This window comes from Pelodiscus sinensis, chromosome 2, assembly GCF_049634645.1.
Source record: "Pelodiscus sinensis isolate JC-2024 chromosome 2, ASM4963464v1, whole genome shotgun sequence".
NCBI lineage: Eukaryota > Metazoa > Chordata > Testudines > Trionychidae > Pelodiscus > Pelodiscus sinensis.
The window spans coordinates 190,854,589-190,998,767 of NC_134712.1; the positions used below are offsets into that span (position 1 = coordinate 190,854,589).

The window sequence follows — 144,179 nt, forward strand, 5'->3', positions numbered from 1 at the left end:
GCATTTTCTCTGTGTAGGGCAGAAGAGCTGAGTCTGGGGATTTGTAATATCTCTCTCTCTCTCTCTCTCTCTCTCTCTCTCTCTCAAAGAAGAAGTATTTTAAAAATGTTGCCCTAGCCCCTTTGCAGAAGCTTGCCTGGGCTGATGTGAGACATGGTAATGGCAATTTAATAGCTGATGATTATGCTAGTTACTACTAAATCTATATTGTATAATGTTTTTGCTCTGAGAAAACCTCTAAAACATTCCAGATGCCCTTTCACAGAACAAAGCATGTTTACAATCAAGTATGAAACTGCAGTGTCAGACCAAAATTGAACTTTGCCTTCCTTTCTAAAGGCTTAAGGCACAATCTTTAACTCATCACTCTGACAGCAGGCCCATAAGGTTTCCAATGCCTAAGCAAGGGATTGGAGGAATTGGATCCCAACGTAGGACTTCACTGCCTGCCCCCCAGCCTGTATGTGCTGATGTTGAGTAGTTCCCTCAATAGCACCATTTCTTCTGCAGAGGATGCTCTGTTGGTGGAGATTCCATACAAGGGAAGTAAGCAATGACTAATAGTGATAGTGGGCAAGTTCAAGGGACACATTTGGTCCTCTCTTCAGTCCCACAGAGCTCAGTCTGAAAAGATAATACAACTTCAGGCTGTATTATCTATTCTGCTGAGCTCCTCCCCACTTGAATGACCAGCCATGGCAACCAGAGATGGAGAACTACCGGCTTCCATGCAGAAGACCCTGGCTTTCCATGGATGCTCTGGGCTTTGTACAGGAGACCACTGTTGGTCTTGCTGACCAATATTGTAGTGCCACTGTCTTTACAGGGACACAGATTCCAGGCTTGAAGGGACCTTTGTGATAGTCCAATTTGACCTTCTGAATTACACAGCCCATAGAACTTCCCCCAAATATTTCCCAGATGAGATTAGTTAGGAAAACATCTAGTCTTGATTTAAATGTTGTCACTGAAAGAGAATCTACAATAATTCTTAGTAAATTGTTACCATGGTCATTCACTCTGACTGTTAAAAATGTACACCTTATTTCTAGTTTCAATTTGTTTAGCTTCAACTTCCACCCACTGGATCATATTGTGAACTCTGAAGGACTTATCAAATATTTGTTCCACACTGGGCACTCACAGAGGTCACCCCTTAACCGTCCCTTTGTTAAGATTCATTGAAGGGAAGTAAGCTGTGACTAGGCAGCTCTGGAAGAAGAGTGGGCTAGCTCATAAGTTAAGCTCCTTGAGTGTATCACTCTAATGAATGTTTTCAACTCTTTATGATTCTCAGGATCCTTCTTTGAATCCTCTTCAATTTATCAAAAACTGTATCCTTGTACTTTGTCTTATACTTAGATGGAAGCTCTTTAATAGGAAGTAGGTTTAAAAACAAACAAAAAGAAGTATTTCTTCACACAATACACAGTCAACCTGTGGAACTCCTTGCCAGAGGATGTTGTGAAGGCCATGACATTAACAGACTTCAAAAAGAACTGGATAAATTCATGGAGGATAAATCCATCAATGGCTATTAGCCAGGATGAGCAGGGATGGTGTTCCTGGCTTCTATTTGTCAGAAGCTGAAACAGAGGATGGGTCACTTGATGACTTCTTGTTCTGTTCATTTCCTCTGGGGCACGTGGCATCGGCCACTGTAATAAGACAGGATATTGGGCTAGATGGACCTTTGGTCTGACCCAGTATGGCCATTCTTTTGTTCAAGGCTAGGATTGCTTTTCAGTCTGTATTTGTGCAGCACTGGGCCATAATTGGATCTCCTATACTCTTTGACAATACCTATAATGATAATTAATGGAAGATAAAGAATTAATAGCCACGAAGAAGAAAGTTCTCTGTTTCTCCAAATAACAAATACAGGCAACATCTATACAATCTTCTGTTCACTGACATGCTGGCAATCTTATCCCTGTCTTGGGCAGAAGGAAAATTCAACCAGAACAATTAAGACATGGACACTGTTGGGAACTAAACCCCGCCCATCTTATGTCACATAAACTGCCAACTAGCCACTGAGCAACCATAGTTGCTCTCTCAGGATGGGAGTTTGGCTTTCCACCTGTAACTTGCTGGTTTGTATTCAATCATCAGTCCCAGGAGCTACGTGTCCAGTTCTCCTCCTAAAATCCCTCTAACCTGTTTGCAAGCATTCTCTTAGCACGAGGAGAGCTTTTTTCTTCAAGTATTACACAACTTGATGGTATTTTTTCCTGGTTCTTTATTATGTGCATAGAGGCATTTTCCATGTCATTATGTAGTATATCTCCTAAATCTTGAAACAAAATCCCTTACAAAATAGATGTGTGTGTAGAGAATATAGAGTAGTGCATTGAATTAATTCATCCATAAAACAAAGCTGCTGGGGGGAAAAAAAATCCATGATTGCGCCTTTAGAAAATCAGGCCTCAATTACTCACATAGGTAAACTTCTAAATAACATAAGCAAGAGTATCAGAGTCAGACTGTAGTGTTTCAACCCACTCGGATCTCAGTAAAGCACTCCAGGGTGCATTTCACAAGTTCTTTCTTGGCTCGCTTAAGCATTCAGCCCTGACCTTTTGACTTAACACCTGAAACATGGCATCATTTCAACACAGTCTGTACACCCGAGTCCCATACCACTTAATCTAATGAACCATACTAGCTATACTGCAACTGTTGCTGCTGAGCGCCTTCCTGTTTCTCCAGCAGGAAACATGAACACACAAATTCTTGACTCACATTGAACTACTCAAGTGTGTGTTTGTTTTGTTTTTATTTTTTACCATAACATAAAATGAACACTGGGAAATATGGGAATTATTCAGTCAATCCAGATGCATGGCCTGGTCAGAAAACATCTATTTTTCATCTCAAAACAGCTCATAAAATCAACTCCAGTATGATGAATTCCTCCCTGATCACAGGCGGGATTTGTCAGGCCTCATCTACCCTCTGGAAGCCACCTTACATCAACCCTTACATCAACTATCAGCACTCTTCTGCCAGCCTAACTTTCCTACCATGTCAACTTAATTACTTCACCTTCATGAGAGATATAGTGCTTAATGTGATGCTGATGGGTTGTCATAAAGGCAGTGTAGATGCAGCATTGTGTAAGCTGATTGAATTGGCCTCAGGTACCTTGCAATTCTCTAGCCAGGTACACAAGAAACAGCTCTTTCCCTGTTAAAGCCCATTTCCTGTCTGATCGGTGTGGAGAGCTCAGCATCCTAGCTGCTCATGGTGACTACGCTCTAGCCCCGAGTACACAGGAGGTAGTTGATCTTATTGATCTGTGCAGAGAAAAGTCTGTGCAGGCACAGCTCTGAGCAAGCCATAGGAATGTCAGTATCCATGAAAAGACTGGGCGGAGCAGGAAAAGGGCTACACCAGGCAGACGCAGCAGTGCTGCTTGAAAAAATCAAAGAGCTACAGCAAGCCTACCAGAGAACAAGGGAGGTGAACCGTTGTGCTCATTCTGCACCACAGACATGCTGCTTTTACAATGAGCTGTGTGTGATTCTCAGCAGAAACACCATCGTTACCTCCAAACATAGCATGGATCCCACACAGGAGTCTGTTGTTACTTGAGGTGGCATGGGACCCAAAAAGGACATTTTGGAAGAGGAACACTGGGAAAGGGAGATCAGGGAGGGATCCATTCTCTCTGAGAACCAGGAGCTATTTTTAACCCTGGACAGGCTAGTCAGTCACGGGAAAGCATTGTGACTGAGAGTGATGTCAGAATAGGCGTAATTGTAATTCCAATCAAACTGCAGGGAAGGGGTGGGAAACCTGAGCTCTGGAGGCCAGGTGTGGCCCCCAACTTGCCTGGACCTGACCCCCAAGATTCAGGGCTCCCCCCTCCCCCCAGCATTGGGGAGCCTGCCCTTGTGCTCGTGTGTGTACAGGGAAAGTTATAGAACTCACCAACGCATGAAAATTGCAGGAAAGACAATTTAGTGGGAGGAAGCAAGGAATATCTACCTTCTGCATCAGCTGTAAGCCTCCTGGTAGCTCAGCACAGAATGTCAGAATAGGTTTCAGAATTTAAATTCTGAGGGTAGTTTGTTCAGGACAGTAATGCCAATTGTCAGAGAAACAGTGAAAAATGTATCTTACTGCCTGGGAAGCAGATTTGTAAATACTTTCTTTAATTTACAGATAATTACATGTTCTCTAATATGTATACATGAAAAACAGTCCCACTTTTAAAAACAAGTATTTGTTAAGCCAGAAACAATGAAATCATGTGGGGTTAAAGAAGGGATTTATTCAAAGCTATTTCTTTCCCTTAGTATGAACAATTCAGACTGCAGAGATTTAAGTGGAAAGATCCCGGCCACCAGAGCAGCCACCCCCCACGTGGTTCTGGCCTGCTAGAGCAGAGCAGCCACTCCCCACATTGTCCTAGCACTTGCCCCAACTGCCCGAGCAGCCAGAGCTTAAAGCTGCAGGCACAAGGGAAAGGGCTTGTGGCATGAGGAGAGTCCCGTGCTACACAGCAGCCATCCCACGAGCCCTGGATGATCCCAGTGCTCACTCTCTGCCCCCCATGGCTGCCAGCTCTCCCACAGCACCCTCTGATGCCCCTGGCCATGGGCAAAAGAAGGCGCTGGCCTGAATTAGTGAGGATATCCCAGACCTCCTCCTGGAGGGAGGAGTCCAACCATCAGGATCTCTGCACCAGAAGGAGGAACACCAATGTCTATGGCTGTATAGCTGCTAGTCTGACCAAGAAGGGACATATGTGGACCCTCGACCAAGTCTGCATGAAAATAAAATAACTCCAGCAGGTCTACACTAAAGCCAAGAAGGAAAGTGGACGCTCTGGGGTGGCTCCTCACAACAGCCTCTACTATGAGCAGCTGGATACCATCCTGGGAGGGGAACTATTCACCTCCCCCGCCCCATTGTCATTGACTCCAGCCAGGACACGCCCAGCATCAGCCTCCATGAGGGCAGGGTTGTGGTGGGGAAGAGGAGTAGGAGGAGCAGGTGAGCTAGCACACCATGCCCGCCAGCTAGGAGCTGCTTCTCATCCTGGAGCTGGTCCTCCTCTCCGCTCCAGATGTCTCCCAGGGCTCAGACAATCAGGTGAGTTCCGTAACTTTCCCTATACACATGTGGGGACAGACAGGGGGCTGCAAGGGCCTGCATGTTCCTCGCTCGGCCTTCTTGGCATGGGGGTCAAACAATAGCTGTGCACGTGGGTGCACATGGAGCACTAGGCCAGAGCACTTTGCTCCATGATGCTCTCACACATGACTCACTTGATTCCTCCCACAAGGTTCCTGGACAGTCTTCCTGTGACGGGCTGCTAGCGGCCCACACGCCAGATGGCAGAGGGAGGTGGAAGGAGAGCAGGGCCACGGGAGGAGAGCCCACATGGCGAGATGCCACCGCTGAAGGGCGGCGGGGCTGGAACCTGCTCCCGTACCTGCGTGGCAGGGAAAGCGCTGGCCCCGCTTCCAGTGTACTGCCGGGAGGGGCAGGAGCAGCGAGCGACAGCCCTGATGTGGCAGGGGAAGCCCCCACGTCACAGAGAGGGCAGAGCCTCCGGGCTACGTCACAACTGGCAGGCCATTTCAAAAAGACCCACCAGCAGCAGGGAGAGGGGCAGCCTCCACAGCCAATGGATGGCAAGTCCCGGCCGAGGGGCAGCCTGGAACAGCCCCCAGGGCCGGCAGACAGCAAGCCCCCATTGCGGAGTAGCCCCGGACAGCCCCTGCAGGCGGCAGACAGCAAGCCCTGGGCATGGCACAGTCTGAGAGAGCATCTGCAGCCCGTGAAAGGTGAGACACGGCAGAGGAGCAGCACGGGGGAGTGGATCCCTGGAAGAAGTGGTCGTGGGCCAACCCTGGCACAGGACACCGGAAGCACGGTAGGCATGGGTGAGCAGCTGGTTGGACCCTAGGGGCCTGTGGGGGGAAGGAAGCAGTCCGGGGTGGGGTCCTTGTGGCGTCCATGGACAGACATGTTTTGGGAGTAAACCCCGTCTGTTGTGCAGGAACGGTGTCCCCTGCCCTTAGGGCTCCTGGCTGGGACCCAGTGGAGAGGGCGGGCCTGGGTCCCCCTTCCCCGTTCCCCCCACGACCTGGCATCCACAGGCATGCCAGCGCACGTCAGCGTCAGCAGCAGTGACGGGCCGGGCCAGCGAGCATCACCCCAGGGAGGGACCAAACGCGGAGCTTAGGACCTTACCAACTAAAATATAAACCGGACAGCGGGTCAGCTGAATCCCCTCCTGCTGGACCGCAAGGTTAGCAGATCTCATGCAGGTGTCCGGTCACCTGCAGGCAGGGGCGAGCCACCTGCAGAGCTCAAGGAAGGTGGAAGCTCTGGAGCCATTGCAGGTCATCCCATCATTGCAGCATGATGTGGTCCCACCACACAGAACTGATCTACCTCCCCAGAAGTGGCATTCCACAGTGTGCAGGGGACTGAGGATCATTTGCTGCAGCAAGAGCACCGGGACCTGAGTGAAGGGGTCTTCTGGTTGGGGCTGGTCATCGTCATCCTGAAGCAGCATGTGGGCAGTTTGGATGAACCGTGTCATGAGGCGCAGCATGAGGCCCGTGAGCCTGGCACTGCTTTGCAGCAGCTCTGGCTTCATGTTGCAAGTGCTGTGGTATCCACAAGGGCAACTAGAGCACAAGGCAGGAGTTCGGTGTCCCACAAGGGGGTAGGCTGGGGATGAGTGGTGTGTGAGATATGAGTGTAGAGAGGAGCCCCTTCAAGCATGTGTCACAACTAGCTTCAGCAAGCAGCCACAGGAAGTGTCCGCCCTCCTACTGCCCTCTCTGAGTGCTTCTGGGGGCTTTAAATCCGATGCAGACTCCAATCAGTGTGCAAGAGCTATTTCAAAATAACTCTGCACTATTTTGATGCTGCCTTGTAGCGTGGACACACTATTTCAAAATAATTTGTGTAGACATGCCCCTAGGGAGCTATAGAGGAGCTATACAGCTACAATCATGTGTTTCAATGGGCTTGCAGGGACAATGGGGCTTGAGCAGCCCTGCCATGCAGGCTATCCCAGGCTGTGAATACCAGGGCTGCGTCTAGACTGGCATGATTTTGAGGAAATACTTTTAACGGAAAAGTTTCTCCGTTAAAAGTATTTCTGCAAAAGAGCGTCTAGATTGGCACGGATGCTTTTGCGCAAAAAGTGCTTTTGCGTAAAAGCATCCGTGCCCAGTATAGACGCGCTTTTGCGCAAGAAAGCTCCGATGGCTATTTTAGCCATCGGGCATTCTTGTGCAAAAAATTACGGTGCCTGTCTACACTGGCCCCCTTGCGCAAGTGTTCTTGCGCAAGAGGGCTTATCCCTGAGCGGGAGTGTCAAAGTATTTGTGCAAGAAGCACTGAATTCTTACATTAGAACGTCAGTGCTCTTGCACAAATTCAAGCGGCCAGTGTAGACAGCTGGCAAGTTTTTGCGCAAAAGCAGCCACTTTTGTGCAAAATCTTGCCAGTCTAGACGCACCCCAGGGCTTCTGGACTCCCTGGGCCAGCTCAGGTGTTGGGCAGCCTGCTACCCTGGGAGTCAGAAAGCATTGGGACATCCAGCTCTAAATAGTCTAGATGTCAGAGCTGCTCCAGAGAGGACCCTGGTAGCCCCAGAGCTACTGCCTGAAACTGACATTCTTGTCAGTTTCACCACTGCTAATCACAGCTATTTCAATCACTAGCTGCCAGTTCTAGAGAGCATATTTTATTATGGGGGGAAACTGTCATTATTTCCAAAACAATTTTTTTCGGGATTTATTGTTTGCAAGAAATTTAAAAACTGGGTGTCAATCCATTTCAGAACAAACCCAAATTATAAAAATGTCTCCTGAACCAGAATTCCTAAGTTTTGGCCAGCTCTGAACCTATAATAGTGATCTACACACCCAAGTAATGTTTCAAAAGTTAAATTGTGTCACAAGGATTGTTAAGCGGGGAGGAGTAAGTGTTAGTTAAGGCCTATAGACTTTGACAGCTTTTGTATCTGACATCTATATTTCTGTTGCCAGCTTTAGCTAAACTTATGATTCATAGATTGAAGAGTCTCTTTTAAGTTGTTTGGAAAAGGTGCTGCTGCTTGTCCTCTGTTCCTTCTGGCAGTCCAGTCAAGGTCCTTTATATAGCAACTTATTTTTTCTGACAAAAAGTACAAAGGCTACTAACTGTAGCAAAATGAGTTCTTTCATCATTAACGTAGAAGCAATTACTTCCTTTTACAGCAGAACTCCAAAGTATTTTTGCAGATGTTTTTGTCACTTAAGTCAAGTTGATCCCTTATTGCCAAATGGTTAAAGCCCACTTGTGAGTTAATGATGCATTTTGGATTGTTAATACTCTGGTGACTGAGGGAACTGTAATGAATCTCAGTGAGCTTTATTTCAGGGCATGAACCTGCTAATCAATGGTTCGGAAAAGTCACCTTCAAGGCTGTCAAATAGCTACAGTATGTTTTATTTCATTTGGTGAAGTGTACCATCTTTTTTACTTTAGCTCCTCACAATGTAATTTCATTTCAGGCCATATCACCAAACTGTAGAGTAATCCTCCGAAAGCTAAATAACAGCATGCATTTGCTTTCATGAGAATGATTAGTTTATTCCACAAGATACCAATTCAGAATATGAATCTATACATATTAATCAATACATACAGAAGAGGGGACTAATAATCAACAATACAGTGCCCATAGTGGATTAGGCAATTTCAGTCATTGAAGGTGTCACATTTTCTTTAGTTACATTTCAACAGCAGTAAGACTTAGTGTGAGCCAAGAAATATACAGTTCTCAATTTCAGCCTAACCACACTCATTTCTGCTTCCAGGGGTTTACAGTCATGCTACAAGTTCAGAAGCAATGCTCTAGTGACACTGCTTTTTCTCTCTCCTTTAAACTACATAATGCAATTTCAGAATGTATTGGCACAAATGTGTTATTATTGGTTCTTGCAAGCCATAATGTATCCAAGATGTGACTGCAGCAACCTGGAAAGCAATTAGCATCTGTAAAGCAAGCAGTGACTATGAGATCATTGCAGAGAATGAGGATTTAATATGTACATTTTACAGAAAATGATCATATTTGTATAAGGCTTGTCTTTTATTTATTTTTATCTCACGATGCAGGAGGAGTGGTGAGATATCTGGTTAACATTTGTGCAATACTGTTGTGACATCCTACATAGATCTCAATGTCACCTAATTTAATGGTAAAAGCAGATTCAGCTTGTGTTTTATCAGAGCTTCTGCCTGATTTGTATAGCTGGGTTAAATATTTTTAGAGCCTCTAAAGATCTGAGTTAACCCCAAACCAGTAACAGGCTGCTCTACATTTGTAGAGCCATTTTTTTAAAAACAGATGGCAAAGTTTAGATGATAAAACAGTAAATATTTGTCTGGTTTGTAGCAGCAGTATCATAGCATACATACCGCAGGGGATATGGATTTATTCCAAAGACAGTGTTATATGAGTAAAGCTCACCAAGCCTTAATGGATTCTAAGTTAAATACTTTATGACCAACAACTCAAGCTGGTAATGTGTTTTCTAAGATTCTGGAAGGGCAGTTTATGCTGTGGGACACCAACTATCTACCCCAGGAATCTGAACATGATGTCTAGCCAATTTTCTTAGGATATCAATAACTGTAGGAAATTATACAATTTCAGTTTGCATTGCGGGGGGCTGTGTGGGCCTATTTGCATGCATGTTGTTCAACTCCAGTGGCTTGCACTGCCTGAATTTTATTATTTTGAGTTTGGCGTTCAAACAAAATTCTCAGCAAAATGTATAACTGAAACCACTGGTATTTCTTGTTGTGATAGGTTCTCTGCTTTCACATCTCTACCCATATCCATACATTTTCCCGTAGTTCACTGAAAACTCAGCAGTTTCTACAAAGTTGACCGCACTGCAGGTTTGTACTCACATTACTACACATTCTGATTTAATTACAATTTATTGTCCACTTACTTTGGTCCAGCTGAAGTCAGTGGAAGCTTTACCCAGTTCTTCCTGGGTGTCAATTAGGCTACTCCAAAGATTAATTTTGCCCTGTAATGGTAGTTTTAATAGTAGTGCCATAATTTTTTATAAAAGAAATTGCCTATTGGGAAGTTGGCTGTTTCTTTATAGTGGACAATGTAAGAGAGAAATCTTTTTTAGAGCAAAAAATTAAGCATGCTGGATTGTTACTAGCAAATCTCTCCAGAAGCAGGGAAGACAGGCACACTGTTTTTTGTTTTGCAAATTGCAGATTTGACTAAATTTTTAAAGCTAATGAATAATTGGTAGTTAATCTGTTGAATAAATTAATTAATTATTTTGATTAAATTCAAGAATTTCTTAATCTTTCAACAATTAAAAAGAGAGTCAAAGTGAATTTCAAAATGCATAAAATGAAAACAATACAACCACACAATTATTAGAAAGTCAGTTTTAAGTATGTCAGTCAAGGGCTCAGTGGTTAATGGACACATTGGCTATCTGTGTGTAACCCCCTTTTTCCTCCCTGGATTACTCAGAAGCAGGTCATGCTTACCAGTGTCCCTGGGCACCTGCTGGTTTTAACATAAAAGGAGATCCTGAGAACCCCAGTGGTGATGTTGGATATTTGGGGATCCTCTATCCACCCCTTTTGCTGTTGTCTCTTGCCTCTAAAGGAATATACAATGGCAGTGCCTCCATCTGGCTGGCCCTGTACGCACTTAGTGGTGTGCCTTGGGAGTCTCCAGGAATAAACTTATTCAAGTAATAATGTGGATCTAAATCCAAAGCAACAATTATAAATAATGTACACCTAATTGATTACATTAGAATTATCACACCTTTACTTAAGAATTTAAAGAAACAGGGTTTAACAGACTAAAACTGAATACAATCAATTAACAAGGTACACAGAAAGAAAGGAAACTTATCTAACTGGCATTGACACTGCCACCATTCATCCCATCCCTCTGTGTGCACTCCTCTGAATCTCAGAGTCCCAGACACTGGCTTGTGTGGGTGCGCTTGAGGATCTTCAGCTAGAATGGAGACAGCACTGTGCAGGTTCTGTGTGTGTCTGTCCAGGTAGCAAAAACTGCAAAATCCCTCTGCCACTGGAGCAGGCCCCACCAAATGCCAACAGCTCAGGTTCACTGGGCAGATCACTCTGCCTCTCTTTGGATCCAGAATCAGTTTTTCTTCTGTGCACTTTCCCAAACAGCCACTGTTACTCACGGATACTTCTATGCAGGTTTATGCAGGCCCTTCTCAGCCACAGGAACAACCAAAGTCTCTCCCCCTCAGGGACAATCATCAACAGCCTCTGAAGCAACCTGCTAGATCCAAGCCCCAGCAGGCTTTCTAGCAGCAGCTCCTGGACTGGAAAAAAACGTTCCGTACAAGCCATCTGGCTCCTCTCGGCAAATTGGAGCTCCCTCAACTTTCTCCCTGCATTGCCTGGAAGGGAGCAATTGTTTCCCTCCCTTTTTTTCCAAAGACTCGTGGGAGTTGTAGTTTCTAGGGTTTCTAGATTGCAGCACCAAGGATCTCCCAATAAAAGTCAGAGGCTCCTATAGTAAAGGGAGCCTACATGAGTTTGGGATTATATCACAGTGGTTTCTAGGTAGAACATAAAGGACAACCACAAAGATAAGAAAAAGCAACAGTACGTGGTTATTTTTTGCTATGGTGAGTCTCCTGCCTTACAAGTGCCCCCTTGATTTCTATCATTCGTTAAATATATATTGTGCAAAACTGAGTCTGCTGCTGAAAGTTGTTTTATGACTTCTAGTGCATGTCAAGCTTGCTATTGTACTAGCTTTCTATTTAAGAAGGCTGCCTTTTTTATAAGCTCAAAAATCTGTGTATGAGCCATTGTTAAAATAAAATAGCATTGCTCTAGCATTGCTTTAAAATGATGAAAGTGCTAGGGAGACATGCAAAGGTGCTATCACAGCTTTTCAGAAAGGCTCATACACATTCAGATTGGGTTTCCATTTTATTTTTTTTCCTTACTATCTCCTATGTGGAGTAAAACTTTATATTCTGTTCTAAAGCTTATCTTTCCCATGTCAGTTTTTACTGTCTGTTATGTTACGATATGCAGTCAGGTTTCAGATGGAAATGGAAGTTGTTTTTCAGAAAAAAACCCACCACCACAGTCAACATACCTGCCCTGTGAGGTTCTAAATAATGCATGCATCAGGACAAAATCCTGGAAGAGTGATTTTGTTAAAAGTCAATCAAGAAACAAAGCATGGAAATGTAACAAACAAAGCCTGGGATGCACTTTCCCATTATGGCAGGGATTGCTTTTAATTACACATTTCATCACAAAGGGCTTGATCTGGTTGCCACTGAAGTCAAGGGCAAAGTTTTCACTTACTTCCACAAGCAACTTTTCAGAGCAGAAAAAAGTTGCAGGATAATTTACGAACAAATAATGTTCAAATGTATGGACATTATAAGAAGTGAATTTCGGGATGGCCTTATGAGAACTTGTAGTTAGATGCGGTCTTGAATTGCAAAATTGACCTTAGAATCCAGGGCTTCTCAATAGTTTGTGAATGTTCAGATCCAAGCTGTTCCTTCAGATCTTTCATGGCTAATAGTACCCCATGGAGTAATTCTTCTTTTAAATCTGGGACTAGCCAGTAAAAATGGGTTACAGTGTAGAATACCTGCAATTGCTCTCCAGGTTTAGAAAGGAAAAGGAGTAAACCCGCGGGAGACTAGAGATCCTGGGATCTTGGCTCCGAGGAAAGGGCATACTTAGAGGAGGGTGGAAAGAGGAGCCCAATCAAGGTAAAGTAGGAACCTGTCCAAGGAAACAGCAACAAGGTTTGAGACAGTGGAGACCTTGGCTAATGGGTGTTGGGTTCCTGGGCTGGAACTCAGGGTAGTAGATGGGCCTGGATTCCCCTTCCAGGCACAGGGAAAGTAGCCTAGGCTAGGCAATGGAGCAAAAGAATGGATGGGGAAGTCAGTGTATGGGACTTTGATATCCCTAGAAGGGGAGAACAATAGTCTCTTGGCCAGAGGTCCCTGAAGAGGAAGTAACCTGACTTAATAAAGAGTGCAGCCATGGGGGGAGAAGCCAAAGAGGGGAGTAGGTGTTGGACTGATTGTGAGCTGATCCCCAGATGTGACACAAAGAGGGGATAAAGCTCTGACCAGCAAACTCTGTGACATGATCCATTAACAAAATGCCGGTCTTTGTGCTATCTAGGCACAAACACCTAATTATATTATGCTGCCATTTTGTAAACATGTGATAAGCAGTAGCCCCTGGAGTAAGTGGCTATTGACTTCTATCTGGTAGCTGGGATCTTAACCTTTCATACCCTTCACATAGGCTCAGTGCTCTGCCAGGAAGCAAAAAGCAAGGCTCTTATCAGCACTCTTGTGTGTTGCATCTTTTTGCATGTGGATGGCAGGGTTGTAGCAGAGCAGCTCACCCATTTTAAGGGCCAGGAGGACCAGGAAGCAGCCATCCTTGTTCCAGAGAAGAAATTGGGAGGTAGGTGGAGGGAACTGTCAGACCCACGTGAGCACAATCAGGAGAAAGAGTCTGATGCCTGCGAGCTAGATGATATAGAATAGGTCCAAGTCCTATTAGGAAATGCTTAGGACCCAAGAGACAGTGAAAGGTACATCCTCTTGGAACCAAATGCCAAGCTATAGACAGTATGATGGAATGAATGGGGTGAGAGGCCCTGCAGAGGTTTACAGGTCCTCCACCTCTAAAATGGGAATAATCAGTACTTGCTAACCTCAGAATGTTGTGGGATTTTGTTAATATTAACATAGTGCTTTGAGAAAGTGCTATGTATGCTGTAATATTCAGTGAAGACAAGAAGGGTTTTCTTAACCCGTGCCAGGTGAGCAGACAGAAGGCTTCTCTTAGCCAGGGAGAGCAACGAGTAACTCCCATATTCTATCCCCCAAACTCCAGCTCTTTCTTACTCTTTCCAACTTTTCTGTAGACCACTCAGTGATTAGAAATTTGCCTTAGGAAGACTCTGGTTCTACTTCTCACTAGTCAGTTTTGGTTCATCAGGATAGCCAGTGACCTTGCCTCTGCCAAACTGATAGCTCCACACTGAACTGTTGGGTAATTTTCTCCACCTACTTCCTGACACTGTCCTATGAAGAGTTTATTCATCCTTGTATGCCGGTGATCCTGCTCACTCACCTGGGCAATAATCAGCCATGAATCCTTAGCCCTTGCCTTAGAGTTGTCCAGTCTTCCCAATGCAAACCAAAATGACAACGTAAAGCAAACATCCCACTCTCCAAAGAAGGCTTCAGGCTCTGTGGTGTAGACATAGCCTGAGATTGGTTATTAACCACAAAAGAAGTCAGTGCTAAGCATAGCTCATTAATTAAACCAGACAGCTTCTCTGGAGCTTTATCTGCCTAAATTGCACTGTTCTACCTTCAGATTAGTTTTCTAGCTATCCAGAAACAATTCCAAATTATGCAAGGTATTTTAAAGACCCAAGATTGTTCTAAAACCTTCTAAGTGGCCACTCATCTCTTACACAAGTAATTTCTTTTTTATAGACAAAAGGGCTTGTATTGGGAACCAGAGTTAGTTTTTAAGAGACTGTCAGGCAATGCCGGAACATTTTTTCCTAGTTTCACCAAAAATGTGATTCCCTACCCCCAACACCTAATTCTAATCATTATAATTTAAGCAACTCCAGAACTGTAAAGGTAGGTTATCGTGATTTCTTGTGATAGTTTAAACTTGGGTCATTATTCTCTGCATATTGGTCACTGCATTTTATATATAAGGAAAAAATGGATGATGTGCAGAATCCTTTCTATCTGGCTCTGAAAGAGATCGTTAATGTTTCATTTGCTCTTATGATTACTAGCTAGGAGTGAGCCATTATTGATTTAATACTCCAACTCTATTTCCTAGCTGTGTTCCAAAGAAGCTAACCCAGACTTGCCATGCTGGATTTATTTAGTGGGGGCTGGAGAAAAGAGGTTTTGTTTTTCCAGAACTGCATAGTTGAGCAAAACTAAACCAGTTACAATTTGGATCCTGGTCCCAATTTTTTCTGAACCCCACCAAAGCAGAGGAGACTGTAACTTTAATAAACTGTTCAGGTTTTAGACTAATTTTACTGGGTAACGAGTAACCCTGAATCTTTAGAATTTCAATCAGTTCATGCACTGAAGAAATAAAAAGAGCTGTACCAGTCCAAGATAGATAATTCCAGGTCAAGTAGTCCATACACTCAGTTCCTTTCTCTCAAATGTAAAAATTCAATAAACAGGAATATCAACGTGTTCTCAAAGATTGCTGTAGGCTCAAAGAAATAAAATCAGATTTAAGATGTAGGTGAAATATTTCACATATTGGCACATATTTTCATACACAAACTGAGATACTTTTGTCACAGATTTTGATCCAGGACAAAGTTTCAATCTTTCCACCAGAAAATACAGCTAAAGTTTCTCCATCTAGAAAAATCCCTATACAATCTCATGAATTTCCTCCCTGACCCCCATTTTAAATCTTGGAATAAATGGAATAGTGTCAACTGATTTCAATGGGCTTTAAATCTGGCCCTTATAACTTAGTCTGTATCTAATGCTAATTGTTCAGTGTCTACATCTCTGGGGAATAGTGAGACTATAACATTTGTCTAAACCTCAGGATGGTGAGGATGTCAGGAAGACAAACTGAAATTAAGGAAGGCAATCATATGTATCCAAAGTTTGAACATGTGCCAGAAGCAGTGCTTTCTTTCATCTTTTCAACCATCAGGGCACGTCTACGTAGCAGGGCTAAACTTGAAATAAACTACACAACTTAAGCTACGCAATTAGCATAGCTCAAATCAAAATAGCTTATTTCAACTTTTGGTGCTGTCTAGACAGCAGTTATTTTGAGATAGAGCACTCTTCCTTCGACTTCCCTTACTCCTCAAACAATGAGGGTTATAAGAGCTGGAGTAAGAAGTCCTCCAACTTCACATTATTTCAACATTATGTTGAAATAACTGCTTGTGTGTAGACACAGACTATGTTATTTTGGAATAAGTAAGTTATTCCAAAATAGCACTGCTGTGTAGACATAACTTTAAGCTGTGTCTACACTACACCTCTCTGTTGACAGAGAGATTTACATTAGGCACGTCGAAATTGCTAATGAAGCAGGGATTTAAATATTGCTAATGAAGCTGCCAGTGTAGATGTAGCCCTAGTGTAGACCAGGGCTAAGAGACAGAAGTCCCCCGGGTAAGTCTGAAATGGAAACTCTTATGCTACAGAGATGTAGAGTAGAGATCTCATGCTATAGAGATGTAGCAATTTCTCCTACTATTATTCTGTCTGATCCCCCCCTCATTTTGACTATTAAGCCCAAATTGTGTTCTCTATATGGTTCCTGGCTTGTTAGAGAGGATCGCTGGAATGAGTTTTTAAAAAGACTGAAGGTGACAGAACGTGAATGAAATGGGCCATATTAGAAAAATTGTATCACCCTTTTAGGAGCTTTTATATCCAAACATATTTGTAACATTACCTTTAGTAGAGAATCAGACAGGTCATTTGAATGAAATTTATAGAATTTTATCTATGAGCTAATTGTTTGTATGCACTCAGTTGTATGACACACATGTAATGTGTCAATCAATGTCCTCTGATATCCTATTTCAATATGGGCTTGTGGGGCAACCCAGGATCCTGACAAGGCGCTGTGAGCAGAGCTAAGAGATTGGGCTCTTGGTTCCCCATACTGTCCTTCAATGATTGGTGAAAGTGCGCCTGGTGAGGACTCACATGACTGACTCAGAAAGGGTTGAGTGGACATCAGCCTCTGCTAGGATTACTGTGGAGGCTTTAAATTGACATAATATAGGTCAAATTAAGTTTCTTGTATAGGCTTAGTCTAAGCTTTGTAGTAACAGCACCACACTGACTGCTCAATCCATTCCACACCACAGCTTCCCTAGACCGGCTTCCTGTGCCAACCCTTGCTATCCTGTGGAGAGCGGGATTCCAGCGGCCCAGCTTCTTGCCCCCACTCCCAACTGAGAGCAGGGTCCAGCCATCTAGCTCTTCAGGGGAACAGGTTGAGGGGCAGTTTAACTCTAGATGCTCAGTTTTCTTGACAATTTCTTGGCTCCTGCCATGGAATTGACAAGACAGCCCACAACCGATGGAAGTAACACCATGTCTACAGACACTGCATTGCCCTACCTCCACTGACATAAACCCTACAACTCTCATGGAGAGGAAGTTTGGTTGGTGTTGTATGGCACTTCCAACAGCAGGAGCAAGGCTATAATGTACAAACTGACATGATTAGATTGATGTAAACTGCCATATGTCAACCTAACTGTGTAGCATAGACCAGGCCTCAAATGGTGATCTGTTCACCCTTCTGCCCAATCAGGGAACACAGACATATATATGTCTACACCGCAGAGTTTTTTCAGAAAAACGGCCTTTTTTTCCGACCACACTGCAATTGCGTTCTTTTGAAAACAATTGAAAGATATTGGTAAACCTCTTTCTACAAGGAAGAAGCCTTTTTCTGAAAGAGCTCTTTTGGAAAAAGGCATGTGTGGACAGGAAAGACGGAGTTCTTTCAAAAGAAGAGGACAGAGGAAAAAGCATAGGTGCCCTGGTAGTCACTCTGTCCATAGTAATTACAGCTTAAATATGAGAGAGCAACAAAACTTAATGGACGCTATCTTTCGAAAAAGCAAAACACTTTTTCGATGTGCCTTGTCAGTGTGGACGCTCTCTTTTGGAAGAAGTTTTTTTGGAAGATCTCTTCCGGAAAAGCTTCTTCCGAAAGAAGCCTACAGTCTAAACATAGCGTTAGTGAGGGGTTATTGGGTGGAGCTGAGCTCATGGGTTGTTAGGTGACTGTGCTCAGACCCAGATGAGTCCCTGAGAGTATTCACTGTATGCTCCTGGTCACCAGCTCAGTGCTGTGGTAAGGTTATTACTTCAGATCCCAAAATCCAAAGTACTGACAATACAGTAGCTTTAGCAGAGGATGCTGGAATACTGAAAACTCAAAAATCTAGGATTCAAAGTTTTGTAGAATTCCATGATATTCACAACTTGCCAAAACCCCTATATGCCTAAAAAAGTACTGTTTTTCCTCCAGATGCTGGGCATCCTCATATTAAAAATGAAATAATTAAAAGCTGAAGGCACCCCATATCTCCTACAAACAGAACCTACTGACAGGTAAATTCAAATGGTTCAGACGCTCAGTTCAGATGCCATTTATCCAGAGTTCTGGTAGATATCCTTAGCTTGCCTAGACCAAAAAACGAACAGTCTGAAAGCAAGATTTTCGCTACTTCAGAGATTCAACTGGCTCATACTCACAAATTTTGTGACACAGGCATGGGGTTGTTTTTTGCAGTACTTCTACTGCTGACCTCCCACATTAAACTATGACAAGATAGATGCAGATTTCTTTCCAAGTTAAACAAACTTTTCAAAACTCAGAAAGTTTTTGTTTCATGCAAGGTTTGGGTGATGGCCTCAGAGGGCTTATTTGAGTGAAACCCGTTCATCCATCTCAATAAATTAATAACTCTTCATGCAGTAGATTGATGTTAGGTATTAAAAAAATAAGACCATATTCAGCAATTAGCTAGCTTCCCCCTCCCGCCACCCACAAAAATGGCACCATTTTCTCAGCAAAGACATAAAATGAAAGACTTCAGAGGAGAACTTTGTATAAGTTCTAAAAATGGAATTGTTTCTCATAGCAATTTGTCAGCTGGGGGGCAATGTGCCAGTGGAAGCATTCCAATGGAATCTGCAAGTCATTCATACATATGACAGAATATCCCTGAACTATGGACATGGAGCTTGCCTGCAGAACAAAGACTTAAGCAATAACACATATATCCTAAGTCCAGTGGATTTCCAAAAAAAACGTACCACATGTTCCCTGCTTGAAACAGTGTGAAAGTATGAAGCATATGCCAACAAATCATCCAAGCCTGCCCAGCAATGACTCTTATTATGAATTCTGACATGAACCTTTCATCTGCCTTGGCTAATTTATTGGACTAGTTACAGGGAATTTTCCTTTCCATGGTCTTTATGTCTACTGGCAGATAAACTTCAGTAATAGCTTTGTGATTCATCCAGATCAGCTCATGATGGCATTTGCCTGCTCTAACTTCTCATGCATGAGCCCTTTAGTCTACAGCCTGTCTCTCCCTACCCTCTGGAGCCTGGAGTATATTTCATCGTTGCTTTGTGGAGCGGCCCAATATAGTGTGGCTTGGGCTGCAAGAAAATAAAGAATAAATGAAGCATTTCAATATTATTTGAAATAACATTGTCTTGTAACAATGAGCCTACCTTTAGCCTGTCTAAAAATGATACACAATAATGTCTTGCAGACTTCACACAGCTTTTGTTTTGGCTATACCGCTTCACTGTGTAAAGCTGAGCACAGTTCTCATTATCTTTGTAGGGCCAATAAGGCATCCAAACAAAGTCTGACTTGCATTCTCAGCAACCTCTCAGAGGGTTGCAGGGAAAATTACTCAGAGGACACTTTGGGCCAAGATTTTATAATCCCTCAGCTGCCTTTACAGCTGCAATTAATATAGCAAATGTTTTCTGACTGTGCGAAGACCACTGATGAAGACATCAGTGTTGTTGCACAGGCAAGAGGCTTTATTTTTAAATCAATTTTGAATGCACTTAGGCACAAAGTTCAGAGAACTATAAAATGAAATTTCTTCTCCTTCACATGTACTAAACACTACAGGCAATCGGGAAGTTTTTCCCCTGCTGGTCAGTGCTTGAAAGGGAGACCTCCAAGGGAAATCGGATGCTTCAGGAATTGGTGGCAGTACTTCGTGGTGTTCTTTCTTCTGAATCCATCTGTGCTGAGGCATCAGCACTTAAAAGGTTCCCTGGGCTGCTTCCTCAAGTCCCTAGCACACTGGGAGCAGATGTCCCCTGAGGATCCCATAGCTCACCACTGACTCTGACATGTCACCTCAGGAAAAGAAGCAGAGATAAAATTTCTCAATGGCTTAAATTACTGCTTCTTGGAGCAGCTGGTGCAGGAACCCACAAGGGGAGAGGCAATTCTTGATTTAGTCCTGAGTGAAGCGCAGGTTCCAGGATCAGGTCCAGAAAATAACTGTTACAGGACCGCTTGGGAATAGTTACCATAATATTGCTGAAGAACACCTCAGCAGTCCAGCAATCTGGCATTTAATTTCAAAAAGGGGAATTACACAAAAATGAGGAGGTTAGTTAAACAGAAATTAAAAGGCACAGGCTGTTTCTACACTGGCATCCTTCCGGGAAAGGGATGCTAATGTAGCACTTTGGAATAGGCAAATCCGCGGGGAATTTAAATATCCCCCGCGGTATTTGCATTAACATGGCTGCCGCTTTTTTCCGGCTTGGAGATAAGCCGGAGAAAAGTGCCAGTCTAGACGTGATTCTCCGGAAAATAAAGCATTTTCTGGAGGATCTCTTATTCCTACTTTCAAGGAAAATGCTTTATTTTCCGGAGAATCACGTCTAGACTGGCACTTTTCTCCGGCTTATCTCCAAGCCGGAAAAAAGCGGCAGCCATGTTAATGCAAATACCACGGGGGATATTTAAATCCCCCGCGGATTTGCCTATTCCCAAGTGCTACATTAGCATCCCTTTTCCGGAAGGGATGCCAGTGTAGACACAGCCACAGTGACTAGAGCCAAATCTCTGAAAGCTGCACGGAAACTTTTTAAAGACACCATAATAGAAGCCCAACTTAAATGTATACCCCCAAATTAAAAAAACATAGCAAGAGACCTAAAAAAGAGTCACCGTGGCTTAACTACCATGTAAAAGAAGCAGCGAGGGACAAAAAGGTATCTTTTAAGAAGTGGAAGTCCAATCCTAGTGAGATAAATAGAAAGGAACATAAACACTGTCAAATCAAGTGTAAAAATGTAAAAGAAAAGCAAAAAAAGATTTTGAGGAACAGCTAGCCAAAAACTCAAAAAGAAATAACAAAAAGTTTTTTAAGTACATTAGAAGCAGGAAGCCTGCTAAAAAACCTGTGGGTCCCCTAAATGATCGAACTATAAAAGGAGCAATCAAGGACGATAAAGCCATTGCGGAGAAACTAAATGATTTCTTTGCTTCAGTCTTCACGGCTGAGGATGTTGGGGAGATTCCCAAATCTGCACCGTCCTTTGTGGGTGATGAAGCTGAGGAACTGTCCCAGATTGAAGTGTCATTAGAGGAGGTTTTGGAACAAATAGAAAAACTTAATGTTAACAAATCTCCGGGACCGGATGGCATTAATCCAAAGGTTCTAAAAGAACTCAAATGGGAAATTGCTGAACCATTATCTGAGGTTTGTAACCTATCCCTTAAATTGGCTTCCATACCTAATGACTGGAAGGTAGCGTGACACCAATATTTTGAAAGGGTCCTAGAGGCGATCCGGGCAATTACAGGTGGGTAAGTCTAACTTCAGTACCGGGCAAATTAGTTGAAACAATAGTAAAGAATAAAATTGTGAAGCATGTAGAAGAACATAATTTGTAGGACAAAAGTCAACATGGTTTCTGTAAAGGGAAATCCTGTCTTACTAATGTATTAGGGTATGTCTACACTACCACCCTAGTTCGAACTAGGGTGGTAATGTAGTCAACCGGAGTTGCACATGAAGCCTGGGATTTGAATTTCCCGGGCTTCATTTGCATCTTGCTGGGCGCCGCCATTTTAAAATGTCTGCTAGTTCGGACTCCGTGCCGCGCGGGTACACGTGGCATGAATAGGTAGTTCGGACTAGGCTTCCTATTTCACGAGGAGTAATGGTAGTTCGGAATAGGAAGCCTAGTCTGAACTACCTAGTTCGTGCCGCGTGTAGCCGCGTGGCACGGAGTCCGAACTAGCGGACATTTGAAAATGGCGGCGCCCGGCAAGATGCAAATGAAGCCCGGGAAATTCAAATCCCGGGCTTCATTTGCAACTCCGGTTGACTACATTACCACCCTAGCTCGAACTAGGGTGGTAGTGTAGACATAACCCCTTCAAAGAACTCTAAGGGTAACAAACATGCAGACAAGGGGGATCCAGTAGATATAGTATACTTAGATTTTCAGAAAGCCTTTGACAAGGTCCCTCACCAAAGGCTCTTGTTTAAGTTACATGGCCATGGGATAAGAAGGAAGGTCCTTTCTTGGATTGAGAACTGGTTAAAAGACAGGAAACAAAGGGTAGGAATAAATGGTAAATTTTCAGAAGGGAGAGGGGTAACTAGTGGTGTTCCCAAAGGGTCAGTCCTGGGACCAATCCTTTTCAACTTATTCATAAATGATCTGGAGAAAGGGGTAAGCAGTGAGGTGATAAAGTTTGCAGATGATACCAAACTGTTTAGGATAGTCAAGACAGAAGCAGACTGTGCGGGACTCCAAGAAGATCTCACCAAACTGAGTGATTGGGCAACAAAATGGCAAATGAAATTTAATGCGGATAAGTGTAAATTAATGCACATCGGGAAAAATAACCCAACTATACGTACAGTATGATGGGGGCTAATTTGGCTATGACAAATCAGAAAGAGATCTTGGAGTTATCATGGACAGTTCTCTGAAAACTTCCACACAGTGTGTAAAGGCGGACAAAAAGGCAAATAGGATGCTAGGAATTATTAAGAAAGGGATAGAAAATAAGACCCAGAATATCTTACTGCCCCTGTATACAACTATGGTACGCCCACATCTTGAATGCTGTGTACAGATGTGGTCTCCTCACTTCAAAAAAGATATGTTGGCCTTGGAAAGGGTTCAGAAAAGGGCAATTAAAATGATGAGGGGTTTGGAACGGGTCCCATATGAGGAGAGGTTAAAGCAACTGGGACTTTTCAGTTTAGAAAAGAGGAGACTGAGGGGGGATATGATAGAGGTATATAAAATCATGAGTGGTGTGGAGAGGGTGAATAAAGAAAAGTTCTTCATTAGTTCCCTAAATAGAAGAACTAGAGGACACCAAATGAAATTAATGGGTAGCAGATTTAAAACTAATAAAAGAAAGTTCTTCACACAGCGTGTAGTCAACCTGTGGAACTCCTTGCCAGAGGAGGCTGTGAAGGCTAGGACTATAACAGAGCTTAAAGAGAAGCTAGATAATTTCATGGAGGTTAGGTCCATAAAAGGCTATTAGCCAGGGGATAGAAATGGTGTCCTTGGCCTCTGTTTGTCAGAGGCTGGAGAGAGATGGCAGGAGACAAATCACTTGATCATTGTCTTCAGTCCACCCTCTCTGGGGCACCTGGTGCTGGCCACTGTCGGCAGATAGGATACTGGGCTAGATGGACCTTTGGTCTGACCCAGTACAGCCATTCTTATGTTCTTATGAACCATGTGACAACTTCACAATTTTGCCTGGGAACAGAGGAGAGCTAATTCAACAGTTGCAGAGGAACTCATGATTTCTTTGCTAAGGTCTAGGATTTAGAAGCAGGGCTTGCCCTTGTGCTTCTGCTTCATTTACTAGGGCAGTAACATGGGGATTGCTTTAAGTGCCGATACTTCAGTACAAAAGAGATTGGCTCCATTCAGGACACATCACATGTTCCGTTGTCTGCAGCCAAGCCCTAAGAGACAACTGGATCTGCTCCAATCCCACAGAGACAAACACCTACAAGATCTTTTCCAAGCATTCTTAAAACTTAAATGCCCACCTGGGGAAGTGAAGAAACAGACTGACAGAGCCAGACAAGTACCCAGAAGTCACCTACTAGAGGACAGGCCCCTCAAGGAAAATGACAGAACTCCAGTGGTCATCACCCACAGCCCCCAGTCAAAACCCTTCCAGTGCATTATTGACAATCTACAACCTATCCAGGAAAATGATCCTTTGCTCTTATATACCTTTGGAGACAGGCCAATCCTCGCCTACATACAACATCCCCACCAAACTGAAGCAAATACACACCAGCAGCTACACACCACACCAAAGAAACTATCCCTGCACCAAATCCCATTGCCAAATTTGTCCACATGTCTATACAAACCACACCCTCACAAGACATACCCACATAAGCCACAACATCAGGAACTCATCCACCTGCACATGTACTAATGTGATATATGCCATCAAGTGCTAGCTATGCCCCTCTGCCATGTATATTGACCAAACCGGACAGTCTCTGCACCAAAGGATAAATGCACACAATTCAGAGAACAAGAAAAGTAACCTGCAGACGAACACTTTAACCTCCTTGCACTCTCAGTAATGGATTTAAAAGTAGCTCTCCTTCTAAAATAAACCCTACACTGCCAGACTACCAGGAGAAACTGCAGAGCTGCAATTCATTTACAAATTTAAAACAATCCAATTAGGGCTGAATAAGTATTTCTTATAGCGAGAGAACTATTCAAGGCAATTTTCCATTTCTTGGTAGTCACACCTTCCCATCAGTTGCTGGGAGTGTGTCACATCCATCCTGACTGAATTAATTTCATTTACGCTGGTCTTAAACTTGATTAGTAAACTCCCTTTTGATATACTAGTAAATATATATATCACTGCCCCTGTAATGTCCTCTCCAAGGCATCTGACAAAGCGGTTTTTAACCAAGAAAGCCTTATGCCCAAATAAATTATAGTCTTTATGGCACCACAGGATTCCTCACTGTTTTTATATATTTTGCAACATTTCTGCAAGCCTGTGACCAGAAAGAGGTGTATAAAAGCAATGTCCCGGCTTTCATTGGTACAAATTGCCCAGGTCTCATATGTCATGCCTGTATTTCATCAGCAAGAAGACTCCCAAGTGAGAGTCAACACCAGAGGCGTGTCTGTTCTTTTCTCTCCCATTTTGTTTTGCCTTCTGGGAAACAGACTTTAATAACATTAACAATACCTATCTTCAGCCACTGTTACTCTTTATTCCAAAAGTCATTACCATCTTTAAGATCATCCAAAAGAGAAAGGGATGTTAAAATAAAAGCCTTACTTTACATTTCAAATGCTTTAGCTGATTCTCCCCGCCCCATTAAAAGGTTAAACATTTGTAATGATATATTTGCCATGGTACTAAGCAGGCTGATGTCTCTGGCATACTAACCCTTCCAGACCTTGTTTAACACTGTTTAATGTTGGACAATGAAAAAAACCATATGAACACCTTTGACTCTTTTGTCCTGTATATTCCATCATAATTAATACATCACTCCCCAAGAATATTTATAGTGTGCAGTTACCAAAGCAGGGATAGGGCACCAGAAAACAGAAGATGCTGATGAGTGAGCAGTTCTATTGGTAAATTCATTGAGATTACCTTGTAAACAGAAATAACTTTCTGGCTAAGAATTTTTTAATGGTGTTCCAAAGGGTTAGGCTCAAGATACAGCATTTAGAATTTTAATAATATTTTATGTACAATGAACTCACATCATGGAGAATATAAATATAAAATAGCTCACAGTGTGCAGAAGCTACGACTCAACTTTTTTTAAAATGGGAATCAGCTCACATCCAACACAGATGGAAAAAAATGCTGAGCCTTGCTCATTTTCTACTTCAATGATCTTTATTGAACAGCAATATTGTTCTACATGAATAAATTTGTTTTATTTTCAGATCCATACAATACTTCTGCCTAAATACAGGGTGTACCTGGCTTTGTGTACACTTCTGCTACCACTTTTTATGTGAGCTAAAAGGCTCAAGGGATTATGAATTGCAAAAGGAACATTGAGCATAATGCTAATATTTGATGTTCTTCTGTGATGCATAAGAAATACTCCTGGGTCCATTTCCTAAATGTCTGCAACTAATCATTTTCTTTAACTGAGAGACAATGTTATTCAAAATGACTACCTATTCTGTGGAACATAGCACAGCACTGAATAGACAAATCAAGGTAATTACCACTGATGATTATACAAAAATTCCCTAAAATTCCACAGAACCTGAATTATCTAAATTTACTGCCCTCAGAACATTCATATAATTGGGGCTCCACTTCAATACCTTATCAATCAGAGATACTGAGAACTTCTTAGGAACTTTTAAGTGCAGCACTTACAGGAGAATACATGATTGCTTTGCAGCTAAGACAGAGGCACACTTAGGTGCAAGTTACTTCTACTGAGGCTCTCTATTAATTTCCACCCAAAAAAAAAACACATTTAAGAAAAATACAGATTTAACTTCTCTAGTCTGGCACTCCCTGGTCCGGCAACATCCATGATTCAGCATGATTTTAAGTTAGCTGGTTGTCCACTTATAATGGGTGTGGCCAAGTTTCTCACAGGCCTATAAAGTTTTTTTATAGCCACCAGTCCTGGCTTTCAGGGTATGTCTACACTAGCTCGTTAATTTGAGCTAGGTAGGCAAATCAGGCAACTGGAGTTGCAGATGAAGCCTGGGATTTAAACATCCTCAAGGAGTAACAGTTAATCCGAACTAAGGACTTAGTTCGGATTAATTTTAAACTGCGGCAGTTCGTTTGAACTAAGGGGGATTTAAAAATGGCGGCTGGACGGGAACATGCAAATAAAGCCCAGGATATTTAAATCCAGGACTTCATTTGCAACTCCGATTGCCTGATTTGTCTACCTAGCTTGAAATAACGAGCTAGTGTAGACTTACCCTCAGTGGTCTGTGCTGTTATGTAGCTCTAATTTACCTCTAAATGTCTCCTAAGAGCCCAGTAAGCAGTGGAAGTGTTGGTAATGCTGCTAGACAATATTGACCTCCCATGGTCTGTCAAATTCTCTGGTCTGGCATTGGTCAGGTCCCAAGGGTGCTGGATTAGAGAGGTTCAACCTGTACGCGTGAACAGTAGCATCCATTGGCTAAACCCTAAAATAAAAGAAGCAGTTTTGACACAGATTTGTAACTGAGTTCCCTTCTTTTTTTATTTTGGCAAGCCTCTTTAGTAATGAAGAAAAAGTAGGCCGAGCTGCAAGTATGAAAAAAATATTCAATTACATGTAGTACCTTTAGCATGCCGTGTTAGGTCAGCTGAAATGTCTGCAAAAGCAGGACATTTGTAACCTAACGAGGACAAATCTGAATGCAAACTTGCCTGGCTTACCTGTGAAGCTCTTTTGGCAAATCATTGAAAAGCGTAATTGAATCCAGCTCTCCTGGGAAGGAACCCTAATAAACTGGAGGACAACTTCTCTGTTAGCACTTTAATTCTGCCTTCACAGTTCTCAAGCCTCTATAAGATTACATTAGAGCATTTCACTTAGAGGAATGATTCCTCTGCATGGTTATAGGTAAGCATCAGTTTTCTCCAGCTAGCAGTCTCCAAATAAATGGTGTTTTTATATGCAGCCAGACCTCTCTACATTACATTTTCAGAAGTGTAGCCACCTTGGGCGGCATATGGAAAATGCACATTGCATTTTTTAATCCCACCGTCCAGTTGAGAATGCAAATCTGTGTAGTTGCAACTCCAACTCTGATTGTAGTTCAAACAGAAATCAGATAACTAGAAGTGCAACAACTCCAATTTAACTGTAAGCTAATGTGAAAAGGGAGGTATTTGACCTGTGAAAAGGGAGGTATTGTGGACATTGCTATGGGATGTCTGTAAAAGAACATATGGGACTGGATTCATTTCTCATGTTAGCACATATCTGGAATAACTCCACTGAAGTCACTAGATTTATAAAACTAGTGCAAGTGAAGCTTACACACACACACACACACACACACACACACACACACACACACACACACACACACTACGTCTACACTGGCATGATTTTCCGGAAATGCTTTTAACAGAAAAGTTTTCCATTAAAAGCATTTTCGGAAAAGCGCGTCTAGATTGGCAGGACGGTTTTCCAGAGAAGCACTTTTTCCAGAAAAGTGTCCGTGGCCAATCTAGACGCGCTTTTCCGCAAAAAAGCCCTGATCGTCATTTTTGCGATCCGGGCTTTTTTTGTGGAAAACACTATTGTGCTGTTTACACTGGCCCTTTTCCGGAACAGTTTTCCGGAAAAAGACTTTTGCCCGAACGGGAGCAGCATAGTTTTTCCGGAAAAACACTGATGATTTTACATTAGATCGTCAGTGCTTTTCCGGAAATTCAAGCGGCTAGTGTAGACAGCTGGCAAGTTTTTCTGGAAAAGCGGCTGATTTTCCAGAATAACTTGCCAGTGTAGGCACAGCCATAGAGTATCATGAACTTTCTTGGTCCAAGCCCGTTTCTTCAGAGATATTATCCTATGGTGAAACTTGCAGGAATTTGTCTCACCAAGATTGGTAACCCTAGTTGACAGCCACCAGTATAGTCACACCACTGTGATCCCAGGTAAAATACTATCAGCCATAATTTGAAACACTGCAATTTAGCCCTGCTTTGAAATTTTACCAGAACAAATCCCAGGTTACAGAGGTTTTGCTGGAGTATGTTAGGGGTTTCTACCAGTGTAGCTTCACTTGTGTCTAGTCACCAATGATTGTAACAAGGGAAAATCCCTAGTGCAGGCAAGACTTGAGAGAAGAATCAGTCATTTTATTTTCAGAACTGTTTGCATTGCAAGTTGGATAGACCTTGGGAACTTGAAAAACAAAATATAGTTTCAAGACCATCTGCAGGCGAAGGTGATATGAATGATGAAGAAAATTATGTTATGAAGAGTCTCACCTCTTACTTCTGCAAAGACATGTAGGATAATCTTGATGAAAGAACTCAATTGTCTCTTTCACAAAACTGTTAAAAGGTACCACTTTACTCAGGTGAAAAGGTCTCAGCTTCTGTCATGACACTATTTATTTGTCATCATTGTCTTTGTTAAATAATTCTAACTTCTGTTTTGCTTCAAGACATAGTATCAGAATGTCACGAGCAGTACCGTGCGGGTGTGTGAAGCCACTTGGATACTAACTCAGTCATTTACCATTTGAAAAAGCTATGGACCGGATGCTCAGATCAGGCAAAGATGGTCTTGGCACTAGACCTGTGAGCGGAGGAGAACCCCAGATATTTTAAACAAAATACAGGACTATGTAGCACTTTAAAGACTAACAAGATGGTTTATTAGATGATGAGCTTTTGTGGGCCAGACCCACTTCCTCAGATCAAATAGTGGAAGAAAATAGTCACAACCATATATACACCAAAGGATACAATTAAAAAAATGAGCACATATGAAAAGGACAAATCAAATTTCAGAACAGAAGGGGCATGCGGGGGGGCGGAGGGAAGGTAAATGTCTGTGAGCTAATGGTATTATTACCATGACCATATCTAATACCATTAGCTCACAGACATTTACCTCCCCCCCCCCCCCGCATACCCCTTCTGTTCTGAAATTTGATTTGTCCTTTTCATATGTGCTCATTTTTTTAATTGTATCCTTTGGTATATATGGTTGTGACTATTTTCTTCCACTAATTGATCTGAGGAAGTGGGTCTGGCCCACGAAAGCTCATCATCTAATAAACCATCTTGTTAGTCTTTAAAGTGCTACATAGTCCTGTATTTTGTTTCAGCTACACAAGACTAACACGGCTACATTTCTATCAGATATTTTAAAGTCATCTTTGAGCTCCACCAGGCAGCCACAGGACACTTGCGCCTGAGAATAAATGTTTGAGTCTGATTGCATGCAAGTCATGAGTAACTCCATTAATGGAATTTTACTAAAGTTAAAACACACACACACACACACACACACACACACACACACACACACACATACAGTGAGAAAGTAGAATCAGGCCCTGGCTGTCACCCTTCCACTTTCATTCACAGTTTTGTCTTTTCCAACCTATATTAAAATCATTAATCTTCTCTTTACTAAATTAACCTTCTTTTGTCTTTGTTAGTATGCAAGTTTCTTTAAGAGGCTTAGTATTGTTTCATATAGACTCCTATAAATCTATTCCAAGTTCATCATCTTTTTTTAAGTCTTCAAGTCATTTTTGCCTTTCATTTCTCCCAGTGATGATAATGGCATACACAAGTCACTAAAAAAAGATATTTCTAAAGAATTACAGATCGTCTGGGATGTGTGTCCCTGGATTTGAGTTCACATTTTTATGTTGTCATGCAGTGATATGTAAAAATAAAACCTAAGGTGGTTCAGACACCATTCTTTCTGAAGTGCAAGGCATTCTGTACTTTCCTAGCTAATGTCGTGGCTAGATCAGAGGATGATTGCTGTTGGAAAATTCAGAATGATTTTATATGCATTTACTTCACAAAAGAGAAAATCAGGTTTGTATTTCTATGCTGCTTATAAACCAAAAGAGATCATGCTACTGATCCGATTCTTATCCAATTCATTCTCACTCACAACATCACTTTCATCTGGATTGTTATAACTACACTTTGGTACCAAGCTCTGTGCACTGACCACAATTATGTGGGAAAATCACTCTTTGCAGAGCCAAGAATCAGAAAAAACAATGCAAAAAGATGAACTCTTCATATTAGCACATTTTTCAAATCTGAATGTTAAAAGGAGAGATATGTCTACTTATGGTGGAGGGGTATACATATTAGCAAATGCTGCTATGAATCAGACCTTTGGAAACATGAAGTCATTGTTTAATGTTTGTTTTGATACTTAACTTCTTTGAACCTTGTTCCAATTAATAATTCTGGTTGGGACATCTAAACAACATAATGCACCACCATGTACCATTGTGGAGAGAATGACAAGAAGACAGGAAAATGAGGCCAGCAACAGGAATGTTAGAAAAAATAATATCAGAAACTAGAATAGGCTGACTAGGAAGGAACTAGAATGAACCACTGAAATGTCAAAATGCAAATCTAATGGGAAGATTTTTTCCAGCACTTATACTCCCATTAGATAAACAAATATCCTCTCCAAATAAAGCCAAACATGAAAGATATTTTGGGTGTACTTAACCTCCCTGAATAGTGTACTTTGTGCTCCAGAAACTAATAAATATATTCAAGCACCCATTAATTATTATCTCAAAACAACTACAGTGAGAGAGCCCAATCTCTAGTGGGCATAATCCAGACTAGCTATAAATCCATTGAACCAAGCTGAGGTCAATGGAAGTATGCCAGAGAACACCAGCTGAACATCTCATTCTTCAATCAACTTGACACTTAAAAAACAAAGACCAGAACAAATTCTTTGTTGAATAATTTATTCAGTGAACATTGCTGGTATTTAGCAAATACTCAAATCAGTGATTAGTAGTCAGTCTTCTGTGCAACCAGATAAATACCAAAAAGTTATTTGTTGAGCACAGTCAATATAAAATGGCAATGCACAAATGTATTTGTTGCTCACAGCTCTACACTGTTTATTTGTATTAGGTGGAGCCATTAAGAAGCTGAACTTAATGAATGCAGGAGAGAGCTTAGTCAATGGACTATGAAGCTCTAGTAAGATTCAGAATGTACTGTTTGTGACTGATTCAGATACAGACCCCCAAATTCAGATGCTTATATAACATCTATCCAAATTACTCAGACTTCTTCAGTCTCCAAAACTGGACTGGAAATTTGTGAGATTTCTGGTACCTCCTTCTTACAACACTCAGCCAGTTACTGCTGATAGCTCAATGGTTTGAGCATTAGCATGTTAAACCCAGGGTTGTTAGTTCAATCCTTGTGGAGGCCATTTAGGGCAAAAATTTGTCAGGGATGGTACTTGGTCCTCCTGTGAAGGCAAGGGATTAAACTTCCAGTTCTAGGAGATAGGCAATCTCAATTTTTTTTCATGTAAGATTTTTGTACCACTTCTGAGGTAATGAAATCTGAAATCCACCTATTTTGAGGTTTCATCACAAAACTGAAAGTTGAGTCAAATTCACCACAATGTTCACTGAGGTAAGTGAATTTTGTAGTAAAGCCAGGCAGATTTACAGTACTCAGTTGAATTCTGTAAAATTCTATGGCTTTGTATGCTCTAAATCTGAAATAAAGCAAGATATGGAAGTTTTGTGTAGAGTTTGCTTTGTGTGACAGAGATTGCTTCAATCCAACAAATACAAAATTCTTCTTATTCTAATATTTATTTGTTTTTATTTAGGCACACTCCAGTAGAAACTTCAAATGTTTTGGGCATGTTGCAAAATTAGAAATTACAAGCAATAATCACCTACAAAAAGCATTATAAAACAAACATTAAAAAGACCCAACCCCAGCTTCAAGGCAACTTCCGCTAATGAATCGCACATAAAATCAACAACAAAAGCTAGGAAAACAGGTGTATTACATAAATATCACCAAGTTAAGGCTGTGTTGACTCAATTGGGGAAGGAAGGAAGGAAGGAAGGAAGGAACGGGTGAATTCCAAAGCAAAGTATCTCTCACCAAGGATATCTTCAAATCAAAATATGAATGAGCTGGCTGCATGTTTAGACTGCCATTGTTTAGAAAGGACAATTTAATATTAAACAACATGTGTCAAAAGCAGCCTATTTCTGATTCACTAATTCTGAATCTGATTCTAAAAATGACCCAAGATCAATGGACAATACAAATAATCAAAAGGAAGTAAAGGTGTACAATCATGCTTTTATCTTTCTTTAATGATTTCTCTGCAATCAAACATGCATGACATATTGTCATTTTTTCTTGAGCCTACTCTTTATGTAGAACTCTTTACTGTGAAACATTTGCCAATGGTAATCTATTCCATACAATATTAGCAAAGCCAATTTTTCCCTTGTGGCATATTTCAGCATATAATATTAATAGACCTGTAAGTAATGTACTAACTTTAGTCATCTCCTGTGATCTGACTAATTAACACCCAGAAACAATCATTCTTTGAGATATGTTTGTAGAAGATTATCTTTCTGAGATGCTCTCTCATAAGGGACAGCAGTTTGAACATAGGAATTTGGAGATGTGCTCAGGGAGAGGGAAGGAATTCCACATGGCTGTGAATAACAGCTCAATACAGAAGTTTTCCAGTGACTTTCCTTACAGTTGTATTCCTTTCTTGTTCACTGGTTTGTTATATACTGGACCTCAAGAACATTACATGGTGTCAGAAGGGCTAAATGAGAAGGAAACTGCAGGCATTTTCAGGTTAACATCTGAGTTTACAATGGAAACCAGAGGCTTTTGCATGCATTTGGTGAAATTGGCTGGCTTAGGAAAGGGGAAAACCCTTTATGTGTTGCATGTGTTGCAACCTCCATCCAAGCTCCAGTTCTCAGGCAATGTGACAGAGAACTTGAAAGAACGGTGCATCCACACAGCGTCAAATTTCGAAATAACATACTATTTTGAGCCATCCCTTATCCCTCGTGCAACGAGGTTTACCAGGATGACAAAATACTGTGCCCGTTATTTTGAAAAATATTTTGAAATAACGGCGGGTGGCTTGTGCAGACGTGGGGTAGCTATTTTGGGATACCTCTGATATCCCGAAATAGTCGTGCAGTGTAGACGAACCCTCAGAGATTTGAATTGTATTTAGCAACTATATAGGGGGCGAGACAGGGCTGGATTAACCATTAGCCTTAGGCCCTCCTATTGATTAGACCCTCCTGCTCAGGCAGGAGGCAAGGCCGGGCCAGGTGAACAAGTGGGAGTGAGCTTGCTTATATACCCCTGCTGTAGCCTGGAGCACTCCTGCCAGCAAGAAAGACAAAGCAAAGCCACCCCTTGTAGTTTAGAAGGAGCTCCCTCTCACTCCCTGATAGACATGGAAAGGGAACAGCAAACAGGCAGTATTGGTAGGAATTGGAGGAAGGCTTCAGCCCCTTCTGCCCTCCCTAAAGGTCACCAGGAGGGCAGTTCAGGCAGTCCTGGACAGGTGTGGCATGCACCCCCTGGCATCACCTTTCATTTGCCTGCTGCTTGCACAACAGCCTGCAGGAAAGCTCCAGGAGCCTAGCTGGGAGCATGTCCACCTCCTCCTGCCACAGAGTGCCTCAGCTGGCTCTTCCTGGATCGGCCCACCGGGGTGCACCACCTTACTTACACCTCTGGTTTCCTTGCAAAAACTGAAAGCTAAATAAACCTTCAGTTGATTTTTTGTCTGCCCCAATTCAAACTAACTTCTGGAAAATGCTGGGTGAGCCTGGAATGACTGATTTGAGAAGGGAGTGAGAACAAAGGCCAATTCCTGGGACAGTTACTCTTTTGTAGCCTTGTTGACTTCAGGCCAGGGCTTGGGAGAACAGATATCTGCACAAGAATAGATTTAGATCCCTTCTCCTTTTTCACACCTGGATAAGCAGAATTTCACTCACTTTCCCCTCCAGTGAACTAAAGGGAGGCTGGAGAAGCAAGGTCTGTCTGCTGTCTGTTTGATCCTTCATTCTACACCAGCCTAGTAAACAAACCCCATCCAAACCGGATGGTTCTTTTGAGATGTTAATTTTCAATTAAGTCTTTTTGTTCAGGGGGGGAAGAGAACACAACAATGGTTGGTTCTGTTTTGTTTTACTCAAAAGCTGAAAGTGCAAATGATTGAACCAGATGACCTCTAGAGGCCCCTTCCAGTCCTATAATTCTATTATTCTAATTGTGGAAGAGTTAATGAATACAGAGGAAATGCATTTAGAATGCTGGCTACAGACAGGAGACTAGTAGATCCCCCTGACTCTCTAGCTCCCACATTAACCAAAAGCCACCTGGTGAAAGCTTAGCTATTTGGGTGTACAGGTTGGATGTCACTGGTCCAGCACCCTAGGGACCTGACTGATCCTGAATGAGGGGGTTTGCTGGACCAGGGACAGTCCCTCCCCTTGTGGCCATGCTGCCACCAGCCTGCCCCCACTACTGCCTCAGCCACCTGGGGCTCTCCCTGACCCTGCTGCTGCCAGGGCCCAAGGACCCACAGCCAGAGCTGCCCAGCCATCTGGCCCTGCAGCTGGAGCCAGAACTCTGTGTCCTGGGCCAGAGAGATGAGGCTGGAATTCCATGGCCCAGGCCAGAACTCCCTGGCTGCCAGTGGGTTTAGAGTTCCCTGGCCACTAGAGCCAGAATGCAGCTGGAGCTCCGTGACCAGGGATGGGGCCAGAGCTTCCTGGCTGCTGCTGGGGTCAGAGATCCCTGGCTGGGGATGGAGATTCATGGATGTGGCCAGACTAGAGTTCCCCAGCCACTGGGGCCAAGAAGCTCCACTGGGACCAGAACTCCTTGCCATACCATCCCCCCATACACACATACACACACACTGGGCTCCCGGATGAGTCGCTGGTCCCCTTACGGTGCTCCTGTCCCACTGCCAGTCCTCCCTCTTCATGGGATCAGTCATCCAGGAACATCCGTTGTCCATACCGGACCACAGAGTCCCGATTAAGGGAGGTACAACCTGTACTGAGTTATCATTGAATCCAATGTGACAGAATATTTCCCAAATGTTGAAACTGCATTACATCTGTATTTGTCACTAACAATCTCTAACTAGAGTGGAGAATGTTCCTTTTTCTCTTCTAACAAGGGTAAAAAATGTCCTCTGATGCACCACAACTCAAAAGTATCTCAGTGCTTTGCCCCTCTTGAGCACTTAGAATGAAATTGTCAGAAGGGGTAAACAGTGAGGTGCCAAATTTGCAGATGACACTAAATTACTCAGGATAGTTAAGAACAAAGCAGACTATGACAAGCTTAAAAAGGATCTTACAAAATAGGTGATTGGGCAACAAAATGGCAAATGAATTTTAATGTTGATAAATACAAACTAAAGCACATTGGAAAAATAATCCCAGTTATACATAGAAAATGATGGGGACTAATTTAGCTATAGCCACTCAAGAGAGAGATCTTGGAATCATTGTGGATAGTTCTCTGAAAACATCAACTCAGTGTGCAGCAGCAGTCTAAGAGCAAACAGAATGTTAGGAATCATTTAAAAAGGGATAAGCTACGTCTACACTAGCACCCTTTTCCGGAAATGCTTAAAACGGAACAGTTTTCCGTTATAAGTATTTCCGGAAAAAGCACATCTACATTGGCAGGATGCTTTTCCGGAAAAGCACTTTTTCTGGAAAAGCGTCCATGGCCAATCTAGACGTGCTTTTCCGCAAAAAAGCCCCAATCGTCATTTTCGCGATTGGGCTTTTTTGCGGAAAACACTACTGTGCTGTCTACACTGGCCCTTTTCCAGAACAGTTTTCCGGAAAAAGGATTTTTGCCCGAAAGGGAGCAGCATAGTATTTCCGGAAAAGCGGCTGATTTCTTACAGTAGATCGTCTGTGCTTTTCCGGAAATTCAAGGGGCCAGTGTAGACAGCTGGCAAGTTATTCCGCAAAAGTGGCTGATTTTCTGGAATAAGTGGCCAGTGTAGACACAGCCATAGAGAATAAGACTGAAAATACCTTATTCATCATCATCATCAATGACCATGGGCTCCACGCCCGTTGATGTCCAATGCCTCCCTCACTATTTCCTTTAATCTTTTCCTGTCCAGTGCAGAGTGGCTTAGTTTCTGTAGACTAGCTCTCCAGCAATCTATTATATCATCTATCCTTTCTCTGTGGGGTCTGCCTCTCCTATTTGGACCATCCATTATATTCTCCAGATCTTTCTATAACAACTCCTCTTGAATGACAATATCCTTCTCTTCGAATCTTTCGTTATCACCCATGTCTCACATCCATACAACATGCTGCTAAATACATACATTTTCAAGATGCTCAGCTTTGTTCCTAAGCTAATCACTTTACTTTTCCAAATCTTATCCATTGCCTTCAAACTTACTCTTGCTTTCACTATTCTAGTCACTATTTCCTTCTTACAGTCTAGATCATACGTCATGTTGTTCCCCAAATACGTGAACTTCTCTATGTTCTCTAGTTCAGTTCCATCTACACTGATCTTCCTTCCTATTTCCTTATCTCCAAATACCATTGTCTTCATTTTATCAATATTCATAATCAGTCCACATCACTTCTCTTACTCATTTAGCACCTGCACCATTCTCGCTAGCTTCTCTTCATCTTCCTCCAATTTTCTCAGAGAAACTGATAGAAGAATTGAAAGAGATATCACCGCCAAACATTGAGAGCAAGAATGATATTTTGAAGGAGGAAGTAGAAAGAACAGTGAAACCACTAAAGAACAGTAAGAGCCCTGGAAATGATAAGATCATGGGAGAGATGATCAAATATGGCAGAGAAAGTATGATTCAGGAAATACACCATGTAATATAGAATGGAAAGAAGGGAAGGCACCTAAGGAATGGACAAGATCTGTGCTAGTGACAATACACAAGAAAAGAAGCACGTTGGAGTGCAAAAACTACAGAATGATTGACTTAAGGAGTCATCTAGGCAAGGTGCTGATGATGATACTGATGGAGAGATTGAGATCGCAGATAGAAGAACATCTAGTGGATGAGCAAGCGGGATTCAGGAAAGATACTAGTACCATACAGCAGGTATTGGCACTAAGATTGATAGTGGAGAAAGCTTGGTGAAAGAACAAGGACATCTGTAATTACTTTGTCGATTTTCAGAAGGCATTTGACAGGGAAGAGCAGAAAGTGACTTGATCAATGTTGGAGTCGTACGGTGTGGATAGCAGACTGATATGGTTGTTGAAGGATATCAACGATAATGCGGAGGCAGCAGTGAGAACATGCAGAGAGTTGGGAAGTTGGTTTAGAACGAGTAGAGGTACGAGACAAGGAGATCCGATATCGCTGAGTATCTTTATCACGCACCTAGAGAGAGTGATAGACAAGATTAAGGACGAGGTAGAAGGGATATCGGTGCACAAGATGAGAATTAACAACTAGAGGTTTGTGGATGATATAGTTATCATGGAGGAAGATGAAGAGACGCTTGTGAGAAAGATGCAGGTGCTAAATGAGGAAGGAAAGCAGTATGGACTGATTATGAATATTGATAAAATGAAGACAATATCTTATTGCCTCTATATAAAACCATGGTATGCCGACATCTTGACTACTGCGTACTGATGTGGTCACCTCATCTCAAAAAAGATATATTGGTATTGAAAAAGGTTCAGAAAAGGGCAACAAAAATTATTAGGGGTTTGGATTGGATGCCATATAAAGAGAGATTTTTAAAAAACTTCAGACTTTTCAGCTTAGAAAAGAGGATATTAAAGGAGGATATGATAGAGGTCTATATAATCGTGACAGGTATTTACAAAATGATTACGGAAAAGTTATTTATTTGTTCCCATAATGTAAAAACTAGTGTTCACCAAATGAAATAAGTAGGTAGCAGGTTTAAAACAAACAAAAGGAAGTTTTTCTTCATATAGCACAGAGTCAACCTGTGGAACTCCTCGCCAGAGGATGTTGTGAATACCAGAACTTAACAGGGTTCAAAAAAGATCTAGATAAATTCATGGAGGTTAGGTCCATCAATACTTATTAGCCAGGATTAGTAAGAATGGTGTCCATAGAGTCTGTTTGTCATAGGCTGGGAATGGTTAACAGGAGAGGGATCGCTTGTTATTTTCCTGTTCTGTTCATTCCTTCTGGGGCACCCGGCATTGGCCATTGTCAGAAGACAGAATCTGGGCTAAATGGACCTTTGGTCTGACTCAGTATGGCTGTTCTTATGTTCTTATGTGTTTGAACTATGATGACATCATTCATGACTCTGCCACAACTAAAGTGGGGAAAAATTGCTTGAGGGTAGTGAGAGTAGAATAAATGTATTAAACTTCTGTAATTATGTATAAAGATAAATGTTTGATGACTTCATAATTTTTTTGCAATATGTAATTCATACTTAGATCTTTCCCTCCCACAAGCCTTAGGCCCCTCATAATCTTAATCCGGCCCTGGTCAGAGAAGAAAACGTTAAAGTGAAATCCTTAATCTTCCTGCATGTTGTTGGAGGAAGAAACATTGAATATTTAAAAAACATTAAGTTTGCATGAGGTTAAGTAAAATACTGACTATCTTTGAGTGAATCTACAATCTCAATAAACAAGCATGTCCCTCCCATTGTCCATCCACATAAAGAGATGCCAGTTGCACTCTATGATAAGATCAACACCACGATTGCAAGGATGGAAGCGGCGTAAGTTATACGAAACATTGAAGACTAAGAGTGGGTGAGATTCCTAGTTATTGTGGAAAGAAGTAATGTCCAGCTACACCTATGCTTAGCTCTAAAGGCCTCAATCATGGCATACAAAGTGAACATCTCACACTATCAAGCAGAAAAGAAATTATGGCTCTAATTTGCAAATGCTCAATACTGAATATGAAAAATTAACTGAAGAATGCTCAAATGTATGCACACTTAATACATCATTTGGAAGATACAGAGTCTTGCATTTGGTTCCATGTACAGGCAGTCCCCGACTTACGCGGATCCGACTTACGTCGGATCCGCACTTACGAACGGAGCTTTCTCGCCCCGGAAGTCGGGCGAGAAAGCCCCGTTCGTAAGCTGCTCCGGTGCCCCCTGGTCTGCTGGAGACCGTCTCCAGCAGACCAGGGGCACCGGGCGGGTTCCCGCGCTTCTGAGGCTTTGCCAGAGCAAAGCCTCAGAAGCGCGGGAACCGCTGCCCGGTGCCTGTGGTCTGCTGGGGACGGTCCCCAGCAGACCACAGGCACCCGGACTGAAGCCGCAGCTGCGGGGGGGTCCCGCGCCTCTGAGGCTTTGCCAGAGCAAAGCCTCAGAGGCGCGGGGAACCGCCGCTGCTGCTGCTTTGACTGAAGCGGCAGCAGCGGCGGTTCCCCGCGCCTCTGAGGCTTTGCTCTGGCAAAGCCTCAGAGGCGCGGGACCCCCCCGCGGCTGCGGCTTCAGTCAGGGTGCCTGTGGTCTGCTGGGGACCATCCCCAGCAGACCACAGGCACCCAGACTGGAGCGGCAGCAGCGGCGGTTCCCCGCGCCTCTGAGGCTTTGCTCTGGCAAAGCCTCAGAGGCGCGGGACCCCCCGAGGCTGCGGCTTCAGTCCGGGTGCCTGTGGTCTGCTGGGGACCGTCCCCAGCAGACCACAGGCACCGGGCAGCGGTTCCCCAGCAGACCAGGCTTTTGCTCCCCCCCCCAGGCTTGTGCTCCCCCCCCCCAGCAGACCAGGCTTTTGTTTTGGACTCTGGGGCAGAGCAGCTGGGGCGCTGCCGATTGGTCCTGCAGCGCCCGTGGGCACTACTGGACCAACCCAGCAGCACCCCAGCTGCTCTGCCCCAGGTCCTGATTCAGCCGCTGCTGGTCAGTTTCAGCAGCGGCTGAGTCAGGACGTCTGGGGCAGAGCAGATGGGGTGCTGCTGGGTTGGTCCAGTAGCACCCCAGCTGCTCTGCCCCAGGCGTCCCCAAGTCAGCTTCTGCTGAAACTGACCAGCGCTGACTACAGGAAGCCCCAGGCAGAGTTGCTCTGCCCTGGGCTTCCTGGAATCAGCTGCTGATCAGTTTCAGCAGCAGCTGACTTGGGGACGCCTGGGGTTCTTAAGTTGATTCTGTATGTAAGTCAGAACTGGCGGTCAGTTTCAGCAGTGTCTGAATCTGGACGCCAGTTCCGACTTACATACAGATTCAACTTAAGAACAAACCTACAGTCCCTATCTTGTACGTAACCCGGGGACTGCCTGTATCACATAACCATATATATGATCTATGAACATATTAATGGTGTTGATACCTCAATGGATGACATTATCATCTTGGGCTCAATGGACGAAGAGCATCATCATAGATTTCAGGAAGTCCTGGATGCAACTGGAGCTGTAAACCTCAAACTAAATAGAGATAAATGCATTTTAGGGGTTACAGAACTGACTTTTGCTTTGGACATTATTTCCAACAAAGGGTAAAACCTGATAAAAGGAAGATTTCAGCCATTGAGAGGTTGCTATATCCCCAGTCAAAGAAAGCTGTATAATGATTTCTGGGAATCGTTAGTTGACTTGGAAAATTGATACATCTATTTACCAAAGTAGCAGCTTTGAGAAAAATCCTACAAAAATAAACATGAATAGAATTAGGGTGCAGAACAGGAGGAATCAAGGAAAGTTTTTAAAAACAATGGATACAAAACACAGTGCTGAAGTTGTATGCACAGGAAGGCCCACTAAAAACTCAGTAGATGCTTCACTAGCACAAGATTTCCAGCAAGCAGTGGTATATGCATTCAAATCACTGAGGAAGAAACCAGATATGAACAGATCAAAAAGGAACTCTTAGGAATATTGTTTACCCTTCAGAGATTCATTTATGGACAGACAGTGAAAAGTTGAAACACACCACAAGGCCTTGATAGCATTACATTAGAACTTCACGTTACGAACAACATAGTTACAAACTGACTATTCAACTATCCCTCATTTGGATATGGAAGCATGCAATCACAGAACAGCAGCACACCCTCCAAAAAAAAAGATACAGTTCAGTATTGTGTTGCACATAAACTACTAAAAAAATAAAGGTTTTAAAAAAGATTTGACAGGATAAGGAAACTGTTTCTATGGTGGTTTCATTTAAATTAAAGTAGCTTAAAACAGTATTTTTCTTCTTCATTATAAAGTTTTAGAGCTATATTACATGAATGTTCGGCTTTAAATTTTTGAAATAATAACCAAAATGTATTCTGCAGAATTATGAATGTTTCTGAGTTGCGAACAACTTTCATTCCTGATGTGTCTGTAATGTTCTATTGCATTTAGCAAACTGCTAAATGACTGTACTTTAAAGATTCAAAGAATAATGATAAAGCTGAAGAAGTATTATTTGGTTATGACCTACATGCCTGGAAAATTCATATTCACTGCAGATGCACTTTTTCAGAGCAGTGGCTCCCACAAAACCAGAGAAGATTTTAGAGAGAGAGATGCAATCCTATGTAGCTCTGATTGGAAAATCAATTGTCAGTGCTAACAGGAAACTTGTTATGCTTATAAAAACTCGCAGAATCTTTTTCAGGAGACAAGGCAATATACCACATTTATTTAAAATGCTAAACAAGTATTAAAATCGATATATGTACACAGACATACACACCACAAAACAGTTCTGCATCGGGTGTTATAGTTAGCAGTCCTTATTGTTGCTTGAGTCAGTCTAGTGGCCAGTTAGACTGAATACGTGTGGGAGCTGGGCCTATTGCAGATATGTACCTATGCTAATACAGGTTGTACCTACAAAATCCGGGACTCTCTAGTCCGGCAACATCAGTGGTTCTGCTGGACCATGGATGCTCCTGGAGCAGAGAGCCTGGGAGCCTAAAGACAGGAGGTCCAGTCAGGCAGGACATCAGAGTCGACAGCCCAGCTGGGGACAACGTGGGATCGGGGGCCGGAGCACTTCAGTGGGAATGTGAGGCTGCATGGCTCCCCTCGGCTGTGCGGGCCGGGGTTGGGGCTGCTCAGGGATGAGGTCAGAGCCCTGCAGCTTTCCCAGGCTGCACAGGAACAGGGCCGGAGCCCTGTGGCTTCCCCTGGCTGAGAGGGGCCAGGGCTAAGTCTGTGCAGGGTAGGAGCATTAAGGTTGCAATTCCAATAAGCGTCCAAAAAGAAATGCTACAGAAGATCCATTAGGATCATTTAGGAATTGAAAAGTGCAAACAACGAGCACTAGAAGTACTGCATTGGACATGGATCAATCACCTCGTCGCTAATGTGGTAGGAAACTGCTTTTCATGCTTGAAATACAAGCCATGTCAACAAGCAGAGCCATTGAGACTCACCCCGCTCCATGAAGGCCTTATGAAAAGGTCACCACTGATTTATTTACTTGTCAATAAGAGAGTTATTTAATAGTCACAGGTTATTATTCTCTGCATCCAGAAATTTCCACACTATACCGTAAGTAATTGTAAGACAGGGTACATCTACACTACCGCCTAGTTGGAACTAGGGAGGCTAATGAGGGTGACCAAAATTGCAAATGAAGCATGGGATTTAAATATCCCACACTTCATTAGCATGTTCCCGGGCAGTCGCCATTTTGGAAACTGACTAGCCCGGAATAACTGCCTGCATCTACACGCAGCAGAGAAGCACGATTCTGAGATAAACCCCTTCGAATTAACAGTTAAACCTCATTCCATGCTTCATTTGCAATTTTGGTCGCCCTCATTAGCCTCCCTAGTTCGAACTAGGGGATAGTGTAGACGTACCCCCAGAGATATCTGGCATGAAGGGAGTCTTCCCCAGACATGGAATTCTAGATGAAGTCTTTCAGGGCTGGGCCAACCATATAGGTTAATTAGGTGGTTGTCTAACGTGCCAGGCTTTAAGGGGTACCAGATTAGACAGAAGTGATTTTTTTCTCCATTTAAAATATAAGTGAACATATTACATATTGTACTTGTAAATATTGCATCATTGCCATGTCAGAAGTTGAGTTATTTATTTCACTTTGTGGAGCATGGCTGTACATGTAAATACAGTTAAAATGTGCCATAGCCTAGCCTAAAAGAGTGCTGCCTGGGAGTGAGATCTGGCAGCTTAGTCATTCTCAGTAGCCTGGTCCTGGTCAGTCATATAGCTGAGTATGTGTTGTTTGCTGCTTAGTGAAGGCCAATCAGCAACCCACAACAACTGTTCTACAGTGTGCTGAATTGTGATCCTGAAGACATTATGTCAGTGAAGAATTTGTATTGTGTTGTATTTGAAAAAAATTCGCAAGAGGTTTTTTTTTAACAAGTTTGTAAAAGGAGAATCACAAGTACTTTATTTATTGTAACTTAGTGTAGACTATTACTGATTTTGGAACACCTGACTGCTAATATTAACAAATACCACTTAACATATACATTCCTTTTTGTTCTCTTGCAATAATATTTGATAAAAATAGAAATGCTGGCCTTTCATTTAAATTTGTAAATAGTTTTAAAAGCATTTTGAAATGATAAAATAAATTAAAATTTACCAGATTTATGCTACTATGATGTCATCACATGCACAGTTACTCACCAAGAAAGGATCTAATAGGTAGAGAGCCACATGTTCTATTGTCCCACGGCATTGCAAATTCATAATTTTTCTCTTTCTGTGTATTATTTACTCCACATTTAATCATGCTTACTAATCATTTTGAGTCATTTATCTTTTAGTTTAATGTAAATAGTGTTCTATTTTACTATCATTGTTCTCTATTTTGATAATTTAGTTTGAAAACAGTTTTGTTTGATCCAGTCTTGAAGGAGCATCTGCGTAAAACAAGTGATCATGAAACTCATGTTCATTACCTTGGAAAAACTGTAGAATGAGCTTATTCAGCTCTTAGCAAATGCTATTAAGTAGAAAATTTTAGAAGCTGCCCACTCTGCAAAATACTTTTCAATCACTCCGGACTGTGCACCAGATGTGAGCCATGTCAAGCAGATTACAATGATCATTTGCTTTGTAGATGTGTGAAAATCTGAAGTAGAGGCTTATGCTAAAGTGATCATTCAGTACCAAGGAGTAAAGATTTTAATCACTTCCCAGAAATCGGTTCCTTTGGAAGGAAGGTGGTCACAACTGGAAATGCAACTGTTTATAGCTCTGACCAGAAGCACCGTACACAATTCAAATGGTTAAAAGTTTAAAATGTCAGCTACTGCATGATTTACCCTATACAGTACAATTGTGTTAGGGTTAAGTAGAAAAAAATCGATTTATTTTTACATTCTTCATTTTGAATGCCAAGTAAATAAGGTAAATTTTAATTCTAGACTTCTCATTTTTCTCTATATTGAATGTGGGAAAGGGTCACCAAAGTCACAGTTCACCTAGGACAACCTTGAACTGCCCTGCCTCTAGAATAGCATCAGTTGTTAAAAGAAACAATATGCCACTCTTTTCCTGGGATCCAAAAGGCATATATATTAATGAAATGTACCAAGGTGCAAACAGGATATTCCATTTTTCATTTCTCCCCAAAAAGTGAGAAAGCCTTTTTTTTTTCAAAACTATTCACAGGATTTCTTCAAAATTACTTTCTCCCTAAAATCCTCACATTGCCTGTATTTGTACAGGGTATCATAGGCATCAAATGTCCTGTGTTGTTATACAAAAAAAAAAAAAAACCTCCAAAGAACTTAGTTTGGTGAATTATGTAACGATTTGCATGGCAGGAATTGCTGAAGGATCCTCCAAGGGCGCCATTTCAGGCGAGCAAGGAGGGCAGCAGCTGCTTGCTTTTCTTCCAATTCCCCTGACTGGCAGGGAGTGAGGAAAAAGTACATGGCTTGTGTGCATGACTCTCACTCCTGGCTGGTGAAGGGAGGAGTAGAGAAGTAACTGATGAAATCTGTGTAGTTTCCCCTCACTCCCTGATTGTGAATGCGAAGAAAAGCAAGTCATATCCTGGAGCACATGGTTGCTTCCCTCCCCTCCCTCGCTCTCCCAAAATGACAACCTTGGAATCCTCCCTCAGAATGTTGGAGGACAAAACCCAAAGAATCATACAAGACACCCCATCTTTTATAGGATGTATCTGATAGAGGCAGCAAGGGGGGAGAGGGGGAGTGACTAGTCGACGGTCCTGTCAACTATCGAATAAGCATTTGCTTATCGGATAGTCGACTAGTTGATTAGTCCTTTACATCCATATTAAGCACTAGCGGCTTTTTGCTGAAAGCATTCAAAGTGATTGGGAGTATATTACTAAATGTCGTTAGCATAATTGTCCTATAAATTAATGTTACACAATTCTCTTTTTCATGTAAAAATCAGATACTAGCCTCTGTGTACTGGATATTTGGCTACAAATTGGATTTTTATCTTTTATTATTTATTATTATTATTAATAATAATTAATTAATTAATTAATTTGAAAATCTGTCAGAATGCATGAGGAGATGGGTATGCCATAAGAAGTTGAATAGAATGGAATAAACCTTTTTTAAATATGAAAATGTTTAGAAAACAAAATAATCTAACAGCCCCGCTATAACAAATAGGAATTCTAATTCTGATGGCTGAGTGTCTTTTTCCCCATTTTTAAAGTCTAGCTTATTCTTTTGATTTTCTGCTGGCATATTTAGACATCTATTGTAACATTCCTCAGTAAAAAAAGACAGCTGTTTGATCCAGCTTCAGGGCAATCCTAGGTGGAGTAGAGTATTCCTGATCTAGAATAAAGGGTTTGTGTTCTTAAGGAAAAGCTGCAGGAGCTGGATGTTAGCTGAAATCAAGAGTGATGAAGTGAATTAAACTGGGTATTCAGATCTTTTAGATGAAAGACAGTAACGTGAGAAACAGAAAATTGAAGGAAAATGGAGAAATATGGCATCAAGTACACCAAGGACATGGACTCATATAACCATAATACCTTCATCAACATTCATCTGATTAATCAGAGGAGGCTCTAAGAGAGCAAAGCAATGCAAAGGGATTGTAGAGGGATAAGAAATGTGGAAGAGAATCCCACAAAAATGAAATTCAACTTGGAAAGATACAATTCAGTATATTTTGGGAAAAATAATTCAAAACACAGATATTCAGTGGTAGGTTACAACCTGGAAAGAGACCAACATGCCAAAGAGACCAACATACCAAAAGAGACTTGGAAGAAATGGCAACTAGCATATTATCATATTTTACAGTATATCACATCACATGAGAAAAGAAAAGAAAATCCAAGTAACAGACAGAGATGCTTAGTAATGTACTAGAAAATACTCCCTCTTTATATGATTTGATGCAACTGTATCTGGAAAACGTTATTAATTTCTGGTCAATTTCTGGCCAAAAATATGTGCACAAACTGAAGGGGAAAGTAGGGATTTGCAACAAAAAAATGATTACAGCCGTTATTTCGAAATAACTATCCTAGAATCTACACAGCCATTCCGTTATTTTGGAATTAAATTGAAATAGCGGAGGGCTTATTTCAAAATTGGTAAACCTCATTCCATGAGGAATAACGCCAATTTCAAAATTGCTATTTTAAAATAAGTGCTGTGTAGACACTTATTTCGAAATAGGAGGCCTCCAGCCTTCCCAGGGTGCCCTGTGACCACTCTGGCCTCAACCAAGAACATTCCTCTCCCTCCCCCCCTCCCCAGAACCCTTAAAGTGGAAGACACTGGCCACAATGCCTGTGCCTGTTCCAAGCCTGCCAGCACAGAGCCAGCTTTCACTGCCCTTGATCCAATGGCCCCAAAACATGAGCCAGCAAGCCACTGGCAGCCAGCCCTCCATCTCTCCCCAGGAGCAGTCTGCCAGCTCTCAGAAGTCTGCCAGTGCCCGGAGAAGGTAGGTGCCTTCCTGGTCCAGGGTGAAGATCATGGACCTTATTCAGGTTTGGGGGGGATGCCCCCAACATCCATGATCTCCACACTATACAAAGGAACATGGCTGTCTATGCCAGGATAGCTGACAGCCTGGCCACCAAAGGCCACATGAGAATCCAGGAGCAGGTTCTCATGACAATCAAGTTGGTCCAGCAAGACACCGAACCCTGAGCTTCCCCTCCCCCTTCTTTCCTTGCTTCCCCCTTCCAGCTCCCTCCTCCCAGGTTTCCTCCTCCCCTGTCCCACCCTCTCCCGCCTCTTTTCCCCAGTCTCACCAGAGTTTCATTCCCCTTCCCCCAGTTTTGTTAAATAAAGAGAGTTGGTGTTCATGAAAATATGGGTATTTTAAAATAAGTGCTGTGTTGAAGGGGGGTTAAGGAGGTGTAAGTGGAAGGATGTGAGAGAGGAATGAGGCACAAGCCCCAGTGGGGCAGATCAGGGAGGTTCTTAGTGCTCCTCAGGGTGGAAGCTCTCCCGCAGGGCCTCTTGGATACTGACAGCACCCCGAAGGACCTCCTGGATGGCAGCCTGCAGAAAGTGCAGCCAGGATCACAGCAATGTGTCCAAGAGAAGCACCAGAGTGCCCAGGTGCAGCTCTGGCTCTATGTTGCAGAGTGCTGTGGTGTCCCGAGTGAAGTCAACCAGAGCACAAAGAGACAAAATGCTTTGCTGTCCCTCATCGAGGTAGGCAAGCAAGCAGGGAAACCTGAGAACTGGCTTTCCGGAAGCGGGGGGGTCCCTTTAAGCACAGGCCTCAGATAGCCTCAGGCAGCAGTCACACAAAGTAACTCCTGACCTGATGTCCTGCCAGACCTGCTTCTAGCCAGCCTTAAATGCGATTCAGCATCCACTCAGTGTGGACACGCTATAAAAGCTATTTTGAAATGCATTTTGTGTGTAAATGCATTATTTCAAAATAAGCTATTTCAAAATTAGATATTTTGAAATAACTCTGTAGTGTAGACATACCCTCAGCATGCCCACATCTTGAATACTGTGTGCAGATGTGGTTGCTCCATCTCAAAAAAGAGATATTGGAAAAGGGCAATAGAAATGATTAGGGGTTTGGCAAGGACTTTTCCGCTTTGGAAAAGAGACAATTAAGAGGGGATATGATAGATGTCTATAAAATCATGACAGGTGTGGGGAATGTAAGTGACGAAATCTTATTTACTCCTTGTCTTAACACAAGCACTAGGGTTATCAAATGAAATTAGTTTAAAACAAACCAAAGGAAACTTTATTTCACACAATGCAGAGTCAACCTGCCAGAGGATATTGTGATGGCCAAGACTACAACAGTGTTGAAAAAAAGAACTAGATAACTTCAAGGTGAATAGATTAATCAATGGCTACTAGCCAGGTGTCCCTAGCCTTTGTTTACCAGAATCTGGAAATAGATGACAGGGGATGGATCACTTCATGATTATCTACAGGACACCTGACATTGGCCATTATCAGAAGACAGGATATGGAGTTAGATGAACCTTTAGTCTTACTCAGTATGGCCATTCTTATGTTCTTAAGAGAAAGCACAAGATTTGACTACCTACTGCCAGGTGTCAACAGCAGCAACAAGGACTAGATTCAAAATAGGTATTTTCTTAGAAAATAACAGCTGTATGACTATTTCACTTTAACATCTTCAAAGCATGTGCTATGGTTTAACCATGCAACTTGCATTGTCTTGAAATATATAGCTAAAATTTCATTCAATATCCAAGGGTAAGAACCAATACATTCCCTTAGGAAATCTACTTTGCAGGGTTGAAAGAGCACACTGCACATAAATGATTGCTGTATATCACACATTAAATAACTTCAATATGATATCCCTGAGTATTTTAGAGTGACTGACATTTTGTAATTATAGTGAAATTCTGAAGAGCATATGCTATAGTTGAGATGTCTAGAAATCAAACACATCTAAATAGTTATTCAATATTGGAGTGAAGCTCTGCTCCAATTCACATTTTTGTCACATCTTCCTTATGTATTTTTAAGCCAATTTCTACATTTAAAGTTAGCTCTGCCAAGCCTGCTATCACTGCAATTGGTTGTTACCCATTCCTGGCTGGTTCTATCAAACTAACCCATGGCGAGACAGAGCTGTCAGTATAAACGGATTCAAAGTACAGGAGTGGAAATAATAAATGATAGGGGCTGTGCACTGGAGAAAACTATGATTATATCATCACTCCAGTACCCATTAAATTTAGCAATTTCAGCCATTTGAAAAACAGAGATGTCATTTCTGCAACATGTGTTTTATTGAATGTAATAAAATCCCCTATGTTAACGGTGATCTCTGTTCAAGGCCGTGCTGGCATGATGTTTGTCTAAATAAACATTTCAGGGGGTCACTAACCTGTATCAAGCTTTTAATTTGTAATGTAAGACAGCACAGTTTATCACTCTTCATGTATGAAAATGATTGGTGGTCAGCTTGTTGTCTTTCCAGGTCCACCAACAAACCATGGCATTGGCAGTCATGTTAGGAAAATGTCAGAAGGCCCATTAAGTGTTCACGCATAAGAACAGGTTTCTGAGAGATTTCCATTGCTTCCTGCTAGGAATACACTCAGACAGCTTCTCTCTTGGTATATCTACCTCCAGTTCTGGATAGAGCCAACACATGTCATACATGGAATGTACAAAGGATAATCATTAATCATTCCTGTAAAGAATTCAGATTGGTCATGGAGTTGTATGTTTGTCTTCTCAAGAGAGAATTTTGATATGAGTTCTTTCTCCATATGACATGTGTAGTGTTTCACTTCTAATTCTCAGGTTTACAGCACAGATTTAGTCTGCTTTCAGTCTCATAGCTTTTCCTTTAGGCCTTTGATAGGCAAACATGTCTCTCTCAGAAAGCACTCCTGATAGCATGAATGTGACATTCTCCATCTATTCTGCATTAACAATGGCAGTTTCTTAATATGGGGTGTTGGTGAAGGAATTTTAGGAATTAATGAGCCGGATCTCCAGAAGTGTATACCAGGCCAAATCCTGGTTCCACTGTAGTCAGTGGCAAAATTAACATTGACATTCGCAGAACCAAAGTGTGTCATGTTTTGGCAGCCTCCTACTTGAACTTGTATCTGTAAAATGTTGAACTGACAGTAGCTCTTTTTAATTTTCCTCAAATCTAGACATTTCCCCACATTTTTTTTTTAAACCATGGCACTGGTAAGTAATAATCTAAAAAAGAAATTGTCTAATACTGTTATGAAAAAAGCTAAGAGCTAAATGGGCTGGTCTTTTCTTAAGTATATAAGGGAGAGGGGACATGCAGTAGACGCTGGCCTAGAAGATCCGGGACAACACGCAGCAGCAGTGAGAGACATGGACGGAATTGCTGCAGTAGGGACGCGACATGTGCGTGACCATCCAGGCTCTCCTGACACATCCAGAGCCAGCTCATGCTTCTGCTCCTGCCCCAATCCCAGTTCCCGGTCCTGCTCCCATTCCCATGCCAGCCCTGCTCCAGCCCCCCTCCTGCTTATCCCCCTAGCTTCCCAAGACCCCCTCATCCCAGAGGTCCCCACACATAAGGCAGAGGAAGCACCCACGCCATGCGCCACTCTCAGCCCTAGTCCTGAGCCTCTTCTCTCCCACTCCAAGTTTCTCAGCCCTCCTCCTCCTCCTCTTCCTCATCCTACTCCAAGGTTCTCAGCCCTCCTCCTCCTCCCCATTTCCAGGTTCACAGCCCCCCTCCTCCCCAGTTACTTTTACCCCTAATAAATCATCACACAGTTCTGTTTTTATAAACCAAACAGTTAATCATAGAATCATAGAATCATAGGACTGGAAGGGACCTCGAGAGGTCATCGAGTCCAGCCCCCCGCCCTCAAGGCAGGACCAAGCTCCACCTACACCATCCCTGACAGATGTCTATCTAGTTGTTTTTATTGTGTCTGCAGGGAAGAGCAGTAGAAGAGGGAAAGGAGGGGTTGCTGTAGGAAAGGCACAGAGGGGCAAGGCACAGGCCCCTAGTGGGCAAGTCCTGGGGACAGTGTCACTGGGATCCTTGTCAGAAACTCTCCTTCAGGGCCTCCTAGATGCACATTCCAGTCTGGTGGGCCTGCCTGATGGCAGCTGTGTGTGGTTGCTCGAAGGCCCTTCCTTCCCAGCCAGCCTCTGCCCTCCACCCCGGAAGGAAGGCCTCCCTCTTCCTCTCCAGTATGTTGTGGAGCACACAGCATGCAGAAACCACAGGGATGTTCTGCTCCCCCACATCCAGGCAGGTCAGGAGGCACCTGAATCATGCCTTCAATTGCCCAAAGGTGCATTCGGACTGGATGCGGGCTCTGCCCAGGCAAGCATTGAAATGGAACTTCCTTGGATCAAGTTGGCCGATATAGGGCTTCATTAGCCATGGCATGAGTGAGTAGACCGCGTCCCCCATGATGCACAATGGCATGCCCACATCCCTGACCCTGATGCTGCACTCGGAGAAGAGAGTGCCAGCCTCCAGCTTCTGGTAAAGGGTGGAGTTGTGGAAGACACGGGCATCATGCACCTTCCCCAACCAGCCGACTAAGGTGTCCAAAAACTGGCCATGATAGCTGACCAAAGCCTTCAGGACCATCAAAAAGTATCCCTTCTGGTTGATGTACTGTGCTGCCTGGTGGTTGGGAGCCTGGATGGGGATGTGTGTGTCCTCAATAGCCATCTTGGAGTTGGGGAAGCCCAGGGCATGGGGTCCACATCACCCAGGCAGATGACCTTGCACAGCAGGATAGTGTTGATTGCCCTTACCACCTGCAGAAGGAGACAAACAAACAAAACAGAAAATCAAATAGGGTGCCAGAGCCCTTAAGATGTCTCTGAGTCCCTCCTTTCCCCCACAAACACCCCCGAGCCATCCCATATGAAGCCTGCCACCCCTGTAGGACTGTGTGAGGGTGGAACTATGGAACCACCCAGAGGCGGGGCTTCTGCCTGCCACCATCACCCTACCCCCCACACCCTCAACACCCCCTTTCCCTAGGGTCCCCCTTTCCAGTACTTCCCCTTCCCTCATGGGACTGCAGCCGGAGAATAACATACCTGCATGATGAAGGCTCCAGTGGTCTACTTCCCCATGCTGAAGTGGTTCCTGATGGATTAGTAACTGTCAGGCGTGGCAAGCTTTCAGACTGCAATGGTGACCCATTTCTACAGGGGGATGGCTGTCCCTTCACATGAGTGCAGGGGCGAGCCAGGCCCACAGCTCCAGGAATGTCTCCTTCCTCATACGGAAGTTCTGGTCATCCCACCACTCCCTGACGAGCTGGTCCCACCAGTTGAAACTAGTATTCAGAAGCCAGAATGCATCACTCCACTGTGGGGTGCAGCTACAAGAGCTGCACTCTCACACACATGCTGAGGGTCTCGTCAAGCATCTGTGGGTTGTGTTCCAACAGGGTCTGGAGGGCAGCCTGCAGAAACTGCAGCAAGACAGGCAGGGACATAGCTCCATAGCAGGGAGTGCTGAGGTGTTCAAAAGCAGGGCAACCAAAGCACTCAGGGGAAATGCTTTTCTGTCCCTCAGGATATGTCTACACTACAGCACTATTTCGAACTAACTTAATTCGAATTAGTTAATTCGAACTAAGCTAATTCAAACTAGTGCATCTAGACCAAAAAACTAAGTCGAATTGGCGTTTTGCTAATTCGAACTAGCATGTCCACATTGAGTGTCCCTGAACCGAAGTTAAGGCTGGCCGGAACAGGTGCCGGCAGGGCATCAGGTTAGGACTTAGAGTGTGGAGCTGCTGCCTCAGGCTAGCTGAGGGCTGTGCTTAAGGGACCCGACCCCCACCCCGGACAGACAGTTCTCAGGGTTCCCCGCTTGCTTGTCTACCTCAATGAGGGACAGCAAAGCAGTCTTGTCTTGGAGTGGCCTGAGTGCCCGCACTTGGGACATCACAGCACTCGGCCGTCAGCCCGGCCTGTGGAACTCCTTGCTGCAGGAGGCTGTGAAGGCTAGAACTGGAACAGAGTTTAAAGGGACATGAAATCAAGTCATGGAGGTTGGGTCCATGGAGTGCTATTAGCCAGGGGATAGGAGTGGTGTCCCTGCCCAAGGTTTGTGGAAGGCTGGAGAGGGATGGCACGAGACAAATGGCTTGGTCACTGTCTTCGGTCCATCCCCTCCAAGGTCCCTAGGGTTGGCTGCTATCGGCAGACAGGCTACTGGGCTAGATGGACCTTTGGTCTGACCCAGGACGGCCATTGTAAGCTCAGGGCTCAGGGTCGGGGGTCTCAGTGGACCCCCTTGATTTTCATGCACACCTGCTCCTGGGTGGCCAGGCTGGCAGCTCTCCTGCCCTAGACGGCCACTTTCCTGTGCCTAGTGCAGAGATCGTGGACAAAGTCCACGATGTCCGCACTACCCCGGCGGGTGCCCGCCTCTTGCGGTCCCGGGCAATCTCCTGGGAGCCGCCAGCCTGGTCCTGGGAAGAGGGGGAGGACTGGGGGGCATCGGGTGGCTGGCTTGAGCTGTGCCAGGTGCAGGGTCTGCTGGCTGGGTGCTGGCAGGCTTGCACCTGGCACGGGCACTGTAGCCAGCCCGTGCCCCTTTAAGGAGTCCGGGGCCGGGAGGGGGGCAATAGAGTTTCCCTGGTGTTGGCCAGAGTGGCCACCAGGGAAACCTGGGGAGGGCTAGGCTCCCACTAGTTCGAATTAAGGGGCTACACACCCCTTAATTCGAACTAGCTAGTTCGAACTAGGCTTAATCCTCGTAAAATGAGGATTACTTAGTTCGAACTAAGCGCTCCGCTAGTTTGAATTAAGTTCGAACTAGCGGAGCGCTAGTGTAGCGCCTATGAAAGTTAGTTCGAACTAACGTCCGTTAGTTCAAACTAACTCTGTAGTGTAGACATACCCCTAGTCACCTTAGAAAATCTCAGCTTTGGTCTTGATCTTACATTCTAAAACCTTTCTTGCTAACAGGATGACTATCATGCTTTCCTGAATTTCATAATTTGACTGAATTCAGTGGGCTGCATTCAGAAAGAACATAAAATGGAACACTGTTGTCACATGAATGAGTGAACAATGTTAACATACAAGAGAGCTGCACCCCTTCATTTTTCATTCCAGAGATGCTGCTATGGCTTTCCCTAGAGCAGGCTGGGGTCCATGAAGGGGATGGTAGAAATGGGGATGGGTCAACACAGGGTTCCTCTGGCGGATGGGGGGGGGGCATTTGGATACTCTATGGGTGGGGTGGGGAGAGGGTCCCAGCCGAGGGAGGGGGCCAGAGTACCCATTGATTTCTGCTCTCGGGCCCCAAGTGGTTGTTGGTGGGCCTGAGTAAACAACATTAGCCCTTCAGATATAGGAAAAGATATTCCATACAGTTATTTAAGGATCAATATACTATCACTGAAAAGTCAGAGGAGAAGTGTATTTCACAGGCTGTTTTTAAAAACATGGGATTATTTTTGGATATCGATAGTCTCTTAATTGTAACTGCTTTGCAAACATTCTTCTCAAAATGCATATATGAAAACAGGTATCTGCATATAGCAATTAAAGAAAATCTTTAAGCATGAGTTCTAGTTTCATGAAAACTAGCCCAAATTCATCCTTGCCACTCTCCCCCACTCACTAGAATAAAGGGGAAGTATTGACAGAAAAACTTAATCTTCTAAAATGGTATTTTTGCTGCTATTTGATTTACATCTAGATTAAATGGACTCTTTTTTGTAATTTAACACCAAGACTGAGGAGCATCTATATCTTCTCTTCTATGTCTGTGCTGTCAACATTTAATCTCTCTTATTTGAAAGGGAGCATAGTAACCGTCACTTAATAATCAAAGGAGATGAATAATGAAAAAGGTACACTTAAAAAATGCAGCAGTGATGAAATTTTGTAGTGATAATGATATTGCTTCTGTCTGACCTCCAGTTATGCTACTTTTGTTGTTGTCTGCAATAATATTTCATTCCACAATTCTAAAACAGATATGAATGATAAGCATAAGAAGACTTTTTATTTTGACTACTGGATAAAATATTATGTGTAGAAAGGTTATGTGACAGGCTCTCCCAAATGACTGACATGGGACAACTGTTAGATTTAGAATGTCTTTGTCTGAACAACTGCTGTAGCATAACAACACCCGCAGTGGGCTGCCAGGTTCCTTTATATCTCCACTCTCTTGATTACAGCTTCACATCCAATTTAGCAACTTAAGCCCCTGTCCTTTCTAGCTACAACCATACAACACAGACAGTCCACTAAAACAAAATAAACACCTGTTTGTTATTATTAGACAGCTAAGCACTGAAACGTTGGCATCTCATGGCACTGTAATAATATAATGAGAGAATTATCAACCTCCGTGTGTTAATTTTACAGCATCTCAAATTAATTTACAAACCAGTAACGAGCTTATGTACACAACACACCTGTGAAATATTTGTAGGCAAGTATTAATCCAATTTCACAGAAAAAGAAATTGAGGTGAAGCAAGTTGCCCAGTATCATATGGGAATTGTGTGGTCAGAGCCAGATTTAAAATTCAGTTCTATGGGCTCTTAATTCTCTGCCTTCACCCATAGCTTCCTACTGTAGTTACTCCAACAGATTAGAGAGCAAAAAACAGTAGCTCTGCAGCCACTAATCTGTTCATTCATTTCACTGGTCTGAACTAATGCCAACTCTGTGCTAATTTCTGGCTATCGTGCAAATAGATAGAGTAAAACAGAAAGGGAAAATAGCTACCTAAAACTAATAATTAATTTAGACCCTTACCCTGGATTACTTTTGGACAGGCCCACACCACAGGTTCTGTTGCCTGTGATATGCAAATAGTGTTCTCTTGTTTTTCTCTGTCACTTGCCTTTTTAAAGAGCAAATGAAGGACATGCTGAACTCAGCACATTCTTTTCAGAGACTATGCTGCATGGTCTCATTATCCAAGAGAACATTGTGTCACCTTCCCTTGAGTCATCCGTGAGTCACAGTTTTGCCTGAATAAGGAGTTGGTCCCAAAGCTTCTAAGACAGAGGAAACAATGAAGGAGCTTGAGAGGGCTTGGAAGTCTGGTTTGGACGAGCATCTTCTGATGCTCCAAAACTGAGAGCATGTCTACACTGCAGTCAGAGACATGACTGTGGCATATGCAGACACACCTGAACCCGCTATGATCTAGCCAGCTTGACTAACAATATCAGTGTAGCCTCAGCCGCATGGGTAGCAGCAAAGGCTAGCTGCTCAAGTATGTACCCAGAGCCCCTTGCTGCCATGGCTTTACTGCTACTGTTACTCTAGCTAACTTGATACATGTGCTGCAGTTATACCTCTGACAGCAGTGTAGACATACTCTTAGAATCAGTTAGGTACTGGCCTAGGCTGGAAGGAGTGTGGAGGTGCACCTCCCTGGAAAGAACTAAGGGTACATCTACACTAGCCCCCTAGTTCGAATTAGGGAGGCTAATGAGGGCGACCGAAATTGCTAATGAAGCGTGGGATTTAAATATCCCGCACTTAATTAGCATATTCCCGGCCAGTCACCGTTTTGGAAACTGACTAGCCCGAAGTAAAAATTCCATAAGCTTCCATGAGGTTTAACTGTTAATTTGAACTAAGGGGTTTATCTCGGAATCGCACTTCTCTGCCACGTGTAGACGCAGGCAGTTACTTTGGGCTAGTCAGTTTCCAAAATCGCGACCGGCCGGGAATATGCTAATTAAGTGCGGGATATTTAAATCCCGTGCTTCATTAGCAATTTTGGTTGCCCACATTAACCTCCCTAGGTCGAACTGGGGGGCTAGTGTAGATGTACCCTCAGAGTATACAAGGGGAGCATTCACATTGTCCCATTCTTCCTCCATCATCTTTAGGGACTTTCATACCTCCATATTTCTACTCTCCTTCCAAACTCCTGTGTTCAGTACCAATTTGACCATCTACACGAGAGATGGTCTGCCAACATCCTGCTTGGTATCAGAAAGATCCATTAAAAGGTTACTACACCCAGGAGGCATGCTCATGGCCATGTGGAATGTTGCTGAAAGTAGAAGTTCCAGTTTCAGTTGACATTTGAACACATTTGAGAGCTAGAGGTTGGGTGAAACCTGGCTAAAACTGGTGGACGTTCCAAACACCCTTCATTGCTATAGCTGTAAGAAACAAGTAGGCTTGTTTAAGAGTAAAATAGATGCAACAGTCAGGCCCATGACCTGAAAAACAGATAATCTCCAGACCTGTTTTATATGTGGCCTATGTGGATGGAGGTGCTATGCTGAGGGTCGGGTATTGCTTTTCAGGAGCTGCATGTGTGTGCATACATAGCCAGAGGCATCATAAACAAGGCAGCCAAAATCCAAGAACAAACAGCAAAGCTGGGATGATTTAGTTGGGATTGGTCCTGCCTTTAGCAGGGGGTCGGGCTTGACCTCCTGAGCTCTCTTTCAACCCTATGATTCTAAAATCTAAGAGAGAGACAGAGAGTGAGAGATTTGGGGGTGGAATTCTGACTAGGGCTACGTCTACACTGCAGCCTTTTGTCGGCAGAGACAATGCAAATGAAGCACTCATTAGCATTTGCCGTGCTGTCATTTGCATATCTCTGCCGATGCTTTTTGCAGAAGAGGTTTTTGCACAAAAACAAGCAGTGTAGATGGGGCTGTTTTGCACAAAAAAATGTTTTGTGCAAGATCCTGTTGTATACCTCCTTTTTTGAAGCATAAGGGATCTTGCACAAAAGAGGGGTTTTGCGCAAAACGGCCCTGTCTCTATTACTTGTTTTTGTGCAAAAACCTCTTCTGCAAAAAATATCTCATCGGCAGAGATATGCAAATGACAGCACGACAAATGCTAATGAGCACTTCATTTACATTGTGTCTGCCGACAAAAGGCTGCCATGTAGACATAGCCCTAGGAGAAAGAGGCTTGCAGAAAGCGGTTTTAAGTGAGGGAACTGTTTTCTGTTTGGTTCTTACTTTGTTCGTGGAAACAAAAACTTGTACATTCTTGTTAATAAACAGGACTGCAACAAAAAATATCCTTCTATCATCAATTCTTCCATGTAATGGAACCAACCCACAAAACTCCATGTATTCACTAGCCAGTAAGGCCTAAAGGGATAACAATAGCTGAAAGAGCTAAGGTAGTGCAGATCTATAGCCCAACCCCAGTGCCAGAGGGCTGCAGCATCTCTTAGCCAACAGTGGAATGCTGCTCTGTGAATTGCTGTGACTGTCTTTTAAAACAGTGAATTGTGCCCTATGCATTATGATAGGAGAAACAGATATTTTTAAAAGAAAATTACTAGACCTAATTTATCTCAAGTGCAAGCCAGTTGAGTTCAATGGAGTAAACACCATGGACACATTTGACCTAATAATATATTTCAAGGAGTTTTAAGACTTGGGTAGAAAGAGAAGAAATTCACTTCCTTGTTAAGGTTCACCTTACTATTCATTTTTCCGGAGCCATTCATTATTTTTATTTTTGGTTTTACTCAGGAGATTTGCTCTCCTCTAAATGCTGTCTCATAACTTTTAGAAACATAAAGGTGACCGTCTTCTCCTATGGGAATGAAAAATGTTTCCTTCTAATCAGATTTTAAAAAATCACTCACTAGCAATTTTTGAAAAAGAAACAAGAGCCAGCTAATTCATATCCTGTAATACCTTCACCTTCTCATGTATCTGTTCAGTGCTGCTGTTCACATGGTTATTTAACAGATCAAATTCTGAAATGTTGGCCTGGAATTCATTCAAGCTACATAAGCAGTTTTGTGCGGACCAAGGGAAAAACATCTACATAACACCGTGGTGAAGAGCAGATGTCTGCAGTTTATTTTCCATGATTAGATTTTAATAGAATTTACATGAGGTCGTACTTATGTTCATGTTACAGCATTAGGGAGTTTGGTCTGATAGTGCAAAGCGAAAGGCAAAGATGCCTGTCTTGATAGAGGTGTCAGAAAGCCAGTCCAGAGTCTGCAGAGGAGAAATCTGAGCGGGGAAGCTAGCACAACCACTTTTATGAGTGAAGAGGCATCAGTGAACCACCCCTGCATCAAACATATAGCCCTCATTTCCCAGTTCTTTTAACAACCTCCTTCCATCAGGTAGGTACAGCACATTCGTGTTCTGTACTTAGTAATCTTTAAACAGACTGAAAATTTAAAAAAAAAATTGTTTGCAGTGGTAGTGTAGCTGTGTTGGGCCCACGATATTAGAGAGAAAAGATGGGTGAAGTAATGTCTTTTATTGGACCAATGTCTCTTGATAAGAGAGACACACTTTCAAACTACACTGAGCTCTTCCTTCATGTCTGTGAAAGTATTCAGCTTTCTGAGGGCCACAACTAACACATGGTGGTACAGAATGATTGCTCAAAATATTTAGCACTCATTCTGAGGGCTCATCCAACATGAAGTGGCCTATGAACACCTTTGCAATCATGTTTCACAATCATGTATCTGGACTACTACAGTGTTCCACTCACCTCTAAGAATCCATTTGTCCCACACGTGCCGATTACAAGAAGAGCAGTTTTTTCTTCAGTGCACTAAATGCTCTAACAACAGCTATGTGGGCCAAACCAGACACTCACTTTGCTCATGAATGAACTCACACAGAAAAAATGATAAAAGGTCATATCACCCATTGGCAAACTCTTCACAAAACGGTCACTCCATAGCTGACACCTCAGTCCTCATCCTCAAAGGAAAGCCGCACAACATCATCAAAAGAGAAGCCTGGGAGCTTACATTCGTAACTTCACTGGATAATAAACGTTATGGTCTTATTAAAGGTGCTTGGTTTGTGGCTAATTATAACACTAACTCCTGCTTTTTACTTTTTTTCCCCTTGGTCCTGTAATTGCATCTGTGAATCAGGCAGTGAGGGGAACACAAAACAAACTTACACTCTTCTTAAACAGGCAATTTGATTAAAGAACTAGTTGCTATGGTGAGTACTAATTGTTTTGTCAAATGGGAAATTACAGAAGGTAAACTAGTAATACTTGTGGTGTCTGAAGTGTTTCCACAGACCATTATATACATAGAAATTATTTCCCACTCAACTCTTTGTTGCCTTCTGTTTAAAATGCCCACTGTCACGAAATGCCAAAGCAGCTTCCCTGAAAGAGTTAGATGCAGATTAGTAAGGGGGGCATAGAAGGCAGTTGCTGCAACTTCGTGAATATACCTCAAGCAGTATATGACAGTGGATTACAAAGCTATATTAACTTAATTCAGACATCTAGTATCTATAATTGATTTTGTGGGCTGCATGAACTGAACTTTACACAGTCCATTCAGAAGGGTCAGCAACACATTACCCCCTGTTGTTTTATCTTGAAACTAGAAGGAAACCATCAGGCCCACTTTTTCCTGGGGAACTGCTCAGCTATCATATTTTACCATAGTTGCTGCGATTCCCAGTGTCTCCATCCAGAACAGCAACACTGCCATCTTGTTGGCACCAGTGGCCTGTTCCTCTACCCACTGTGTTCCCTCAGGAATTCTGGAATTTTCAGAGGTTTCTTGTACAGCTCTTGGAGCCATCCAGACAAAGGCTACTTATTATTCCCTCAAATCCAGAGAGAGGCAGAACATGTCTTCCCCACACTAACTAGACACATAGATGGGGGAAATACACCTGCTCCTGATGCAAAGGCTGCTTCAGTAAATGACAATCATAGACATCTGACAACTTTAGAGTGGTGGCTTAAGAATGCTAGCCTAGGAGCTGCACATTTCTTGGGGTTGAGTGGGGTAAATAGTGAAAAAAAGTATTCTAAAGTTTATTTGATAAATCCAACTCACCACCTAATGCAGCCACATTTACATCCCTTTATTTATGTAGTCAGTTATTCTGTGAATATGTAGGCAACTACTTTTTCTTCATTCCAATGTTTAGATAAGAGCTTTATTCATATGAAGTCAGGTTTTCACATGCATTCATATTCTTGGTGGGAGCAGTGCCCCTGTCATATCATTGGATCTGCACATATAAGGGTGCATCTACACTGCAGTGCTTAACTTGAAATAAGCTACGCAAATGGAGCTACGTCAATTGCGTATCTTATTTTGAAATAGTTTATTTCAAAATAGAGCACTCTTCCTCCAAATTCCCTTATTCCTCATACAGTAAGGGTTACAGGAGTCAGAGTAAGAAGTCCTCCAGCTTGACAGTATTTTGACACTATTTCAAAATAACTGCCTGCAGTGTAGACACGGACTAAGTTATTTCAGAATAGAGCTAGTTATTTCAAAATAGTGTTTCAGTGTAGACGTACCCTTAATGATGAAATCTCTTGCTTTAAGTAGTTCCAAAAATTTCTAACCTCACTTCCATTGTTCTAAAACATTTACAGTGTACTAAAGCATTCATATCCTGGTAAAAAAATAGCAATTAGGAAATTTATCATTGCTATTTAAAGTATACAGTATTATTTTACTAGCACATTTGAGATCAGGCCCCACTGAGGTATCCACAGCACATGTTCCAAAGTGCTCACTCTCTATATAGACAAAATGAACAATTGGTGGGAGAAAGGAAGCATTATTATCTACATTTTACAAAGGGGGCCCGAGGGCTTGTCCAAGATCCTACAGGAAGGCAGTGGCAAAGCTGGGAATGGAAACCAAATAGTCTGATTCCTTGCCTGAACCTTATTCACAAACAATCCTCCCATTGCATGCTAGCTGTTAATGTTGTACAGCACTTCAATATTGATATTGATAGGCGCCTTTCCAAAACCAGAAAATGGATGGAAAGAAGATGTGAAGAATTTCTTAGATGCTGGATTTAGCAAAACTGAAGAGACATTCACTTTCTCTTGGGTATTCTTTGATAACATTTCTGCTAGCTTCATCATAAAAAAAAACACTGTCCTGATCCAACTTCTTGTCTTTGTTTTATAAGGATCATTCTTTCAGTTGTTAGTACTGTACTACAACAAAAAAAGCAGTCTGCTCCTGAATTTGAGATTAAACCAAGGCTAAGCTTTCAGCCAGTGTAGCTGTGTGTATTATGAAAGGGTCAAGGCTCATAAAGGCAATCCTGTTTATTAATGCCAGGGACAATTAAAAACAAACTCGTCAAAGCAAAGCACTTACTGAAAATTATATCCCCACTGGGGAAAGGCCTGGATGTCTTTGCTAGACTAGTATATCTTGTGATCTTTTTTTCTTTTTCTTTTTTTTAACAAAATCATCATATTTAAATATTACAAGATCTGTCTACATTTTATACAGCTCAGATTCACATGGTGTTTGCTTTTACAGATTTGAGATCTGGCAGAATAAATACGCCCCCCACATTTTTCAGTAGCATTAGAGATTTTTCTTAACAGCAAATTCAACAAGATCCAATGAGTAATGAGTTGGGATGGGGGAAGGAAAATAAACTAACTCCTCAGATTTTGAGTCAGAGAGGAGGAGGGATGGTGATACCTGTTTTGTGTGGAGTGATGACTATGGGGACAGTTTGAGGAAGTCACATACAGTTGATGGGAAAAGTCATGAATCTGAATAATATCTGCTCAGGTTCAATAAGCTTTCCTGAAGAGGTACTGTGGATCAGCAGATGGTGTACCAGCCTATAATTGAGGAGACTTGGATTCTATTCCATTGACTTTCTGCGTCATACTTTCCCATCCCAGGGATGTGTCTAGACTACACCTCTCTGTCGACAGAGAGATGTAGATTAGGCACATCGAAATAGCTAATGAAGCCAGGATTTAATATCCCATGCCTCATTAGCAGGGCTCGACAAATAATGCCGTCTACTCGCCATGGGTGAGTAGATTGCAACCCGAAAGAGCCGGGTTCGGGCAATCTGCGCATGCGCACATAGCTGGACAGTGCAGCTGGCGAGCAAGGCTCACCACGGTTCGGTGAGCCCTGCTCATTAGCATAAACATGGCTGCCGCTTTTTTCCAAATGGAGTTTTTTGAAAAAAACAAAAACAAAAAAAACCCGGCAGTGTAGATGCAGATCTGTCGAAAACAAACCCTTTTTCGACATATCCTGTAAACCTCATTTTTTGAGGAATATGGGATCTGTCAAAAAAGTGTTTATTTTCCACAGATCCGTGTCTAGACTGCCATTTTTTCCCAAAAAAACTCCATTTAAAAAAAAGTGATGGCCATGTTTATGCTAATGAGGTGCAGGATATTTAAATGGCAGGATGTCTTCATTAGCAATTTCAACGTGCTTGATTTGCATCGTTTTGTCAACAGAGGGATGCAGACTAGACGTAGCCCCACCCTTTGTCTGCCTTGTCTCTCTAGACTGCTACAGCATTTCAGTTTGCATTTGTACCGTGCCTACTACCATAGGTCCCTGACCTGAGCCTCCAGTCTCCACCATAATATAAATAAAGGCATGACCAATATGGGTATGTCTACACTACCCCGCTAGTTCAAACTAGTGGGGTAATGTATGCATACCGCACTTGAAAATGAAGCCCGGGATTTGAATTTCCCGGGCTTCATTTGCATAAGCGGGGAGCCGCCATTTTTAAAACCCCGCTGCTTCCTATTCTGAACTACCTAGTTCGAGCCCCGTGTAGCCACGCTGCACGGGGTTCGAACCAGCGGGGTTTTAAAAATGGCGGCTCCCCGCTTATGCAAATGAAGCCCGGGAAATTCAAATCCCGGGCTTCATTTGCAAGTGCGGTATGCCTACATTACCCTCCTAGTTCGAACTAGGAGGGTAGTGTAGACATACCCTATGAGAATAAAAGAACAGACTTTTTACATGTTATGCATGAATTATAGTATGGTTTAGGACACATTCCTTGTTAGTCTGACTACAATCTTAATACCCATAAGAAATTAAGCTAGCCTAAAAGAGGGATACCAGGCTGGAAGGAGTATATTTATTGGTTCACTGAGTTTTTTAGTAGTTGGTATAGAAATGATGGTTTTAGATATGTAACAAATGCTGTGCTGTGATTATGGCAAATTGGTCTCCTTTGGGACACTGATGTGTAACACTCTGATATTCTATATCAAGGATGTGGAAGGAGGCTCTGAGAATTCTGTGAATTGCTGTGGGGAAGACTACTGATTTACTCAGATCTCTGGGGTCCTTCCAAATGAATTGGTTAATGCGCAAATACTATATATAACGGTTTAGGTGTGAAGAGACTTGTAAAGAAAAAATAGCCCTTATGTAGAAAAAAGTATAATTATAAACCCCATTAAACTAGTAACTAAATGAAATAATCAGAACAGACATGGAAAAAACCTCCTATTATTAAACCAGATTAATGTCTTTGAAATAACACAAATTCAGTCAAAAGTCAGAGGAAAGATAACAGCTGCTATGGGACTATGTCTGTGATCTTTCTACTTCAGGATGCCTGACCACTAAACTACTTTTTTTGCTATGTAAATATGTATATATATCACTGTAATATATGAGGGTTCTCAGAGGCAATTGTTCACAGTCTGGCTTATTTGCACTATTTGGATTATCAATATCACACCCCATTGGCATGTAACAGTATTTTTATTTACATTTACCTGTTACTTTGGGTGCCATGTCAGTAAAAGCCACTTTTTCTTTACAAGTCTGTTCACACTTAAACCATTATAGATAGCGACGAGGAGTCCTGTGGCACCTTATAGACTAACTGAAGTGTAGGAGCATAAGCTTTCGTGGGCAAAGACCCACTTCGTCTCATGCATCTGACGAAGTGGGTCTTTGCCCACGAAAGCTTATGCTCCTACACTTCAGTTAGTCTATAAGGTGCCACAGGACTCCTCGTCGCTTTTGCAGATTCAGACTAACACGGCTACCCCTCTGATACATTATAGATAGTATTTTCACTTTAACCAAAAAGCCTCTGCAATCAATCAACTTCTTATGGATATGCAGGCAGCATGAGACATGTGCCTCCTATATTTGGAGCACTAGAAATATAAAACAGAAGCTCCTTTCTTTCAGAATAAAGACTCTCACTCTCTCCTGCTACCCCAGGGCTACGTCTAGACTGGCCCCAAATTCCGGAAAAGGGATGCAAAGCAGGTAAGTCAGCATAGGGAAATCCGCGGGGGATTTAAATATCCCCCGCGGATTTAAATAAACATGTCCGCCGCTTTTTTTCCGGCTTGGGGAAAAGCCGGAAAAAAAGCGTCTAGACTGGCGCGATCCTCCGGAATAAAGCCCTTTTCCGGAGGATCTCTTATTCCTACTTTCAAGCTGTATGGATTCTATAGGTGCATTTATACCAACTGTGCCCAGACACAGCAGCGTTATGTCAGTGGGAGGGCTTCTCCCATTGACATAGCTACTGCCTCTTGGGAAGGTGGAGTACCTGTGCCAACAGGAGGCACCTTCCCCAAGTTGTACCGCCACAGCACTGTAAGGGTACATCTGCAGTGAAGATGTTGTCTAAATGTTTAAAACTCAGAGTATGTCTACACTAAATCTGATAGCTTTCTTTGATAGGCTAACAAATCTTGTGGATAAGGGAGGAGCAGCGGGCATGGTATACCTAGATTTAGTAAAGCATTTGATATGGTATTGTATAAACTTCTTATCAATAAACTAGGGAAATACAACATAGATGGGGCTACTATAAGGTGGGTGCATAACTGGCTGGATAACCATTCTCAGACAGTAGTTGTTAATGGTTCACAGTCAAGCTGGAAGGGCATAACAAGTGGGGTTCCGCAGGGCTCTGTTTTGGGACCAGTTCTGTTCAATATCTTCATCAAAGATTTAGATGATGGCATAGAGAATACAATTATTAAGTTTGCTGATGATACCAAGCTGGGAGGGGTTGCAAGCACTGTGGAGGATAGGGTCATAATTCAAAATGATCTGGACAAACTAGAGAAATGATCTGAGGTAAATAGAATGAAATTTAATAAGGACAACTAAGGACAAATCTAAAGTACTCCACTTAGAAAGGAACAATCAGTTACACACATACAGTATTTTGCTTCAGCCACACCAGACTAACACGGCTACATTTCTATCACAGAATGGGAAGTGATTGTCTGGGAAGGAGCACTGCAGAAAGAGATCTAGAGATCATAGTGGACCACAAGTTAAATTTGACTCAGTGAGACACTGTTCCAAAAAAAAGGAAAACATGATTCTGGGATGCATTAACGGGAGTGTTGTGAGCAAGACACAAGAAGTCATTCTTCCACTCTACTCCGCACTGATTAGGCCTCAGTTGGAATATTGTGTCCAGTTCTGGGCATCACATTTCAAGAACAATGGGGAAAAATTGGAGAAGGTCCCAAGAAGAACAACAAAAATGATTAAAGGTCTGGAAAACATGACCTATGAGGGAAGACTGACAGAATTGGGCTTGTTTAGTTTAGAAAAGAGAAGACTGTAAGAGGAATATGATAGCTGTTTTAAAGCATGTAAAAGGGTGTTACAAGGAGGAGGGAGAAGAATTGTTCTCCTTGGCCTCTGAGGATAGGACAAGAAGCAATGGGCTTAAATTGCAGCAAGGGAGATTTAGGTTGGACATTAGGAAAAACTTCCTAACTATCAGGGTGATTAAACACTGGAATAAATTGCATAGGGAGGCTGTGGAATCTCCATCATTGGAGATATTTAAGAGCAGGTAGGATAAACATCTGTCAGGGATGAACTAGACAGTGCTTGGTCCTGCCATGAGGGCCTAACCCTGTTCTCATATTTTTCACTCTGGTACCTTATCCTGCTGGAAAGCTCACATAAGGTTCCAATAAACTCATGTTTCTTGCTTAAATTTTGCAAGGGTTTAAAAAAAAACGGCCAGCAGCCAAGTTCCACCTTTGCAGCAGGAAGTTGAGAGGGACCTAAACACAGATACGTGTGTAAAAATATTCAGTTACAGAAGAAGATTTGGGAATTATCTTGCAAGTCTTCCCCCAAATCCTCAAGAGAGTCAATGGGTGGGAAGGAGCACCAACATTTGTTTCACAGACTCATCCATAAATGTTAAGGCCAGATTTCTCATTCTTAGTTTTGTAAGTGTCAGAGAAATTAATATTTTTCATCTGAGGAAGTGCACCTCCATTCTCTGCTTACTCTGAAACTTATATTTTATTCTCTAAACACTACATTTTTATTCATACTTAAATAGCTCTTCAGACTTCAATTCTTTTTCCTTTTCAAATCATTTTCTGTAACTGAACTGGGAAGCATTTAAAGAACTGAATGCAATCACCGTGAGCCATATAGTGACTGATTGCTCACATCTCTAAATGCTGCTGCTTTATTAAATTGCTGATTTTGCCAGCAATAATAAAAATCAAATCAAATCCTTTATCAGTGGAAATTAACTAAGATGCCAATTCAAATAGTAATCATATGAATTACCTAGATTTGCATTTTCTCCTTACTGTAACAAAAATAAAATTAATAATTCCCCCACCAGATTTAGGCCTCATTAAGAGCCATCATGTGATGGGGCTCTTTCCTTTCTCTGGGGTCTATTTGTAGGAAAGTTTTTGATAAAAGTTTCCCATTGCTCAATTACATGTCATTACTAGATTTCTGGTTATAACCCTTTCCTCACCCTAAATAATCTCTTTTTCTGAAAGCCTAAAATGAATTACAGTGGACTGAATCAAAGAGCAGTCAAGAATAAATATATAACAAGGATGTACTTCTTTGGCAGTGGGACATAAGTGTATTTAAACAAGCTGTCTGAGCCCTAAAAATCTATTACAAACTCATGCAATCCCACCAGCAGGCAATGATAGACCTAACACTTTCTTTAAACCATTTTAAGCCCCACTTTCTCACCCTCTTCATACATTTTGAATATGTGGCATGTTATTATTTACCACTTTATTACTTATTCAAGTTAGATTTTAATATGAAATTGCCGAACTAGTGCCTGTGACATGTAACCTGTCACTTAAATCAGACTCTATACCTGATGACTGGTAGATAGCTAATGTGATATCAATTTTAAAAAAAACCTCCAGAGGTAGCAATTACATGCTGGTAAGCCTAACTTCAGTACCAGGCAAACTGACTGAAAATATAGTAAAAACCAGAATTATCAGACACAAAAGTATACAATATGTTGGGAAAGAATGAGCATGACTTTTGTAAAGGAAAGTCATACATCACCGATCTACTAAAATTCTCTAAGCCCTAGTCTACAGTAGGGAGTAACTCCCCTTATTTCGAAATAACAAGCAGAGCATCCACATTACCAAACCCATTATTTTGAAATAACTTCTGCTTTCCTTGAGGAATAACACTTATTTTGAAATAGTTATTTCGAAATAGCAGTAGTGTGGATGCTGCACTGCTGCTATTTTGAAATGACTACTCCCCAGAGTCATTCAGAGTAGTTACTTCCCAGTGCTTCCTGGGGTTCTAAGTCGAGATAGTGCATCCACATTAAGGGAGCCTGCCTCAGACTAATTTTGAGGCTTCTCTGTAGGGTGGGCATGCTATTTCAAAATAGTTATTTTGGGAGTTATTATTTCAAAATATGTTATTTCAAAATAATTCCCTAGTGTAGATATGCCATAAGGATATCAACAAGCATGGAGACAAAAGTGATCCAGATATAATATACCTGGAATTCCAAAAAACTTTTCACAAGATCTCTCCCCAAAGGCTTTTAAGCAAAGTAAGGAGACATGAGATAAGAGGGAAGGCCCTCCAATGGATCACTGGTTAAAAGATAGAGAGGCAAGTAGGAATAAATGGTCAGTTTTCACAATGGAGAGAGATATGGATATGGAGCTGCTTGCCATCAAGTCAGCTTTTGAAATCTGCAGGCACTATCTAGGCAGGTATATAGCAATTACAAAAATCTGGAGTATCTGAACTCTGATAAAGCCTTGACAATGACAATTATACTGGGCTCTCTTCTCAAGCTTTGTTTTTACTATTGGAGATTGCACTGACTAACCATGGAAAAGTAGATGCCCTCTCCAGAAAAAGAAGATCATGCCACTGCCTCTTGGGATACTACTTCTTTTGAGGATCATAACCACCAGATTTAATGTCAACCATACATTCTTCTCTTTTAAACAATCCTTTTGCTAAGAAGCTCCTAATTTATTATCCCAACCCTGCAGCTGAAATCAGACTGGGATGGTCTCCTTTATGTTCACAGGCATATTTAGGTCTGGAATATTTACATCTATACCATTATGTTTCTTTAGCAGGTCACTTCAGGCAAAAACCTCACACCTGGCATGCTGATCTTTCTGATGGCCAAAACTGTGGTCTGACATTCAAGCTTAGTTTAGATCATTCAATACCTGTACCTATACAAAGGTATCTTAAATTAAACCACTCAGGATTCAAAGTCCTGGATCCAGATCACATGGACTTCATTGTCTAATTCCCTGAATACAAAGGATGAGGTACCATCCTAACAGCAGTGGGCAAGCTTATAAAGATGGTGCCCTTAACTCCCTTTGTACAGCTCCTTACATCTTAGGATACTGCCTCTCTGATCATACAGACTATGTTACTTCAGAACTGGAAACTCTTATTACATCATAGATTTGGAAAGCAGTATTGCATTTCTTAGAGATGCAGCTCCATAAATCAACTGCCTACTGCCAAAACATAGATGGCCTATCCGAAAGAGGAAACCAGGTACTTGGAATTTCACAAATTTCAACCAACGTATGTGGGGCTCAATGATTCCATATACTGAATTTGTATATAGTACTGCAGATTATGCCTTGAGTCAGAAGAGACTGCTTTTTGCTAACTAGTCTTTACCCCAGTTTTCAGCCAGCATTTCCCATGGTGCCCAATGTCCCTGCAGCCTTAGATCTGATACACCACATCCAAAAAAACTAAGGAGATAAAATGACATTTTGATGTGGCAAAAGCAGTGTACAAATAATACTCTCACTGCCACTGATAGGAAACTGACATTATTGCAGTGAGACAGAATGGGTGGCTATTAGCCATCTGCCTTAAAGAAGGCTGACCAATTTGCAATCTAGACAGTCAATGTGTAGGTCCTTAACCAAGTCTGCAGACAAATCAAACCTCCTAGCTTCAACTTCCCTCATCCCTTAAGATACATCCTGTAGTTTATGCTTCCCTCCTTATACCCTTCTCTGGCAGTCTCTTCACTAACCAAAATCAGCCTCCTCTCTCCCCACCAATTCAAATTCAGTGGAAAGAAAAATATCTAATTCACAAGACCATGGACTCCCAGGGTACATCTACACTACATGCCTCTGTCAGCAGAGGCATGTAGATTTGTTTATTCAGCAAAGGTAAATGAAGCCGCGATTTAAATGATCGCGGCTTCATTTACATTTACATGGCTGCCGTGCTGAGCCGACAAACAGCTGATCAGCTGTTTGTCGGCTCGCCGTTAGTCTGGACGTTCCCCCTGTCGACATCAAAGCCCTTTGTCGGCAGCTCCGGTAAACCTCATTCCATGAGGAATAACGGGGCTGCCGACAAAGGGCTTTGATGTCGACAGGGGGAACGTCCAGATTAGCGGCGAGCCGACAAACAGCTGATCAGCTGTTTGTCGGCTCAGCGCGGCAGCCATGTAAATGTAAATGAAGCCGCGATCATTTAAATCGCGGCTTCACTTACCTTTGCCTACAACCCTAATCTACATGCCTCTGCCAACAGAGGCATGTAGTCTAGACACAGCCCCAGATACATAGAAGACAGTTGTGATACCTTAACAATTAGGAAAGATACAGACCCAAGGAGTGGACCTAAGAACCAGTTCAGCAAGAACATGCCCCTGAAAAAGTAAAACACCTTCCACAGGGCCCACTCAGACCTGCAGAACCACCCACTGACATAATCCTTCATGATATCAGGGTGCTGGTCTTCGACCCAGGCCCACTGGGTTTTCATGAACCAGCCATGGCTGTCATGCCACACCGGTGTGTTTGGTTGCCAGGGAATTCACAGACTTGGATAAACCAGCTTCCAGGGTTCCACAAGCCACTTCATTATTGGCCACATGGTCTTGACCCTGAAGTCTGGTGTCAGGATATAAAAATGTGTTCCCTTTCTGGTCTAGTCTGAGCACAAGCCATTGCCCTATAGCTGCTATTTGGATCTGAGCCCACCAGCCACCTCACTATGCCTTTCCCTAAGGTTGTATTTCTTGATGCCTGGACCACTTGTGTGAACTCTGACCACTGAGCAGAGCTTTTGCCCTTTGAAACACCTGACTCCCGGGCATTATACAATTGACTTGAATTCAGTGATCTGACTCATTCAAAACTGGCACATATTTAAGTGACCTGCTGAAAAGTGGCCACTCTCCCAATTGAGTTAAAGATAAGCTTTCCATTTAGGAGGACTACAGGGTCAGAATAGTCAATGCTAATAAAAATGGAGATCCTCCTATATCGCACTTGTAAAGCTGACAGACACAGGTCATTGGCAACTGAAATTGAGCCTGAGACCTTAGGGGCAAGCTATAGCCACAAGCCTCAACCACATAAGCTGAAAGCCAACTGGCTCTTAGCTAAGGCTATAGTGCATGCTCCCTCTCTTAGTACCTTTGGGTTGAATATTTATTGTACATGGCAACAGTGTGGGCTGCTCATGTAATAAAAGCCTTGGGGGCAATAATCATTCATTTCTATTTTCCATTGCTTTGATTTGATACAATGGTTAAATTAAAATATCTCTGTAACACTGAGGTTCAAATGGTTGTTTCCTTGAAAGCCTCAGTAAATCTTAAATGAAGTAATTCGTTTGACACTGTCTGTAAGTCTCTGAAACGCTGCAGGAGAATAGGTTGTGAAAAGTAACTAGAAGTTCAAAAAGTCAGCAGTCACAGTTCATCAGCCATGTTATTTGTATTAAAGATCACCAGTAAAGGCATTCCTGCAAATATATACCTGGCCCTGCTACATCAGTTTTAACTTCCCTCTACAATAAAAGATTTTCACACCAATCATCTATTCCTGCTCCCATTTAAGTCGGTAGCAAAACTCTCATTCTGTGATGCAGGATGGGGCTTTAATTGCCCCATGACATGGACAAACTGATGTTCATATCACTTTTCATGGAATGGTAGGTGATTTTGATTGCTGTGAAAATACTGATCCTAGACCCCCTATCTGTATTTATAAAACACTCAGGATATGTTTACATAGCAAAAAAACATCCTGTGATAGCACTGGGGTTAACCGACTCTGGCTCACGCTGTGGTACTAAATATAGCAGTGTAGCCATTTAGGACTGGGAAGCAGCTTGAATCTGAAACTCAGCAAAGAGCCAGGATTTCAGATCCCTAGTTTTTGCCTGAGCTTGAAACTCTACACTGCTACTTTTAACCCCACAAGCCTGAGTTAGTTGACTGGACTCTAAGAGTCCCTTGCAGCTGGAGCTATGGGTTTTTTCCAGTGTAGACATACCCTTGAGAAGTTTATTTTAAGAGTGTGATTAGCTCCCATTAGAACTCCCAGTTAGCATTGCTCTTCATGAGCATGAATTGAACTTGGCAGGCTGCCTGGAGTGTTTTTGCTCAAATACCACACATATATTCCTCACACTGCTGCTCAATGCTCTTGCATACGAATATATATATATATATATATATATGAAGCAAGTTAAGATAAAAAAATCAGTTTTCTTCAGAGAATAAAAGTGACCCAGTGTTTGTTGCCTTAAAATACCTCATGCAAAATACCTAACAACAGCAGTTGTGTAATTACCTATTATAGTCAAGAATTTACTTTTCCCATATATTTTTTATTTCATAAAAATGAAAAGCTAATTTTCCTCCAAAGTGTATTGTCTTTTCATTGGAAAAATGCCCTACATTTCCAATTTCAAAAATTTAAAATGACATTAGACTTTTTTGGTGAAAACTTGAAAGTTATTTTTTGAAAAAAAAATTATCAAAAAAAAGTTTAGACAAAAAGTTTGAGCTGCTTATTGTCATATAAAGCAATTTGAATATATACTTTTCAATTCCATGCAACTACATAAATGCTTAAAATTAAGCATAGGCTTACATGCTTTTCTGCTTGATTGGAGTTTTAGTGCACATTCTTAACTAAAAGCATCAAGGTTTCAAAAGAAACTTGAAACATCATTAAAAACCTGGTCTGTGATATTGTACAAGCAAAGCTACACTTCCACTGTGCATGTCATTATGTAGGAATACGTATATGTGCACTTTTTGATGTGCAGGTTCAGAAATTTGTGAGAGTACCTGGTTCTAAAGGTCCTTAGATTTTTTGTTGATGACAGTCTTACGGTTTACTAGTGTAACTATTTTTAAAACCTCACCAAATTTACAGAAAACTGTTCACGTATACTTGATAATTAGTTACATAAATGATGAAAATTAGGATAAAATATTAATGTTTTGGCTAAATACATTTGGGAGGATTTTGAAGGTATAGATAATTGAAATTGGAAAGGATTTTTTCTAATTATGTTTAAAATCATAGCCGGCTTTCGTAATTGTTTACCCAATGTTCTTTGAAACAATTAAAGTTGCAGGGATTTATATATATTTTAATGGGATTTTTTTCATTCTGAACCCAAATCTGTCCCTCCCATTTCCCTTCCCCTTACACAGAGTAGCATCTGGGCCCTATTCTCTAAACATTCTGATTGATTTCTACACAACTATTCATGGAAAAAGGAATTAGTCAATATGAATACAACTGTCAGAATCAGTCCTCTACTGTTTACCCAGTAGATTGAGCTGACATGAGGGAGCTCATACTTTTACACTTGTAGGTTACCCCTTTTTAATGCACAAATTTGTTGACACAAAACCCCTTAGAGATATTAACAGTCTAACAGGCTGCCTATTACCAGATTTGCCCAATACTCTGGGGTATGCTCATTTATCAGGGTTATCCTTATGGGACTGGGGGAAGGTTAACAGTTCTATCAGTGTGCTGTTGGTGCTTACTTGTGCTCTCATATGGAGCTGAATTCTCCCTGCTGCCAATTCCCCCTCCCACTGGAGCTGTCCTGCAGGAACTAGGCTCCTCAGGGTGGGGTTCTTGCCACCTTGGCAACACACACAGACACTCACACCCACTAATCAGAGCACATCTGAGAGGACTGGGTACTCAGCACTCACAAGCTGACCCCCTCATATGTCCCTGGACTCAGCTGGCTGGGTTTCACAACAATGCCACACTGCACCCTCATGTGCCTTTGGACTCCGTGGGCTGGATTAAACAGCACTTTAAGCTGCCATCCTCATAAGCCCCCAGGTTCAGCACCCCCTATCCCCACTTTCACACCACAGTTATTCACTGGTAAACCACACAATGAGCAAACCCCACAGGATTTTGGGCACTACAGGGATGCTTTTGCGCAACAGGGCCAGTGTAGACAACGCAGTATTGTTTTGCGCAAAAAAGCCCCGATCGCGAAAATGGCCATCGGGGCTTTCTTGCGCAAAACCACGTCTAGATTGGCACGGACGCTTTTCCGCAAAAACACTTTTTGCAGAAAAGCGTCCGTGCCAATCTAGACGCTCTTTTCTGAAAATGCTTTTAACAGAAAAGCTTTTCCGTTAAAAGCATTTGCGGAAAATCATGCCAGTCTAGACGTAGCCTTACTGAAACTTACAGAATAGTGAAGTGGAACAGTTCCGTGGCTCCACTCTGCAGGGCACTAGAGCCCTCATTCTGAAAGTGGACCTCGGGGCCTATGAGGACCATCATTGACTCCAGTGGTACTCCATGTGAGCACAGAAATCTGATTGTTCAGCATGACTTATAGGATCAGGACATAGGCTCTGATCCTGTGTATCCTGAGCTTTACTCACACTTATATATACAATCACACTTATGTATACAATCCACTTATGTATACAATCAATTTATGTAAGCTAAGATTTACTAGAGAATTTCTGACATGAACAACCATGGGATGTTACTAACTCCAAAGTCTCCCAATCAAATGTTTAAAATGCATATTTAATAACAGTCCAAGGCCCCCTTGTCAGCTTTACTTGTATCAATCGCTTTTTGCTGCCCTAACTCTGCTGAGATTTGCTACTGACTATTATCACCTTCTATGAACATCAAAATTGCTTTATTGCTGCAGTGCCCAGAGAAGACATCTCTTTTAAAAGTAATCTAGATCAGTCAACCTGTCCACACCTACTACATCATTCAGTAGTCAGTACTTTATTTTGTGACAGTAGCAGGCAATAAAATAATGCAGTGAAATATTCTAGTGTGAGAAGGTTAATTCAGTGTAGGTTAATAAAAGTCTTGGTGATTCATCATGGCATGTTATTTATGCACAGCAACTTATTAGCTAGATGTGTTAAATCCCATTGTTGTCAGCTGGAATTTATGTTTTGCTTTTCTTATCTATTTTTCAACTACAAGAGACATTTACTTTCCCTGTGGAAATTGAAGAAAATCCAAAGGTCTTAAGAACTGCGTGATCTCTGGCAAAAGAAACACAAGACAAAAATTATAGGCATTTCTCTTCTTCACAATGCCAGTCTCATTGGATGACACAGGTGCACTGTTCCACTTGCATGCAGGATTGGGGGAGGGGTTTCTAAGTCTTTAAGAAGTCAGCTAATGATTAGTTAGTGACCTCAGTTCAAGATACAAGCAATAAGATGCTCAGAAATTGGTTGTTTTTACATCTTTCCTCCCTTTTCCTTTGCCTTCATTCTCCTTTATGTGTTCTAGAGCTGACAAGCACAAAGAGAGCATGGCCAGATCTGTCAGATACCTGCTTATTCATGAACACTGTATCTAGCTTAGAGATTTAGAATGTATTGCATTATCTGGGTTGCAGTGGCTGGAAATGGTTACGCTATTGATAAATTAAATAATTAATAAGTAGTAGTAGCAGTATTGGCCTTGAGATCTGGGATCCAATACACTATAGTCTGACAGACCCTACTTTGAAGATCTTACAATCTAACTAGACAAGAGAGAAGAAAGGTGGAAGGGGAAACACTCAGAGACAGGAGAAGTGACTTGGTACATTCTTCCCAGAAGTCAGTAGTGGAGCGATAAATATAGCAATGAGGCCTCACTAACTCCTAGTTCAGTGACCTATGCACCTTTGCTGATACCTTAATCCCTGAGGTGGCTCAACTTTAATATACTTACAGTGCTACTTACATTCTACTGCGCCTTTATCTATGCACAAAACGACACTGGTTTAATTCAAGATGTGTGACTTTATAGGATCCTAAGTATCTGTGTTAGCTGCATCTTTTGATCTGTATTCAAAATGTGATGTATGTGTTTGATTTTGAATATTATATGTTACACTAAACAACTGGAGTTGAGGGGAACTCACCTCCTCAAAGTTTGAACATTCTCATCCACAGGGGAAGTACAATCATCAGAAGCCAGGAATAAGAGTTTATGAAGACTGAATGACACAAAGATGGCATGGAAAGCATGGATTATGGAAGCATGCCCTGTTGGATGCTCCAAATGAGCAGGAATGAAAAAGCTAAGGTGCCATGAGTAGAGTTGGTTGGGAAATATTTCTCCAAAACTATTTTGTTGGAAAATGCTGATTCATCAAAATCAATGCTTCAAAGGAAAGGTTTTGCTTTTGGATTAATTTATCAGTTTGATAAGATTTTGGAAAAGGGAGATTCAAATTGTTTAAAATGTCCCATTTTGACATTTTCAAAAATAAAAGTTTGGGGTTCCATTCAAAACAAGTATTTGTTTTAAGATTTAAGCTACTTGTCATAAAAAAATTAAGAGTCAAGAGGAAACATTTTGTTTGAGCCAAGCTGGATTTTTGAAGGATTTTCAGGTCAATAAATTTGTTGAGAAAGACTTTACATGATGATTTGGAACATTTTTTTTTAATCTTGAACATTTTCACAGCATGGGAAAATCATTTCTAACACAGCTCTAACCAGGAGTCTTCAACCTTACACACTCAAATAAATGAAAAAAAATGGAGCGATGTAGTAGTAGAATTCCTCCAGACAGGACTGGGTTTAGGTGCGGCTGAGCACAATGGTTGTCTGAGACCCACTGTACTGCTGTGCTACTCAGGTTCCCTTCTCCTCCTCTGCTCTGATTGGCCTGCTACTTGAGGTAGAGGGCTGACTGGCTGGTTTTTAACGTCAAATGCCTTATTCTGGGTGCTAAATAATACTATTTTAAGAAAGGTATTTTTTAATATATATCACCAGTTACAACCTCCCAAATGGAGAAAAGCTGACACCCAAAATCTGGCTCAGGCACACAGGGTGATAAGCAGCTGGTGTATATGGAGCAGAGTACCTGAGTCCTGGTCTGAGACTCATGAGAGGCCATTCCAAGGTGAGTAAGGACAAGAGATCTAGTACCCAAGATGAGGGTGCACTCAGAGTATATGTACACAGCAAATAGACACTCCCAGCTTGCCTGTAGCAGGTGATTCTGATTTGTGGGGCTGCAAGAGTGCCATTTTTGTGAGGATGGGGGGAGGGAGCATCCATGCACTCTGGGACGCGGCTCCCATTCCCTGGATGCTAAAGGAGTGAGGTGAAGGGAGCCAGATGTGAGAGGCATGCAAGCGCTTTCCCCTCACTCCTTTAGCATCTGGGGAATGGGATGAAAAACTAGCTGCATCCTGGAGTGCACAGCTTCTCCCAAAATGGTGCCCTTGTTGGGCTGTGGGGCTGTTTTATTGGAGTGTAGAGATTGGCAGGGTCTTAGAGCTAAGGCTGGAACTCTATATGTCAGTTGACAGCCCACCGCTTCATCCCCACCAGCCCAAGTCAGCTGGCACGGACCTGCTGCAGGTTTTTAATTGTAGTGTAGTCATACCTTCAGAGCGCAAAATGGGGACAAATGCACAGCTAGCCTCTTTGCCATGACCATGTGTTTTCAAACTGATTTAGTTGAATTGGTGCAAGCTTCTGTGTAGGCACTTATCGACAAACCTGTCTTAGCTTTCTGAGGTAAGGGTTTAATTTAAAAACAAAGCTAATATAAACATGGTTTTTAAGAATCAATGAAGGTTTTGGTCCTGTGTAATTCTAATGATTTCTACATACAACTAAGTTAAATTGGTACAACTTTTCTATTTATAAAAGCCTGAACAGCCCATGTCAGTTCAACACAGTTTAAAATACAATTAGCACTTAACACAAATGTATTAAAAAAGGGAGGTGGGTGAAAACTAGCAAATGAAGATTTCTATCCGTTAACTGCAATAAATTAACTTGAAAAAAAGCAGCTCAGTGTGGTACTTTCAGAAGTCTCAGTTACGGATAGCTAGAAAATTTACCCAGCATTGCTAGGGCACTGCTCTGGGGTGGGGCTGGGAATGAGGAGGTCAGTCTACAGGCTGCCTCAGGGAGAGAGAACAACCCCAGCCCTCTCTCACCACAGCACTGTTGGGCCAGGTGAAAAGCGACTCTTCATTACCACTGCAGCTCCAGTTGGCACAGCAGAGGGAGGGGTGCATGTCCCCATCTAGACAGATAAATTCTCTCAAATTATACAGTAGAAAATTATCCATTTCTCCACTGCTGCTGGCCAAGCAGAGTGGTAGATGTCCGGTTACCCATCAGTGTCCCTTTGCTACCCTCTAGTGGTCATTCTACAGTATAACTATACCTCCTACCAAGCCCCTCCTTTTCCATTTTGTTAGCAAATCAAGGCACATTGCATTGTCCTGGCACAACCAAACCTTTACCTTGGTTTAAGTTAGGATAAGAGAAGCTGCATTTTAAATTTGGTGGCCCTAGCTCTTCTTGTTTAGGAGGAGTTCTTGAACAAATGGACTCAGACAGACAGACAGACAGAAATACAGATAGACAAAGTTTCTAAAATATAAAATAGATCATTCCCTCCACCCCCTTAAGTTTGATCTTTCTCTTCTCTCTTAGCACCAGCAATAGCATGTGACAGTCAGCAAAAAGCAATACATCGTCTCCTTGGAAACCAATAGATTGTACTGTGTCCCTTGATCCTTAAAAGTGAGCTAAAACCCAAGAGGTGTGAAATCTTTTGGTACAGAGATTAGGTTTTGATTAACAAACATCTGCAGTTTGAAGCTTCAGGTGTATCTAAATTTTATAATTTCTTAATTGTTGCAGAATGTGCAGCTTTTGAGGAAAACCAGTATCTTTATTGCTATAGCTACCTTCTTTTCATTCCTGTTTTCTGCCTTTGTAAACAGAATGCTAGGCATCTTCCAGCCTGGAAAGAAAATTATAAACATTTCCCTCGCGTAATTTCCTAATTAACCCTCTCTTTGTGTTATTAAAGATTGCATTTAACACCTTCCTTGAAGCTGACTTCATTAACATGTCCATTAAAAGACCATGCTGAGAGCTCATTACCATAGTTCCCATGTGTAATGAAGGCACAGATCCAGGACTGACGACAGAACCACACTTCTAATTTAACAAAATAGCCATAGCTCTGCATCCTGAGCCAAAAGCACAGAAAGGGATTCAATGATTTTATAAAGAAATAGTTAGCATGCCTCAATATCTGCTCCCTCTACTTCACTTCCTTAGACAAATTATTCTGAGGCAAGGACCGTGCTTACCACTATGTCTATACATCACCCAGCATGGACAGGGCTTTGGGAACGAATCAGGACGGTGCAGTTAATGAGGCATTTGTCTGTTGGACCTCTGCCTCATTTGTTACAGAAGTTGGAAGGTAGATAGAATAGGAGAGGAAGGGGATTTCTGGGAAAGAAAAGATAACCTCATATTTGAAGCAAAATGCAGGACAATGTAGCACTTTAAAGACTAACAAGATGGTTTATTAGATGATGAGCTTTCGTGGGCCAGACCCACTTCCTCAGATCAAACAGTGGAAGAAAATAGTCACAACCATATATACCAAAGGATACAATTTTAAAAAATGAACACATATGAAAAGGACAAATCACATTTCAGAACAGGAGGGGAATGCAGGGGGGGGGGGGGGAGGAAGGAAGGTAAGTGTCTGTGAATTGATGATATTAGAGGTGGGGAGAGTGGGATGTCTGTGAGCTAATGGTATTAGAGGTGATAATTGGGGAAGCTATCTTGGTAATGGGTAAGATAGTTTGAGTATTTGTTCATTCCTTCCCGGAGAGTGTCGAATTTTAACATGAATGACAGTTCAGAGGATTCCCTTTCAAGTGCAGATGTAAAAGGTCTTTGTAGCAGAATGCAGGTGGTTAAGTTATTGAGAGAGTGTCCTTTCTGGTTAAAATGGCAAGAAACTGTAAGTCATTGAGAGAGTGATTTGAGGCATTTGAATGCAGTCCTGGATTCTCTTTGCCTCCACCAGAGAGTTCCTACGTGAAGCTGAACATGTCACTTAAACCAAGTTTTTCCACAGATAGTCAATAACTGTGTGTTCCTCACTTCCTGGAGGCCTGACTTGATACTGTGGGGTCTGATGTGCAGCAGACCCCTGGTGCCAGCCAGAATCTCTACAGATCATTTGGGGGAGAGGGAGGGTAATTCAGCACAAAACATTAATTTTGCACACATTTTGTATTGCACAATAATGCAGAATTCTTCCAGGAATAGCAATCACAAACACTCTTCATGTAGTTTTATATGTGGAGTTAAGTATATGTAACTTCTCTGATAGGTCAAGCCAGCAGCAGCCAGGGCCAGGTTCAATATCTACGGATTCCTTCAATATCTCAGAACTGGCTCAAGACCCCACCCAGTAACCTGGGAAATTTACACACTACCCCTGAGTGCCTCTGAGGGGCAATGCTTCCCCACTCACAAGCACAGAATCAGAGCATTGAAAATAAACTTTTATTAACAAGGAGGGAAAGAGGCATTCATTTGGGAAAACAGCACAGAGTTCATAACCAAAACCATGAGTAAAAGTCCAACCCCAAGTAGGTTGGACAATGTCCTTTTCCTCTCAGGTTCTTAAGTCCAACAATGTAAATGTCCCCTTCACATGCCCTACCTTCCTCTACAACCCTACTCAGTCACTGCCCTTGACCAGAGCAGACCCAGAATTCAAAGGTGCATTCACAGAGTTCCTGAGTGGGGGATATGTAAAGAACCAGCTTACTCCGCTGGTCACTCACCATCCGCCTGCTCACTGCTCTCTGTCTCTGCTCTGCTGGCCACTCATTTTGCCTCCCCACTGCCACCCTGCTGGCTGCTCCTTACACCTCTATGCCAACAGTTTGGCACATCTCTCCACTGGCCACCCTGCCACTCACTGCTCATATCGCTTTGTGGTGGATTTGGCTTTTGGTGGATTTTAGTTTTTGGCCCAAAGTACAGTCCAGCCACGAGAAATTTCAGCATCCACGGGAGTAAATTTAAAATAAGAGAGGCTCCACATGGAGCCTATTTTAATTCTACCATTGAGACAGTGGGGAGAAAGAGGTTGAACCAGTCTTATGGCCAACTCCTGGAGGGGCATATAGCCTGTTGATTCAGAGTCCTGTTCTCCCCACCTAACCTCGCAAAATTCTGGCAGTGGAGCCCTTTTCCTTCCAAGGTCCTTTAAATGGACAGCGTCTCTCTCCTTTTGAATGGGATAAACACAGGCTATCTTTTCTGTATTCCCACAAAAAATTGTAAGCACTGGTGATCGTATTTCACAATTCTCACATTTAGTATTAACAATTTATGACCCCACTACTACATTACAATGGGCAAAATACCACTGTATCAGTTAAATATTGAGCAAATCTAAGCAAGCTTTATTTGCCTGCCTATACCCAGAGTCTCATTCTTTAAAATGAAAGTATCTCCCGCATTTGAGCCAGGTTCAGCAAAGTCTTTTTCTGCATTCCCACAATATTAATTGCAATGTCTGTAATTATTAACACAATTTGTGACCCACCACCAACCAATCTGATTACAATGAGCAAAACACCACTCTTATCAGTTGAATATTTAACAAAGTTAAGCCAGGAGCAAATTGTATTTACATGGTGTGGCAAAGTTTTGTCTGTGGTCCGTGGGTCCTATGCTCTTTAGACAGTTATATGCCTCACTGTGACCCAATAAGCTGCCTCTTGCATTTTTCTAGAGGTCAGGGTTACAGCTTGTTGAGTCATTTTCATAACTGGCAAAGTCAATGAATGGGGAGGGGAAGATCTCTCCATAATCCTGGACCTCCTTCTCTCAAAATTAGTTCTTTCTGTAGTGTGGAGAGGTTGGGGGGAAACCCAGGCCCACCCACTACTCTGGATTTCAGCCCAGGGGTCAACTGCTCCAGTTTTCACTCTAGCCCCAAGACAGCAGCCTTTTCCTCAGGCTACTTCCCCAAATACTCCCCCTAGTGCCTTTTCTTTGGTGCCTGACTAAATCATTCCTTTCTCAGCTTCTCCACAAACACACTTCCTCCTCTCACTCCACCCCTCTTCTCCTTCCCCTGCCTTACCTGGGGGAAACTTTTTAAAGCAGCACGCCAGGCTTTAATTGGCTACAGGTGCTTGATTAACCTGCTCCTTCAGGCCAGCTGTTAATTAACCTAAGGTGTCTGCCTGCCTTAATTATGAGGCAGCAGACTCTGGGAGTTTATTCAGGGAATAGAAAACTGTTTATCCTGTGCCCTGCTTACCTGCCATCCATTAGAGTCCAACAGCCAGCTAGTCTGGGTCTGTCACAATAGACATGCCCACAGTCTCTCCCCACTTCCAGCTAGCTGTAAGGGACACATTCCTTCACTTCCTGCTCACATATACAATTTAAGATAGTACCAAACCTTTCATCTTGATAGGAAGACTTTATCCTAAGGGTATATCTGCAGAGCAAGGTAACCCCATATTTGAGCCTGGGGTCAAGCCTAACCCCCATTGCAATCATACACCAACTGCATTAACCTAGGACTTTAACTTAGGATCTTAGGACTCTATAGGACTGTAAAGGCCAAGGCCCTGGTTAGCTTGGACCTAGGGTCTGAGCCCTACTGCCTTCCTGTGTGCCCATGGCCCCAATTTGACTTGAGTCCTGGAAGCCCTCTGGGTGTATCCCAGAGTTCTCAGGGGCAATTTCCTTTGTCAGCACACAAAAAAATATCAGTGGAGCACTCTACTGCAAACTGCAGATATTCAGGTAATCATTAACCCATTGTCTGCTGAACACCAACCTGTGAACATGCTATCAGAGATTTCGTGGGGTTTTCAATGGAGACCAGTCAGAAGAAACATTCTGCAAAGAAAGCTGCTTCCTGGTCACAAGAGAAGAACCAGATTTTGATGCATGCTGCTTGGGTGCCCCGCACACACAGCCTGCAGGAAAGGCAGTGGGGCTGGAGCACGGGCCAGAGGCAGAGGAGGGATTAAGCAGGTACCCTGCAGGAGGGGGAGCAACACAGTTCCTGGCTTCTCTTGCCTGGGGGATGATGATGCCCAACACCAGACTTTCTTCCTGTGCCTTGAGGGCAGCCTCTTGATTCCCACTGTGCTGTCTGTCTCACTCTGTCCTCCTGGGGGCTGTGTGTGCAGGAGCAACCAGGCAGCATGCACTTTCAGTGGTGAATGGGAGCCAGATAAAAACCATCTCTTAGCCTCCTATGGGGGCTCTTCACTGCTGCACAGAGCTTGCCTTTAGCAAGGAGAAAAGCTGATAGGTGGGATGCAGCTTCCCTCTGCTAGGATGTTGGAGGTTTTTCCTCCCCTGGCTGACCTGAGCCAGGAGCTCAGCTGCCTCCCCTCCCTGCAGAGTATGTCCCTTGCTCCTGGCCATCCTTTCCCTTCCTAGGGCTTTCTGTGCAAAGGTGCCTGGGCCACCATTAACTGTCAAGGCAGGGAATGGGAGCCAGCCCCGAACATTCCCCACAGCCTCCCAAGGACCCCTTATCCCTGCCTCCTAGGTGCCCCTAGGACAGGAATAAAGGATCCCAAGGGATGCTGCAGCACATGACACCCCGAGCCCTGGGGATGCTAAAAATTAACAATTGCAAAGTTTCATTTTAATAATTTGACAGCCCTGATGACTGATGTGCTAATTATCCTCAGAGCAGGTGCATATGGGTGTTTACCTACCAGAGTGACTCAGCCTAAAGGATGGGAGGTGGAGTCCTATTCTCAGATTAGATGATAGTTCAGTATAAAGTCTTTGTAAATTAAGATGGGTACCAAAAGCACAAATTACACAATTTCTGTTTTCGTGAGCTCCTAGTGGACACGGGAGCCCCATCGACAACACTCTCAATTAGGAAACAGACTAGGCAGTAGAATTTTCCCACAATGCAGCACATTTGAAGAACTAGAGTGTCAATGGAGGGGAGGGAGGGTTGCTAGGTTCTCAGCATTCTGGAATAGGATTACATTGACCTGGCTCTCTGCATTGTGGTGAAGATGCCAGAGCCCTAAGTTAGAGCACACATCAGAAAATCTTTAGCAAAGGGTTAAAATGCAACTCAGAGGCTCAAGCCTAGGGCTTCCTGACACTGGTCATATTCTGAGGCTCTTCAGCTAGGGTATGTCTACACTAGCCCCCTAGTTTGATCTAGGGAGGCTAATGAGGGCGACTGAAATTGCAACTGAAGCGCAGGATTTAAATTTGTGGGAGGAATAGCTCAGTGGTTTGAGCATTAGCCTGCTAAACCCAGGGTTGTGAGTTCAATCCCTGTGGAGGCCATTTAGGGATTTGGGGCAAAAATTAATCAGGGATGGTACTTGGTCCTGCTGTAATGGCAGGGGACTGGACTTGATGACCTTTTCAAGGTCCCTTCCATTTAAAAAAAAATATCCCGCACTTCATTAGCATGTTCCTGGCTGGTCACCATTTTAGAAATTGACTAGCCCGAAGTAACTGCCCACATCTACATGCGGCAGTGATACGGGATTCCGAATTAAAGCCCTAAGTCAAATTAGCTGTTAAACCTCATTCCAGGAGGAGTAACAGCTAATTCGATTTAGGGCTTTAAGTTGGAATCCCGTTTCGCTGCTGCATGTAGATGCGGGCAGTTACTTTGGGCTAGTCAATTTCTAAAATGGAAACCGGCCGAGAACATGCTAATGAAGCGTGGGATATTTAAATCCCATGCTTCATTTGCAATTTCAGTCACCTTCTTTAGACTCCCTAGATCGAACTAGGGGGTAGGGAGCTAGTGTAGACATACCCCTAGAGAGGGTGAAGAGAGAGAGAGAGGAAGAGGGAGAGAGAGGAGGAGAGCGTGTTAAAGATTGTGGTAAAAGATTCATATGCGTGAAAACTGAAAGAAAGAAAGAAAGAAAGAAAGAAAGAAAGAAAGAAAGAAAGAAAGAAAGAAAGAAAGAAAGAAAGAAAGAAAGAAAGAAAGAAAGAAAGAAAGAAAAACAGTCTTTGAAAGATTAATATTTGTTGGAACATTTTGTTTCCCAAATCCATTAGAAAAAGCTTTTACAGATACTCTAGCTGGCTGCAAGAGACAGAGACATTACAAAAATGAGAATCAGTCACCTCCAAAGAGAAAACAAAATAATGATTTGAAGATCAGTTTCTCATTTTGAAGCAGCCAGAATTATTTTAAATTATTCTATTAAAGCACAAAGTCTCTCTCTCAAGCTAAAAACTGATAGTCTTTTAAAATTGTTCCCACCACCACCTTTCAATTTTTAGAAAAAAATGAGTAATCTTTTGCCCTAGTTTGACCTTTCCATTACTCTGTAATATGGATTATTTGGCAATTCCATTTCTCCCCATCTAATAGTGTCATCACTAGGCTACAGGAAGGAAATTGGAATGACTAGCCAGTCAAAATATAGACTACTGATACCTTGAAACTACTATAGTGTTCTGCCTTCATTCATGGAATACATTAGCTATTAAAATTCTGACACTTGGTTCCTAAGACCAAGATGGTATCAGGACTGGAAAAAAATGAAAGAAAAATAACCTATGCGTGTTACATTCTAGAGGGAGAAGACAGCTCAAGGCACCCGTTGACACCATACGGTGGTAATAATTTTGGAATTAATAACTCCATTCAAAGTTATTCAAGCAGCTGGAGATAGGCAAGGGGAAGGATGATCAGATACCAAAAAAAGTGAAGATATAAAATGCATTCAAGGAAGAAGAAATCAAGCTTACTTTAGGCCCTGTTCCTCTTGAGTCAGTGGATATTGGTCACTGTAATGGGAACAGGCCCAGTCAGTGGTTTACCTCTTTTGTTGTCAGTGCACCTGCTGCTTCAGGTTCTCTCCAAATGACTGGTTCCGTTTACTTTTTTTTTTAGGATTGATCAAGCTATCTGGACAGATCTGCTGGGGTAACCAAACCTTATTATTATTCGGTGTATGCAGTCCAGTCAAGACAAACCACAATATTTTTATTAACAATATCCCGGGTAAGAAGACCTCTGGGAAGCAGAGAAATTTTGAAGTTCTCAACAATATGTGTGCCAATGTTGACATAATGGACTACCTTTAAAATGCCACTGAAACGCTGCTGCAGCAGCACAATTTCCATGTCTGTACAGAAGTTTCCAAAGATCAAACAATGAACATCTGTTGTCCCATTGTACAGGGCCACATATATTGGGTCTGCAAGAATTTTTCCTCTAGATCAGGGGTCTCCAAACTTTTCAGCCCGAGGGCCGCATTAACTATCAAACAGCAGTTCGGGGGCCGACTACACACTTGAGGTCCAAATAAAAAACAATCAAAACATGGATGTTGTTTTTAATTATTTATTTAATATTATTTTATTCAATTATTATTTAATAACACATTGATACGCTACACATGAACACCTGTATTAGTGTGAATGGTGAAATTGTTTCCTGGATGCCAAAATAGAGCCCAGCCCACTAGTGACCTCATGAGAGAGCTAGCCAATAGGATAAGAACGCACTGGCCAATAGGGAGCAATTGTCCACGCCAAGTCCCAACCCCTCTTGCTGTGAGGGACGCGCAGAGCCCGGGCTCGGCCGTCGGTCCGCAGGGCGTGTGGCCGTCCGTTGGCGGCTCCGATCCCCCGCACCCCCGGCCGGGGAGTCTCGCTGCCCAGGGCAAGGGCTGCGCGGGTCCAGAGTCCCTCCTCCGTCCCGCTGGCTCCTCTGGCTTCCCTCTCCTGGCTGCCTGCCCAAAAGAAAGTGAGTGCCGGCCGCCCCTGTCCTTCCGGCCCCTCCCCCTTTTGAGCCGGCACGCACGGGGCGTGCCGCTCTCCCTGGCGTCCCTGCCCCTTCTCCTCCTGGGTCCTGCCGCCTTCCTCGCCTGCCGCGCCTGCGGCTGTGCGCCCTCGCTCCCCTCCCCGTGGGCTTTCCCCTGGGCTCCGCTGCGCTGCGCCGCTCGGCGCTTCTCCGGGGGAGGGGCTGTCAGTGTGGGGAGTTTCTTCCCCGCCCCAGCTCCGCGGCGCTGCGCCGCTCGGTGCTTCTCCAGGGGAGGGGCTGTTAGTGCGGGGAGTTTCTTCCCCGTCACTGTCTCCACGGGCCGGATGAGAGGGCCTCGCGGGCCGCATCTGGCCCGCGGGCCGTAGTTTGGAGACCCCTGCTCTAGATCCAGGGATCCCCAAACCTATGACCTTATGCTTTTCCAGTCCAGGTCTCTAGGTCTCTTCCACAGGGTTTCAGTGTTCAGCACACCACCTCAATATGGCACTTCTGCATCACAGAGGAAGCCTTCTGTGTCTGCCTACCTCTTAAGACTTCTTTCAATAGGTCATCTCAGTGGTTCTCCATACTCTTTTCACCACAGCCCCAATTTTCCTTCACCGGAGAGCTCCAATGGTAGCTACTATTCTCTCTAGGTTTTCCCTAGGCACGTCCAAAGCCCTTCCCATGCCCTTTGACTGGAGAAAGCCAACACCAAATCCCATTTCTTTCCAAGCTAAGCAGCACCACCAACATCAGATCCTGGTTTTATTTGTAGTTTAGTAAAGATACAACAGTTACTTTATATTCCTATCTGTTTCCAACATGCATTGCACCCAAACCTACAACTCCCAGCCTTTCAAAGAATGCACTGTTATAGGATCCTTTATTGTTATTTCTACTACTACTGCAAGAGTGTCCACAGGCCCCAAGTGACACCAGGCCCCCATTGTGCTATGTGCCCTATGAACATATACAGTAAAACTCCATTAGTCTGGCATCCAATGCTCCGGGACTCCTGATGGTCCGGCACCACCAGGAACCCGGAAGTGCTGGGGCAGCCGGACAGGCTTCCCCCATTCAGCTGCTGCTGAAACTGACCAGCAGCAGCTGAATCAGGGACACCTGGGGCAGAGCCGGACTATCGTAAGGGGGGGCTATGAGGAGTCTGGGGTGGCATCCCCTCCCACCCCACTCCAGACCCCTCATAGCCCCCCCTTCTGATAGTCTGGCATATCTGATAATCCAGCACCCCCTGGGTCCTAAAGGTGCCGGATTATCGGAAGTTTACTGTAGTAAGAAATGGTATCTACCTTAAAGAACTTACAATCAAAATAGAAAAGACAGGTGGGAAAAACAGAAGCACAGAAAAAAGAAGTGATTTGCTTACAGTCATCTAGCAGGTCAGAGCTGGGATTAGCTTGCAGGTTTCTTGAGTCTTGGTCTAGTTTCCTATCCCTGGGCAATGCTGCCTCAACTATCTCACTTATATTTCTGTTTTTCTTATCAGTTAGGGTACATCTACACTGCAGAGCTATTTTGGGATACTGGAAGTATCTCAAAATAGCTATTCTGCATCTATTGAAGCAGCCCATTATTTCAAAATAATTTTTAAAATAACGGGCAGCTTATTCCAATGTTCTGGTAACCGCCATTCCATGAGAGTTAAGGGGAATTTTGGAATAGCCAGTTATTTCAAAATTTAGTGCTGTGTAGACAGCACCAACTTACAAAATAAGCTATTTCGAGATACACTGAAAATAAGCTACTCAATTTATGTAGTGCAAAATGCATAGCTTACTTCAAACTAAGAGTACTGTGTAGATGCACCCTAAGTTATCAGACAAAATTTTGATTCATACTTAAGATAGTGAGGATGTGTCTAGACAGCATCCTTATCATGAAATAAGCTACACAATTTTCCCTACACAAATTGCATAGCTTATTTTGTGTGTATTTCAAAATAGCTTTGAAATACGGCACTGACTAGACAGTGGCAAATTTCAAAATAATGTGCTATTTCGAGACATCCCTTAACTCTCATGGAAAGAGGGTGACAGGGATGCCGGAATAGTGTGCCAGTTATTTTGAAATCTATTTTCAAATAATGGATGCATGTAAAAGACATGGAATAGGTATTTCAGGATACTGGAGGTATCCTGAAATAGCTCCACTGTTTAGACATACCCTGAGAGACAAAAAGGCACCCTTAAAATGCGAAGTAAAATCCTAGTGAGGAAAATAAAGACAGGAGCACAGACTCTAGCAAATGCAGTGTGAAAGTTAGAAAGACCAAAAAAATAATTTGAAAAACTAAACCAAAACCTCAAAAAGTAATAGCAAAAAAAAAAAAATTAAGTACATCAAAAGCAGGAAGTCTGCTAAACAGCCAGTGGGGCCACTGAATAATTTAGATGCTAAAGGAGCACTCATGGATAAGGTCATTGCAGAGAAATTAAATGAATTATTATTATCAGTAAGCATGGCTGGGGACGTGAGGGAGATTACCAAGTCTGAGTCATTCTTGTTAAGTCAGAGATCTAAGGAACTGTCTCAGATTGAGGTGTCATTACAGGGTTTTTTTTAATTGATAAATAGTAATAAGTTTCTAGGACCAGGTGGCATTCAACCAAAAGTTCTGAAGGATCTCCAATGTGAAATTGCAGAACTACTAATTGTAATCTGTAACCTATCATTTAAATCAGCTTCTTTACCAAATGACTGGAAGACAGTTAAAGTGATCCCAAACTATAATAAAAATATACTGTAAAACATATAGAACATACTTTGTGTGTGGGGGGGAGTCAACATGGTTTTTGTAAAGGGAAATCATACCTCACCAATATATTAGAATTCTTTGAAGGGGTATACAAGCATGTGGACAAGGGGGAAGAATTCAGTGGATATAGTGTACTTAGATTTTCAGAAAGCCTTTGAGAAGGTCTTTTTCCAAAGGTCCTTACAGAAAGTTATCATGGGGAGGTCCTCTCGTGGATCAATAACTTATTAGAAGATATTAAACAAAGCAGAGGAATAAAGGGTCAGTTTTGAGAATGGAGACAGGTAAATTGTGATGCATCCCAGAGGTCTTTATGGGAACCAGTCCTATTTAACATGTTCATAAGTGATCAGGAAAAGAGAGTTATCAGTGAAGTGCCAAAATTTGCAGATGATATAAAACAACTCAAGATAGTTGAATCCCAGCAGACTGTGAAGAACTACAAAAGAATCTCACAAAACTGTGATGAGTGGGCATCAAAATAGCACATCAGATTCAGTGTTGAAAAATGCAAAGTAATGCACACTGGAAAACATTGTCCCAACTATGCAAATAAAATAATGGGATCTAAATTAGCTATTGCCACTTGAGAAAAAGATGTTGGCATAATTGTGGACAACTCTCTAAAAACATCCATTCTATATGCAATGGCAGTCAAAAAAGTTTTGAGAATAATTAAGGAAGTGATAGAAAACAAGAGAGAGTATCATATTGCCTCTCTATAAATCCATGGTATCTGGAATACCTTGCAAATACAGCCACACTATCTGAAAAAAGATATTGAAAAAGATTCAGAAAAGGGCAACAAAAATTATTAGGTGTATGCCATATGAAGAGAGATTAATGAAACTTGGACTTTTCATCTTGGAAAAGAGACAACTAAGAGGAAATCAGATAGACATCTATGAAATCATGACTAGTATAAGGAAATGTTACTTCTCATAACTCAAGAACCAGAGGTCACCAAATGAAAATAGGCATCAGGTTTAAAACAAACAAAAGGAAGTAATTTTCACACAATGCACAGTCATCCTGTGGAACTCCTTACCAGGGGATGTTGTGAAGGACAAGACTATAACAGGGTTCAAAAAAAGAACTAGATAAATTCATGGAGGTTAGGTCCATCAATGTCTAATAGCCAAGATGAGCAGGAATGGGGTCGCTAGCCTGTTTTCCAGAAGCTGGGAATGGGTGACAGTGGAGTGATCACTTGATGATTATCTGTTCTGTTCATTCCCTCTCTGGCACCTGGTATTGGCTACTGTTGGAGGACAGGATGCTTGTCTAGATGGACCTTTGGTCTGATACAGTATGGCCATTCTTGGGTTCTTAAGTATTTGGCCATACATGTTTCTGCTTGGAATCATGTAAGTATTTATATTCAGAACCCCCAATTATCTGGGTTTAATCACCCCTTTAACACAAGAAACAAATATTATGCATCGGGAGCCAGAATCTGCTCTTTCTTACAATGGAATAAAGGTTAAGCAATGTCAAGCAGTATTTCAGATTTACAACAGAGTTAGAACAATATAACATTTTCACAGCATATTTTTTCTGGCCAACCAGCAGAGTTTACTTTCAAAGGTATTTGTTAGAGATTAGTCTGAACCAAACCCTGAATCTAAACCCCTTCCTCTCCTCTCTCTCTTTGGCTATGTCTAGACTGCAGGGTTCTTTCGAAAGAGGCTCTTTCGAAAGCATCTTTCGAAAGAGCCTCTTTCGAAAGATCGCGTCTAGACTGCAGGCGGATCTTTCGAAAGAGCAATCCGCTTTTTCGAAAGAGAGCACCCAGCGAGTCTGGATGCTCTCTTTCGAGGAAGCCCTATTTACATTGAAGAACGCCTTCTTTAGAAAGAGGAACTTTCGAAAGAAGGTGTTCTTCCTCGTGAAACGAGGTTTACCGCCATTGAAAGAAAAGCCGCGTTCTTTCGAAATAATTTCGAAAGAACGCGGCTTGAGTCTGGACGCAGGGGAAGTTTTTTCGGGAAAAGGCTACTTTTCCCGAAAAAACCCCTGAGTCTGGACACAGCCTTTGTGTGTGTATGTGGGGTGAGGTGGGTAGGAGGGGTAGGTTGGGAGTGGGGATGTACTCAAGAAGAAGAATATTCATGTTTTAGATCTAAATATCACTACTGACCCTACCTTTCCAAACTGTGACTCTGATATTGACCATTAATATAAATTTGGAGGAGTTAAGAAACTGGACCCAGATGTGACTTTTGCAGCTGAGGCTCATCTGCAATAGCATTATTATTTTTCATGTTTGTTGTAAATGTGTTTGCAAAGTATCTACCACAATGGCCCCTAGTCTTATCAAGGCCTCTGGGCATTACTGTAATAGAAATAATAAATAATGGCATATATTTACAGTGTAGGTTTCACTAAATATACTCTGAGACACAGTATGCTAGAAAGAAAATAAGTATAATATATGGAACAGAGTAGCTACGATTTATCCAGTTTAAGATGCTGCATTGACAGCTTTCCAGAAGCCTGAAAAATGCTCCTAATTTGCACTACACAGAAGAAATTGCAAGACTTCTTTGCTTTCAATGTGGTAGAATGGCCTATGGTGATTACAGGCCCCACCATGTCATACTCCAGATATACCAAGGACTGAGATCACTAGAATCTAGATGTCACAATGCCAAATTTAAAAAATTAAACATTTTGTGTTCCTGATAAATGAACTATAGAGAACATGAGCTTCTGTGGGCACAAACATCTTCAGATGTTATGCCCATGAAAGCTCATGATCTACATGTTTTGTTAGTCTTTAAGGTGCTACTAGACTATTTGTTGTTTTTTACATTTTTCCAGTTACAGATTACCTCGGCTACCCCTTTGAAACTAGAGAACAGCTAAAAGGAACCAATAGTGTTAGCTCATCAACCATGATAGAGAAGGATGATGGATATCAAATCAGATGAATTAGGATGTAAGATTTAAAGTAAAGATTTACAATAACTCCTTGATTACAGTGGTACAAATCACTGTTTTTTTGGATTCTTGGTTGATCTGAAAAAAAATTAACAAATGTTTCAGATATGAAAACAATATATTATTTTATTTTTAAATGGAGTAACTTTATTAAATTTACTCTGTTTAGAAATTTGTCATTTCAAAATGAAAAAAAATCAAAACATCTCATAATGAAAATAAATTTGATATGCAGTCACAAAATGTTTTGGTCAACCCAAATCTCATTTTTGTTAGTGAAAAATGTTTTAGATGACAAATGTCATCCAGTCTCAGAGGGTATGTCTACACTACCCTCCTAGTTCGAACTAGGAGGGTAATGTATGCATACCGCACTTGCTAATGAAGCCCGGGATTTGAATTTCCCGGGCTTCATTAGCATAAGCGGGGAGCCGCCATTTTTAAATCCCCGCTGCTTCGAACCCCGTGTAGCGCGGCTACACGGGGCTCGAACTAGGTAGTTCGGACTAGGGTGCCTATTCCGAACTACCGGTACACCTCGTTTCACGAGGAGTAACGGTAGTTCGGAATAGGACCCTAGTCCGAACTACCTAGTTCGAGCCCCGTGTAGCCGCGCTACACGGGGTTCGAAGCAGCGGGGATTTAAAAATGGCGGCTCCCCGCTTATGCTAATGAAGCCCGGGAAATTCACATCCCGGGCTTCATTAGCAAGTGCGGTATGAATACATTACCCCGCTAGTTCGAACTAGCGGGGTAGTGTAGACATACCCAGAAATAGTAGCACAATATATATGGGCATATTAGGTATTGAAGGCATTCCTGAAAATTGATCCCGAGTGGAGCCTACATCATGAAGTGTAGATGTAGACCCTAGAAAATAACATTCACTCCAGCAGAGAGTTGCTACCCAACATAAAAAGGTCAAAAGTGGTATAAATAGGAAAATGAAGTGAATTCTGTGCTTCTGATAGCCCCTGTCTTCTAAGGGAATATAATTGATTATTATATTATGACAGAATCTTTGCTATTTTTAATTGCCCCAGAAAGATGCCCTTACTGATTCTATATGTGTGTATTTGCAATTGCCTTAAAAACTGGTTCCCATCAGTTCCAGTCTCCAAGCACCCTGCATGGTGTCTGCTGTAGGAAAACAGCACAAAAATAGGCAGAAGTCAAACAGTCCTACCAGAGGTGTTAAAATGAGCTACTAGGTAGGAGCTGCTGCAAAGAGCTGTAATTCATCCCATCAACAGATTCCTCCTCCACCTGGAATTAAAATATACATCCCTGCACCAGAGATAATAGCAATGGCAGAAAAAAATACGACAGACTGCTTTACAGAGGTAGAAATGAAAGTTACTGTAATGTGGAAAGACAGCCTGATATATTGTGGGCCCCAAATACATTTACCATCTATGAGGGCTTACCCCAGGAGATAAAAAGCCTTTCTTGCTGAAAAAAAGAAGCCTAAATAGCTCTATTTCCTTGTAGATATGTTGCTATTAAATCTGTATTGAGGACTGCTCTATAAAGCTTGGTGCTGATGAATTTCTATGCTGTTATTATGCAGCACTATTTGCTAGAGAACGTTAATCAAAATGACCATAACATAGTGCACTCTTTGCTTGTATAACTTCTTTCGTAAATCTGTATAATTCTGTATTTTAAAACAACACTTTTAAGAGTTAAAATACAGAGTTATAGTGCTAAATAATAAATAGCAGCAGAGATGGAAAAAGACATGAAGCAAGTGGTATAGACAATGAAAAAAAGATGTGTTTTCAGCTGACATTTTTAAACAAGATAGTCACTGAGGTGGAAAAGAAGAGGAATAAAAATACTACTACAAGATTGCAGCAGCTTCAGAGAAGTCTCTGTCACTAAGAGTGACAAAACTGTATAGTCCAGGTCTTTGAGAAGAAATGTGAAACATCTATCAACATGTAAGTTACATTACATTCCTTGATGATTCTATATACCTTTTTAAATCGCTGATGCAAATTTAAGATTTGGGGATATTTGTTTACAGAGCTTCATTTTTTTTCTTCTAAGATATATTCACCTAAAGTAGTCTCCATTAGAAACCTTGGCTTTTTCCCATTAGATATTGAAAGAGTGAGATTTCACTAGTCTTTGTTTTCTCCAAGGGAAGATGAAAAAGCAAAATCTTTCAGCAGCCGGTCCTACCCATAAGACTCTGATAGAGGACGGGTGAAAAGATATTCTTTCTCTTTTAAGCCTTGCTTATTGTTTGTTAGCTGGCATTCTTCCGCTTTCCCAACCCTCGCTAGTAAAAATTCTTCACAATAGCTAGAGGAAGAATGAGTCAAGTTGGTTTATTAGTTCTAGCCCTCGGCAGACCCTATAAGGTCCCTTCCAGTTCTAGTATTCTATGAGATTAGATTATTTTGAACATAACATCCTCCTTCCTAGAAATATCTAACCTCCCTGGATATTTCTTCTGACATCAAAGAGGAAGAGCTTCAAATATAAGAGCTTCATAAATACCCAAGATAAATCCACATTATTCTCACATGCAACATAACCTCTCCAATGTTTTCATTCAGCTGCTCTAGTTTCAACATTTGCTGGAACATCGAAAACTGCTACTTTTGAACCATCTGAACCTAAAGCTAGATTCTAATGGCCAGATTTTCAAAAGTGTTCAGCTCCCGTTAAAGAACGTATGCAAGTGGCCTGGTTTACAAAAGTAACTTGTGCTCAGCAGAACAAGGGGGGACTGTTGGTGCTGGACACTTTTGAATGTCAGTATATAATTTAGTATATGGGCTTCTGGCTAAAACTTAGGATCTGGAGCAAACTATTACATTCCTAAAAGTGGGGCAAGTTCATATGAGACCTAAATCCTTATACTTCAAATTAAATCTCAATTTTTAATTAAGGATAAAGTATTGTTATGAAAGAAAGTGGAAAATTTGAAAATCAAATGTGATATAAATTATTCACAATATATGAACCTTTCTTAAACGGACCCTCGTAGGATATCTACTAAAATATTAGGTATCAAAAATGAAAGCTTTTCTTCCACACCAGCCTGCCTTCTTCCACCAGCCTGGAAGGTAGAAGCCATCAAAGTACAGGGCCAGAGACTTTCCTAGGTTTTAACTACATTTTCAACACTGGTTTTCAACAGGCTTACAATGTTCCCCTCACTCCCACACTCCCTGTAGTAATTTAGGGCCCACTCCTGCAAACAGATCCACTCTTACGGATCCTTACGCCCTCAGGGAGTCTACTGAAAGGGTTTATCCCTGCCCAGGGGCCTGTTTGCAGATCCAGCTGGTAAGCTAACAGAATATTTGAGCTCTATTGTCTTCTCCCTTTTTGCTGTCATCAAAGAGAGACTCGCTCTCGTGGGATTCTAAACCATTGTTCAAGGAGCCCTTCTTGACAATCTGTAGAATGAAATATCTTGAGATTCAAGCAACAGAGAACTGAGTATCTGGGGGAACTGCTGCTCTACAACCACCCCTCCTTCCCCACCACCACCTCTTTCCCTTTCTCTCTCATAAAGTAGTAAGCAGACTGAAAAGCTCAAGGGGTATGTCTACACTGCCACCCTAGTTCGAACTTGGGTGGCTAATGTAGGCATTCAAACTTGCAAATGAAGTCCAGGATTTAAATATCCCGGGCTTTATTTGCATGTTCCCGAGCGCCGCCATTTTTAAATGTCCCGTAGTTCGAACTCCCTGCCCGTGGCTACAGCCGGCACGAACTAGGTAGTTCGAATTAAAGCTCCTAATTCAAACTACCGTTACTCCTCCTGCAATGAGGAGTAACAGTCGTTCGAATTAGGAGCTTTAATTAGAACTACCTAGTCTGTGCTGCGTGTAGCTGTGGGCAGGGAGTTTGAACTACGGGGCATTTAAAAATGGCGGCGCCCGGAAACATGCAAATAAAGCCCGGGATATTTAAATCCTGGGCTTCATTTGCAAGTTCGAATGCCTACATTAACCACCCTAGTTCGAACTAGGGTGGCAGTGTAGACATACCTAAGGAACCCCTGTGGAACAACATAAACTTTGTCTAGTCAGTTGTCACAACTTCTGTCTTTTAGTTACAATTCCTTCCAATTTCACTCTTGGTATCTGTCTCCAGACCATCCACAATAGCTCAAACCCTGGGTCAAGGCTTGATCTGGGCTCTGACTCTACAGCCTGCAGAATACTGGGTCATTGTGGTTTTTTATGTTGATGTAAAGGGGACTAAGGTTGATCCGAGCCCAGGCTTACATTGAAATGTAGACATATACTGAGGCTTGTTCAGCCCTATCAAAAAAAAAAAAAAAAGCTTTCAAGACCTAGGCCTCCTCCTTTTAGCATTCTACACTATAGACATGGGGAAAGAACAGACTTAGGATATACCTTTTGACTTAGTGTTGTTAACAGAAGGGGAAAGTTTTCCAGTGCTCTTGCTGAAATACTTATGAATCCTATCAAAATTTTCAGGGCTCCAGTAATATACTGAGAAGCAGCCAATAGGTTCTTGTTCTGACAAATCCATCTGTTACTGACACAGGCATCCTAGCCAACTCAGTTTCTCTAAATACCTCAGGAATTAAATTAGGCCACTGTGCATCTTTTAATTTATATTGACTGTTCTCTATTCACATCCAGCCATTTAGTATACACTCTGAAGCCAGCACAAACGACACATGCTTAGCAAAAGGAATGGTCACGGCATTGGACCTGACATACAATGATTTTGATGTGGAAATTATAGCATTAATCTCTGGACAGCTGAATGTTGCAAGAAATCCAAATGTTAACAGGCTAACTTCTCACTGCATCCCCTCCATTCTTTGTAGCAGTGTCAGGAAAACTAAGGGCTACATTTGCAAATGGGCCTCAGTCATGAATCTAATACTGCAGGTGCAGTTTTGCACACACAAATGACAGGGTTTAGTCTCTCACCAACCTGTCAATCAAGTAGGCGAATGTCTAAATCCTATCATTTATGCCTGCAGCCAATTACAGGTGCAACGAATTATGAGTGCAAAACCACATCTTCAAAAGTAGCATCTGCTTTTCAGGTAGGCTTGTAAGAGTACACTCAGACTTCCTGACCTGCAAAATGATATCAATGGCAAAATTAAGGTGCCTGCACAGCTCAAGCTGAGACGAGGATGGGAAGGAGTTGAATTATATATACTGTGGGTGCTGTGGAGTGTAGGAGCAGACATACTGACCCAAGGAAACATGGTTACTGGCAGGCCCTGCTACAGCTTTTGAAATACTGTAATGTCAGTTTACCCGACTCATTGTATAGCAATCCAAGCATGGCTTAGTGCATAAGAAATCCAGGCTTTTGATACACCCTGACCCCACCCTAACCCTTTGGACCACTCATCTCTTCCATCACACACAAATAAGCACCCTGTGGTCCTGGAGTTCAGTGAGCCAGCTTCAAACTATCTTCTGTATGAGATCATGGAGGAAAAAGAGAAGGGACTCTCTTGTCCCTCTGCACCCCAGTGCATTGGCACCATGGAAGAAGTCATAGAATCACAGAACCATAGAGCTGGAAGAGACCTCAGAAGTTCATCAAGTCCAGCCCCCTTCAGGAAGTTGAAGGCTGTTATCAAATCCCCCTTCATTCTTCGCTTTTGCAGACTAAACTTCCTCAGCCTCTCCTCATTGGTCATATGCTCCAGCCCCCTAATCATTTTGGTAGCCCTCCGCTGGACCCTCTTCAATGCATCCACATACTTTTTGTAGTGGGGGGTCCAGAACTAGACATAATACTCCAGATGTGGCCTCACCAGAACCAAAAAAAGGGGACTAATGACATCTCTGGATCTGCTGGCAATGCTCCTCTTAATGCAACCTAATATGCTATTAGCCTTCTTGGCTACAAGGGCACACTGTTGACTCATATCCAGCTCCTCATCCACTGTAACCCCCAGGTCCTTTTCTTCAGAACTACTACTTAGCTGGTTGGTCCCCAGCTTGTAACAATGCTTGGGATTCTTCCATCCCAAGTGCAGGACTCTTCACTTGTCCTTCTTGAACCTCGTCAGATTTCCTGTGGCCCAATCCTCCCATTTGTCTAAGTCTCTCTGATTGCTGAGAGTGCAATTTGTCTAAGTCACTCTGGACCCTGTCTCTGCCCTCAAGCGTATCTACCACTCCCCCTAGCTTAGTGTCATCTGCAAACTTGCTGAGGGTGCAATCCATCCCCTCATCCAGGTCATTAATAAAGATATTGAACAAAACCGGTCCCAGAACCAAACCTTGGGGCACTCCACTAGAAACCAACCACCATCCTGACATTGAGCCGTTGATCACTACCCGCTGGGCCCGGCCTTCTAGCCATCTTTCTATCCATCTTACCGTCCATTTATCTAATCCACATTCCCTTAACTTGCTGGCAAGAATATTGTGACCATATCAAAAGCCTTCCTAAAGGCAAGGTAAAGTCATTTGGTTCTAATTGTATTTATTTTGATGTTTCAGCATAAAACATATGCATATGAGGCTCTAAGAACCCTAGTACGTTTTTCAATAGCACCTAACTAACCTAGGAGGCTAAGCCATATTGACTTTCATTAGGATTTAGCTTCATAAGTGCCAAAGACTCTTTTAAAGATAGGTCTTCATGTCACTCATTACAAAGACATACTGGGCTTTTCAAAGGAGCCCAAGGGAGAAAGGTTCCCCAAATACCATTGAAGTTCAGTATGATTTGAGCATCTAATACCTTTAGTCTACTTTCAAAATCCCAGCCACCATCCACACCTATGATAGCAAAACAGGAGCAGACCCTAGCCATTTGGAAAGAGTCAGTCAGCAAAGAAAAACTGAACTCAAATTATTCCCATCTCAGCAACTCCCCAAAGAAACTCAAAGCCCTGATCAGCTCATCTCCTTTCTTATCCATGGATAAACAATAAAAGGTCCTTAATCTCTTACATAAGGAAATTCTTCAGGTAAGTGACATTGAGAAGGGGAAGAGTCATTCCATTAATTACTGCCACTGAATGAGACTCAAGGTCACTGAGGTGACTGACATATCGTGGGTTCCCAGGCTGGGAATACAGGATTGGGCTGTGTCACATGTCTGGAGAGAAGACCAGATTTAGGGTGAGGTGAGAGTTTACGCCTCATACCTGTCATGCTCATATTCTTCACCTTTGCTCTCCAGCCCATATCTCTAATTTCACCTACCAAAATCTGTCTACTCCCACTCCCTAGTTTCCAGGGCAGGGTGACCCAATGGTCAGAGCCTAACTTGTCCCTATTGGCAGGGCAGCACAGTTCAATAGTCCTAATGGTCAGAGCCTATCAAGAAACAGTAGATAGGGGAAAGGTTTACATCCCCCAGCACAGGGGTCCAGGACCTCCCATTCCACTGGATCCCAGCCTAGAGCCCTGTTAATGGCTTTCTCTAGCCACTGAGTTAGCGGGGTAAAGTTCCATCCACAACACATTGACTCTCCAGCATCGGCTCACTCACCCTGTAGCCATCAACTGTCCCTGCACTGCTTCCTGCTTCAAATGTCTCTGATCACTGATGGATCTCCAGCACCCCTCCTTAATCTGGGATCTGGATCCTTCTGCTAGCATCTGGAGCTTGTGAGGTTTCTAGACACATCTAACCTCCATCCTGCGTGGTAGTGTCTCAGCATTTTGGTAATCTCTGCAGTTTGCCTGGAGCTGGCAAGGCACATCCTCTCTCTTCATCAACTAAGCTGAGCTGCTCTCTATTATAACAGTCCAATTTGAGCATGCCCAGAAAGGTACAGTGGGTGTGGCCTTCTCAGTCCTCAGGGCTGGTTTAACCTCCTCCTGCTCAGTATGGGGAGAGAACGGCCAATCACAGGCTCTTAGTCAAAGGCAAAGCACAATTAAAATACTATTGATACAAAAATAAGCACTTCTCATCTGCTTCCTACAAATATGTCCTCAAAGCTAATACCCTTTGGCTAGCTTTCCACTCATATCTCCTTTCAGGCATCCTTTCTTAGTAGTAGCATGGTTAAAAAAAGACCCGCAGCAGGGGAGGGGAAAATGCTGAAACAGACAAAATAATCCTTAGGATTGTTCTGCTCTCCCTTCTTGAATTTCACATCCAAACTCTTGCTTTTCATTTATAAACCAAAAAATGGTTACCTGGAATCTGGATAACTCACATACTGACTCCTTAACCCACACTAAGTTATAGATCAGCTTTCCTCAAAAGAGAAGCTACTCTTGATGAACATAGGGCTATCTGGTATGTCTAAACTGCGGTCAGGAGTAGCCTGAGACCGGCTGCAGCAGCTGGCGCCCCAGGCAATTGGCGCCCCCCCTGCATGGCCATCAATGGTCGTGACGTCATCATGGGGCCCCTGACGCCCCGTGATGTCATCATCAGTTGCCCAGGCTAGCAGCGCTCTAGGCAACTGCCTAGTTCACCTAGACTCACGGGCCGTCCCTGACTGCGGTGCTATTTTGGGATACCAGAAGTATCTCGAAATAGCAATGCTGCATCTTTAAATGCTCTTGCTATTTCCTGAAATAGCGGGTGTACTATTCCGGCATTCCTGTAACCCTCGTTCCATGACGATTAAGGTATTTGTTGGAATAATGCCTCATTTTGACCTAGACTTGGAATAAGCTATTTAATTTGCAAATTGCGTAGCTTATTCCAACAGAAGGGTGCTGTCTAGACACACCCTATATGTACAAGTGTTTGGGGCCAGAGATCTGGTGTTTTAAGCACAGGGTCCTTGGTGGTGGATCTCACTGACATGACAAAGTCAGATGGTATCTAAGTTCTATAACCTTCTAAGTAGATCACTTAGCTCTCTACTTTGGGCGGTCCTCCTAGTATACACAGGAGATGTGAAATTGTCCTCACTTTGCTGTTCCTGCAACTTGTCAGAAACAAACAGCAATAACCTGGTGTGGAGAAAAGGAGAACAGAGTCTGATTCTTTTAAATTCTTAAGATGATGCCTAAATAGCACAATGACTGGTGCCCTGGAAATGTCATACGAATGAGAATAATTTTAAAATAGAGCATTAAATTTTAAATGGAGTAAACCAAAATTCAGAAAATAAATCCCTCTACATGGTCAGCATAGGTCAATTGTTTGATACACAAACCTGGATTTGATTCTGTGATAAATAGGTGTTCTGTATTCTCCAAATCACTTGTCCAAACATGCAAAGCCAGAAAATGTAAACAGCCAAAAGTACCACAATTTGAAAACCAGGAGTCACTCTTTTTCTCTTTTTTATTTTTCATTTTGGAGAGGACACTCAAAAGACAACACTGAGATGGATAGACAAGAGCTTTAATAGTGCTTATTTCATTGGATTTACACAATGAGGAATTCAAACCTCGTGACTTAATGTTGATAGCATCATCAATCTTGTCACCAGAAAACAGCTAATCTAGTTTAGCAGCAAGTTCATTAAAGGCTTATACTTTTTTTTTTACTAGAAGAGGAAAGGGCCAAGATAAGTCACCTTCCCCTGAATATTTGCAAGCTATTGCCATAAGCGGTCTAATGTGACAATTCACATATATAGCGGAAGAGAGAGAGGAATGGAGAAACCATAAATTTTTAAGAAAATATTATAGCATGCAGATTAAAAGGTTATTGCTTAGAAGATTGAAGAGTTTTAAATGGAAGTGGCTGAGGCAGAATAAAATGGATACCCACAAAGAATGAGTTTCCAGTAGAGGAGCTAATGATGAAGTGCAGAGCTGGCAGGAAGCCAGTGTTGTCCAGATTAGTTCAGTTGAATAGGAGGGCTAATGTCAGATGACATGCTGGAAGCTACAAAGGACTACGAGATGGATGGCAGCTTAAACTCAGACTGGTCTAGCACTCAATAGAAAGCCTGTTGCAATGATCAGCCTGTTATTCTGTCTACTGGGACTTGGGGTCCTTGAAAGTAACTACAGTATCTACCTGTCAGTGAGACAGTAGAGAAAAGGGCAATCACATCAACTAAAAATGCATTTGTCTAGTAAGAAAGTGAACTGTTGACAGTAATGATCATAGGCCATATTCTGAGCTCAGTTACACCAGTGAGAATCCAAAGTAATGCCACCAATCTCAATGGAGTTACACTGGATTCTCATTGGTGTTAATAAATTCAGACTATGGCCATATTAGAATAAGATTTTACTGCATAGGGCAGACCTTTCCACAGCGAACACATTCCCCTGCAGATGTAATTCTTAGGCAAAATTTGTAAAGATTTAAGAAGTGAATCTTATGAAGTGAATCTCCGGGACAAGATCTTCATCTGACATAAAGCAGCACCACCTGTGCTTCTGGTTGATGAGAATCTTCTTTTCTTAGGCAAGGGAAGATGGGAGCATTAGCTGAATTGCAGCTTCTCCAAAACTGATGATGAAACTGCATGCACATATATGGCGGAAGGGAAGGGAGCATAATATAAGTGCTACCTGCTAATCTTCTAGACTAAAACTTTACAGATGACTAAAAAGAGTCTTGAATGAGATGCTGCAGTACATCATCATTCTGACATGTCAAGAAGTACCAACATTTATATTACTGTCACATCTAGGGGACTCAGTCATGCTTTTTGTAAACGCAGGCGATAACAGAGCCTGCCCCCCAAGAGTTTAAAGGAAAATGAGGAGGTACCAAGAAAGTGAAAAGCATAAATGCCAGAGTGTCTAATACATTGAAGAAATTATTCATGAACAGTTCATTGATGAGAAATTCTCTTTGGAACATCACTGATGTTAGTCAGACCTAGGGTAATTTGCAATAGAGTTCCATGTGTCTCTAATATTAAAGAGATGTGACAGAAAACTATTGTGCATTTAAAATTATTATAAGTAGCAATTATAACTGACATTTATCCTAAAAACTTTCAAGCAGATTTTTGAAACTGCATGGATCAGTTCACACAGCACTGAATTGTATCCACTTCTGAGAACCAAGACAAACTGGTCCAGTAGTAACCAACCAAACCATTTGTCATAGGATTCACGTGAGATTTTGTGTCAATAGTGAAACAATAACAGAGAAATGGCTCCATTCAGATTCAGGTAACAAATGTGACAATTCAACTGTTCTAAGCCAATATATCCTGTCCATTCATTATGGGCTTCACTATTGACAATTATTATGATTTATTATTTGAGCTAAGCTGAGAAGGTCCATCTTTGCCCTAAGGAGGTCACAATCTATGGACAGACAGACAAATAGACAGAGGATAGGAAAGGAGAACAACAAAAAGGATTACAAAAACCAACAGCATTAACTATAGGCAGCATAGTTGAAATTGGTAGAGTGATATGTTTAATGGCTAAGTTTAAGTTCCCTACTTAAAAAACAAACAAACTAAAATATATTTGACACCTGGATGATCCTCACTTGCTAGAATGTCATGGGACATAGAAATGTTTACAAGTGAAATTCCAATGATTTTTCTAGTTACTGGCATGTGCACAGTCAATAAAGACTCCTTTCTTAACACTCACCAGAATATTTTACTGTTTTGCAGTCTCACTGAGCTCCATTCACCCCTAGTGTAACTTCACTGATTTCACTATTGAATTGATAAAGTGTTATGCCAAACATACATTTCTGAAGATTCCAGACCAAACTTACCACAGACTTTGATCAGGGTATAGGTCAACAATAAAACTGGTTTTTCATCTTTAATCTTCCAGGCTTAACAACACATTCTTAAAAGATATATAAAAAGTAAACTGATTCCAGATGCCTTCTTCCTCCCATGTGGGATACAAGAGAGTCCCTTTGTAAACAAGAGGGCTTGCTTGTATCTGTCAAAGGCAAAATCAAGCTGTAGAAATAAATTATAATTTTTCCCCTCTCTCTCTCTGCCTTCTCTTTCTCAGACTTCCAAACCACTCCCTAAAATATATCATACTCACCTGGGCGACACGTTTTCAGAAAACATTCAGAACTGAATAGCTCCAAACCTGAGATAATATTTAGGTAGAAGGCAATTATTATTAAAAAGATGACTTTAATAAAACATACCTAAGAGCAATAATGGCTGCAAACAAAAAAAAGCTTGAAATTGTTGGTTCAAGGCAAGGAAAAAATTGAAGGTTACAGTAGTACTCCAGGGACAACAAACTGCTGTATTCTGTGGATGTGTTCGAGATAATAGAGCATGAAGAAATCAACTGGATGGCTGAGAAAACAAATTTAGGAAAGATTGTGACTGGTACTTAAAGACAATCAAATGGGGGAAATAAGAACTTTTTTTTCATAATTCTGTGATGGTGCTGTGGATAAGTGGTCTTTTGAAACTCCCTACACCATTTCCCATGGTATGCCATATTACACTGGCAGGACAATCACAGAAGAACTCCTACAGCAATTAGAGAATCTGCAGTTCCTAAGGACAGGTAATGAATTATAAAATTAGAGATTTTACTGGGAGGGCCCCATAGCAGTGCTAGCATTCAGTACGAGCAGAATACAGTCTACCTTGGGGGTTTCCATAATGATTGTGTTGCTGCCCACATTAACTCATGAGCATGAGTACCAGCCTCAGAGCAGACTGTTAAGAACTAGGCCACAAACCCCGAAGTGGTTGGGAGCTCTATTCTTAGATTTTGCCAACCAATTATCAAGTGTAAACTCCTAATGCACTATAAATGCCTTAACATGAATTTATACACAGTCCCACAGGTGCTCTCACCCAAGTGAGCATATCTTTGTGATAGATAGTCCCTTATACCAAGAATCATAACAATCTTCAGGTTTTCTCAGTGTCAAAGGACCAGTCACTTTTTCCAGTTCAATAGCACCTTAGATCTCACACAAAATACAATTCTTGCACCTGTTCCTTTAATAAACTATATAAAGATTTATTAAACAGGAAAAAATAGAGCAGTGTTTATAAGGATAAAGCAGGAAATCATGAGTTACACAAATGAGTTACAATCATATATTTTGAAAGGTAATAAAAGCTTCTATGATTAGCACGCTCTGTATATCCTTTAGAGTAGTGGTCTCCAACCTTTTTACACCCAAGATCACTTTTTAAGTCTCAGAGCAGGCGAAGATCTACCGCCCCGCCCCTTCCTTGAAGCCCCGCCCCTTAATTGAAGCCCCACCCTCTCTATTCTCCTGTCCATCACTTGCTATCCCCAGCCCTTATACACTCTGTTACACAGTTTATTTTTAAATTATGCAATATATACAATTAAAATCACATTTTTATAGTTATGAAATAAATGGTCTGTTTTTAATTCATGCCATTTAAATGTCAAATGAAGCATTTACAATTATACATTTTGTTCTCTGCTATTTTGTAAATCTAAAATCAAGTATTGATAATTATATATTTTTTCTTCCAACAACAAAGTCTCAGTGGGTATGTCTACACTACCCCCCTAGTTTGAACTTTTTACACCCAAGATCACTTTTTAAGTCTCAGAGCAGGCGAAGATGCAGAGTTGCAAATGAAGCCCGGGATTTGAATTTCCCGGGTTTCATTTGCATAAAGCCGGCAGGCGCCATTTTTAAATGTCGGCTAGTTCGGACCCCATGCCGCGCGGCTACATGCGGCACGGACTAGCTAGTTCGGATTAGGCTTCCTAATCTGAACTAGCTGTACACCTCGTTCACGGTCTGAATTTGCTGGCATTTAAAAATGGCGCCGACCGGCTTTATGCAAATGAAGCCCGGGAAATTCAAATCCCGGGCTTCATTTGCAACTCCGTATGACTACATTACCCCCCCTAGTTCAAACTAGGGGGGTAGTGTAGACATACCCAGTGTGACACCTGTGACTGAACAGTATCTGCCAGTGTCTTGAACTCTGGGTTGTAGTCTGAGATTGCTAGTCATATACAGTCCATCAGACAGGCATCTGTGGTCCTGCGCTCAGCATGGGAAGCTTGCTCCAGCACAGCTGGAGCTAGATGCAGCCTCCCTGGGCTGAGCGCAGGGCAGCCGGGCTGGAGGGAAGAGAAGTGGCTGCCTGGCCAGCTGGCCATAGCGCTCAGCCAGGGTGCACCAAGCTCCACATGGGCAGGTGCAGAGGAAAAGCTGCCGATAGGCTGGAGCACAGGGCAGCCTCTTTCAGCTGAAAGCCACAGTCAGCTTGCTGGGGTGTTTCAGCCCTCCTGACCTCCCAGCTCCAACCATTCCTCGCAGCTATTCACCGGTGTTGTTGCTCAGTGAGTAGCTGCTCCTCAAATGAGGATATCTAATGTTAATGTACTGCGCAGGCACGCAGTTCAGAGAGGGCTCAAGAGCTACTCTTAGAGCCCCTGAGATTTACTGGTAGATCGCGATCTACTGGTTGGTGACCATGGCTTTAGGGCTAATCCATCTTAAGCAGTTGGGTAGCTCTTCCTCATGTGCAGAAACATTTTACCACCCAGAGTTCATGCAACACAGAGATACCTATTTCCTTTTGTTTGGATCTTTTATCCCCTTCTTCATGTGCTCTGAGCTGCAAACTCAGTTGACAGAAGGAGTCCTTTTGCATGAATCCTCTTCACAAGGAGAAGAGCAGGGCAGCAAAAGTCTCTTGTACTCTTTCTGACAACACATGGGAAAATTCCAGTTGCAACCTTCAAAAATAATTCATCTGATATCAATGGACCTTTCCTTTTGCAAATGGCATGACACCTTCCGTTGAAGATCAGCCCTTCATAGTAATTAATGTCTTTTTCCTGTCTAGTGATTTGCGCAGTTACAGGGGCTCACAGTGTAGCCACTCAAATATTACCTTATTACATCCACATCCCATATTATAAGTAACATTAATGCATGCAGTAACTCACAAGCATTCTAAACTCTAAACACATTCTTATCATTCTAATACCTATTTTAAAAATATTAACACAGACATCAGTCAGACTAATTCCAGTTATGTATTTGACAGTGTTTATTTGTGATATGGGGATCTTGGCATCAGCATCCAAATGACTATGGCCAAAATATTCACAACAGCTAATTTTGGTTGCCTCACTTTTTAGATGTCCTTGGGACAGCTAATTTATCAGAGATGCTGTGCACCCAGAGCTTCCACTTGAATTGTGATGCTCAGCACCTTAGAGGGAAAAATCAGAGTCTCTAAGGTACCTCAAGTTAGGCACCTAAAATTATTTGCCCCTTTTGACAACGATGGCTTTGGATGAGACAGTCTTGTCAGGAAAACAATGGAGTGTGTAAATTTCCCAGCTTTGGACTGAAGCAGGGAGTACACAATTCGGTCCTGGCAGCTGGGATCTGCTACATATACTCTTGTTGCTTATCTTTTTACCATTTTGGCACTTACACTAATTTGCAGGTGTGTATAAATCATTCTCACCTGCATTTATCCTTGAAAACTGCAAGGTGTGACTTCTGACTCTTAGAGGCTAACAGTAAGTGCAGGCTTGTACCATGCATTGCTCTTTCCTTTGCCAGATTGAGAGTTTATTGTGAAAACCTCACACATGTCTGTATTTCTCCTACAGATGCTCTGAAGGAGGAAAAGGAGTACCAGGCAGATTGTGTTGTACCTAAACCACAGAAGGAACAAGCTCTGGTGAATTCGCCCCCTATGAGCTCCTCTATTTTTGCTGAGTTGATCTTTTGTTTTGGGGGAGGGAGTTCCCCCATCTCTGTATTCTATCATTGAGTTTGTTAGAGGGGGTTTGATTATCTAAATACTATTTTGGGGCATGCAAATTAAAATCTATGATTAATTCAACTCATTATGGAAAACAGTATGAAATTTTTGTTCTCTGTGCTTTGAACTACGTTTGTCCCTATTCATTAATGAATGGAGCTGATACACAGTTGAAAGAAATAAGAACTAATTCGGGATTTAATATTATTTTTAATGGCTGGTAAGCATTGCCTCACTTTTTAAGGTTAATACAATGTTTGTGAAATTTAAAGGCTTGAGACCCCTGAAAAGGGATTTCCCCTTTGCATTGACAGACAAGCTCTTACATAGGCAATTGCTTCATAAACCAATGGGGAGAGACCACCTCTCGGGGAGAAAAATGGTATTTTACACTCCAAAGCCACTCATACCATGAGCTTTCTACAGAAACTGCTAATAAGGCTTTCAGTGCCAATTATTGTAAAGGGGTTTTGAAGTGCTGACCCCGATGCCAATATATGTCATATAGTCATTAGGTGTTATAAACCCTTGGTCATGTGGGTGAGATTTAAATTGATAACCTACTAGTGTAAGGCTGTCTGCCTCAGTTTCCTAACAGATCCAGCTCCATTGAAAGAGCACTTATAAAAATTCTAAAGAAGAGGTGGCTTGTAGATACCCTGCTTCAAGAGTGTATGGGGACTCAGACAGACACAGTTCAGTTTTTGTTTCCACCTGACACTGGGTGGGACAACAGCCATGCTTTCTAGTGCGTGGGGCAAAGGAACTGTGCCACAGTTGAACCCACTGCCTCCACCCTAGTCACATAGTGGCATGCTAGATCAGGAACAGCAGTAGCCCAGGCAAGTGATAAGATTTACACCAGCTGAGGCTCTAGCCCATTATTAAGATGAGTAAACTGGAGCAAATAAGGTTCAATGACTTGTTCGAGGTTGAACATTAATAAGTGAATGACTTGCAGTTCGGGGAAGAAAACAAGAGTCCCGCTGCTTAACTCTGTCTCCCAGACCATAGAATCATAGAATCATAGAATAATAGGACTGGAAGGGACCTCGAGAGGTCATCCTTTCAGGTACCTATGCAATGAAGTTAGTGAGAGATATGAGTCACACTTAGGGTATGTCTACACTAGCTCGTTCATTCGAGCTAGTTAGGCAAATCAGGGAACCGGAGTTGCAAATGAAGCCCAGGATTTAAATATCCTGGGCTTTATTTGCATGTTCCCGTCCAGCTGCCATTTTTAAATCCCCCTTAGTCCGAACCAACTGCCCGCGGCTACATGCGGCAGTTTAAAGTTAATCCAAACTAAGTCCTTAGTTCAGATTAACTGTTACTCCTCATGGAATGAGCAGTAACAGTTAATCTGAACTAAGGACTTAGTTCGGATTAACTTTAAACTGCTGCGTTTAGCCGTGGGCAGTTCGTTCAGACTAAGGGGGATTTAAAAATGGTGGCCGGACAGGAACATGTAAATAAAGCCCAGGATATTTAAATCCTGGGCTTCATTTGCAACACCGGTTCCCTGACTTGTTTACCTACCTCGAATTAACGAGCTAGTGTAGACATACCCTTAGAGTGGAAGCTTATGGCTGCAGTAATGTGACAGAAAGTTAAACTCCAGCTTTAAGTTTCTTTCTGCTTCTTAGAAGCAACGTGCCACTTCAAGAACAAGGAAAGAGAATCATTTATCATCATCATCTCTGAGATGTGGCTTTATGCACAGCGGTGCCTCACTGCCACAGAGACTTGGGACCCTGACAAGAAATAGATAATTACTTCTGACAAGATCCTGAACAACTGAAGAGGGAGGACTTGAAAATGACTGTTTTAAAAAGTAACACAGACACTGTACAGTGTATTCCAGATGACTAATATAATGAACAGGAACAAAAAAGAGCTCTCCTTTTGTCGCAGTTCTCTGAGAGTTAGAGAAACAGCTTCCAGGAATGCACATTTCTTCGCTAAACATGTTGTTCAATTTGTACTATCACCCATCTTTACAAATACATTCCATACAGGCCATACAAAAAAACCTTTCATTTAACCTCATTCCCAGTTCCACTCTCTTTTTTTAAATTAACTACATAAGCACACAGTGCTGGATTGTTCAGGGACCGCCAATGCAAACTTGCAATTCTACGTCATTTGTTTGACAGTGACAGACACTGGCAGTGAGATGAGGTAGGTGAAGTAATGTCTTTTGTTGGATCAACTTCTGTTGCGGAGAGAGAGAGGAGCTTTTGATCCACAAAGAATCCTTCCTTAGGCAGGGAAGAGTCCTTTCAGCATCACAGCTGAATGTAAGGTGGAGCAGATTGTTTGACATAAGTCATTGCCACATATTGTATGGGACCATTCAAGGTAGAATGGCCTGATTACCAGCTGTGCAGTCATAGGAAGAAAGAAGGGGTTAGTGGATTACAGGTTGTTGTCATTAGCCATAAAGCCAATGACTCAGTTCAGGTCATGATTATTAGTGTCTAGCAGAGTTATTAATTTAAACTTCCAGGCTCATCTTTTGAAAGTGTTGTGTAGGATTGCTTAGAGGATGTTTTGTGAAAAGTGTTCACCCACAGGTGATAGGGTGGTTTTGCCTTGTATCATTTTCCAGTGTGAGTTCATTCAAGAATGTGGTGATCATCTGATTTCACCCACATTGTCATCATTGGGGCATTTAGTGCACTGAATGAGGTCCACCACATGTTGAGAAAGACAGCTGTAGGATCCATAGATGCTGAAGGGTATATTGTGGGGAATGTTAATCATTATAGCAGCACAGATATGTCTGCAGATTTTGCACCTGTTGATCTGGCACCATTTTGAGTTGGTGTGTTCTGATCTGTGGGAAACTTGCTACTGATGATGGGGAGTTGTTTGAAGGCCAGAAGTAGGGGAATTAATAAAGATGTCTGTCAGGATGGGATCCTCACTGAATGTAGGTTGTTGTTTAACGATACCCCATATGGATTCCATGGTGGGGGGGTGGGGGGTGGGGGGGGTGACCCAGTCAGAAGGGGGTTTATTTTTGTATTGAATAAGGCTCTCTTCTGGTATGGGAGGGATGGTTATACATTGCACTCTACTTCTTTGGGGAGGATCCTTGTCTGGTGAATGTGGTTTTAGTTGTGTTTCAGGTACATATCTCAGACTTTCTGCTAGGAGCGCATTCTTGGGCATCTACGTGCCTGGCTATAGATAACAGATTTCTGGATGTGTTTGGAATGGTAACTGGTCTTCTTATGAAGGTAGGTGTGGTGATCTGTGGTTTTCTTGTATATGGTTATCTGTAGGGTTCCATTGTTGAAGCCTGTTGCAATTCCCAGGAAATTGATACTAGTGTGGGAGTGTTTCAGTGTGTTTAATGGATGTGTGGTGGTTGCTGAACCTGTGATGAAAATCAATGAGGGACATTAAGCTGTCTATCCAGAAAAGTTGTTCTCAATCTTTTTACCATGGTAAAAAGCAGCTCTCTGGGAATTATTTGGGCCCCATCAGACAATACATATACTGCCTGTATGGCATGGAGGATATCACATGGGCTGCAACCCATGTGCTAAGTGGGCCTCAAGCTATCTACAAGCCACAGTTTGAAAACCACTGGTGCAAATAATCATCAGAACTTGCACTAATGGATACTATTGTTCATCATCTCAGAAATAACCTTAGGTATGGAAAATTGAAAAACACTTAAAAAATGGCTCCTGCAGGTCAAGAGTGAAACCTGTTGGTGGAACAGCATAATTACTTTGCTAGTGTGCTTTTTCTGTACCCTGTCTGGTGGATTAACAGGACTTCTCTTTTAATAAGAGCTATATACTATTTAAACAAAAAAACCCTACCTAAATGAGGGGGACAGAGAGATGACTGGTTGGAGGACACTCAACTCCTTCTCAGCATGTAATAAAGCATGGCTGCATACACCGTGGACAGCCAACTGCATTAAGAAATTGCATCTATGACCTTCATCTCCAAAGGCACAGGTATTTGCTGAGATGGCAAAATTAGCAGTTCCATAATCACAATCCACAGAAGCAGTCTATGCAGAAAGCAGATTCAGTATTTCACCCATGAGACAGAACTCTTATGAAACAGAAGCCAGTCTATCTGCTATGAGAGAAATATCTTTCTTGGGACTTTGATGTAGTAATGTTTGAGACACCCAGGTTTGCCAGTGATAGGATTAGAATTGTGAAGAACAGTGAGTTGGACCAACTCTTGCTGCTATTTGTATTGCTCTATGCTAACTTGGCCATCGCTGCTTGAATGGCTACCGGGGGAAGGAGTGCAAGGAGAGTCTTTAAAGTACTGAAACATTGTTGAGTGTGCATGGAGTTATTGTGTAGGAGATTCTATGTACAATTCTAGTCAGTATGAAATCATAGGTTGTAATATTTGCCAAACAATTTAAATTGAGATAAAATTAGACTATTTTCAAGGCACATGCCCAGGATCAGAATTAAAGCTGGTTCAAACTTGGAATTTTTAGAGTTCTGAGCCAGAAGAGGGGCTCTCCACTAGTGTAGCAGGACTGCCTCACCCTGAAGTCATGAGCAAGGTAACTATGACTCTCCCAAAATCCACTAAATGGGTCTCTGGCTCCCAACCAGCTGCTAGGGACTAGTGGCCAAGAGAGCTTTTGGCTCCACAAAGGACAGCCAATGGAGTGAGTGTGGTGGGAAGCTCAGGTGAATGCCAAGCAGAATATGCATGTTACTCAGACCTGAGTATTCCAGTCACCTCCCAAAGGACCTGGCCAAGAGTTAGTAGGAGCCCCTTATTGGGGAAAACCTCTAAGTGGAAAGTTAACACATGCTACTACCAGCTACATGTGATAAGAGCTGGATTCTGGAATAAGTGGAGATGCTAAAAACATAGAAGGAGGTGAGGAAGGGGAGGATATCCCCAAGTTTCAATGCGTATTCCTCCCACCCACACAATGGCAAAGGTTCACACTCATACAGCAGGTATGTTTCAGAATTCCCACGGTAAGGTTTAGCCTCCCTCTGAGAGAAGTAAATGTATTCATTTGTTAGTGTCTCTTTTCCCATAACTCTTCATAACTGAGTTTCTTCTTCAACAGAAACTAATGAAAAACGTAAACATGTTCTACCACCAAGAACTGCATGTAGAACTGTCCCTGTAAAAATGACTGCCATTTTCAATGAAACCATTATGTCACCATTTTGAGAAGATAATCTATCTCCAACTGCTCTCAGTGGGATCAAGGCCACGAGGGGCTCTTAACACAGATGACTGTTAATACAGATGACTTTTGGAAACAATGGGACATGGTGGCCATTTTGAAAGATGGAACATTAACTGAGAACTTCTAGGGTCTCTGTCCCATTGAGAATGATAAATAAAGACAATTTTACTCTGTATTGATTCAATGAAAGCAGGTCAAAAAAATCTTATGTGACTTTAAAAATCAATTTAAGCTAAACCATGACCACAAGCATGAAAACATGTAATCCTATGATTATCTCAGGGTGTCACTACAAGAATGAGTTAAAGTTGTTCCAGGCACCCTATTTGTACATTACCATACCTTGTTGTATTTGAATTTCCTTTACATTTAACCTCAGCTATGAATTTGCTGGGTTTATAATGCTTGCAATAACCTTGTAATTAATTCACCCTGAATTTCTGATGTGTGCACTTAGCCTTAACTGCATCTTAGCATAGGTTTTGTCTGAGAATACACATACTGAGGGAGAGAGAACAAACATATATCATAAACACTTTAAGCCCTAATTTATTCTAATTTATGCCATCTTTTAGGGAGACTTTCTTCCTCAGGCTGAAAAAGAGTTCTATATAGCATCAAAGCTTGTCTCTTTTGCCTACAGAAATTAATCTAGTAAAAGACATTACTTCACCCATCTTGTCTCATTAATATCCTGGGGCCAACCAACATGGTGGAAACAAACCTTATCGATAGTCATTTTTCTGACTACTGCTCTTTCCCATGCACAGTATCAGCTTGTAAATTATACCCATTGCTCAAAATCACTGAAACCCAATTGGTGCAAATTTTACATGCAGAGCTTTGCCACATTGAAATACAGACATGCATTTTCTGAATAATTCAGAGGAACAAAATGAACCAAAGTTTTATGTTCTCTCTCCCACAGGTTTCTCAATGGGTGGGGATAATCTTGCCCTAAGTAAAAACAAGTACATCACTGAAATAACCAAATGGATTGTAAACCTGTCAGTACACCCAGTACTTCTGTGCTTCACTTTTAATGGTTTATAATAATGTTAATAAAATATTCAGGCAAAGGCTACAGAAAGAAAGTACACAAGAATAAGTACGTCAACGTTTGTAATGCATTCCAGCTGAGGCTCAAGGGTTCCATGTACATTTAAGAAGTGATCCTCCAGTCATATAAATCAGCATGGGTGTATTGGTATTATGACCTAAAGTTCCAGAAGTGACTAATAATTTTTGGGTGTCTCAATTTTTGGGGTGGTCAGAACAAGATCCATTCTGAAAGCTTCAATTTCAGAAAATGCAGAGGTTGTAAAATCACTCTCTAATGTGCTCTACTTTGAGAGGCCAAAGATTGAGGAACCCAAAGTCATCAGTCTCTTTTGGAAAGTTGGACCAAATACTAAATGGGGGAGAAGAGTTGTCTGCTTTTGTTTTAATGCAGAATACTGTATACTGTTTCACTGAATTTTGGGGTATGTTCTGTTAAAATATGTAACATTTAAATAGCCTGAATGTCAACATTTATTTGCTTCTCTAAACTCAAACATATGACTATTTGTTCCTACAATGAACTATTTGTTCTCCTTTCCTTTATATTTATCAAAGGGTATATTAAAAATGCTTTTATAGTAAAAATTCTCAAAAGTCTCAGTAACTCCAGCATGGTGAAAATAAATGTATTCTGAGATGCTATTATACACAGAGAGAAAGGCAATATATCTTACTTTTCAATTTTGAAATTCTAATAAAATATATAGTGTAAAGCAAAATAAATCTTACTGTGTACATTATCTCTTAGCAAATGTTATTCTTCAATTTTGCTTTTAAATTATCCAAAATGAATTAGGTCTTCATATTGAATTGTCAAAGTGGTATTTCTCTTCCTGAAATAAAGACAGGATTTGTAGATAAAGAAAACACAAAGAACTGGGCATATAATTATTTTTACCACCTCTAATATAGTACTTCAACTGCCCTTTCACCAATATTTATCCAAACTGAAGGAACACTGTATAATTACCATGGGCTCTTTGGCTGAATGGCTAGTGTTCTATGAAGAAAGAAAGAAAGAAAGAAAGAAAGAAAGAAAGAAAGAAAGAAAGAAAGAAAGAAAGAAAGAAAGAAAGAAAGAAAGAAAGAAAGAAAGAAAGAAAGAAAGAAAGAAAGAAAGAAAGAAAGAAAGAAAGAAAGAAAGAAAGCTCTGAAAAGAGTATAGCACATTAACTCAGAATTTGATTCACTTTTTACAACTATACAAGACCATAATGTCCTGGAAAAACAAGTAAAGTTATAATTCAATGTTAACAACAATGTGTAACTGATTAAAATGACATTACTGGATTCTATGTAGGTTATGTATCATAGTGACATCTTTCTTAAATCTTTCTTAGCTTTAAGTTTACACCGGAAAGGCATTTTCTAATTTTGGATAACTGGGCTGACACTCCACTTAACATGAAGACTGAGGGTATGTCTACACAGCAATATTATTTCAAAGTAACTAGCATTATTTCAAAATAACTTAGTCTGCGTCTACCCAGCAAGTAGTTATTTCAAAATAATGTCGAAATACTGTCAAGCTGGAGAACTTCTTACTCCAACTCCTGTAACCCTCATTGTATGAGGAGTAAGGGAAGTCAGAGGAAGAGTGCTCTGTTTCAAAATAAGTGGTATGTAGATGCTCCCAATTTCAAAATAAGCTATTTCTAAATAAACTACACAACTGACTAGGCTCAATTTGAATAGCTTATTTCAAGTTAAGCCCTGCTACGTAGATGCACCCAAACATACCAACCACTCTTCTATAAATAAAATAGGGTATGTCTACACTACCCCGCTAGTTCGAACTAGGGTGGTAATGTAGGCATACCGCACTTGCAAATGAAGCCCGGGATTTGAATTTCCCGGGCTTCATTTGCATAAGCCGGCCGGCGCCATTTTTAAATGCCGGCTTGTTCGAACCCCGTGCCGCGCGGCTACACGCAGCACGGGCTAGATAGTTCGAACTAGCAAGCCATTCCGAACTATCTGTACGCCTCGTGGAGGAATGGTTTGGAATGGTTTGCTAGTTCGAACTATCTAGCCCGTGCTGCGTGTAGCCGCGCGGCACGGGGTTCGAACAAGCCGGCATTTAAAAATGGCGCCGGCTGGCTTATGCAAATGAAGCCCGGGAAATTCAAATCCCGGGCTTCATTTGCAAGTGCGGTATGCCTACATTACCACCCTAGTTCGAACTAGGGTGGTAGTGTAGACATACCCCTAGGTATTAGTCTAAATCTTAGAGGAACTCCTTTTTATGCAACAACATATTCATAACAGAATTTAAAAGGGAACATTGATTTGGAGGCTGGATCCATCTATAGCAAAATGTAAAACACAAATAACAAACTAGGTAAAGGACCAGAATTTGTTAATTATAAAGGGGTTAGATTGTATAAAGTAGCATTCCAAGTTCTAATGGTTAAATCTGGATTTATGAGACAGAGTTAAATATGATTTCCATTAATGCCTGCACAATATTCTGATCACCTATCAAGACATGGTAGGAGAACACAGAAGTGCTCACACAAGTAAGAAAATGCAATAGCAGTCGAAAGCTCAGCCTTTATTCTGACCTCTTGTGCTTAGGCCTGAAAACATAGTCTTTCTAAGAGATTATTATGCTAATAGTAATATAATTCTGTATAATGTAAAATAAACTGGAATCTCTTATACATTTTTATATATAGCAAGTTACATTAAAGTGCACACAATCTTGAGACTTGGTTTGATTTTAAACTCTAGTGAGATATAAGAAATGAACCAAGCGTGAAGAAATTCAGTTCAGTAGCTTATTGTAAGACAAAGTATAATTATCTCTCTTTTATAGCAGGGGAAAAGGCAAGACAGTTCTGATAAGTAGACCCATTTAGAAATTTCTATTGAAACTTTATTTCTATGAAAAATGGCAAAAATACTTTGTAAATATTTTCTATGTAATTTCTTCCTGTTTCTCATCCAGCTTTGCTGATGAGCATTTTCCAAGATCATACAAGTTAGCATCAGAGCCAGGATTAAAAATTAATGGCTTCTGATGCCTAGTCATATAGCTAATCCACTCCATCACAATGCCCCTTCAGCATTTTTCCTCTTTTTAATCTTAATTTCCCAATGGCAATCCATAGAATCACAGAAATGCAGGAGACTTTGAGAGGATTTCTAATCCAATCCCTGCACTCATGGCAGGATTAAATATTATCTAGACCATCCCTGACAGGTATTTGTCTAACATGCTCTTAAAAATCTCCAGTGATAGAAATTCTATAATCTGCCTATGCAATTTATTCTGATGTTTAACCACCCTGACAGGAAGTTTTTCCTAATGTCCAACCTAAAACTCCCTTCCTGCAATTTTAGCCCTCTGCTTCTTGTCCTGTTTTAAGAGGTTAAGGAGAAAAATGTGTTCTCCCTTCTCCTTGATACAACCTTTTATGGCGAGCTCTGCACAGATAGGGTGTATCTAGACTATGTGGAACAGTCAAAAGAGGATATGCAAATTCTGCTGGAATTTGAATATCTTTTTTTGACCATTCCCTGTAGTCTAGATGAGCCCATACAGATTTCTATTATCACTCCCTGGTGAGAGTGCCCCATGCCAGCAGCTCCTCCCAGCCATGTGGCTGTACTGCCCTCAGCCCTATTACCAGATGCATCCCATTTTGTATGCGTGCAACGGATTGTTCCTTTTTAAGTGAAGTACTTTGCATTTATCTTATTACATTTCATCCTATTTACCTCAGACAGTTTCTCCATTTTATCTAGATCAACTTGAATTTTAATTCTAGCCTCCTAAGCACTTTCAACGTCTTCCAGCTTGGCATCATCTACAAATTTACAAGTGTACTTACTATGCCATTATTTAAAACAGTAATAAAGAACAGAACTGATCCTTGAAGGACCCCACTCAATATTCTCTTTGGGAATGGTTTTCTAACCAGTTATGCACCTACCTTACAGGAGCTCCACCTAGGTTGTATTTCCATGTGCCATCATGGTCTCATCATTTAAGACCAAATCTTGGGGGAAATAGAGTACCTAGTCAGCTATTTATGTATCATCTTCAACACACTTTGTATGTGATGTGGTAGCCTTCTTAATACTACTGTGTTAAGAACATAAGAAGGGCCATGCTGGCTCACACCAAAGGTCCATCCAGCCTGGTATCCTGTCTGCTGACAGTGGCCAATGCCAGTTGCTCATATGCATGCCATTTCTCCCTGCTCCAGAACTGACCCAATTGAATGTATTCACACACAAAGACCCACATTTTCAAAAGGGTTGTCTAATTCTGTATTTTGAAATGTTGATTTTCCTAACATGCACTGAGATCTAAGAGTGCATTGACTGGTACTTTCTGTGGTCACAGTCACCTACACAAGATGAGTATTAAGTGCTGCCAAATAAGAATAGCAATTTGTATCATGTCCAGTTCTTTCCTCTGCCGTGACCTCAAGCATCTTCCTAATCCTGTTCTCAGAATGGTCTCTGTACTCTTCTCTGTGTCTTTCATTACATGAGGAATTATCGATGCAGCAGAGCATACTGCCCAGTTGTACTCATCAATTTTCATAGAATCATAGAATACTGGAACTGGAAGGGATCTCTAGAGAACATCAAGTCAAGTCCCCTGCCCTCATGGCAGGACCAAGCACTGTCTAGATCATCCCTAATAGATATTCAACCTGATCTTAAATATCTCCAGTGATGGAGATTCCACAACCTTCCTAAGCAATTTATTCCAGTGCTTAACCACCTCAACAGTTAGGAAGTTTTTCCTAGGCTGTGTCTAAACTACATGGCTAAGTCGACGGAGCCATGTAGATTAGGGTTATAGGCAAAGGGAAATGAAGCGGCAATTTAAATAATCGCCGCTTCACTTAAATTTACATGGCTGCCTCGCTGAGCCGACAAACAGCTAATCAGCTGTTTGTCCGCTCAGCGCACTAGTCTGGACGCTCCCCTGCTGACATCAAAGCCCTTTGTTGGCAGCCCCATTATTCCTCGTGGGATGAGGTTTACTGGGGCTGCCGACAAAGGGCTTTGATGTCGGCAGGGGAGCATCCAGACTAGCGAGCTGAGCGGACAAACAGCTGATTAGCTGTTTGTTGGCTCAGCGCAGCAGCCATGTAAATTTAAATGAAGCGGTGATTATTTAAATCACCGCTTCATTTCCCTTTGCCAAAACAACAAATCTACATGGCTCCGTCGACGGAGCCATGTAGTTTAGACGTACCCCTAATGTCCAACCTAAACCTCCCTTGCTATATTAACCTCATTGTTTCTTGTCCTATCCTCAGAGGCTAAGGAGAACAATTTTTCTCCCTCCTTCCTGACTGTGTCTAGAGTCCACCTCTCCGTCGACAGAGATGTAGATTAGGCACGTTGAAATTGCTAATAAAGCAGGGATTTAAATATCCCATGCTTCATTAGCATAAACATGCCGCTTTTTTTTAAATGGAGCTTTTTAAAAAAATACAGCAGTCTAGACGCAGATCTGTTGAAAATAAACCCTTTTTCGACTGATCCTGTAAACCTCATTTTTTGAGGAATACAGGATCTGTCGAAAAAGGGTTTATTTTTGAAAAATCTGTGTCTGAACTGCCTTTTTTTTTTCTTCTGAAAAAGCTCTGTTTCAAAAAAAAAGCAGTGGCCATGTTTATGCTAATGAAGCGAGGAATATTTAAATCCCTGCTTCATTAGCAATTTCGATGTGCTTGTTTTGCATCCCTCTGTCAACAGAGGAATGTAGTCTAGACGTAGCCCCTGTTATACCCTTTTAATACTTGAAAACAGCTATCGCGTCCCCTCTCAGTCTTCTCTTGTCTAAACTAAACAAGACCAATTCTTTCAGTCTTCCCTCATAGGTCATATTTTCTAGACCTTTAATCATTTTTATTGCTTTTCTCTGGACCTTCTCCAATTTCTCCACATTTTTCTTGAAATGTGGTGCCCAGAATTGGAACAATACTCCAAATGAGGCCCAATCAGTGCAGAGTAGAGTGGAAGAATCACTTCTCATGTCTTGCTCACCATGTTCCTGTTTATGCATCCCAAAATCATGTTTGCTTTTTTGCAACAGTGCGATACGGATGACTCATATTGAGTTTGTTGTCCATTAGGACCCCTAGATCCTTTTCTGCAGTACTCCTTCCTAGACAGTCACTTCTCATTCTATATGTGTGAAACAGATTGTTCCTTCCTAAGTGGAATACTTCGCATTTGTCCTTATTATACTTCATCCTATTTACCTCAGACCATTTCTCTAGTTCCTTCAGAACTTTTTGAATTATGACCCCGTCCTCCAAAGCAGTTGCAACCCCTCCAAGCTTGGTGTCATCAGCAAACTTAATAATTGTATTCTCTATGCAATCATCTAAATCATTGATGAAGATATGGAACAGAACCGGTCCCAAAACAGACCCCTGTGGAAACTCACTTGTTATGCCCTTTCAGCATGACTGAACCATTAATAACTATTCTTTAAAAATGGTTTGCCAACCAGTTATGCACCCCCTTATAGTAGCTCCATCTAGGTTGTATTTCCCTAGTTTACTGATAAGAAGGTCATGCAAGACGGTATCAAATGCTTTACTAGTCTACCACTTCTCCACCACTTCTCTCTTATCCCCAAAACTTGTTATTCTATCAAAGAAAGCTATCATATTGGTTTGACATGATTTGTTCTTTACAAATCCATGCTGGCTGTTACCAGTCTCCTTATTATCTTCCAGATGTTTGCAGACAAATTCCTTAATTACTTGCTCCATTATTTTTCCTGGCATAGAAGTTAAACTGGCTGGTCTGTAGTTTCTTTGGTTGTTCTTATTTCTCTTTTTATAGATGGGCACTATATTTGCCCTTTTCCAGTCTTCTGGAATCTCTTCTGACTTCCATGATTTTTCAAAGATGATAGTTAAAGGCTCAGATACCTCCTCTATAAGCTCCTTGAGTATTCTAGGATGCATTTCATCAGGCCCTGGTGACTTGAAGACATCTAATTTTTCTAAGTAATTTTTAACTTGTTCTTTTTTATTTTTAACTTCTAAACCTACCCCATTTCTACTAGCATTCACTGTTAGACATCCCATCACCATCAATCTTCTTAATGAAAACTGAAACAAAGAAGTCATTAAGTGCCTCTGCTATTTCCAAGTTTCCTGTTATTGTTTCTCCCTCTTCACTGAGCAATGGGCCTACCCTGTCCTTTATCTTCCTCTTGCCTCTAATAGATTTGTAGAATGTCTTCTTGTTAACCTTTATGTCTCTAGCTAGATTCAGTTTATCTTCTGCCTTTGCTTCCTAATCTTGCCCCTGAATACTTGTGGGGCTCGTCTATTCCTACTTCAAAGTAGGAATAAGATCCTCCGGAAAAGGACGCTTTTTCCGGAGGATCGGGGCCAGTGTAGACGCTCTTTTCCAGCTTTTCTAAAAGCCGGAAAAAAGCGGTGGACATTTTTATTTAAATGCCACGGGGGATATTTAAATCCCCCGCGGATTTCCCTATTACGACTTGTGAAATTAACATGCCCCTTCCGGAAAAGGGGCCAATGTAGACGTAGCCGTGGTGTTTGCGTATAGTCTTCCTTTGGAATTTAACCTAGTTTCCACGTTTTATGTGACTCCTTTTTGATTTTTAGATCATGTAAGATCTCCAGGTTAAGCCAAGGTGGTCTCCTGTCATACTTTCTATCTTTCTTATGCCGCGGAATAGTTTGCTTTTGGGTCTTTATCAATATCCTTTTGAGAAAATACTAACTTTCTTCAGTTGTTTTTCCTCTAACTCTTGCTTCCGATGGGACCTTACCTACCAGCTCTCTGCATTTACTAAAATCTGCCTTCCTGAAATCCATTGTCTGTATTTTGCTGTTCTCCCTTGTACCATTCCTTAGAATCATGAACTCTTTGATTTCATGATCACTTTCACCCAAACTGCCTTCCACTTTCAAATTTTCAACCTGTTCCTCCCTATTTGTTAAAATTAAATCTAGAAGAGCTTCCCCCTGGTAGCTTTCTCAACCTTCTGAAATAAAAAATTGGCTCCAGTGCAGTCCAAGAATGTATTGAATAAGCTGTGCCCTGCTGTGTTAGTTTCCCAGCATATGTCTGGATAGTTGAAGGCCCCCATCACCACCAAATACTGCACTTTGGATGATTTTGTTAAGTTTTTTTGTTTGTTTGTTTTTAAAGCCTCATCCACCTCTTCTGCCTTGCTAGGTGGTCTATATTATCAACAGTTCATCTGGCATAGCTGAGATGTCCTAGTACTTAGTGAGAAAGGAAGACCAATCCTCACAGTGATATAGGTGCACTTTTGATAAGTTGCATCTTTAAAAGCAACCTGATTACACTAAGATCACCATGTAGTAGGCATGAGAGTGACATGTCATTGCCTACCATGATTACTAAATATGTGTTAACCAAGTTGTGCATTATCAAAAACCATTTAAGTAACTGGTTACAAATGGTAGTAGACACAGGAATGTGTGTGTGTGTGTGTGTGTGTGTGTTCTTTCTACTAGCTGAATTACTTTGACGTTGTTGTTTGTGCTGTAACTGAAAATCCTAAACCTTCAATTCTGACTGCAACATTTCCCACTGTTATAAGTATGTATACTCATGCACTAATGGTTACCAAATGATCACTAGATTTTTCTTCTAAATCAACCCTTCCCATATGTAAAACAAAAAAAGCAGTCATGTAGCATATTAAAGACTAACAAAATAGTTTATTAGGTGATGAGCTTTTGTGGGGTAGACCCACTTCTTCAGATCATATTCTGAAAGTGAATAGGCATGACCATTTTATAACAGAGGGATACAATGAAAGAAGTTAAAAAAACTTACAAACTAACAAATGAGCTACATAGAACATAAGGTGGGGCCTAGAGGGGACAAGGAAGGAGGAAATTGCTTACTATAAGAGCCAATTAAGTGGCTAATCTGGGGTCACTACGAACATCGAAAGGTGGGGAGGCTGTCTTTGTCATGTGTAAGATAATTATCATCTCTAATAAGGCCCATTTGCAACGTAGAATTTTAGCATAAATAAAAGTTCTGAGGTTTCCCTCTGCAATCTGGTATTAAAGTTTCTTCCCATATGTGTTAAGAATGAGCTCCAGCTTATATTTACAGCTAAAGTGCTAGGATCCAGAGGTTTTAATTTTTTGGAAGTACACATTGTTATCAGCAATATTTCCATGGCCATTGCCATGGTCCCCAATAGCCTCTCCGTCAACTATTCATAAAACAAAAGGAAAATGCTGGCATGACAGTCTTTATAATTAAAACAATGCAAGTGTTTGCTTCACAGAATTTTTCTTATTGCTACTCAATCATATTTGCTTGCAAAATACTAACTGCCTCAAATGGCATCTCACACAGTGACAACACTGCTTCAAATGGAAACATTTAGCAACTGGCCATGCTTTGTTCCATGACTGTTTTAGATTTGTTTACTTAAAAATACAACCATCAAACAAAATATATCAATTTAAAATTATATAGACTATGAATCAGAACAAAAAGACCTGCTCATAAAAAGTTATTTGTCCCATGCTTCGGAGCTCTTCCGTACATTATTCCAGAAAACACAAAACGCATTCTATATTGAAAAGAAGCATTTGCTTTTAAATAATTCAGTAAAGCTTTTTATCACTGTCCATGAGTGGTTGCCTCTAAGTTACAACGCAGTGAGGAATACTAATCTAGTAGTTAGATCACAGGATTGTGTGTCAGGCTCCGGTATCCATTGCTGGTTCTATCACTGACTTACTGCCTGATCTTGGAAAAATCATAGTCTTTCTGCACCTTGGTTACCCTGTTTATAAAATGAGTATAATAATGTGTATCTACTTCACTAGAGTATTCATACATTAATAAGTACTTGAGCACCTGAAGATGAAAAGTGCTATATTATTACAAATTATGACTATTGTTATGTGGTGGAATGATACACTTCTAAAGGAGTCTAGTTAGCAAAACAAGTTCTTCTATGTCTCCAAGTTGCATATTTAGACCCAGATGTTTTCTCAGTGAAGCCATTATCCACACTCCTGTTGACATCACCACAACAGGAGAGAGTCCCAAGTTCCAAACCCTGGACCATGGTTACGTCTATTATATATTTTAGAGAGTTTGTCTGTCTGTCTGTGTGTTCAAAAACTCCTCCTAAACAGTAAAAGCTAGGGCCACCAAATTCCCTATACAGCTTTCTCTTATATCCTCTGTCAAAACTTAAAGCAACATTAAGGGCTCATCGAGACTACATTCCTGTCGAAAGAGGAATGTAAATGAGCACAGGTTCTTTCGAAAAAGTTTTTTTTTCTGAAAGAACCATGTCTAGACTGCAGTTTCACTTTCAAAATACCCTTTTTTGAAACTGAGTCGTGCTTCTTTGGGCCACGTTCTGATACCTTTCTTCTCAACCTTTAATCACAGCTGGATGTCTTTCTGAAAAAGAAGATCTAGCTCAGCTAAAGGTTATAGTCTTGCTGCAGGAATGGTGCTGAAAATTCTGGGCCTGTACTCTGCAAGTCAGACTAATGTTCGTAATGGTCTGTCCTAACCTTACCATCTATCCATCTGCAGTAAGTAGTAGATCTCAAGGATACCACATTAGCAGTAAAGCCCAATTCAACGCAAGAATCAAAACCTGTTTTTACCAGAGTCAGAATCTTCAAAAAGGTGGGAAAGGAGAATGCTCACTTTTCAATTAAATGTTTTTAACTCAGGCATTCTTGAGTCAAGAATCAAAATTTACTGCTATGGAAAAGCCAAAATGACTAGAAAGTTAATAAGTCAGAATACATATGTACATGCAATTCAGCAGCAGCAGCCAATTAGAAATTTAGTGTATTCCAATGGTAGCAACATAAACACAGCTCAACTCAGCAATAACCAGTGGTGTGACAGAAATAATAGGCAAACCCAAGCCTCAGCTCAGACCTGGCTCCAAACAGAAAGAGAAGAAGAAATTACAACAAAACTTTGAAAGAAGAAACAGCAATTTGTTTTTTCAGAAATTAACAACATTAGTATAAAACCAAGTGTGAAAGTAACAATAACCAAATACTGATTGGAAAACTACTAAAATCAGAGCTGAAAACAGTTTAGAGGATTTGTTGCCAACTGGAGCCTGCACATTCCCTCCCCTACAACTGCTTGTTGTCTAACAGCTTTATTTAAAAAGGCCAAGGCAGTATATCATTAGGACATCTGTGCATGTTTTGTTAGCTTAAAAATCTGAAAATAAGCCTTGTATTTTATTATCCAGACCTTGCATGATATGGAGGATTTGGGGGAGGTAAAGGGGAATGTTCCTCTGCATAACATTCTCTCTTTCTTTGCTTGCCTTACAAAAAATTACAAAGACAGAAGAAAAAAGAATGAATTCTCACATCTGACACTTCCCTATTCAATAGCATTCCATGGGAAGGCAGCTGCTGCCATTCTATATGTGAGAAGCTGAATACACTCCCATAGCTGACCACTGCATCAGTTCACCTGCCGGCAAATCTGAATGCTTCCATAAAACGTTTCATGTTCGCCGATGTGGACAGACAAAAAAAATGTTGTTTTTGGTTGGCACTCACCTAAAACATCATTTCCTTTTCAGTCATGCATGCAGCTCACACAGCAGCTTGGGAATGTAAAAAATGCAGTCACGTTTGCAGGGATCCCTCCCCACCAGACACACTCTACTTTTGTGCTCTTCTTAGAGAATAAAAATAAAAAAATTTAAAAAACCAAAGTCCATTAACAGTCAAGCTGTGTGAAACTTCTCGGGGGAAACCCCACATCACAAATATCTATTGTAATCAATTGTAACAGACATACCCTACTTGCCTAAGTTAGGCATGAGCTTGATCTGAAGAGCAGAGGTTGCAGATACCGTTTTTGATAGCTAGAATCACCATAACACAACCTGACTGCAAGCACTTGTAACTTTCCAGATATCAGAACAATGAGATGACTCAATAATGAAACAAGGGAGCAAATAAAAGACACCGATTTTGCCAGGGAAAAGGTACAAAAAAAAAACCCCCATTAAGACTGAGGGTATGTCTACACTACAGAGTTTTGTCGGAAAAATGGTAGTTTTTCTGACAAAACTTGAGAAGCGTCCTCACTGCAATTGTGTTCTTCCACAAGAAAATCGAAAGAACAGAGGGTTTTTTCCAGTATTGGTAATCCTCATTCTATGAGGAAGAAGCCTTTTTGAGAAAGAACACTTTCAGAAAAAGGCATGTGTGGACGGGGAAGAGGTAGTTCTTTCGAAAGAAGAGGAAAGAGGAAAAAGCACAGGTGTCCTGGTGACCGCTCCACCCATAGTAATCACAGCGTACATGCGAGACAGCGTCATTCAGTGTGGACGCTATCTTTCGAAAAAGCAGATCGCTTTTTCGATACACTTTGGCAGTGTGAACACTCTCTTTTGGAAGAAGTTTTTTCAGATGATCTCTTCTGAAAGAAGCCTATAGTCTAGCTGTAGCTGACTTATTAAATAAATTGCATGAAACAAAAGATAACTAACAACACACAGCACAACCTGGGATGTCCAAGTGCAAAAAACCTTTTGACTGTTAACTTTTACAAGCAAAATTCTAAAACTGTCAGTATTTGTACTCTGGTTTGACCTTTTGAGTGGCATGATGGGTACACTGGCTTAATAATAGTAATTTTAACCACAAACATAAAAAATAATTAGGCATCTTCTGGCAGGAGTTTAGCTAAATGAAAATGTTCAGTGGGGGCATATAGATTATTTCAGCACAAGGACCTAAAAAACTATCAAGGTGACACTGCCTTTAGTAGAGAATGCCATGCTATTAGACTATGTACACCACAAACTCCAAGTGTTTGTTTTTTAGTGCTGCATCAGTTTTTAAAAATGGCAGTTGATGTTTTTTAAAAATCTACTTAATGTACTTGCTTCACTACTATTACAGTATGATAGCCAGGAGAGAGGGTCAGGGGAATTTAGATTTTTTTTAAATGAAAGAGGATTTTGTAAAGATTAAAGCAAACTGGCTTGGATTTTCAGAAGGCTTAAATCTGAGGCTAGCTCATGTTTGTTTTAATGCCATTTTAAGCAGCTACAAAAATCCATAAACCCAAAGTGCTCATTACACCTTTACAGCCCCAGACCAGGACTGACTGCCAAGCAGAGATATAAGCATAACAGATAACAATGCTGGCAGAAAAGGGAGTTGGAGGGGTGGCGTGGAGGGCAGTGGTGTGATGAATTGGAAATGGCTTGAAAAGGAAATACAGTTTCATGCTTGTTGTCTTGTCCATGAAGAACTCAGTAACTAACATAATGAATCAACTCACTCCACCATAACTCAGTCTAAAATGTGGCTTCTTTTTACTGAGACAGCATATGTTTGTGCTACAAAAAAATTACTTCAGGACAGAGAATAGAAAGGATTAATCAAAAGCTTCTTAGAATTATTCAAAATAATTGACGTTTGCTGCTGTATTTATGCCTGGATGCTATATGAGGGATGAAGTCAGCCATGGGGGAAGGATGTATAGAGGAAAGACTGTTCATCTTCTCTGTAGAAAGTAGAAAGACTTATAAAAAGTCTTCACTGCTAGTGAGAATGAGTGTTGTCATGAAATCTCCTCTTGAACCTCTCCCAGTACCACAAAATGGCAATGCTGACTTACCCTTCCAAAGCCTTTTACTTTGCTTTTTCCTATCAAAAGAATAAAGGGAGATTTGATGGGAAATGCTGAGAAAATAATCTATTGCTCAGCACGAGTACTCTGTGTCTGTAAAGATGAATTGCTATAAGATAACAGTACTGAAATTTCCACTTAAAAGTCATAAGAATGTGTTCTGGGGTACATCAACCCCAAACTGGTACCATGAGGGTCAATTCCATTCTTTGAGCCAAAGAGGCCATGCACCCATGGCACTCCTGGGCATGCTCCAAATGGGGTCTAGATATAAAAGGGAACAGTTCAGCTCATTCAGGGTGAATGTTTGGAGAGAAAAGACCTGTGGTGGAGGTTCCTGTGGAAGAACCACCACAAAGTTGTCTGGGAAGCCTCATACGTCCATGAAGCTTAGAATCAATGGGACCCGGAGGATTATCTCAACAGAAGAACTTAATCACCAACAGCCCATGGACAACAGCTTCAAGACATAGGGCTGGAAGTGACCCAGAAAGGGTGAGGGAGCGGTAACTCCCATCCAACTGAGTCAGCATGTTGCAGTAAGATTTCCTGCTGACCATCTGTGGTAGGGCCCAAAGGTGGGAGCTGGGGGAAGAGGGTGGACCTGGGCTGTCCTACCAGGACTGCCACCCCTTTGCATCTGACGAAGTGGGTCTTTGCCCATGAAAGCTTATGCTCCTACACTTCAGTTAGTCTATAAGGTGCCACAGGACTCCTCGCCTCTTTTGCAGATTCAGACTAACACAGCTACCCCTCTGATACTTGACCCCTTTGGTAGTGGCCCTCCCCTCTTGCCCAGGACTACAAGTCACAAGGCTGTGCTGCCCTGAAGTCAAGGGCCTCCATGATTTATTTAGTCCATTAGGCTGTGGTGTCCTGTAAACATCCCCCTTCTCACTCCAAGTGGGGATGGGACATGTCACATAAATAGCCATATGTAGGCCTGCAGGGATTAAATTTGTATTCCTCTAGGCCAGCCATGAGCCCTGCTGGTGAAAATACCAGGTGTTCTTTATCAGACGGCTTTCATCAGCCATAACTCCCTATGCTTGCTAACTGAGAGCTGAGTATAGGATAAATAACATGACCTCGGTTTTCAGCCTCGTGGGAACGTTGAGAGTGGCATTGGGGCAATTCGCACCCACTCAGTAAACAGCTAGGCTACATCTACACTGCAGGCTTCTTGCACAAGAATGGCTGTTCTTGCGCAAATACTTGAAGAGTATCTACACTGCATGTGCGTTCTTGCTCAAGTAAATTTCCAGTAAAGCATCAGAAGAGAGGGCTTCTTGTGCAAGAGTTATTCCTCTCCCCACAAGGAATAAGCTCTCTTGTGCAAGAGAGCAGTGTGTATGGGCAACAGGTGTTTCTAAAATGGCCATCAGAGCTTTCTTGCACAAGAGAGCGTCCACGCTGCCATGGACGCTCTTGCGCAAAAGCACATGGCAGTGTGGACACGCTCTGCACAAGAACTTTTGCAGAAGAACTCTTGCGCAAGAAGCCTGCAGTGTAGACATAGCCCTAAAGTATAAGATCAGTAGCAGTCCCGTCCTTTTGTGAGTCTCACAAGGGACCTAGACCTCAAAGGGTGCTGTGGATTCCCCCAGCTGGAGCCATGTGACCGGAATAGGACTCCCCACAGACTGAAGGGGTAGAAGCATTTCCAAGTGCCTGTTACTTTTTTATGTATTGCTCTACCTGTGCTTATTGGCATATTACTTTGCAGTAACTGTGTACCCATCTGGCAGTATTAAGCCTGTAACAGTAGTGATGTAGTGAGATTAATAAAAACAACTGTCCCTAATCTACTCTGTCTTGAAGCAAATCCACAATCCTGTTTCGCCCTGCCCCTGTGAGTTGACAGGGCGCATCAGACCCATGACAGAAGGAATTTCAGTTCTATTAGGAATCACATGTCAAATAATTTTAACTAACTGCACACAGAAAAATAGTGTCAATGAGAGATCTGAAATCAAACTGATAGGTAGAACTCATAATAGCATGGCCTTTTAAAAAATGTTGCCATTATTGAGTTGACTGATTTCTTCCTAATAAGGAAACCTGCAAAAAGAAAGTGGGGTTTTTTTCTGCTTGCTACACACTGATCCCAGGATACTCAAACTGAAAACATACTTTTGATAGGAAAAGGAAAAGCTTTTTAAAATAGAAGATCTGTTGGGTTGAATGGGAGCCAGTCCAGGACAACAGCTCTTATGTAAACATCTGAAGTGTCCAGCAAAGTTGGTGGGTTTGTTTAAAGAAAACAGTGTTCTTTATAAAGCCAGTAAAAAGCACACACATAGGAAAATAATTGCTGGCTCTATCTCTAAATGAGCAGGTATGTAGACTGTCTCCTTTCTTCTTATATCCCTCACTTCTGCGTTGAGAGGCCATATTAAAGTTCTGACTCATTCCTTATATAGGCAAAGCTCATGCTATCTTTAGAGAGACTTTGTCTGAAAAAATAGACCAGATTCTGCTTTCCTAAATGTCATTAAAATGCCGGAATTCACTAAGGATGTATGAGCGTACAAAAGGACAGAATTTAGTTTTGCAGCAGTTTTGACTGAGGAAAGCCTGAACGACAATTTTATAATTGTGCCAGGTGACTTTAGGTTTGTAATATGTGGGAAAGAATGAACTGGTTTAGGAGAAAGAAATAGAAATGCCAGAAATCTTATAAGAAAGGAAATTTTTTATGCTACTTAGGTGTATTATGCAGTCCTGAGGGTTTCAATAGGTTCCAGATATATACCCAAATGTTGGGATGCTTACCAAAACCTGAACTTCAAAACTTCCTAAGAGTCAACTGTCACTAGTTCAGAATGGCACAAAAATTAATACTTACAGGGTGCAGTTTAATATATGTCATCCATTGGTTCTAAAACTTACCCTGTGCAGCAAAAACAGTGGTGTGGGGGGGGGGGGGGGGGAGGGGAGGGTCCTATTGTCTTTCCCCTAGCAATCAGAAGTTCATAGGCAATTTAAATGTAGGTTTTCATCTAAACTCCCAGCTGCAATCTGAACCTTACTTAATCCATGGGGTCATGTTCAGTGTTATAAAAACTATAATCTGACTTAATTAGCAGTTCTCTGCTGCAGTTTGCATCATCTTAACTGTGATCTTTTAAAACTGGTAAAATTAAGTTTGAGGGTCCTTCTATATTTCAAACTATTTTGTGCTAATCAAGGAAATGAAGAGGAAACAGAGATAAGGGAGAATATTAAAGATTTCTCTGTCATTTTCAGTTTGAAAATTGATTTCTCCCTCTATTCTCTCCGCCACACGAGGGCTATGTCTACACTCGCGGCTTCTTGCATGAGAAATATGCAAATGAGGCTAAGTGTGGAATATCACCGAGCCTCATTTGCAAACCTAATGAGCCACCATTTTTGCAGAAGAGGCTCTTGCACCAGAAGGAGCTGTCTACACTGCCCCTTCTTGCACAACAAAAACCCTCTTGAGCAATTCCTGAAAAGTGTGGACACAGCCATACTGTCTGTTTAAAGAAGGAAATTCTTGGATGTATTCTGCTTACCCTCTAAAGAAAGTTCAGTGTAGCAAATGTCAATCTAGAATTGTCAATTCCTAACCAAGCTCCCACTGAAATCAGACATAGGAGAGGGATATATACAAAAGAAATGGAGATGGAGTAAAATACCATTGGTTCTTGTACAAACGGGTGTTTTTTTCAGCAAAACAGACCCATCTACACTGCTTTTTTTGCACAAAAACCTCCTCTGCAAAAAGCATTAGAAGAGAGTATGCAAATGAAGCACAAGAAGTTGCTAATGAGTGCTTCATTTGCATTGCCTCTTCCACAAAAAAGAGGCAGTGTAGACGAGCCCTAGGTGTAGTCCTATTGACACTAACAAGGTTTCTCATGGACCAACTTACCATTCAATATGAACTAGGGGCAAAAGAATCTGGTGTGGCAAGGTCCTGCTCAGGCATCCACACTGCCCAACCACTCTTGCGCAAGGAAATTTACAGTATGGTGTGGTAAGAGAGGGCTTCTTGTGCAAGAGCTACACTTTTTTTTAACAGGTATAAGTCCTCTTGTGCAGGAGCTCTTACACAAGAGGACAGTGTAGACACTCCACAGGGATTTCTTGCGCAAGAAAGCCCTATGTCTAAAATGTCCATCAGAGCTTTCTTGCACAAGAGAGCATCCACACTGCCATGGGCGCTCTTGCACAAAAGCACAGCTGGCACATGGCAGTGTGGTTGTTTTTTTGTCCAAGAAGCCACCAGTGTAGACATAGCCTCAGAGACCCTCTCTGATGCAGTCATCCCTGCCTTTTATTGTCAGCTTTCCACCACCTTCTATTTACAAAGCTTTTTGGATTACAGCAAACTCAGCCAGCCTCTCCTTCTGGCTTAGGCACACACTCAACCCACCCTGACTCCTCCCTTTACTCCCCTCTCATGGCTCCTTTCACTCCCTTACATAGCCTTCTGGCTAATGAGGCCCACAGCTGCTTCTAATAGCCCTTCAGGCCTAGGCTTGCTCAGCTGTTTGCCATCAGCCTTTTCAGCCAGGCTATAGTGACAGAGCTCTGACTTAGCCAGCAGTCTGTCACACTGGCTGTTAGTAAACAATAAAACAGACAATGTGAAGTAGACTCAGAAATAACATTTGCTTTGTTAATTCAACACCATCAAAATGAGTTCACATGTGTAAATAACCAAAGACCAGTGAAAAAGAAAATAGAACCTCTAAGAGAAAGCTGGGATAATGAGAGTATTTATTTAAAGAAAAAAAAAGAACCCACCCCACCACCATATTTTTGCTCTGGAATTCACAAGGAAATAACAGGAAACGATTCCAAAAGCAGACAGACATTGCCTAGGCAATCTGTAAGGAATATTAGGGGACAATTAAGATTGTGCCAGAACAGAAGTGTGTGAAATCAGATATGAAATAGTGACTGCAACATGAAAAAAACTTGTTTTATGATAGAGACTCATAACAACTTCAACAAATATGGAGATGCCAGCTACCATTGGAGAAGCTGACTGAAAACTCAGCAAATGTTAAAGATTAAAGAGGACCACACAGCTGATCAAGACAATCATTTTATGTTTAGTTAGTATTGCTAGTCCCAATTTTCCCATTTCATGTATTTTTTTAAAATTTTTATTGTGACAGTACCTAGCAGTTGTAGTCATAGATCAGAACCATATAAACACAGAATAGAAATGTGGTTTCTGGCCCAAAGTTTATGCTCTAATTATAAGACCAAAAAAATCCCTACAGGTGTATATCCTGTGTATCTAACATGCTGGTATATCACGTATAGAGAAAAATGTACCTTTTGTATTGCCCAATGTACCTATTACGTTCCATACTCAGGGAAGTGTTTATATTCCCTGTTGATTAATGCTGGCTGCTGCTGCCACACACAAACTGTGACAGTATTCCCAAGCACAGGATTTGGACACTGTATACCAGTTGTTCCTGATGCTGCCAAATTGGTTTTCTCTGAATGAAACAGAAAGTTCAGAGGACTAGTATACGGCTGTGGGACAAGAGATTATCAGAATTGATGTTTATTTGTGGAGTGCTCAAGAATGATCAGGCTATGATTAAATAAGAGGTATATTTCTAAACTGGACCATCTGAGGGAGCTATTCATTATAACTCCTATCTGGCAAATAAGCATCTACCTCTGGATTAGGTGGGGACAGGAAAGCCAAATCTGAAGGTTAAAAAATAAATGGGGCTAGATGCAGGAACTTGTAATGTAGTGGGGAGATGACTGAGCCTTTCAATAAGAGTGGGTGACTGTTGGACAGTCAGAGATGCCCAGTCCAAACCATGTTCAGGACAAATCAAGGGTGGGAAGAGATCTGGGACACAAAGGCAGTAGCTGGAAAAATTATTGTAAATGATGGTTCCTGTGTGATTGCAGTAAGTTTCTGTTCAACTTCCCATGCATGAGTTTCTGTGCCTGTACATTCCTTCCAATCCACTTCCATATGGTAACACCAGCTGAAGAGCTCTCTGCACTAGGGATGTGTCTAGACTGGCCACTTTTTCCGGAAAAGCAGGCGCTTTTCCAGAAAAACTTGCCAGCTGTCTACACTGGCCGCTTGAATTTCCGCAAAAGCACTGACGATCTCATGTAAGATTGTCAGTGCTTTTGCGGAAATACTATGCTGCTCCCGTTCGGGCAAAAGTCTTTTTTTGAAAAACTTTTGTGCAAAAGGGCCAGTGTAGATAGCAGAGATTTGTTTTCCGCAAAAAAGTCCCAATCGCGAAAATGGCAATCGGGGCTTTTTTGAGGAAAAGCGCATCTAGATTGGCCACGGACACTTTTCCGCAAAAAGTGCTTTTGCGTAAAAGTGTCCTGCCAATCTAGACGTGCTTTTCAGAAATGCTTTTAATGGAAAACTTTTCCGTTAAAAGCATTTCCGGAAAATCATGCCAATGTAGACGTAGCCTAGCTGTGCATAGACTGGCATAGAGAATGGTACTGCAGGCTGATTGACAAGTAAATCCAACACTCTATGCAAGTGGCATGGATACTCTATATAGGACCATTGATAGTGGACGATGCTTGGGCCATGCTGCATCCCAGGGCCCATGCCAAGGAGTAAGAGAGATGGATCTTGCCTGCATTTTACCATCATAAACCAAATTGCATACCCTTAAGCAAGTGAAGGGAATTTCATCCTTTGTATACAAATTTCACACTCCTTTAATACCAGACTCATATGCAAAACTAGTGTTTGTCTCAAGTTCATATGTGGCTTCCAATAACTATTCGTGCCTTGTACCCAGCCCTGCTCCCTTTGAATCAATAGATGGCTTGTTGTTGATTTGAACAGGAGTATGATTAGGCCCTTAGATTTTTTATTCTATACACTGCTCTGTCCAATACAATTCAAGCTCACTTTCTTTGACTTTCCATTTTCTGATAAGCAACTCCTAGGAAACAGACGTGAAGTGATTATATCTGTATCTGTCAATACGTGATTCAGGTGTGGCCATTTTTTAGCTGGCTGACTTTTCTGTACACTGTTTCCTGATTTATATCTCTGGAAAATTAATATGATCCTCACAAATGCTGAAGGCATTGCAGAGATTTGAACATTAACTTAAGCTAATAGCCAGACTATGAAGGAATTTAAAATGAATGTATCCTCTTCCAAAGAAAAAGATCACTACAGAGTAAAAAATGCCAAAAGAATAAGTGTGAAAACTACCTATCTCCTAGAACTGGAAGGGACCTTGAAAGGTCATCAAGTCCAATCCCCTGCCTTAACAGCAGGACCAACTACCATCCCTGACAATTTTTGCCCCAAATCACCTTCTCAAGGATTGAACTCACAAGCCTGGGTTTAGGAGGCCAATGTGCAAACCACTGAGCTATCCCTCCCCCCAGCACAGTTGTGGTACATCTTCACAGTGCAGTTAATTCAAAATAACAATGTGCACATCTACACAGCAATTCCATTATTTTGAAATCATTTTGAAATAACATATGGCTTATTACTAAATCTGTAAACTCACTCCACGAAGAATAACGCTTATTCCGAAATAGCTATTTCAAAATAGCAGTAGTGTGGACGCTCCACTGCTGCTATTTCAAAATAGCTCCTCTCCAGGGCCATTGAAAATAATTACTCCCCAGTGCCTCCTGGGGCTCTAATTTCAGGTAGCACATCCACATTAGAGAAGCCTGCCTTGGCTAATTTTGAGGCTTCCCTGTAGTGTAGAGGTGCTATTTTGAAATAAGCTATTTTGGAAAAAAAATCCGAAATAACTTATTTCAGAATAATCGTGCCCTTGGAGAAAAAGAGTTAGTACGTCTATACAGCAGGGCTATTTCAAGATACCAGACACATCCTGAAAGAGCAACCCCATGTCTTTCGGATGTACCCACTATTTCGAGATGGGTCTCAAAATAGCGGATGTGCTATTTTGGCATTCCTGTAACCCTCGTTCCACAAGGGTTAAGGGATATCTCAGAATAGTGTGTTATTTTGAAATTTGGCGCTGTATAAATGAGCCAAATTTTGAACTACACTATTTTGAAATTCAATCAAAATAAGGTATGCAATTTGTGTAATGCAAATTGCATATCTTATTTTGAGTTTAGGGTGCTATGTAAATACACCCGATGGCTACGTCTACATTGGCCGCCTATTACGGAATAGGCATGCTAATGTAGCACTTGGGAAAAGGCAAATGCGCGGGGGATTTAAATATCCCCCGTGGCATTTGCATTTTCATGGCCGCCGCTTTTTTCCGGCTTGTAGATAAGCCGGAGAAAAGCGTCCAAACTGGCGCGATCCTCCGGAATAAAGCCCTATTCCGGAGGATCTCTTATTCCTACTTTCAAGTGGGTACTTTCAAGTAGGAATAAGAGATCCTCCGGAATAGGGCTTTATTCCGGAGGATCTCTTATTCCTACTTGAAAGTACCCACTTGAAAGTAGGAATAAGAGATCCTCCGGAATAGGGCTTTATTCCGGAGGATCGCGCCAGTCTGGACGCTTTTCTCCGGCTTATCTACAAGCCGGAAAAAAGCGGCGGCCATGAAAATGCAAATGCCACAGGGGATATTTAAATCCCCCGCGCATTTGCCTTTTCCCAAGTGCTACATTAGCATGCCTATTCCGTAATAGGCGGCCAATGTAGACGTAGCCTTAGTTCTTCTGCTAGGTCACAAAGGGGGAAGGAATGGAACTTTCTGGCCTCATGTTTTTTCAGTGTTTTAAGAATGAAACTAACCTGACAAGTCTTTTAAATTTGTCACCAAAGAGATTATTTTCTGTGTGTTTTAAACAACATTGTACACTTAAGTCTCTAGATGGGAGGTAAAGAGAAAACTGACAAATAGTTCTTCATGCTATTTGGAATTACTATAAAGTTGTCTTCTGGCATCAATGCAGAGGAGATTTCCAGGTCGCCATATGGCTATTTTCCTGGCTGGAGCCTGCAGAGCAGATGTGCAGCACATGGAAAGGAAAGAAAATGATATGCAGAGAAAAAACTGGAAAATAAAGAAAGGAATTTCAGGAGTCACTGAAGTCCATGACTCAAAATATGCCATTTTAACTAACAGTACCAAACCCAGTTTTGTAACTGTGGCTTTCTGAAGTCAGATATACTGCCAAAATCCTGCAGCTCTTAACAAATTTATCCACAGAGAGAGGGCTCCATGCTGCTTATGCTTTTGTTTTTGTGTGACTCAAAATGGATGGAATACAGATTCTGTTTTCCCATACAAAACACATTAAATCCTCATTTATGGATACTATTGAACGGTCATAAGAAGGACAGCTTCTCCGGGAATATCACTTCTTCAGTGCCCCTTGACAATGAGTCTGCATTTGACAAGCACACTCGATAGCAAAAATAGAGTTTCCAGCTAATAATAAGCCCGAGCAAATACAGCCAGTATGACCTTCCAAAGTTACTTCAGCCACATATCTCTTTAGCTCTGTTCAGCCCAGGCAACATTTACCACTGTCTGGGCAGTGAACCATAGCTCTTTCAAGAAGCATCTGTGGATTTTGAGCAATCCCTGAGCATTTTAGAAGTGCAAAGCTAATTAACATTATGAAAGGGTTCCTTGTAGCCTTTAATGGTATATGCTTAACTACTTTTGTTAACTGATGAATTCCATCTATGCATAAAAGGATTAGTGGGAAATCTGCAGTGCAAAGCAAATCAGTACACAATATGGTTAATCAAACTGTGCTTTTTTTAGTACCAAACTATAAGAGCACCTGATGGGACACCTGGAGGGCAACTTTCTGATAGCCGCTCCTTGTGCTGGAAGGAATTAAATTAGGGATCGACTGCGGACAGCTGAAGTCTACAAAAACATCCACATTGTGATGGCTTTTGCAAAAGCCTTCAGTAATTCTTTTTTTTTTTTCGGATGCAAAAGTCCCATTTCCTCCTTCAAAAAGTCTCTAGCGATGGATGGAAATGTTCAGAAATAGTCCTAATTTGAAAGGCAAATTATCAAGGGCTTAGAAAAATGTGGGTTAATGCAATTGCCTGCCTTTCACCTTTGGAGACTTGGATTCAAAGTAGGTACCAAGTAAAATAACTCTGGTAATTTCAGACAGGTCCCTAGTGGACATTTGTCTACTTCTCAAAACCACCATCACCTAATTAAGCAGTGACTTGCTGGGGAGAGGCCCAGCGCTGGACTACGTATGATGAACTTAGAGATCATGATGGAGATGCATTTTGAGGCAATTTCCACAGCAGAGATTGGCTGCCTTTTACAGCTTTATCCTTTAAATCCAAAGTCATTGTGCCACAATGTTGAATCATTTGTGCTGTGACATTTTGGTATTTGACACAGCACAGAGCGATGCTGCATCACAATTTCACAGTTCACATATTGCTATGTGGTAATCCAACATCACTGTATGGTAATATAATATTATGGCATGATGATATTTCATAGAACTGATCAAATGATTGACCAAGAATAATTTATTCAGCAAATTTAGCCCCCTTTATGCTTCCAGAATAGCCATGGAACTGCCAATTGCATTTTTCTAGAATTTAGTCATGGTTAGATACAATATTCCAAATATTTTATTTTATAGATTGATCATGAATAATCTAAATTAAAGATGGGTGTTCATGAATTGTAAGATCAGTTCTGTTCTGATCACTGAATGGACAATCATTTTTAACAGGTAAAAATTCAGTTTGAGAGTATATATGTTCGTAGTTCATTCCATCTCCACAATATGTAAACTCCTCACAGACATTATTAAATGTATCCTTACAGCACCCCAGCAGAGATAGGGAAGTATTAGTATCCTTATTTCACAGGGGAGAAACAGAGGGATTATATCATTTCCCCGAGGCCAAAGAGGAAGCCTCAGGCAGAGCTGAGACCAGAACCCGCATCGCCTATATCCCAGCTCAGTGCTTTATCAGATGACCTTCCCTTGCAGACAACGCTGACATTTGCTTTCTGCAAATATTTGTGCGGGTAAAGCTTTCTGCTCAGCTTTGCAGAAGGCAAACAGAAACAGGGCTCAGGCATGGCCAACTGAATATCTTCTTTAAGGCGCACCAATGCAAAAGCAAAACAACAATGTTTAGCCTTCATCCCTTTTACACAATGCATGAAGGTAAAAGGATCACGGTGACAAAATACCAACACTTGAATGTCTTAATGCTGCTACTCTGTTTCAAACCTTTGTTATTTTGAGACGGGTTCTATTTACAGTGTAATAATATTTAAGAGTAGCAATGAACCTATGGGGCAAAGCCCATAATCACAATCACATCTAAATCCAAACTCCCCCTAAGCATGAGCTAATCAGCCCATAATAGAGATAGACTCTAGTCCCGAGGTTCTAATCAGAAACCAATCAAGGCATTCCTAAACTTTGAGCAGCTGTTGCCCTTATTCCTAAAAATAATCAGCATAGCGGCATTGCTCAAGAGGGCTTTTCTTGCGCAAGAAGGGACAATGTAGACAGCTCCTTCTGGCACAAGAGCCTCTTCTGCAAAAATGGCAGCTCATTAGGTATGCTAATGAGGCTTGGCGATGATCCACACTTAGCCTTATTTGCATATTTCTCACGCAAGAAGCCGTGAGTGTAGACATAGCCTGGGTGTGTGGACGGAAGAGGGGTTATGTTTGAGTCCGGCTCCGATTCCCAGCGTATATTGCTGGGTAGACATACCCTTGCTGTATATGTGCTAATGGCAGATTTGTTTCCTTTCAAACTCATCCTGAAAGATTCAAGGTCAAATCTTGAAGTCTTTACTAAGGCCAAACTCCCAGTGAGGTTGCTGAGAGAAGAATGTGAAATGGTTGCCTAAGCAGTCCAACTTCTAGTACATATTTTAATTGTTGCGTGGAAGCTCTGGCAGTCAACTCATAGTACGACTTGCCGGACTTTTTTTTCCATGCAGCTAATAGCACGGCCTTTGAATTTGTACTTATATAAGCAAAATGCAGGACAATGTAGCACTTTAAAGACTAACAGGATGGTTTATTAGATGATGAGCTTTCGTGGCCAGACCCACTTCCTCAGATCAAATAGTGGAAGAAAATAGTCACAACCATATATACCAAAGGATACAATCACTATTCTACTTATATAAGGTTAGCATGAGATTTCAGACTGGTCTACAAATACAAAATCCACGCCACTAACATTTTTATACAAGTTCTCACTAATTGTTATAGGCTGTGTCTACACTGGCATGAATTTCCGGAAATGCTTAAAACGGAATACTATTCCGTTTTCAGTTTTTCCGGAAAAGGAGCGTCTACATTGGCAGGCTGCTTTTCCGGAAAAGCCCTTTTTCCAGAAAAGCGTCTGTGGCCAATGTAGACGCGCTTTTCCGGAAAAGAGCCCCAATTGCCATTTTCGCGATTGGGGCTTTTTTCCGGAAAAGACTACTGGGCTGTCTACACTGGCCCTTTTCCAGAACAGTGTTCCGGAATAAGGACTTATGCCCGAGCGGGAGCAGAATAGTTTTTCCGGAATAGCGGCTGATTTTGTACAGTGGAGCATCGTTGCTTTTCCGGAAATTCAAGGGCCAGTGTAGACAGCTCGCAGCTTATTCCGGAAAAGCGGCTGATTTTCCAGAATAAGTGGCCCAGTGTAGACACAGCCATAGTGTTCCTACAGCAAACTACTATTGAGCAGCCAGAAAATATGTATATTTAATAATCCATATTAAAGTCTTGTGGATAAGGGAGAAGTGGTGGATGTGGTATACCTAGATTTTAGTAAGGCATTTTATACAGTCTCACATGATATTCTTATCAATAAACTAGGCAAATACAACTTAGATGGGGCTACTATAATGTGGGTGCATAACTGGCTGGATAACCATACTCAGAGAGTAGTTATTAATGGTTCACAATCCAGCTGGAAAGGTATAAGAAGTGGGGTTCCGCAGGGGTCTGTTTTGGGACCAGCTATGTTCAATATCTTCATCAACGATTTAGATATTGGTATAGAAAGTACGCTTATTAAGTTTGCAGCTGATACCAAGCTGGGAGGGGTTACGACTGCTCTGGAGGGTCAAAATTCAAAATGATTTGGACAAACTGGAGAAATGGTCTGAGGTAAACAGGATGAAGTTTAATAAAGATAAATGCAAAGTACTCCATTTAGGAAGGAACAATCAGTTTTACACATACAGAATGGGAAGCGACTGTCTAGGAAGGAGTACGGCAGGAAGGGATCTAGGGGTTATAGTGGACCACAAACTGAATATGAGTCAGCAGTGTGATGCTGTTGCAAAAAAAAGCAAACATGATTCTGGGATGCATTAACAGGTGTGTTGTGAGCAAGACATAGAAGTCATTCTTCCACTCTACTCTGCACTGGTTAGGCCTCAGTTGGAGTATTGTGTCCAGTTCTGGGCACCACATTTCAAGAAAGATGTGGAGAAATTGGAGAGGGTCCAGAGAAGAGTAACAAGAATGATTAAAGGTCTAGAGAATATGACCTATGAAGGGAAGACTGAAAGAATTGGATTTTAGTTTAGAAAAGAGAAGATTAAGGGGGGACATGATAGCAGTTTTCAGGTATCTAAAAGGGTATCATAAGGAGGAGGGAGAAAGCTCGTTCATCTTGGCCTCTGAGGATAGAACAAGAAGCAATGGGCTTAAACCGCATCACCGGAGGTTTAGGTTGGACATCAGGAAAAAGTTCCTAACTGTCAGGGTAGTCAAACACTGGAATAAATTGCCCAGGGAGGATGTAGAATCTCCATCTGTGGAGATATTTAAGAGTAGGTTAGATAAATGTCCATCAGGGATGGCCTAGACAGTATTTGGTCCTGCCATGAGGGCAGGGGACTGGACTCGATGACCTCTTGAGGTCCCTTCCAGTATTCTATGAACATCTTCAGTCCTCTCTGCCTTGAAAACCATGGTCTGGAGCTATGGCTCTGGCAGAGGGTTGCAAAGGTGGCTGACAGTAATCAGAAGGGCAGCCTGAGGGAGTAGGTTGGGGTGGGGAGAACAGGGCCTGGGCTGCCTAGAGAAAAGCTTTGGTCCCCCAGCCTCCTGCACCTCCTCCCATATCCCCAAGGCCCTATCTCCACTCATGTGATGATGAAGTTGTACAGTGGAATTTGTTTTCTAGTATTATGTGTTATACCATCCTTTCCATTGCTATCGCTTGTCCCAGCCTGCCCTTGTGCTTGCTCATCTGATCAAAACAAATTCTTGAACATGAGTACTGTTTTATGTTGTGTTTTGTTTTTTACTTCCAGCACGCCAGCCAGGGCTGGGAACTATTGTGGATGAACTGCCTTCAATTCCTGAGAGAATGAGGAGCCTTTTGTCTGTCTCAAGGAGCCCCTCTGGGAGACTCAGAGCAACACTGACAGGCTTCAGATTTCTTCCTCGAGCAGGCTGGGAGCTGTTGAAAGGCACAAATAAAGCAGCAAAAAAAGACACTTCTAAAAGTCCACCTCCTCGGAAAATCTACACATAGTAGCCATAAGCCAGTGTGATTTTCTTCCTTCCATCTCCAGTCTACATCTCCAGGGGAACAAGGATTCTATACAACAGGTAAACTAAAAACACACATACAAAAGCAAAGCCACCGCCAGGAAAAAAAGGGAAAAAAAGAAGCAAGATTAGAATTTTTTTCCTGACTTCTCAAGCAAACACAGCCTAACACTCCAGCTGTTAGTTATAAGATCTTCTGGACTGCTTTCTCCCTTCAAGCCACCCGAAGGAGTTAGCGAGTTCTTAGTCCCTCCTTCATACTCTACCGATGAAACAGGGTCCAGATGAAGAAGGAAGCAACACTGTAAACAAAGTAAAAGAAGGCTTCATGCACCTTTGTTAGAGTTCTGACTCTGGTGTTTGTCTTCTCATTAATGACCCTGGCATATCAACAAAGTCAAACAAAAAGATTCCAGAAATGTGGAGACTCTAAAATCACAAGTACAAGCCCTCAGGGGTTTAGACAAAACTGCTGCTTTAAAATCTTCTCCTGAGGATGGTTGCAGGAGGGTGGAGAGAAGGGGAGCAAATGGCTGTGTGTCTGTACCTCCAAAGAGAAGGGCTGGAGCATGCAAGAAGCAGACAAGACCCTGCCTAAAGCCTGGGAGGGACAGAGTGATATGGGGACACCCCAGGACAGGAGAAACATTGTGTCAATCTCCCAAGGAGGACAAATTGGAACTGGAGCCAGTATCATTGCAGCCCAATTCTGCTTAGTGCAGTGAACACTGAGGCTCTTGACTTTGACTTGGGAATAAGAAGGGGGACTGCAGCTAACAGAGCTTGTCATTCTGTGTGGATTTGCAGAGAGCAGCAGAAGAGGGCACTAGAGGGGTTTGTTGGGGAAAGTTTACTAGGGTACGTCTAGACTACAGGCTTCTGTCGACAGAAGTTTTGTCGACAGATACTGTCGACAAAACTTCTGTCGACAAAGCGCGTCCAGACTACATTGAGTTCTGTCGACAAAGCAAGCTGCTTTTGTCGACATGGTAGTCTGGACGCAAAGGACAGTTTCCATTCAATAACACCTTCTGTCGACAGAAACTCTGTCGACAGAAGGTGTTATTCCTCGTAAAATGAGGTTTACATACGTCGACAAAACTGCTGAGTTCTGTCGACGTTATGTCGACAGAACTCAGCGGTAGTGTGGATGCAGGTATAGTTTTGTCGACAAAAGTCCACTTTTGTCGACAAAACTCTGTAGTCTAGACACACCCCTAGTGTTGAAGAGAACCAACATGGGTGTCCGGTATCCTAAGTAGGGGAAGGCATTGCCTTCCCAAACCACCAGCCTGGCCCCACCCACACTCCACCCCCAGAACCCCTACTGTAGGCATTCTGGGGCGGAGTGTTGCTACCTCCAGCACCTGCCCTCAGCAGTGCTCCAGGGCCAGGGAGCCTGGGGACACGTGCCCTCCACCTTCTGGAGCCATGTGCCACCCACTCTCCTAGTGA

At 41.9% G+C, this 144,179-nt stretch overlaps 1 long non-coding RNA gene across 1 annotated transcript; it reads left to right on the forward strand.

Annotated features, from left to right (window-relative positions):
• The first annotated feature begins 3,646 nt into the window (after positions 1-3,646).
• On the forward strand, positions 3,647-76,764 carry LOC142826826 (uncharacterized). Its single transcript, XR_012901083.1, has 3 exons — positions 3,647-5,103; positions 5,297-5,890; positions 76,341-76,764. It is a non-coding gene; the product is annotated as an uncharacterized LOC142826826 (long non-coding RNA).
• Positions 76,765-144,179: the final 67,415 nt, after the last annotated feature.